The sequence below is a fragment of the Chrysochloris asiatica genome, unplaced genomic scaffold (assembly GCF_000296735.1).
Source record: "Chrysochloris asiatica unplaced genomic scaffold, ChrAsi1.0 scaffold00047, whole genome shotgun sequence".
NCBI classification, from domain to species: Eukaryota; Metazoa; Chordata; class Mammalia; order Afrosoricida; family Chrysochloridae; genus Chrysochloris; species Chrysochloris asiatica.
Genome location: NW_006408565.1, coordinates 9,846,796 through 9,969,940, shown reverse-complemented (window position 1 = coordinate 9,969,940; position 123,145 = coordinate 9,846,796). Strand labels below are relative to the sequence as shown.

Sequence of the window (123,145 nt, the reverse complement as noted above, 5' to 3'; positions counted from 1 at the left end):
AATCATTACAGCAAGAAGCATTCCCACCCCCTCCACACACAGAGTAGACAGGGATGGGCAACTTGGACATTGGCTACCCAAAATGGGGGGCGGGGGGGCTACAAAGGCAAGAAGTGACTGGTTTACAAGCTTTCAGGAGGGAACCTAGAGCCAGGGGGCCTGGAGGAAGGCAGAATTGCCAGTGAGTAGTATCCAATCTGTCTAGGCGGACCTGATGAAATGAAATGCAGATGGGTCTCCTGTGATACACTAGTGAAAAATTGTTATCAGGACTGATGGTGAGGGTTGGAAATGTAAAAGTAGACGTTTTATAGCAAGGAGGGGAGTGATTAACTTTTCAGTCTAGGAGCGGAGGTCCCTAGGACCATCAACAGAGAAGAGCCGAGAGCAGGACCCTACCCAGAAAAGCAGTGGTGCCTGAGATGGAGGCAGAGACGATGACGTGGAGCAATGGAACAGCTGGGGACTTTAGATGCAGAGAGGCAGAGCGACTGTGTGCTGAAGACTGGGGGGTGGGGGTGGTGAATAGTGTAGAGGGCAGGCTTGCAGGATATACCCTTTGGTTGGTTGATGATGCATGGAGGGGATTGTAATCATGGCAATGAGATGATATACGATAGAATGGATGTAAAAGTAATGTTCTCCCATGTAAGCTATCATATAATTCACAATAAAACATAAAAAAAAAAAAAAAGAGCCAATGATACTGAAGGAGGAAGTCCAAGACGCATTGAAGGAATTGGGAAAGAACAAGGCACCAGGAATTAATGGAATAAAAATAGAAATCTTTTAAGAAAGTGAGGCAGAAAGAAAGACCTACAGGAAAAATATAAAACAACATAGGCAGACCGACTGTTACTACAAGAACAAGCAACTTGCTTGCTCAGGAAACATCAAGGCAAGTGGTCAGGTCCCCTCCAACCTTACCTATATCCCAGAGCTGTGACAACCCATCTGACACCTGGTTTATACACATCAGGGTAACATGCACTGCTTGTTTTGGGCTGGCAGAGACCTGACTATTTTGAGGATTTGTTATGGACTGAGTTGTGTCCCCCACCCATAATACACATTATAAATCCTAAACCCTATGTCAGTGGCTATAATCTCCTTTGAGAAGACTATATCAAAAGGTTGACACTTAGATGAACTAGAAGAATGGAGTCACATAAAGTCGAGGGTACAGACTTGCCATCCCAGTGGCCCTAGAAGGCAAAGTCCAGGGCTGAGGGGCCTCCACCCAGAATCCAGAGAGCATGGCCAACATCCAGAGTCTGGAGGGTGAGGCCATTGCTCAGATGGTCCCAAAGAACAGAGGATTGTTTTCAAGTCTTGAGAGCTAATAATGAAAATTGTTCTGCTGGGTTTTGGATTTGCTAAGCGCCTGTTTACCCTTCTTTTCCTCCAATGTCTCCCAACGGTAATGGAAATGTCTTCCTTTTCTGTCTCAGGAAAGTTGAGATTTCTCAGACTTACAGATGAAGAGGAATTTTCCCCTAGGATGGAATACCTGAAAGACTCACCCACATTGGATTTAGATGATTCAGAAGGTGACATGTTGAACTTGAGAGTTGATTTATGACTTTTCAGATGATGGGATGGTGTGAATGCATTTTACATGTGGCAAGAACATGAATTTTGGGAGGGGCCAAAGGACCTGATGTGATGCAGTAGGAAAAGCCCATCAGCTGTCCTCAAAAACCCTATACAGGGTTGCTATGAGTCGGAATTGGTTCAACGGCCCTTAACAATAACAAAGGATGAAATGTATGCATTAAACTGTGTCCTTCCCCCCCAAATATGTGTTAAAAATCCTAACCTCCATGCTTGTGATCTTCCACTCATCTGTCAGTGTGTCCCACTGTGATGGTATACTTGTTGCTGTGATTCTGGAAGCTATGTCACTGGTATTTTAAAACACCAGTAGGGTCACCCATGGTGGACAGGTTTCAGCAGCTCTTCCAGATTACGACAGGCTAAGAAGTCCTTGACAAGTTCAATCTTTTTTCCATTGATAAGAATGTTGTTTATTGGTCCAGTGGTGAGGATTTTTGTTTTCTTGACATTGAGATGTAATCCATATCGAAGGCTGTGCTCTTTAATCTTCATAAGTAAATGTTTCAAGTCCTCTTTACTTTCAGCGATCAAGGTTGTATCATCTGCATATCGCAGGTTGTTAATGAGTCTTCCTCCAATCCTGATGCCACGTTTTTCTTCATAGAACCCAGCCTCTCGTAGTATTTGCTCAGCATACAGGTTGAATAAGTATGGTGAAAGAATACAACCCTGTCTCACACCTTTCCCAATTTTAAAACATTCCGTGTTCCCATGTTCTGTTCGAATAACTGCTTCTTGGTCTAGGTACAGATTTCTTAGAAGTACAATTAAGTGTTCTGGATTACTCATACTTCTCAATGTTTTCCATAGCTTGTCATGATCCACACAATCGAAAGCCTTTGCGTAGTCAATAAAGCACAGGTAAACATCCTTCTGATATTCTCTGCTTTCAGCCAAGATCCATCGGACATCAGCAATGATATCTCTCGTTCCATGGCCTCTTCTGAATCCAGCTTGAACCTCTGGAAGTTCTCTGTCAATGTATGATTGTAGCCGTTTCTGTATTACCTTTAGCAAAACTTTGCTCATGGCAACATGAGGTAGCATATGATAAAGAACTGAGTACTGCAGGAAGAAATTCAAGCAGCACTGGAGATCTTGGCAAAAAACAAGGCTCTAAGAATTGATGGAATACAAATTGAAATCTTTCAACAAACTGATGCAAACTTTCAACAAACTGCAAACACTCACTCATCTATGTCAAGAAATTTGGAAGACAGCTACCTGGCCAATTCATTGGAAGAGATCCATGTTTGTGCCCATTTCAAAGAGAGGTGATGGAATGCAGAATCACTAAATAATATCATATGCAAGTAAAATTTTGCTGAAGATAATTTTTAAATGCCTGCAATATAGTACGTTGACAACCAACTGCCAGAAATTCAAGCCAGATTCCTAAGAGAATGTGGAACTAGGTATCTTACTGCTCATGTCAGATGAATCTTGGCTGAAAGCAGAGAATATCAGAAAGATGTCTACTTGTGCCTTATTGACTAATTAAAGGCATTTGTGTGGACCGTGACAAACTATGGATAACATTGCAAAGGCTAGAACTTTCAGAACATTTAATTGTGCTCATGAGGAACCTGTGCAAAAACCAAAAGACAGTTATTAGACTAGAACTAGGGGATACTGAATGGTTTAAAATCAGGAAGGGTGTGTTTCACCATGTTTATTCAATCTGTATGCTGAGTAAATAATCCAAGAAACTGGGTCATATGAAGAAGATCAAAGCTTCAGGATTGGAGTAAGACTCATTAGCAACCTGAGATACGCAGATGATACAACCTTGCTTGTTGTAAACAAAGAGGACTTAAGATACTTAACTGATGAAAATCAAAGACTATATATTGCCTTCAGTATGGACTTCACCTCAATGTAAAGAAAACAGATCCTCACAACTGGACTAATAGATAACATCTTGATAAATGGAGAAAAGATTGAAATTGCCAGAGACTTCATTTTGCTTGGATCCACAATCAACACTCCCGGAAGCAGCAGTCAATGAATCAAACAATTTGGCAAATCTGAGGCACAAGACCTTTTTAAAATGTTCAAGAGCAAAGATATCAGTTTGAGGGCTATGGTGTGCCTGACCCAAGCCATAACATTTTCAGTAGCTTCACATGCATATGAAAGTTGGAAAATGAGTAAGGAAGAATAGAGAACAATCGGTGCATTTGAATTATGATATTGAAGAAGAATATTAACAGTACCATGGACTGCCAGAAGAACAAACAAATCTGTGTTGTAAATTTCCAAGTACAGCCAGAATGCTCCTTAGAAGCCAGATGGTGAGACTTTGTCTCTTATACTTCAGACATGTTATTAAGAGGGACCAGTCCCTGGGAAAGGACATCATGCTTGGTAAGTGGAGGGGCAGTGAAAAAGAGAAAGGTCCCCAAGGAGACTGACTGACACAGTGGCAGCAGCAGCAGTTGTGTAGCAACAATTGTGAGGATGACACAGGGCTGGGCAGTGTTTTGTTCTGTTGTGTATAGGGTTGCTATGAGTCAGAACAACTTGAGGGCACCTAACAATAACAGTGTCTGTTTTATAGGAGAGTTGGTGGCTTAATGGTTAAAGTACTTAGCTTCTAATCGAAACCCGCCAGCTCTTGCTCAGGAGAAAGATGAGACAGTCCACTTCGACAAAGATTTCAGTCTTAGAAACCTGATGTGGCAGCTCCACTTTGTCCTATATGGTGACTTGTTGTTGTTAAGTGCTATCGAGTCAGACCTGACTCATAGTGACTCTGTATAGGGTTTCCAAAGAGCCACTGGTGACTATGAGTCAGAATTCACTGGACACCAATAGTTTTTTGGTTTATTTTTGGTATGCCTGTGTGGCTATAATCCCATTTAGCAGTGGGCTGTCATTATGTTAATAGACTAGGAATGGTGTAGGGTGTATCCTGAGTAAATCTCTTTTAAGATATGTTGTTGTTACGTTCTCGTAGAGTCAATTCCGACCCATAGCAACACTGTAGCAGCTGGTGAGTTTGAACCGCTTTACAGTCAAACCAATTTTGCAATCCAGTGCATTAATCCACAGTGCCACTTTTGAGGTATAAAAGAAATTAAAACAAGCAAACTAAGAAGCAAAGATGTGGAAAGAGAGATGCCAAGTCACATGAAGACCACTCAGAAGCAGAAACTCAAAGAGACAAGGACCTTCTTCAGAGCTGACAGAAAGAAAGCCTTTCCCTAGAGCCGGGAGCCTCAATTTGGGCATTTAGCCTCCTAAACTCTGAGAGGACTCCTGGTGTGGTGCTGTGGGCTAATGTGTCAGACTGCAAAGTTGTCTGAACTGCAATGTCGGTGGTTCAAGCTTACCAGCTGCTCCTTGGAAACCCTATACAGGGTCGTTATGGGTTGGAATCGACTCGAGGGCACTTAACAACAACAAACTATGAGCAAATTTCTATTGTTAAAGCCACCCATGAGACCCAGGGGTGGGGAAATGGAGGTGGTGAATCACATCTAAGATTTTCTCAGTCACTTTAGGTAGTAAGCAGGCAAGGCTAAAGTTCTAATTTCTATGGTTTAAGGGTAGGTATGTGTTGTGGATTGAATTACGTTCCCCCAAATATGTGTTATAAATCTTAACCCCTGTATTTGTGGCGAAAATCCCACTTTGGAATTGGTTTTCTTTATTATGTGAATGAGGGTGTGTTTGAAATCAATCTCTTTTGAGACTGAAATGAACAGATTAGACAAGAAGAAGGAAGAAGAGATGGGGGGAAGTAGATGCCTCACCACATAAAGATCACCAAGGAACAAAAGCTAAAAATAGAGACAAGGACCTGTCCCCAGAGCTATCAGAGAGAGAAAACCTTCCCCTCCTGCCAGTGTTCTGAATTCAGACTGCCAAAGTCACTCTTATGGTATTTCTGTTATAGTTGTTGTGTGCCATGGAGTCTGTTCTGACTCATAGTGACCCGGCACAGGGTTTCTGAGGCTGTAAATCTTTACAGGAGCAGAAAGCCTCATCTTTCTCCTGTGGAACAGCTGGTAGTTTCGAACTGCTGACGGTGAGATTAGCAGCCCGATTGATTCATAACCACTACGCTACCAGAGCTCCTTATGTTATAGTTGTTGTTGTTGTTAAGTGCCGTCGAGTTCGTTCCGACCCATAACAACCCTGTACAGGGTGTCCAAGGGTGTAAATCTTTACGGGAGTAGAAAGCCTCATCTTTCTTCCGCGGAGCGCCTGGTAGTTTCGAACCGCTGACCTTAAGGTTCGCAGCCTGATTTGTAACCTCTACGCTACCAGAGCTCCAGTAGTAGCACTAGATAATTAAGACAGTGTATGACCCTGTTCTGGCAAACAAGGAATGTCAAGACCTACCTCACAGGGTGATTGTTGTTGTTAAGTGCCATCGAGTTGATTACAATTATAGTGACCCAGTTTAGGGTTTCCAAGGCTGTAACTCTGCAGAAGCAGAAAGCCTCATCTTTTCTCCCATGGAGTGGCTGGTAGATTAAATTTGCTGACCATGACAGGATTATTAGAAGAATTAAAATCATGATTATACAATAAAGTGCTTAGAACAGTAACTGGCATTCAGTAAAGACAAATCAATGTTAGCTGTACCACCCTCTTGCTCTCTATATTTCTGCTACTTTGGACACTTTTTCTGTGCCTGAAATCACAATTTACAAACCAGTTAAATAAATATCTTTTCCCTAAATCCCTTGCAGTAGATCTAGCCACATGACTAAGTTCTAACCAGTGAAATGTAAGGTGAAGTGGTTTGTTCAGTTTCCAGGAATTGTTTTCACAATGGGAGCATTGTGCCTCTCCTTTCTTCTTTGATGAACAGTAGGCATAGCGATGGGTGCTAAAGCAGCCATTTTGGACCATGAGGTCAAAACTGAATGTGGATGATTTTGGAGTAACAAGATAGAGAATATAGATTCTTAATGATTATGGTTCCACTACACTAGTCCTGGATTGCCTTCCCAGACATTTACATGAAAGAGAAATAAATTTCTATCACATTTCCTGTTGAGTTGGCCCGCCCCATGCATATTGGAATGAAATTAATCATGGTCTTGCACGATCCTCATGATCAGTTGTGCATCAAACTCTGATCCCAGGGTTTCCAGTGGCTGATTTTCAGAAGCAGATTGCCAGGCTTTTCTTCTTATCTGTTTTAGTCTGGAATCTTCACTGAAACCTGTTCAGCATCAAAGTAATACGCAAGCCTTTGCTTACAGGTTTTGTACATGAAGTGATTTGGCAGTGAATCAAACCCTGGATCTCCTTCACGAAAGGTGAGAATTGTACCAATAAACCACTAATGTCTCTCTGTCTTACTCATTGTTGTTGATGTTGAATGCCATAGAGTCGGTTCTGACTCATAGTGAATCTTTATATGATTTCCAAGGGGCAGCAGTCCAGTGCTTATCCTATCAACAGGACTTATTTAGGTCCCTGTTACCTTGGGGATCCATCACAGCTGGAATGAATTTAAACTAATACTGGAGTCGAACTTAGATGTGGACTCAGGCTTGCCCGACAAAGGGGCATTTCATCTGTATCTCTAGAAGTGTAGACAGAAGGCGATCTGAACCAGAATCATGAGGTGGGGGCTTGTTTAAAATGTGTATTCCAGGGTTCTATCTCAGCCCTGCTGAATCAGACTCTAGAGTTGGGGCCTGCTCCTTGCTCTTGGGGTTCTGGCATGAAATTAAATTTGAGAACAGTGCACTTCACTTTATTTCTACTTGTAAGACTTCAAAAATTCAGGAGTCCACTCTGATCCCTGGGTGGACTAAATGCAGGTGGAACCCAGGGCCCAAACATACCAGGAGACATTGGAAGGCAGGGTGGACTTGTGGGCAGGGGTCAAGACTCTGTGGCCTCAGGTAATCTGCACCTTCCCCAGAAGCAGGTACTATGTAGACCCCACCTGCGAAGGTAACTCTGCCCCTGGGAGTCCTGGATGGTGTGAGCACCTGCGTTTCCATAGCCCAACCCCTCATACCCAGCAGTTGCTCCAAAGCTTGCTGGAATCATGTGAGGCCCCCAAGCGTCTATGGCATATCGAGATGTCCTTATGGAGGCTGGGACAAGCGCCAGCAGGCAACTCTCAGCTCAGGAGCCAGGATTTTGGTGCAAAGCTGTACTCCCTTCTGCAAGCCACTAATCTTCTTATGAGAAGCAGTTCTTGCCTTCGATAAGTAGATGGGCCCTGGGGTAACCTAGCAGCATCACCTGAAGATCCTAGGGACCATGTTATAAGAGCTGAGTGCTATCTGACCTTGCCACAAAGTCAGGCATGCCCAACAGCATCTGTTCTCCTGGGTAGACGGTCCTCACTGAGAAGACTGGGCTCAGTCATATACCCTGAAGCCCAGGCGATCTGCCTGAGCAGGTGGCTTGTTCCCCAGAGTCCTTTTTTAGGCGGTCCAGCTGCCCTCCCTCTAGCCACACCTAAGATGCAGGTCCTTAGAGCCAGCCGACCAAGGATTAAAATCTCAAGTGTGTGTCATGCTATCTGGTAGAGACTGGGAGCTCATGAGCTCCAGTGGGCACCCAGGGCCTGTGTCCTTTCAGCCTCATGCCCCCGGGGAGGCAAACTGAGTCAAAGCCAGGCTAGAAAGCCATGGGCTTTTTCATAGGCTAGTATGAGAATGACCTTGGGAGTGATGGAGTGAGGAGAAGGAATATTTTGTGTTCAGATGCTAAGCAGACTGAACTTAAGTATCAGCTGTTTAGGAGCGTGCTGGCCCAGAGGCTTTGGGCCCTCTCTTCCCCATCCTATTGTCATCCCATGGGAAGCTGAGTTCAGGCAGTTTCTCCTTCAGGGAGAAAAGCCACTGGTCCCAGCTTGCTAGTTGCCAGGCAACCCAGGATGAGCCTTCGAGGTCATTTCTGAGACAAGTCTGAGCTCTCTCCACAGCCTGTTAACAGATGGTTCTGCAAGCAGCCAGCCCCAGCCAGAAATCGATTGCTGTGGCATTGCTGCCTGTCTCCAGGAGTGACAGTGAATGGAGATCTTTCCAGGCCTGCAACAGTACATTTTGTTGTCTACTTTGCATTGAAGGAGAGGCAGCCCGAGGTCAGTCCCTTTGTCAGCTCATGAGCAGTGGCTGATGGTCTTGCAGATGGGCATGACCTTAGAAAGAGGGAGACTATAATATTGGTGACAAGGAAGTAGAGAAGTGTTTATGTGGTTGGAATCTCAGAACAAGCCCAGATTCTAAGAAAATGTCTGTCTCAAGTGACTGTTCACCAAGGGCACCCCTTGAAAGGAAGCCCTTAATAATCAGGTGATATCATTTGTCTTTCTTCTGTGTTTTAGAACCTGGCCATCATTTGAGTAGATGTAGCGACCTCTGTTAAGCCTGAACTTTGATCCTCTTAATTGCAACATGACTTAAATTTTAAGGAGTCCTGGTGGTATTGAGTGCTAAGCCAAATTTTGGTGGTTTGAACTCACCCCCTGTTCTGCAAGAGAAAGACCTCATGGTCTACTCCTGTAAAGGTGACACCCAGAAAATGCCTGGGGCAGTTCTCCACTCTCACATGGATTTCAACTACAGTTGAAATCAACTCCACAGCACCTAACAGCAACAATTACAATAAGACTTAAAATTTTAAGTCAAGAAATACAAACCATTCATAGGGGCTCTTCTAACTCAATGCTAACCAACATTCGGCTATTATTCCTAGGGGACCAAGCTGGTCACAACAAGGTCGTGACTCTTTACCTTGTTTGAGGTGGCTTTAGGGGTGACATCTAGCATGATTTCTTACCTTTTTTGAGACACCGAGTCTCAATTTTCTAATAGAAATGTTAAACAGCAAGCCAGCATTTCCTTTTTTCAGGACAAGGACAAATTCCCTTAAGAATTTTGCAAACATCACATGTTCTCTTCCCCTTGCTGCAAGATGTATAATTTATCTTCTGGATTAACTTGCTTAATAGTCACAGTTTGTTAATTCCATCTGCTTCCCAAGAGAAGGACAAATTGTTACATGGTGATATATGTGGGTTCTGAGAATCTCCCATAAGCCACAACTGGTCAAGATTGTAACCAATGGGTTAACGAACAAAGGGACCATGGAGGCAGGGATTGAGGCTCTGCTTGGACTTTATAGCATGGGCTTCGTCTCACCATCAGCTCTGAGTGGCCAAACCTCAGCCACCTGATGACGTTTTGATTACATCAAACCCCTTCCTTTGTGGAGTGGCAATTGTTCACCTTGCAAAAGATCTTCATATACATTTGGATTTGTTCTTCCATTCTTTGGCCAGCACCTTACTAAATACCACTGTTATGGTGGTGTTCACAGCCTTGCCTCCCACATTGCTTGCATTTCTGTTAAGATGTATGACAATGGACCAGTGCTCATGGGATTCAAAGGTCTATCCTTTTATTTATCACCCAGGACTGTTTTTGCTGATGTTAGATGTCATAGGGTCTGCCCCTGACTCATAGAAACCCCATACACAATGAGATTGGACTGTTGTGATCTATAGAGTTTTCACTGGCTGATTTTTAGAAGTAGATTGCCAATTCCTTCTTAGATTGTTCTAGTCTGGAAGCTCTGCTGAAATCTATTCAGCACCATAGCAACACACAAGCATCCACTGACAGATAGATGGTAGCTGTGCTTGGGAAGTATTGGCTAGGAATCAAGCCTGGGTCTTCCACATGGAAAGCAAGAATTCTATCATTAAACCACCACTGCCATTCACCCTGCACAGTGGAACATTCTACTGAAGGATCAATTATAATGTGAGCTGGGAAACACTACTCATGAGAACTTTGGTCTGAAAGATGTGGTTATGTGCTATGGACTAGTGACCAACATATGATGCTATTTCTCCTGGAGTAAGAATATATGATTGTGGGAGCCAGAGGATGGAGGTAGGATACATATTTAGTCTTAGGGAAGGACTGGATGCATCAGGAGATGCAAAAACAATTCTTCTGAAGTAGAAGCTGAGATTGTCACCGGCCACTGAGAAAGCAGATAATAAAGTGGGTTATTGTGGTAACTAAGGAGCTCTGGTAGTGTAGTGGTTACGAATCAGGCTGTGAACCACAAGGTCAGCAGTTCGAAACTACGAGCTGTTCTTCAGGAGAAAGATGAGGCTTTCTGCTCCCGTAAAGATTTACAGCCACGGAAACCCTGTACAGGGTTGCTATGAGTTGGAACCGATGCCACGGTACATAACCACCACCATTGTGGTAACTAGAATGTTGACCCTATCAGAAGGACCCAGAGCCTGATATACACCAAAGGTTGAGAGAAATCTGGAGAGAGCCTAAGGGATCATTTAGGACATCTTCTTGCCCTCCATATCCAGTGGCAAAAGTAAATGGAGGACTCTCACCCTACATCATAAAACCAGCCAAGGACTCAAATGAATGAACCCTGTCAGATGTGGTGCTGGCTAAAGGCAAACAGTTGTTGCTGTTAAGTGCCATTTAGTTGGTTCTGACTCATAGGGACCCTGTGTAGGGTTTCCAGGGAGTGTCTGGTAAGCTTGAACTGCTGACTTTGCAGTCCAAACCAAACTTTCAGTCCAGTGCATTAACACACAACGCCAAATAACATGAAATATATAATACTGGCGAGGAATACTGCTCCTGAGTGGGGACTGTGGAAGGTGGCAGGGCTAGACCTGGACAGACCCTTAGGACACCAAGTCCTTTCAGCTTCTTCTTCCTTCTTCTCCTTCCTGGTGCCCAGCCCTTCTCTTCCTGTAGGAAAGACAGTGGCCTCTGGCCCTAGAGAACAGTCAGATCCATTCCCTCTCACCAGAAGACCCTGCTTTCTTCTGGAGGAGACTCCCCAGCATCTATAATGATGTATTGGAGCGGATGTCCGGAGTCTTAACTCCTAGATTCTAATTCTGCTCAATCACTTACTAGAGGTACGGGGGGTGGAGGTGTGTGCTGGCGCATGTGCAAATGGCTTAGTCTTTCTGAGACCAACTTACAAAGTGTATGTGGTGAGGGGGAGCAGGCAGGGCAGTATCTAAGTCATATGAGTTGTTGTCAAATGTAAACAAGTAGAAATAAAACCACTTACCAATAATATGGAAGGGATCACTGAGACTTGAGCAACATGGATGAGAGAAAGAATGCAAACACAAAAGAGCAAGTATTCGGATTCTCTTTATATGAAGCTCTAGAACAGGCAAACCAATCTGTGGTTAAAAACAAAAAATTGTAACAGAGGCTGCCTTGGCACTGGGGCATGATAGTTGGGCATTGACTAGGACGAGGCATGCAAGAATTTTCAGGGGTGGTGACATGTTCTTTGTACTGAGGAGGTTCTGGGTAACATGAGAGGATGCACTTGTCAAAACTTGTCCAATGATACACTTGTGGCCTGTGTCTCACTGTGTCTAAATTTTACCTGAAAAGAACAAAGAACCCTAAACACGTTGTTGTTGTTAAGTGCCATCAGCGACCCTGTGGTTAGTAGTTCAGTGCTTATCCTCCAGAGCCACACCAGTATACTGATATCTGCAACTCACTTTTAAATACATCCAAAAAAAAAGCATTGACGGATATATACAGGGAGAAACCCAAAATAGCCATGCCTACCACCATCGAATCAATTCTGACTCATAGTGATCCTACACAGGGATTCCGAGATTGTAAAGCTTTATAGGATCAGGTAGCCTCATCTTTCTTCTGGAGAGCCGCTGGTGGGTTTGAACTGCAGACCTTGTGGTTAGCTATCCAGTGCTTATCCTACAGTGCCACCAGGGTTCCTTATATAGTTGTTGTTAACTGCCATTGAGTCAATTTTGACCCATAGCAACCCTGCATAAGGAGCTCTGGTAGCGTAGTGGTTACGAATCGGACTGCGAACCTCAGGGACAGCAGTTTGAAACTACCAGCTGCTCTGCAGGAGAAAAAGGAAGCTTTCTGCTCCTGTAAAGATTTACAGCCTTGGAAACCTTGTACAGGGTCGCTATGTGTTAGAACTGACTCCACGGCACATAACAACAACAACACTGCATAGAGTTTCTAAGGAGTGGCTGGTGAGTTTGAACTGCCAACCTTGCAGTTCAAACCGACCTTGCGTTTGAGGGCCTATCCTATGGCACCACACCAGGACTCCTCCTTATGTAGAGGATTACCCATAAGAATCAATTACCATCAGGTAGATGCTGACTCATATAAGGGTTTTTAAGGCTGTAAGTATTTACAGGAGCAGAAAGCCTCATCTTTCTTCCATGGAGCGGATGGTAGGTTTGAATTGTTAGCAGTCCAGTCCACAGATAAATATGTGACAAATAAAGCAAAACATTAACAGCTGGAGAATCTAGTTCGTAGGTATATATTTACTCACTGTACAATGATTTCAATTTTTTTGTATGTTTGCAATTTTTGGTTATAAAATGTTAGAAAAATTAGGTGTAGAAAAATAATATGAGTGTAAATCAATGCAACCAACCAAATAACAGCAACAACAAAACAATCTCACTGCCATCGAGTCAAACTCTATAATGTTGTTGTTAAGGGCTGTCGTGTGGGTTCCAACTCATAGTGTCCCTGTATAGGGGTTCCGAGGAGCAGCTGGTGAATTTGAACTGCCGACTTTGTGGTTCAAACCAACCTTGTGGATGAGTGCTTATCCTACAGTGCCACACTAGGATTCCAAATTCTCTGATAGGGCTTTCTATTTACGTGAGCAGAGAAAAACCTCATCTTTCTCCCACAGAGTGGCTAATGGTTTTGAACCACTGACCTTGTGTTTAGCAGTCCAGTGCTTACCCTACAGTGCCACCAGAGCGCCTTAAATTAATACAACATTCCTGGGGGGAAGAAAACACACAAATCAGCAGTATTTACCAAGAACCTTAAAAATGTTGATCACTTTTGTCCCTGTAATTTCCCTATTTTAAGGTAACAATCCTGGTGCGATGCTGTAGGATAAGCACTGGGCTACTAACCATGAAGTCAGTGGTTCAAACCCACCAGCTGCTCCTTGGGAACGCTACACAGGGTTGCTAAGAATTGAAACCAATTCGACAGCACTTAAAACAAGGTAGCCCTTGGAAACATGGACAAAAGCTTATGTAAGATTGGAATTGTTACTTTAAGACTTTGTAGAACTTTTCAGGGATGCCTGGAGTTTTCTTATGGAAAAGTATTTGATTACTGGGTCTATTTCTTTACTTGATGACAGACTCTAAGATTGGCTTTTGTATTCGTTTTCTAGGGTTGCTCCAAAAATCACCATACAGTGAGCGGTTTAAAAGAACAGACATTTATTTTGTCACAGTTTGGGAGCTAGAAGTTCAAAATTAAGGTGTTAGCAGGGCCATGCTCCCTTTGAAGGCTTTAGAGAAGAAGTGGAGTCTTGGTGGCACAATGGTTAAGTGCTGGACTGCGAACCAAAAGATCTGTGGTTTAAATCCACTAGCAACTCCACGGAGAAAAGACCTGGTTTTCTGGTCTCATAAGGAGTGTTGTTGTGTGCCGTTGAGTTGATTCCAATTTACAAACACTCTATGTGGTGAAACTGCTGCGGCACCATGGGGTAATGCACTGGACTGCAAAATACGTTTGAACCTCAAGGTTGGTGGTTCAAGTTCACCAGCCGCTCCTTGGAAACCTTATAAAGGGTCGCTATGGGTTAGGAACAACTTGATAGTAGAACTGGACTCCGAATGATGCTGTAGGATAAGCACTGGACTGCAAACCATAAGGTCAGCAGTTCAACCCCACCAACCACACTTCAGAAACCCTGTAAATGGGTCGCTCTGAGTCAGACTTGACCTGACAGCGCTCAACAATACTGTAGAACTGCCCCATAGGTTTCCCAAGGCTGTGATCTTTACAAGAACAGATTAAAGGTCTTCTCTTCCATGGAATCACTGGTGGGTTTGAACCTCCAAACCTTTAGGTTAGCTGCTGCATCACCGATATGTCAATCTACACAGGAAAAGGTTCCGGATGCAATTTCTCGAGGATATGAGTTTTTCTTCCTGCTGTTTGTGGCACAATGGCATGTTTTCTTGCAATCCTGTGAGGCTGGTTTCTTCTGGCTAGTCATTATACTGACCTTGGGGTCTTCTATCAGCTTCTTCTTACTTAGGGTTTGTGAGATCATCGTACCTGCAGCCTCTGGGTATTGGACTGGAAATTATCTCAGGCTGAAACAGCTCTAGACCTTGACTTACTCCTTCTATTTCCATGTTCTCTGGGATTTTGTCTTGTTATTTATTATTGGCTTGTAAGTTCTTTCCAGGAAGATATTTTTAGGAAAATACCAGAAAATGTATGCCCAAAGACTTAATGTTTGTTGTTGATGTTAAGTGCCCTAGATAGGGTTCCTGAGGATGTAGATATTTGTGGGAGCAGAAAGCCTCAAGTTAATCAGCGAACTAGTGACAAGAGGTGAAAGAGTTCATATACTCAAAACAGGAAATTATTGACCAAATTACAAGCTCACATATGACAATTACCATATTTATTTGCTAAAACACCCTCTATGGCAGAGACTGCTAGATGTCCACTAAAATCTCTTCTTTCCTTCTTTTGCTTTAGTTGTTGTTGCGCCGTTGAGTCAGTTCCGACTCATAGTGACCCTGTATAGTGTTTCCGAGTTTGAATTGCCAACCATGTGGTTAGCTGTGCAGTGCTTATCCTACGATACCCCGCCAGGAATTTAGCTGCCCATCTGCAGACTACATTTCCCAGCCTCCCTTGCTATGTGATCAGTTATGTTGTTGTTTTTAAGTGCTGTTGAGTCAATTCTGACTCATAGCGACCCTGTATAGGGTTTCCGAGGAGCAGGTGGTGAGCTTGAACCACCGTCCTTGCAGTTCAAAAGGATTTGCAGTCTGGCACATTAACCCACAGTGCCACACCAGGACTCCATGTGATCAGTTATAGTCAATGGATATTAGCAGTAGTGATATAGGTCATCTCTAGGTCTGAGCCTTCAAACTTTGGCTAGAACATGACTCATGCTTTAACCATGTTGTTGTTGTTGTTATGTGCCATGGAGTCGATTCCGACTCACAGCGACCCTGTACAGGGTTTCCAAGGCTGTAAATCTTTATGGGAGCAGAAAGCCTTGTCTTTCTCCTGCGGAACAGTTGGTAGTTTCTAACTGCTGACCCTGAGGTTCACGGCCTGATTCTTAACAACTACGCCACCAGAGCTCCTTTGGCCATGTAGAGGAGGACAATACCTTAGGGAATGTCAGCGAAACAAGATGAAAAGAAGTGGGGTCCCATCACCTGGACCACTCATCCTAGGATTGTTATTAAGTCATTGTATTTGGGAGTATCGTTGTTAAAGTATAAGGTCCCTGGATTGCTAACCAGACTATTATCCTAAAGGTTCGCAGAGGGAACGCTACCAAGTGGAACCACAGAAGAGTGGCGTGATGATCTGCTACTGTAAAGACTACAGCCAAGAACTCTATGGAGCTCAGTTCTACCCTGTGACATATCCGGTCACCATGAGTTGGAATCAACTGGACAACTATGGGCATTGTTTAGTTTTGCTTTATGATAAAGCATCCTAGCATTTCCCCTCATGTACACACTTAATGATGCTCTCATCTCATGAAACTGTCCAGTGTATTGACATCCTTGTTCTTACCAACTTCACTTCCTTTTGGATCTTTTTCTAGATTCTGTGATTTACCATTGTAATCACAGCCTTGTGAATGCCCTTAATTCTTGGCCCCTCTCTCAATTCATCTCACCTGTCTGGCAAAACTCATTCTTTATTAAACCAAGTGTATGGTTTGTTTAATGTAAAATTGATGCTCTGCTCTATAAACCTTGACTCAATTCACAGTAAAAAGTTAAACAAGCAAACACACACACACACACACAAACCATTCTTCTTGGTGCCAGTACTTAAGTGTCTGAAGATCACTGGCTTCTCAAACTTAAATCTCCAAAAGGAAACTCTGGATTTCCTGCTCCCTTAACCTGTTCTCCCTCTTCCTCAAATGACTAAATGGCACCACCATCCACCCAGTCACTAGAGCCAGAAGCCTGGGTGTTCTCCTTGATTCCTCCTTTCTCTCACTCCTCATATTCATCACATCAGAGTCTGTCATTTACCTTACACACTTTTAAAATACACATGTCTACGTCAGTCCTGGCCCCACCCTAGTCAGGTTGCCATTTCCTCCTACCTAGAACATGCACCTGTCTCCTTGATGCCTATTTCCATTCCAGAACCATCTCCAATCAATTCTCCATACAATCCAAGTCAACCTTTGAGAGCTCAAATCAGAACCTAAAGCTATCCTGCTTAAGTCCTATGTATACTTTCCCAATGCCCTTGAAATAAAGTCTGATGTCTCCCTCTGGACTATGTAGCCGGTGAATGTGACCCTCTTCTCTCACGTCCTCAACAATGCCACAGTTCTGCCCATCCAGTTGACAGGAATGTTCTCCCTCCTGCTCTACATGACTGGCATCTTCTCATGCTCCAGTCACAGCTTAAATATTTTGCTTTTCAGTGAGCCCGTCATTCTCCACTCCATCTACAGGCTACCTTCCTATTATGCTCTGTCTTCCTCTCTTTCAGTGGACTCAACTGCTTGGGAGTCTGCCCCCTGAATCAGAGTAACCCCCACACAACTGGACTGGATGGTTATGGTCCACAGGGTTTTCACTGGCTGATTTTAAGAAGCAAATCACCAGGCCTTTCTTCCTAATCTTTTTTGGCCTGGAAGTTCTACAGAAACCTGTTCAAAATCACAGCAATGTGCAAGCCTCCACTGACAGACAAGTGGTGACTGTGCTTGAGGAGAATTGATGGGGACTTGAACCCGTGTCTGCTACAGGGGAGCTGAGTATCCTACCCTTGAACCATCATTGCTCTCCAGTGCACTTTGCACAGATGTGAGCACTTGGTGATGGTTCATTTTTCTCACCAGACTGTGGTCAGTTTCGCCTTTGCGTGAATGGTGCATTTGTGGCAAAAAGAAGCCCAAGGGCCTTTCCAAGCAGCTACAGGACACGAAACATTTCAGGGATCAGTTACTCAGAATGTGAACTTCAGAGTTGGTAGCTGAATTTATAAAAAAAATTTTTTCAAAGGAAAGAAATTCTCCAAATAGTAAAATGCACAAATCCTAAGTATCCGATTCAGTGAGTTTGAACACCCTATTCAAGAAGTAGAACACTTCCGTTGTTCTATATCTTGTTGTTAGGTTCCATTGAGTCAGTTTGACTCATAGCAACAACCCTATGTACAACAGAAAGAAACATTGCCCTGTCCTGGTCATCATCACAATTTTCCTATATTTGAGCCCATTGCTGTAACCGCTGTGGCAATCCATCTTGTTGAAGGTCTTCCTCTTTTTTGTTGACCATCTACTGAGCATGATGTCTTTCTCCAGGGAAAACCCCTCCTGCTCCATTCTAGTCCATCCCCCATCCCCACTGGCAACCGTTGTTGTTGGTAGGATTGATTTTTTTTAATTTTTAATTTTTAATAACTCTGTATGGGCAGGTGCTGATTATGTTTATAATATTTCAGCCAATCCACATATCTTGACATCACTATTTCCACCAATGACACCTGTTTTTAGTATTAAGTGTGTTAACTGGCACAGCCTCTGGGGTTAACAGGAAATAAAATGAACTGGAGCTTAGTAAAATGACCAGGACTAGGACAAGTCCTTCTGGCTAAATGAGGACTAATGACCGCCCCCCTCCCCTCTGTGTGTACTCGTGGTCCTGACCCAGGAAATGATCTTCCCTGGAGCAGAGCTTAAACGAATAAACAACTACCATCACACTGTTTATGTTGAAATTCAGACACCACAGCAAAGTGAAGCAGGCTAGGCTAAAGGGGCCCTGGGGAGCTGGCTGTCGGCCTGGAAAGTCAGTCAGCCAGGGCAGGTGGTCTGCTGAAATTGTGAGTCTGGTTAATGGCACTCCAAGATTCTGTCCTTTGGGCAGGCTGTGGCCCCCTCTCCCCCACCGAGTCCACACCAGCTCCCTCCCTTGCCCTGCAATAGTACAGTCTTCTTAGACCAAGTGCAGTCATCTCTGGTCTTGTCTCCCTCCTTTCATAATGCAGAGTGGTCTTAGGGGCCCCTCTGGGGACAAAGGATAAGAAACTAGCCTGCTCTCTGCTCACTCTCTCCAGCCCTTCAGCTTTCTTTCCACCTGGACTCAGTGCTGTTCCTGGGTTCTGTCCCCTTGGTCCTCCTTCCTGAACTCCCTCTCTGGGGCACCCTGAGGACTAAGGAAGTAACCTTCAATTCTCCACAAGCACTCCCTATTACTACCCTATCTGTGCACAGGACACAGCACATAGTGGGACCCTAAAAAAGATTCCTTGGTCGAAATTGGTTTTCCTAGCTCTTACACAACTCCTTTATTGGTTTATGATGGGAGCAGAAATCAGGACTCCCCTGTTACAGATGAGATAGTGAGGCTGAGTGCAAGGGTGACCTCAGCAGTCGGAAGTTCCTCCAGGACAGGGCTATGTGCTTCTTCCTCAGATACCACACACACATAGAGGCACAGGCACACCGAAGCACCAACACACACAGAGAAGGCCCTCGGTTTTATTTGCTGAATTGCATTGGGGGGCGGGGGGGAGCTAAGTCTTGGTTTCCTTGTCTGTAAAAGGGGCATCCTGTCAGATGTCCTCCATTAGGCAGTACAGGTCCACTCTTCCTGATCTCCATTCTGTTCTGAGTCCCTGGAGGGGATCATCCCCAAGGCTACAGCTCTCACTTGGTTCTATGACCTCCCCTTGCTCCTCAGGGAAAGCAATAAAAACTGCTGCTGCTGCTAGCCCCAGAGTGCTGCAGAAACCTTTCTAGGTTCCTGTAACTCTGCCTACAACTTTGTAATAGCCCCTTCATCAAATGCTTTCCAATTACCCCTTTGAGTGTACCATCTGTTTCCATCCAGAGCTCTGACTGTTCTGGTAATTGGTACCAGACTAGCCCTGGGAAACAGATCCTTGCATGGAATTCTGGGATTGGGTTGCTCACATATCTTGATTAGGGTGCGAATAACCTCTTTGACAGGGGGTAAGGGACAATGGTAATCTGTGGCATGCAGTCACACCACAGTCACTCAAATTATGTCCATTGGAGGCATGAGATGGACTGTAAGATGTTAGGAAATCAAGTGGCTGGACATTTAGTCACTATGGTGACAACAGTGATTACAAAGATTGTGGAGTTGCCTTCTGACTCTGGGAAACGTACACAAAGAAAAGGACAGATGGAAAGCCTTAAATTCCTAATTCAACATGAAGGTGTAAGACTAGAGAGCCCTGGAGTGATTCTAAAGAAATCTTTCAACTCTGGTAGCCAAAGGACAGATCTAGCTGAGGACCAAATACAGAGTCCGACTGTAATGATTTCAGAGCTGCTAAATTAATTAAGTGCACCATCATGTCTCTTGGAGTCCTAGTGTGGTGCTGTAGGATAAGCACTGGACTGCTAACCACAAGGTTGGTGGTTCAAATCCACTAGCCACTCCTTGGAAACCCTATACAACAACAACCCTCAGCAACAGTATCAGCAACTACAAGCATGTCTATTATGCTGATGGGAGGGTAATGGTTAGGAAGGCGTGGGGCTTTAAGAGATGGGATGGGACATCTGTATAGAACTTCAGACCTCCACACACTCCCTGAGTCCCCGTGTTGGTGAAGTCAGCACTCCCGGCCTGCAGGCTGAAAAAAACAGCCTTTCCTAGCACATATCTTGTTCAGTGACTTCACTAGAGGAAGTTGTCTCATAACAGAATGCTGACTTTCCTCCAGATGCAGCCCCAATCACTTCTTGCCTCCAAGTCTATGCTTTGTGTTAGCTAAGTGTCATTGAGTCAGTTCCGACCCATAGCAACCCTGTATAGTGTTTCCAAGGAGTGGCTGATGAGCTTGAGCCACCGACCTTTTGTTCAAATTGACTTTGCAGTCCAGCGAATTAACCCACGGTGCCACACCGGAGCTATAATGAGATTTGTATCCCAGTGTAGCCGGGTCAGAAAGGTACCAAGCTTATTCCATGAAGGGATTGTTTATACACTGAAGAAAATGCAGGATCTTGCTAATTTGTATTGACAAGAGTCTGAGTAGCATCTAAGATAAAATATAAGATTGTTGTTAAGTGTCGCCGAGTTGGTTCTGACCCATAACTACTCTGTATAGGGTTTCCAAGGAGTGACTGGTGAACTTGAACCACCGACCTTGTGGTTTAAACAACTTTGCAATCTAGTGCAATTAGATCAGGCCAAATTGACTAATAGTCAACAGACCCAGGATTGGAACTTGTGTTGACTTGAGGATCAGGGAGTAGCATTAGCAGACTGTAAGTTGGTTAATTCAAATCTGGACTCAGTTGTTGTTTACTGTTGAGTCGGGCCTGACCCATAGCAACCCCGTATAGGGTTTCCAAGGAGCGGCTGGTGAGTGTGAACTGCCAACCTTGTGGGTCAAACCGACTTTGCAGTGCAGCACATTAACCCACAGCACCACACTAGGACTCAATTGTTGTTGTTAAGTGCCGTCGAGTCAGTTCTGACCCATAGCTACCCTGTATAGGGTTTCCAAGGAGCAGCTGATGAGCTTGAACCACCGACCTTGCAGTTCAAACAGCTTTGCAGTCTGGTGCATTAATCCATAGCGTCACACCAGGACTCAATTGTTGTTGTCAAGTGCCGTCGAGTCGGTTCCGACCCATAGCGACCCTGTACAGGGTTTCCGAGGGTGTAAATCCTTACGGGAGTAGAAAGCCTCATCTTTCTCCCGCGGAGCGGCTGGTAGTTTCAAACCGCTGACCTTAAGGTTCGCAGCCCGATTCATAACCACTACGCTACCAGGACTCAATAGTGGCTTTCAATTAGAGAGACTGAGAAGACGGAATTTACCGGACAGACTATGAAGAAAGGCTGAGGAAAATGGGATTGTTGGAATGTATGCAGGAATTCTCAAATAATATCATGAATATCACAAGTAAAATTTTGCTGAAAATAATTAAAAAATAGTTGCAGCAGTACATTGACAAAGGAAGCTGCCAGAAATTCAAGTCAGATTTAGAAGAGGACGTGGAATGAGGGATCTCACTGCTGATATCAGGTGGATTTGGGCTGAAAGTAGAGAATACCAGGAAGATGTTTATCTGTGGTAAAGTAGAGGGTCAATGAAAAACAGGAAGACCCTCAATAAGATGGATTGACACAGTGGCTACAACAGTGGGCTCACACCTAGCAACACTGGTGAGGATGACACCAGACTGGAGTGTTTTCTTCTGTTGTCCATATACACAGGGTCACTATGAGTCAGAACTAACTTGACAGGACCTAACAGCAATAACCAATAAAGACGATCAGAAATAGTTTGCTTTCCCATAGCAGGGACAGCAGTATACCTTCCCTCATCTATCTCAGAGCTTTCTCTACTCTCCTGATATCTGTCATAATATAGTCCAAGCAATATTGATCATTTTGGTATAGTTCATAACCTTATGTGGCCATTGGGCCACAATGTGAGCAGGAATTTGCAAGCACTCTAGATTTTTAGCAAAACATATGTATGTCAAAGGAAGGGTGACAAATCCCACAAAAATTCAGGAACATAATCTGCCAAAGTTTCTAGGGGATCCAGTCTCTGGAATATGTTAGGCTATCTCCTCTAAAGTAAAGGACGAATTGCTGAAGATTATGCTGACCACTACAAAGAAAAGGACAGAAGGCTTGTTGGGACTCTGGATTTTTGAGACAATAAGGACCACATTTGGTTGGTTGGGCTGCGCTGCTTCTATCCATTTACTGGGCAATCCACAGGGCTGCAAGTTTTGAGGGAGGCCTGGAAAGATGAGTCTCTGAAGCAGGTGGAGGCTGCATATCAAGCTGCTCTGTCACATGGGCCTTATGACTTGCAAGTGATTGTGACAGAAAAGATGCTGTATGGAGTCTCTGACAAGCTCGGGGAAAAAAAAAAAATTCACAATACAGTGCAGACCCTTCTGGCTTTGGATTCTGTTAGACCCTTTTCTTCCAGTAACTATTGGCTATTTTTAAACCAACAGCAGTTTCTGACTTACAAATGGACCTGGCAGAGACTAGATCCCTGACCATGGGACAAAAATGACCTTGCATCCTGAACGGGATAGTATCAGATCCACCTGATCATAAAATTGGACATGCATGATAGCATCCTATTATTAATAGTACATGTGAGATCAGGTCTGAGCAGGTCCAGAAGGCACAAGGAAATTGTATGAGCAGGTGGCCCAAATCCCCATGAGACCCACTCTTATTGCTTCAATGCTTCTTTAGCCCACACTTGAGAAAGTTGCTATGACCAATTATCACAGAAGGAAAAGTAGAGACGTGATTTCCAAATGCATTTGCATACTATGTTGGCACCAGTCACAAATAGACAATTGCTGAAGTATAGTCTTGCTCATGGTGTCCCTGAAAGACAGTGGGGAAGGGTTATCCTCTCAGTCAGCAGAACTTCTGATTTTACTGATTTTCCACTTTTCACGAACAGAGAGATGGTCCGAAGTACAGCTCTACACTGACTCACGAGCAAAGGCTAGCAAGTAGGCCAGCTGGCCGACTCAACGGCACTTAACAACAACAACAACAGAGTTTGGATGATCCAGTGGGCCCAAGGTAATCACAAGGATCTTTAAATGTGAGGGAAGAAGGCAGGGAAGTCAGGGCCAGAATGATCTGATTTGAGAAAGACTAGACTAGCCATTACTGGCTTTGAAGATGGAAAGGGGACACACACAAGTAATGCAGGGAGTCTCTAGAATGGGGAAAAGGTAAGAAAGCAAATTCTCTCTTAAAGCCTCCAGAATTGAGTGCAGCCTTGCCAACACCTTTATTTTAGCTCCACAAGACCTAATTTGCATTTCTGATCTCTAGAACATTGATAAGTTAGTGTTGCTTTAAACCACTTCATTTGTGGTAGTTGGTTATAGAAGCCATAGAAAACTAATACATGAGGGTACTTTTAAAAGTTCGTGAAAAAATAATGGAATTTTCCCACAAACTTTTTGAAGTTTGAGACGGGCTCAACAAATCTCCCTTGCCAAATCTGATCTGACAACTAGCATTGTTGAGTACCCAAGACGACAATAGCAGAGTTCCCTATATGGCACCATTTCCTGGGGTAATGATTCTCAAAGGTGAGTCAAAGACCTGTGGGGACCCTTTCAGGGAGTCAGTGAGATCAAAGAAGTTCCTGAGCAGTATAAATAGTTAAGTGCATGGCCGTTAACCGAGGCACATTAGCTAGAGGTACCTTAGAAGAAAGGTCTGGCAATCTACTGAAAAGTCAGCCACTGAAAATCCTATGGAACAAGGTTCTGCTCTGACACATGTGGGACTGCCAAGAATCCAAGTTGATTTCAATGACAATTGGTTCTATTTATTGTTGGTGAGGTCACTGATACAATGATACAATTGCCTTTTTCACAGTCACTCTTTCACCCGTGTAGAGGGGAATTGTGCAGATGCTGTGTGATGTGTGTGAATAGACTAAATGTGGAAGCAGATTAGAGAATCTAATTGTCTACTATTAAGGCAGACTTTAAAGAGATTTGCAAATATGTAAAATAATTCCACTCTTCTCACAATTTTTGTCTGGAAAATGTTTTCATAAAAAATATTATCTTTATGTTTGATACTGTGAGCAAGTATAAATTGCTACAATTTGATGAACTGGACTTTTGCTTATGGATGCAGGTGTTCAAAATTCTAGCCAGAATGGAAGATTCTTCATATGAAGGAATATGCTTGTCTCCTCAGTGCACTGGGTTGTTAGGGAAGGGCAATTGAGACATTGGTTATCAAAAATGGGATTCTATAAAGGCATGAAGTGGCTGGCTTACAAGCTTTCATGGCTGTACTTAGTTTCAGAATGAGGGGAGTAAGGTAGACTCCTCACTGAATCATTTTTCTCTTTCCCAGATGGGTCTGGTAAAAGGGGGTGGGGACTGATCCTGATAACATTTTATGATTCAATTGTGAGTAATTGTTAGCAAGATGAATTGTGATTGTCAAAACTGTTGATTGTAGAAGATGTGAAACCTAAAGGGGGGGTGGAGTTAATCTTTCATTTCAGGAGCAAACGATCCCAGGACCATCAAGAATGAAGAGCATGAGTGGAGTGTGAGATCCCTACCTAGAGAAGTGGTGACTGCAGAGACCGTGGTAAAGGCAGTGGCATGGAGCAACTCAGGCCCTAGGCCTAGGGACCGAGGGAGATTGTGTGCCTGTGCACAGGAGACTGGCTTGAAGATTGTGCCCTTTGGACATGTAAGTGAATATTTATTGTTTCGTTTTGTAAAAAAAAAGAACCAATTTTTATGGTTGTAAGGAGTTCTGGTAGTATAGAGGTTACAAGCTGGGCTGCTAACCCCAAAGTCAGCAGTTCGAAACTATCAGCTATTTCTTTGGAGAAAGATGAGGCTTTCTGCTTCTGTAAAGATTTACATCCTCAGAAACCCTATGCAGGGTTGCTATGAGTTGGAACCAACTCCACAGCACACCACCACCATGATGATGGTCATAGGGTGGGGAGTTGTTGTTATATGCCGTGGAGTCGGTTCCGACTCATAGCCACCCTGTACAGGGTTTCCAAAACTGTAAATCTTTACGGGAGCAGAAAGCCTCATCTTTCTCCCATGGAACATCTGGTAGTTTCGAACTACTGACCTTGAGGTTCACAGCCCAATTTGTAACCACTACGTTACCAGAGCTCCTGGGGTGGGGACTAGGGGGAGGGAAAATTATCCACAGGCTAGAGGGTAGAGACACATGTTAACATGGGTGACAGGGCAGGCAGTATACAACTAGAGGAAGGTTAGCAGAGGATGGCTGAAGGTAGCAGGAGACACAGGGAGGAATGTAACAGTTCAAGTGAATAGAGGTAAATGTTCTTAACTGTTGGTACATGGAGGGGATTGCAATCATGCAGTGAAGCAAAGTGTATGGTTTGTTGAATGTAGAACTGATGATCTGCTCTGTAAACCCTTCACTCAATTCACAAAAAGTTTTTAAAAAATGTTATCTTTATATTAACAGGAACCCTAGTGTGGCGCTATAGGATAAGCACTGGCCTGCGAATCACAAGGTCAGCGGTTCAAACCCACCAGCAGCTCCTTGGAGATTCAACGGCACTTAACAACACCCCTTCCCTGAAGAATTCTGCGCTCTTCAATCTACACTGTGTCAAAAGGGGAGCTTAAGCATCCTCAAGAGACTCAAATCGTGTCCCTTTGAAATGTTCTTTAGGGAGCAAAAAGAAGTCTGAAGGGACTGCATGCAGGACTACACTGCCACACCCCGGGAGGAGCCGGAGCTGCTACAACCAACCCCCCCACCCCTGCCACTCCGGTTACCATCACCACAACCGTGAGCAGCAGGGTCGAGACCCAGCAGGCACCCACCTGCCGCCCTGCCCTCAGCACTGCCCAACCAAAGTTGGAGCCCAGGAGACCACAGGCTGGTGATGCCTGCCAACAGGGACACAAAAATCAGCACAACAAAGGTTATGGGAACTGTAAAATGGTTCAATGTAAGGAACAGATGTGGTTTCAGCAAGAGGCATGACACAAAGAAAGATGCATTTGCACACCAGACAGCCATAAAAAGGAATAACCCCAGGAAGTACCTTTGCAGTGTAGAAGGAGAGACTGTGGAGTTTGATGTTATTGAAAGAGAACAGGGGGCAGAAGGTAGCAAATGTTGTAGGCCTTGGTGCTGTTCCAGTGCAAGGCAGTAATATGCAGCAGACTGTAATCACTATAGATGTTACCCAGGTCTTAGGAGACCTCCACGCAATCACCAGTAAAATTACCAGCCTGGGGATCAGAGAGTGCTCCTGAAGGCCAGCCCCAACAGCGCAGACCCTACCACAGGCAACAGTTCCCACCTTACTACCTGCCCTGTGGGTGTAGACCACAGTATTTCAACCCTTGTGTGTGGGAAGAAGTGATGAAGGGTGCTGACAACTAGGGTGCAGGAGAACAAGGGAGACCAGTGAGACAGAATATGTATCGGTGTTATAGACTACAACTTCAGATTTTGCAGGAGCCTTCTTCTCCAAAGACAGCCTAGGGAGGCTGGCAGTGAAGGGAATAAGGAAAATGAAGATCAGACCTAAGGTCAGCAGCCACCTCATTGTAGGTACTGCTACAACTTCAACTACCATGCAGATGCCCAGAAAACCCTAAACCACAAGGCCGAGCAGGAGTAGATACTGAGTAAATGCTGGCTTACCATCTCCACCATCATCTGGTTTAGACATTCAACAAGTAGACATGAATGTGAAATTCCAGCAATAAGAAATGAACAAAAGATTGGAGCTGAAGCCCTTAAATTTTAGCTTGTGTTTTGCCCGTTGACCAGATAGCTAGAGCCACCTGTGCAGTATAAGGTTTTTATTTTTACCTAGAGATTTCTCTTTTTGGTAATAACAAACGTTTTTAAAAAGCCTGGTTTTCAATACATCTTTAAGGTTTTTAAAATAGTTTCCTATCTGGTCAAATTGAAACTTTTAAGAACCTTATTTTAAATTTGAAATAAAAAGTTTGATTTAAAAAAAAATCTTAAAAAAAAAAAGAGGGCTGTAGGGTGGATGGGGTGAAGTTTCCCAACAAAATTCTACTAGGACAACCCTTGAAGAATAAACAGGTGCATTGTTGTGATGGGAGAGAAAAAAATTTTTTCTCAGTGCACTTTTCACGTCTTTTTCTCATTAATGTTGTTTTCAGTTTTCTTAAAACTTCTATTAAACCCTTGTGACGGTCCTGTGTCCTTCAAGAAAATCTACTAAGATGATTCCTTTGGAAACAAACAAACAAACAAAAAACCAGTCACCATAACCTTCTGAGCTGACCTCTCTGCCTTGAATTGAACTGGCCCAGCTGATCCCTTTGGAAGTCACTGTTTTGATCAGACCTTTTTTAGTTTTTGAAGGCACCCTAAAGAGACTAAAACAAATGTATTATTACGAGAATTTGTAGCCATCCACTAATCACAGAGACATGTTTCAATGTTTTGCTTGGGATAAACTTGTACATGTATGGACTGGAACCCTAGTAGCAATATTTTTGGACTTTCCCTCATATTCTTGATATGGACTTGCCATCTTGTTTGTAATGCTCTGTCAGCACCATCATTTCAGGATTTCCCAGAATACTTTATCACTGTGCCATCCCACATACTACTTACCTACAACCAAGAATTCATTTTATGGCGAAGGACATAGAGCAATGGTTCTCACCTATGTAATATACTGGTCTTACAATGTGCCCTGTCACTTACAAGTTGATTGAATAAATCACCTGCAGAAGGTGCATTATAGCGCCTGTGTAGAAACTGTAAAGTTGGATTGGTGATGGACAGAATACAGTATGTGCTTGAATTCAGGGGCCAATATATGACACTATTCAGCGGCCAATATATGACTTAGTCCAGGGACTAAGAGGTGGAGATGAGAATGGTTCCTCTATTATTCCAAATAATCCAACAGAAGAATTTTGTCTTTCTTTCTCTTGAGTCCAGTGGGTTTGTAGGCTGTACTCTACAAAGGAGGAGTGCTTCCTTTAGAGTATGAATGAACTGACACAACTCCACAGGATACAGTGTCTCAGGAGACTTTGTTTCCCCTGTTGGAGACATGGGTCTTTCACCTAAAGGACAGGAATGGACACTGAGGAGCAAAAGAAAAAGCTGCTGCTCTCCTGTTTGCCCTCTAAATTCCCTCACTGGTAGGCAGGGACTTCATCTTTGGGCTCACCCTCAGACTTCCAGTTGGGTTTGGCCAATGGGAGGTACCATCCGGATCAAAGAAGTCAGAATAGTTACTCTTTGCCTTCCTTGCCCACTAGGGGCTGTGATATTGGAAGCCCCTCTCCTAGTTACAACTCTCACCTGTTACAGCTCCCTCCTCTTGCCCTTTTGTGTCTGGGGCTTGCAATATAATGTAAGCCCCACTAGGTTCCATCCTGTGTGGGTTCCCTTAGCCCTGTCCACACCTCTGTAAACAATCCCTTCACTGAAAGTTCTTTGGCATCCCTTTGCTTCCTACGGGCACATCAATTGAGACAAAAATGGAAAGTGTAGTCCCTCCCTAATCTTTTTGTCACTGACCACTTCAGATTTTTTAAGTCAAACCAGATCTGTACATAGGCCCTGGGTGGTGCAAAGGAGGTGCTTTCCAGGACAGCCCATTTGCAGGGAGCCTGGAGTATGTACCAAAGCTCCACGGCCCTCTGGTGGTCAGCTCATGGAAGTACACTGCAGGGGTTCATTGTGCTGAGTCCATCATAAGCATATTACATCCAGGGGGTTTGTCCCCATTTTACAGTAGAGAATACAAGCCCAAAGGTTCCAATGACTTTCCACTATCCAGTCTTAACCGTGGACTGCAAAGCCTACCACACTATCACCCAGCCACACCTGTCTGTCCTGAGACCCAGAACCTTCACACATTCAGCTCCCAGCCTAGGTTATTTGGGAACTTTCTTCACCTGGTTAACCTTGGATTATCCCGTAAGTCTCCCCTAAGATATTATTTACTCAGGAAAATCGCCCTCCCACTCCACCCTACTATTCCCTCTGATGAAGCGCCTCTCCTCCACTAGACTGAGAGCTCCTAAGGGCAGAGAGCATCTTGCTTTGCTCACTGCTGCATCTTTGGAGCCTGGTGATAACCACCCCAGCAGCTGACATTTATTAAGTGCTTCTCTGTGTCAGCCACTGAGCTAAGTACTTCAGGCCCCCAGGCCACCTTCCTCCCCAAAGCCTCTGGCCCCAAGAAAACAGTCCTCAATTCTATTAAAAACTCACACTGATTTATTAGAATATGAAAAAGATTCCATTTTTTCTGTACTGGCGGCAGAGCGGCAGCAGCTGCGGTGGCTTTGTACATGGTTGTCGACGTCACCCTTCTGTGGTGACTCCTGCCCAAAACAGCACTTGCAGGGAGAGGGGATGGACCCACTGCCCAGTCCACTGGGAAGAGGGACACTTGGACTATTGCACGATCCTGGGAAGGGGGTCCCCTGGGGATGAAGGGCAGACACCAATAGGCCTGTGCCTAGCCCAGTGGGGGTGGGTATATGTGCCAGTGAGCAAAGGCCTCTGGGGGCCCAGGTCTCTTCCCAACCTACCAACCCTGGCTGAGACAGATCCTCTGGGAGGCTGTCTCCTCCAAGGGCTGGGCTCCACAGCAAGCTGGGTGTGGGGTACACATGAGAGGGAGAATCCCCAGGGGCCAACCCAGGGACAGGAGAAGTGAGAAAGATCAGGTCTGAAAACAAAGGTGCCGGAATGCCCAGCATCTGTGAAATGGGAGTGAATCATGATTTCTGGGGGAGGGGGAGGCCACTTCTGAAACCAGAGCCATGTTTGGGCCAAAGTTGAGAGCCCAGGAGGCAGGGGACTGATTTGGGGGTGGGTGTTTGATACACAGGCACAGGTGAGGAGGAGTTACTTCTCTGGAGCAGGTGGAATGAGTTAGAGGGGGAAATTCAGGGAAGACAGGAGTGTAAAAATGTTTTAAAACCAGAAGTGCCCTCTGTGCAAACAAAATCAGACACTGAGGCATGAACAAACAAAACAGAAAGAAAGGCAGGGCGTTCTGGAGCCCCTCCCCTGGCATCAGCCCCTAAAGAGCCCATGGCACCTGCAGGAACACAGGGTGGCAAGCTCTGAGTTCGTCCCCTCACTGTGCAGAACACCTCAGCTCCAGCCAGAGGCTGCCCTCAGCCCAAAGCTCTGAGTGAGGATATGGCATGGCTGGCTGGGAGATGGAATGGGCAGGAGCAGGGTGGCACTGCCATGGGTCTCATCAATCCCCACGTGGCCACATGCCTGGCGCCCCTCTTTCCCTGTGAAAGACCTGGCCCAGACTAAGGGTGGCCTCAACTCCTTCCTTCTGGGTGGGACAAGGCTGAGCCAGAGGCTCTTTGGTTGGATATGAAGATTGGCTTCAATGAGGAGGCTGGTGGAGAAGGGTGTGAGGATTACGGAGGGGTCTCTGAGGCCTAGGAAACTCTCAGAGGCCCCTAGCCTGGATCCAAGGTGAGCGCAGGGGTAGGGTCTACCTCACCAGCCCCAGCAGTTCTGCCAAATGGATTGAGAAGGCAGTTCTGGGGCTGGGGGAAGCCGTGCTGTGGCGGGAGCTAAGGGCCCAGCTGCCATGCAGTGGGATGGGGCGGGGCCAGCCTAGGTCAGGGCGAGGGGAGCCCCCCCCCCAGTCCAGCTCCCCAGCAGCCCCTGCTCTGGTGGGAGAGTCTGTGGTGAGTGGGCACCACTCCCTGGCCCCGGCATTACTGTCCCTTGGGGATGAAAGGCTCTCCCTCCCCAGGCTCAGGATGGGGGCCTGGGTCACTGAGGCAGCGCTGTATCCTCTGGGAGCTAGGGCTGTCGCTGGGCCCAGGTGTGAAGACATCATCAGTGCCTGGGGACGAAGCCTCCTTGGTCCTCATCACAATGCCATCATCATCCTCATCATCCTCAGCCACGCTCACTGGATTCCGGCTTAGCCCCAAGACCTTGCCCTTCAGCTCCTCGTTCACCAGGTCCACAGACTCGGGTGACTGTGGGGAGGCTGGGTCGATGGTGATAACAGGCAGGTCTGCCTTTGGTTCATACGCCAGAGGGTCTGGGAACCAAGAGCAAGGCACAGGCTGGGTTCCACCCGAGGTCTGCCCAGCCTGTGCCCCTGCCTGCAAGAAGTGTCCCCTCAGCCTGGTCAGCCCACTCCAGATTCCTTCTGTGAATGCAGTGGTCCTGATATGCTTCAGAATTACTTCTCCAAGAGCCTTTTCCCCCTCAATGGGGTCTCAAAGCTAGGACTGTGTTCCTCTCCTCAGATCAGGGGCTTCTATGAAGTGTCCCTCCTCTGATAAGAATTAGGTCTCTTTGTTGCTCCCCCCCACAGGTACCAGATGTCCCAGTGGTGTGGACCCCTTGTCTCTCTGCCTGCACCCACAGTCCTAATGGTGAGAAGCACCTCTGTCCCTGAGGATGACAACAGGGTTCCTCTGCTACCCCTGCTGTGAACTACCAACCCCTCCTGACTCGGGAGGGGCCCCGGGGAGATGAAGGAGGCTGTGCCTGCTGGAACCTCCCCTCAGGATGGAGTGACAAAGCCCAGTCCGGCCTTTCTCAGGGCACCACACCCCACCTTACCTGAGCCGATGCGAGCCCGAGACATGGTGGGCGAGTCCAGCTTGTGGGCCGGTACTGTCAGGTAGTTATTGATCTGATAGAGAAGTGGAGATGGGGTGAGGAGGGCAGCAGGGTGGGAGAGATCCTTGTCCTCACCAGCCTTCCGGGTGTTCTTTCCCCTCGGCTTCTGTACAGGGCACCTTCTCGGGATACTTGCTACCTCATCTACAGTTCCTCATTAGATACTGCCTACCTGTGTAGCGTACTGGTTACGAATCGGGCTGCTAACTTCAAGGTCAGCAGTTCGAAACTACCAGCAGTTCCGTGGGAGAAAGATGAGACGTTCTGCTCCTGTAAAGATTTGCAGCCTCGGAAACCATGTGCAGGGTCATTATGAGTCGGAACCGACTCCACGGTACTTAACAACAACAACCTGTACCTTATATGTTAGGGGTTCCTGAGGGCCTGTCCCGGGCTCTCCCTGGCCACCTGCCCTGCTCCTTCCCACAGCTGCTTCCAGGTTCCAGACCCAGAAAGGCAACTTGGTAGTGAGCACCTGTGATTAGAAGGCCACCAAACCCAATGAAACCTACTGTCAGAGTGTCCATTCTGATTTGTAGGAACTCTACAGGACAGCGGAACAGCTCCACAGGGCTTCCAAAGCTGTAAATCTTTCTCTTATCTCTTACAGAGTAGCGGGAGGGTTCAAATGCTGAGCTTTCTATTTGCAGTTGAGCACTTAACACTGTGCCGCCAGAGCTCCTTGAAAGCTCACAGGCATCTCAAATCCAACATGTCAGCACTGAGCTCCAATCACCGTTTTCCCTCAAAGCCTTGTTTCTCCTCCCACATCTGCTATTGCAGCCAATGACTCCAAATGTCCCATCAGAAGCCTAGCCATGACCTTTAGCACCGTCTCAAATTAGTGACCAAGTTTTACTAGTTCCACATTCTAAATGTCCGTTGAATCTATACATTCTTCTCTATCTCACCTGCCATGGCCCTAATCCAGGCCCTTCTGCCTTGCCACTCCCTTGCTTAGAACCCTAACGGTTCTCCATGTCCTTAGATTAAAGCCCAAACCTTACCACTATTCATAAGCTTTTTCAGAACCTGAAGGAATGTTTCTAGAATGTTCTTTGACTGGGGGCTTGTACACAAGCTCCTCCTGCTGCCTGCACCTCCCTCTAGTCTGCTGTGTGTTCCCAGCCCCCTGCACTTGCCCTCTCCTGCTTGAGCACAGAATGAGACCTAAGCCTGCCTGAGTCACTGCTGGACACCCAGAGCATCTTAGTGCTTGGCATTCATGAAACACTCAGCAAATGATTCCCAAACGAATACATGCACACACGGCTTGCTCTAGGACTTCAGGAAGGTCCCCTCCCCCTAGGACTTAGTCTCTTCAATGCTGAATGAGAGGGCTGGACAAGGCACATGAACTGGCTCTTTGAGCTCAGATCTGAGGGGACAATACAAGGACCCTGGGACTCAGCCTCCATAAGAAGCCAGAAAAAGACGGCAGGAGCGCTCTCCTCAGAGGTGGTGGTGGGTGCGGGGAGAGAAGAGCCTATATTCCCAGAGAATGGTGGACGCAGCTTGAACCCTAGACACACCTTGTGCTCCAGTTGCCGGGCCTTCTGTCTCCGGAGAAGCATCTGGTTCCAGGCCTCCTCGTAGGGATCTGCCACCAGCGTGTGCCTATTGTAGGACCGCAGCTGTGGGAGGCAGAGTTGTCAGGGCAGGGCCAGCATCGGGGCCTGAAGGGGTCAGGGGCCAGGTGACTTCAGCAGTGCCAGAGGGGCTCCTCTGTCCAGGGACAAAGAGGCTGGCTCCCTGGGCCTCACCCGCTGCCTGGTCTTCTGCAAGTTGTTCCTCAGGATTTTGCGTATCTCCTCCTCCTTGTCCTTGGACAGTGCTGGCAGAATGCGCTGAGCAGGCAGGGCCTTGGGATGGATGTTCCTGGGACAACAGGGTGCAGGTTAGGTCCCCCAAGAAAACTGTCACCCTGGCTCTGACTGGCTGTCACAAGGAGGTCAGCCCTGGCAGTGGCTGGGCTGGGCGGGGTCCCTCAGTGAAACTTTCCCACCCTGCTCACTGCCCTGCTCTGGGCGGGTCACTGGCACTCACTGCATGGAGACAGTGGACACAGCGGAGGGGATCTTGCCCATGCCCCCGCTTTCCACCAGCTCGATCGCCTGCTTCATCTCCATCTTGTGGTAGAAGGCGATGAGCTGGGGCTCCTTGGAGCGCTCGCCAGCTATCAGGCACTTCTTCACATATTTCTTATTAAATCGGTTCAGCCTGTAGGAAGGAAATAGATGGAGCCAGACGCCTAGGCCCCAGGAGACCTTTCCCTGCCCCTCCCCACCCACCTGCCCATAAGAGCTCTACCTACTTGTCTTTCCAGTGGTGGTGACCGTAGTGGCCACAGATGTCCTCGATGCCTGTCAGAAGGTGGTCCAGGAACTGAAATGGGCCCAGGGCCAGGTCAAGCCTCACAATTGGGCTCCCATCCCTTCCAAGACTTCTATATAGGTACCCCTCAACCACCCACTGGATGGTTGCTATGAGTCGGCATCAACTTGACAGCACTTAACAACCTCCCACTCTAGCTACTGCTTTGCTCTGCCCAGCCTTGTAGTTCCAAAAGTAGCCAGGAGGTGGCACCTACACCTCACTTATCCTGACCCCAAGTAGGAAGTACTGTCTCAAGCCCTCTGCCACTGACCACCTGCTTGAAGATAGGTTCCATCAAAAGGCAGGGAAAGGTCCACCTAGTGGTAGCTCCCTCACACCAGGCTTTCCTGGTAAGAGTGGGCCAGGTGTCGGTAAAGACCTAGGGACCCAACCCCCCAGCTCTGGGTAAGGGAGTAAGGGGCTGAGCCTTCTCCCAAAGCTGGGAAGCTCCTGGCCCAGCCCCTCTTCGAGTACCTGTGTGTGGATCTCCTCATTGATGGAGCGCTTTGTTTCTTGCTTTTTCTTCACAGCCAACAGGTCTACCAGGGGCCGAATGGTCATGCCCTGAGAGGCAGGTGGGTATGAGGTGGAAAGAAGCCACAGAGCCTCCCGCCTTCCTAGGGCCTCTGAAGCTGGGGAGCCCCCTCTGCTCTGAGACTCCCAACTCCCAGGATCCAAGGATGTTAGAACTCCCCAACCCCACTGCAGGACTCATATAAAGGCAGGTCCTTTAGGCCTGGGCCTCCGTAGAGATGCAAATGGGCTCAACAGCCATCCAGCAGAATGCCTGGGATGCAGGGAGAACCACCTCTGCTCTGCCTCCCTCACAGAAATAACATGCTAGCACAGGTGGGTGTATTTTACCAGTCTTAGCTCTTGGTCGCTATGAGTCAGAACTGACTCGATGGTGCTTAACAACACAAGTTCTTCAATACCCACAATAGACCTAAGAGGTAGATCTTTTCATTGTCCCATATTTCAGATGGAAAAACTTTGAGGCTCAGTGAGGTTAAGTAACTTTCTAAGCTCCAACAGAAGGGGTGGAGCCAGAATTCACACCAGGAAGGCTGGCTCTGAGGGAGGTCCCACCCCAATGTTATCTTCTAATGAAAGTGGGCTTGGAAAAACCATTTGCATCTAGAATTTCAAAATCAAGGTGACAAAATATTTTAAAAGACAAAGGCAGCCTGCCCTTCTTTTAAAGGACAGAAAATAAACTCAGCCCCATGAGAGTCCCTCTACATTGTTGCCTTATGAGAAAGCAAAGATGTTCCCCATCTAGGGCTTTGCAGGGCTGGCTCTGCAGGAAAGATGGAGGGCTGACAGAGACAAGAAGGCACAGAAGGTGGAATGATTTCAACCATCCCAGACTGGACATCCTTGGGGACTTTGATAGCGGGGGAGAAATCTGGACTAAGCCTGGGTCATTTAAATACACCGAAATCATCAGCAGGCTAGAGTAATTTGTCAGGATCGTCTAATCCAGCCCCCTGACTTCACAGATCGTAACTAATACTAGTGGAGGGAGGACTCATCACAATTCCACTTCACAAGCAGTGGCTTGCCCGAGGTCACATAGCCAGTTAGGGAATAGAACCCCCGGTCCCCTTTTGGGTCATGTACTTTCTTCTCAAGGACTCAGAGTCAGGGTCCCCAAAGCAACGGCTAGCCCCTCCCTGCCCCAGCACCTGCACAAAGACGGTGAAGAAGATGACGGTGATGATGGCAGTGAGGAACAGATCACACATGGGGAAGTGCTTCTTGTCCAGGAGGTAGCCCAGGGAGAACGCAATGGCCCCTCGCAGGCCCCCGTAGGCAATGATGAACTGGTCCTTGGGACTCAGTTTCACTATGCGGAACTTGTTGATGAACCAGGTCAGGCCCAGCACACCTGCCAGGGAGCGGGGAGATGAGGGGTCAGTCTGTCCTTAGCTCCTCCTTTGACACCAGTAACTTCTCTGCTTGTCCAGAAAACCTCCAATAGTAAGCCCAACCAGCTTATTCACTCATTTACTGGATCCTTCAGTTCAGGGTGCTCTAAACACCTCAATCCAAGAGCCAGGGGATCCTTAGAGGGGTCATAACCCAGCATTTCCCCTACTTTAGAAGCATCAGAGAGGCCTCCAGTGGCCACAGGTGGGGTGAGGACAAAAAGATACAAGTTTGGCCACAAGTTGATCCTTGTTAATTCAGATATGTACATGGAAGACCATTATCCTAGTCTCTCCATTTCGGTGAGGTATGGAATTTTCCATTATAAAACGTTCTTAAGAAATTCAGAGTCCTGGGTCTAACCTCAACCCACAGAATCAGAATCTTGGAGGATGAAGGCCAGAAATCATGAGTTTTATAAAAGTACACCAAGTAAACGTGATGCCCAGTCAGGCTTAGGGACTACAGGCCTAACCCTGGTGACGGAGAGGAGGTGACAGGCCCAGAGTGTCACTAAGCTGAGGGGTCTGGAAAGTGTGACGGGAACCCAGATGGGACCATAGGCTGGTTACATAGGTTTGTAGGAGTTGAACTCAGCTGTGCCGCGATACGGCATCAAGAAACCCTCAGTTCAGTGTCATAGCCCTGGACTCTGGGCCTCAGGTCCCTCTTCAAATCCCACCAGGCTCCAAATCAGTCTCTAAGGTTCCTTCCCCCAACATACCATGACACCATCGCTCCAGAGATTACCCCCTGAGAACATCACAAGCCTGGGTACCACTTAAGAGGAACCAGGGAAGCCACTTTCATCCAGTTGAGCTGAGACAGCCAGCAGCCAACTCTAATTCCTCCCCACACATGCCCACCCTTCCCTGCCTAGCCTGGAGCCTCACCCAGCACTCGAGCGATGAGACAGAAGAGCAGGGTGCTGATGACAAAGGTCCAGTTCCAGTGATGGGAACCAGCCACAGTGGAGACACCAAGGAAGATGAAGATGAGAGTCTCACTGACGCTGCTCCACATCTTTAGAAAGTACTTGATGGTCGTGTGGGACTTGTGGGAGATGTTGGCTTCCACATAGGGGCGCATCACCACTCCTGAGGCAATGAGTCTGGAGTCGGGGTGGGGGGGGGGGGAGAGAGAGGGTTAGAGTCGAGCGGTGTCCTCCCATAGGGAGGCTGACAGTGCCTTAAGGACAGGGACCCATCCAGCCAGCTCCTCTCCTCAATGGCTCAGATACCTGCCATGTAAGCCACACACTTGCCCTTGCTCCAGCCTCCTGTCAACCGTACAGGTCTGCCTAGCTCCAAAGCCTGTGCTCCTCCCTTAAGCCCCACTGCCTCTGGGTGCATCAGGAGTCAATTACATTCATCCCTGGCCTCTTGGTTTTACTTCCCTTGAGTGAGGTGTCCCCTCAACACACGGGGTTCCTCATGGGAGCTATATCAGTAGCCTAAGCCCTCTGCCTGGTATCCAAAGCTGGGCTCTGCTCCTGCTAGCCGATGTCCCCACTGTTTGTTGCCCCTCGCCCCCCCCGTTTAATCCCAGCTTCGCATTTCCAGCATTCTCCCGTTAGGAACACCTTGGCACCTCACCACCTCTCCAGAGCCTATGCCCCCTACTTCAAGACCTTTAGGACTTGGCCTGTGAGATTCTTGGTCTCAAAGGAAGCCTGGAGCCCACTGACTGGGTGCCGAGGTGGGAGTGAACGTGAGTGTCTGTGTCCAGCTACAATCAGGGATCAATGAAGGGAAGCAGCAGCATGGATGAATGGTCCTAAAACCTTAACTAGGTGACTTCCAGGGGCAGCCCCACTGCTTCCTCTTCTGCACCCAGTCAGGACCCCACCAAGCCCAGCAGAAGGGCTCTTCTTCTGGGAGCCTTCCCTCATGGCCCAGAGCTGGAGATGGAGCTAGAGGCTCAGCCCTTGGGGGCTCCCTCGTAATCCTACAAGCCTGGGGAGTCCAAGTTAGCTGGCCCCCCAATATGACCCTGCTATCTGACCTGCAGCACCCACGACTCACGCCATGATGCCGGACAGGTGGAATAGCTCAGCTGACAGGTAGGCCATGTAGCTATAGAGGAAGACGAAGAGCGGCTCGATGACACGGATGTGGGAGGTGAATCGGGAGGTGAAGGCTGCGATGACCCCATAGACCACGCCCACAAACACCCCGCCAAGGGCCACCACGAAGAAGCTGAGGAAGCCGAGAATGATGTCCACAATGCCCACATGTTCGTAGTTGGCAAACTCCTCAAAGAGGTGGTACAGAACCTGGAAGTGGGTATGCAGACTGTTTGGTGGGAGGACAGGGTCCCAGATCCATGGCTTTCTGGGGCCCACCCAGGGCAGTCCCGTCCTTTCTACTGGACCCAAGGAAAGGCCACATGGTAGCAGAGACAGCCTAGTGCTGAACAGGTCTTAAAACCAGTCCTGATGGCCAGAGGACCTGAATTCGGACTGGCAGTGTGATTTGCTGGTTAACAGCACAGATGCTGAAACCAAATTGCTTGGGCTAGAATCTTAGCTCTGCTATTTGCTGGCTATATACATAGAACAAGTTATTTAACCTCCTGTGTCTCAGTTTCCCAATCTATAAAATAGAAGTATAACAGTACCAACTCCTACGGCTGTTGTGAGGACTAAATTAGTTAATAAAAGTTAGGTGCTGAGAACAGTGCCTGACTCAGTATCAGCTACTACTTGTACTATCAGTGGGCTGCCTCTCTCACTGTAAGACCTTGGGCAAATCACGTCCCTGTCTGGATTTGTTTCCCCTTCAGACCAAGGACTAGTACAGGATTGCTGAATTGTTGAAGCTTTCTGAAAATATACATTGTTGTTGTTGGGTGCCATAGCCAGGCCATATTCAAATTGGACTTTCTGGAGGTGGGGCCTAGAAGTCTCTATTTAACAAGCTCCCAGGTGAATAGACAAGTTCAGATGCTGTGGAATTGGAGGCTCTCTGAGGACTCCACATCTCCTGAGCTGGGAAGTAAACAGTAATTGTGATATTACTGTCAGACATGTAAGTGGTACTTTATTGTCAGACGTGTACGTGGTACTTTATGCACTCTAGAGGCCCTTGATGATGGCTATCCTCGTCAACACAACCATCTTGTGATGCAGGCAGCTGAGGGTGCCTGTGTCCTTGGAAACTGAGGCCAGAGGGTCCCAGCAGGAAAGCTGGCCCAGAACTTGTCCCCTGACAGCAGTGGCCTGGGGCCCCCCCAGCAGGCTCAGTCAGAAGTTCTGCCCCTTGCTAGCCAGCTTCCCGGCTGCTTGTCCCACTCCAAGTCCAGTCCTAGACAGCTCTGGCAGGAAACCAGCTGGGGAGCATGCAAGCCTGGGAAGGAGGAAGTGGACGAGGCCTTGAGAATCCCTGAGAGGCAATCATCCAAGCCTCCTATTACTTGCAGGCAAGGTGAGTGTGGCATTGGGGTGGGGGTGGCCTATTTCAAGGCAAAGGCCTGAGACTAGGACACTTTGCTTTTTGGGAAATGGGGTACTTATACTCATGCCCACAGATGAAGAGCAGATCTGACTGAGGCCAGACAGGAGGAGAGCTGCTAAGCGCTGCGCCATCCCCGAGGCTGCCTGGACCACAGTAGTCTAGGAACAGGGAGGGCAGGGCTCTGGTGGCAGATGGCCTCTTTATAGACCACGGCTACTTCAACTCCCTCCTGGCCTGAGGAAGGTCATGGGTCCCCGTGGCCCACCACAGGGCTGATGGTTTGGGCCCGGAGCCTCAGACCCTCCTTTCTGGTACTACTGCTGCTAACACTAGAGGAGAGGCAGGGTAGGAGGGTGGTAAGCACTTGGCCTCTGGACTCAGCTAACGTGACCTTGGAAAGTAACTTAAATTCTCAGTGCCTCTGTTTCCTCAACCTTCGATGTGACCACAGATGAGAAGAGGCAATGCACATTCAGGTACAGGAAACACTCAGTTAACCCCAGCAATTTCTACCATCACTTTAGGGGTTACAGTCCAAAGTTGCTAGAGCCGAGGTATCCACCTGACAAAACCTGAACCCCAGCACCCAGCTGGGGAGGGCTTCATCCTCCACACCTTTTCATGGTGGGTTCTCAGACATTAGTGAGTATAACTCATACAGGAGACCCCAGACGCCAACAGGCGGAGTTACTGAAATTCCTGCATTACACATGGGAAAACTGAGGCTCACTTAGTAACGTGGGGCTATACCTGATGCTTTTCCCACAGCCCCATATGGAACCACCATCAGGTGTGTGTGGGGGGAGGGGTAAGTCTTTCTGTGTGTGCAGCTGCTCTGAGGGGCCCAGCTAGGAGAGGGGTAAGGAGTGTTTTCACAGTATGACATTAGCGTGTGCACGTACATCTCTGTTACCTGAAGAAATTGGCAGGGTGGAAGGTATATGTAGACATGTCCAGTATTTACCATGTGCACACCCTTTATTGGGACTGTCTGTCCTTCTAGATACTGGGAGGAAAGCACTAACTACTCTGCCACTTTGCAGTCAAGGAAAGCGAGGCCCAGAGAGGTATGGTCACTTGCCTAGGGTCACACAGCAAACATGTGGCCAATCCAAACCAACTCATTTTACTTATCACCTCTGGAAGCGTTGGGGGCAAAGCCCCTTTCCACAATCTCTGCCCCCAAAATGCTGTTCAATCCAAATGCTGTTCAACTCTTGTTGTAAGTTAAGCGTTTGGATTGAGCAGCATTTGAGGAGACTCTAAAAGTCTCCTTAAAGATCAAATGCTCTCTAATGGGGAAACTGAGTCACAGAGAGGTTAAGTATGACCTGGTCAGGCCAAGAACTTGACAGACCTGGGTTCACAATTGGACTCCCTTATATTCTAGCCAGTAATTTAACTTCTTGTGTCCTCCTTCCCTGTAAATGGGAATAGTAGTAAATCCCTCTGAGGACTGCACGAAATTAAATGAGATAATCCACCCACATCAAAGAGGTGAGCACAGAGCCCAGCACACAGCAAGCAGGAATGAACATGAGCTGCTTAAATTGCTGTTTTCTTGGCAGGCTGATGTGAGGCACCCCACCCCAGACTGGGAATTGGGTCTATGCCCCATGTACACGAGGTACCCCGCCTTCTCACCACAGTGACAGCGTCATTGAGCAGAGATTCCCCAAAGACAAGGATGTGTAGCAGCTCATTGATGTGGATCTCCTCAAAGACAGCAAGCACGGCCACAGGGTCCACAGCTGAGATGATGCTGCCAAAGAGCAGGTTGGCCAGCAGGCCAATGTTGTTGATCTGCTCACCACCCACCAGACACACGGCATACATGAGGCCGCCCAGGAAGAAGGCATTCCATAGCGTGCCCACCACGGCAAAGATGAGGATAGTGCCCAGGTTCTCTGTGAACTGCCGCAGTGGTAGGAAGTAGCCCGCGTCCAGGATGATGGGTGGCAGCAGGAAGAGGAAAAAGATGTCCGACTGCAGGAGTGGCGGCTTCTCACCCACGCCCTTGATCAGGCCTCCCACCAGCAGGCCCACCACGATCAGCAGGCAGCTCTCGGGGACGATGCTAGAGATGGTGGGGATCACATGGAAACCTGTGGAAGGAGATTGAACAGGAGGTCATGGACTTGTGGGCGAGCTGGGGGTAAGGGCATGTCTGGCTAGGGGCACACAGGATTGGTCTCAGAGCACTAGTTACTGTTAACACTGAGCTGCTTCCTCGCCTGTAAAATGGAGGTGACAATACTGGCTTCACAGGATTGTTATATAAATGAAGTGACAATGTTTTTAAAGTGTTCTTTTCAAAGGCTACACATACGCTATCTCAGTGTCACTGTCACATTAGAGGAAGCAGGTCTGTATGACTCTGGAAAGGAGAAATGCTAAACTGATTACTGAAGCTCCAAGTACCTATGTCTGAATGACATCTCCCAGGGCTGAACCCAAGTCAGCTCACCAGGCCCAAATTTGGGGAGGTAGCTTTTGGCAGTTTAACAGTTCTGAGAGAAGAGAGTGTGTTCCCCACCATGGAAGCTTCTAGGCAGTGGAGAAGTAATGTAAGAGATGGAAAGACATAAAGAAGAATCAAAGAATACCAGAGCAGGAAAGGACTCAGAACACACGACGTAGGGATCTCCAATCCTAAATTTGCCAGACCTCTCTAAACAATCCCAGCATGCTCTCTGGCGGAGCCCAGGTAGCTATTCAAGACAAGACTCGAGGAAGTCAACAGCAACCAGTCAGTTTGGGCATGTGAGACAAAGTCTATATCCATCCCGTTTCTAGCTCAATCTCACTCACTTTAAAAAGATAGGGCCAATTGAAGCTCAGAAAGGAAAAGAGAGTTGCCCAATGTCACACAGCAAAGTAGTAGTAGAACCAGAATAGAACCCATGCCCTCCATCCCACCCCCAGCTCCCATCAAACTCTGTAGTTCTGAATTCAGGCTCTCCTATCCTTCTCTACAACCAAGCATGAACAGGGGTTGTGCCTCTCTGCCTCAGAGCCACCACCCACCAGCTCCCCAAGCCCTGTCCTGATGGGCAGCAGCATGTTACCCTCTGCTCTGAGCCATTAGCTGGGAGGTAGCATAATTCCACTTTAGAGAGGAGCCGTTCTCAATGCCAGGTTTGGCCACAGAGTCCCAAGTTCCTTATAGTGTTTTTTTGGTTAGTGACTTAGTTTCTTGGTGCTGCTATAACAGAAATACCAAGAGTGGGTGGCTTTAACAAACACATTTATTTTCTCACAGTTTAGAAGGCTCAAAGTCCTAATTCAGGAGCTGGCTCTAGAGGAAGGCTTTCTCTCTCTGTTGACTCTGGGGGAAGATCCTTGTCTCGTTTAGTTTCTGTTCTTCAGTACACTGGTGATTTTCTGTCTTTAAAAAAATTTTTAACCTTTTATTATGAATTGAATGAAGGTATACAGAGCACATCATCAGTTTTACATTCAACAAATCATATACTTGATTTCATTACATATACTTGATTTCATTACAAGGATTGAAGTCCCCTCCATATTCCAACAGTTTATAGCATTTACCTCTATTCACTTAACATTGCATTCCTTCCTGTGTCTCCCACTACCTTCATCCTTCTAGTTGTAATATTGCCTGCCCTGTCACCCCTGTTAACATGTGTCTACGCTCTAGTCCATAAATAATTTTCCTTTCCCCTCACTTCCCATAATCACCATAAGATTGTTTCTTTTATCAAGAAAACCTTTTCTCAACTTTTTACATTGGTCAAATACAATGTTTGTCCTTTTGCAAGTGACTAATTTCACTCAGCATAATATCTTTCAAGGAGTCCTGGTGTGGCGCTGTGGGTTAATGCGCCAGACTACAAAGACATTTCAACTGCAAGGTCAGTGGTTCAAGCTCACCAGCTGCTCCTTGGAAACCCTATACAGGGTTGCTATGGGTAGGAATCGACTCGACGGCACTTAACAACAACAACACCTTTCAGGTTCATCCATGTTGTGAGTTTTTTTGCAAATTCAATTTTTTCTTCAGTGCTGTGGAGTATTCCATTGCATGTATATACCAATTTAGGCCGTCTCCATCTTTTGATGCATCTCTTGTAGACTGCACATTGAAGAATCCTGTTTTCTTATCCATTCTGTTCTGTCTCTTGATTGGTGTATTCAATCCATTTACATTCAGTGTAATTATTAATAGATATGAATTGATTGCTGTCATTTTTCTGTGTGTTTGTGTGTGTGGGATACTGCTGGTTTCTTTGCTCTACACAATCTTCTCCGCTGAGTTCATTTTGTTTGTGGATTTTCTTTTCATTTTCCTTATTTCTATTGCTTTAATGTTTACTAAATCTTTCTGATCTTTTTTTTAATTTTAATGTGCAGGTATATTCATTTTCTTTGAGGTTAACCTGTAATTTACTAATATTTTTTCCTATTTAAAACAGTCTGTTGTATCTTAAAATCTACTTGACTTCCTTGCCTTTTGGAAGTTCTGTATCTACACCACTCTGACTTTTTGCTTTGTAATTGATGTCATTATAAATTGATAGCTCTGGTTCCCCATTTTCAGTCTTGTAGGTTTATTTTACTTTTAATACTACTATATCTGGATAGAGTTCTAGGTAGTGTCGTCATGTATGGTAATCTCAGGTGGCTGTCTGCTGTTGCTGGTTCTCAGTCCAAAGGATACCCTTTAGCATTTTTTGCAAAGTTAGTCTGGTCATTACAAATTTCTTTTATTCTGTTAATCAAGAAACATACTAATTTCACCACTATATCTGTAATTGAAAGACAGGTTTGCTGAGTATGTGATTCTTGGTTGGTGATTTTTTTCTTTCATGGTTTTGTATAAGTCATCCCAATGTCTTCTTGCTTGCATCCTTTCTGCTGAGAAATCAGAATTTTTAGCTTTGTTGGTTGTCCTTTGTAGGTAACTTTCCATTTTTCCTGAGCTGCTCTCAGGATTCATTACTTATCTTCTGGAAAGTTTGATTATGATATGTCTTAGTGATTTTCTTTTGAGATCTCTATCCTGTTTGGGGTTTGTTCAGCTTCTTGATGCTTATCTTCTTGTCTTTCATGATGTTAGGAAAGTTTTCTTCCAGCAACTTTCCAACAATTTTCTCTGTGCTTTTTATTGTCTCTTCCTGTTCTGGAATTCTGAGCACCCGTAAGTTGTTACTCTTCATGGTGGTTCACATAACATTTAGGTTTTCTTTGGATTTTTTTCATTCTTTTTTTCTGATTGTTCTCCAAACCAAATAGTATTGGGAGATTTATCTTTAAGCTCACTAATTCAGGCTTTCATTGCTTTGAAGATCCTCCTTTACTCTTTCAATGTATTGTAGATTTCTACTCACAGGTTTTGTATTGTTTCAAAATTTGCATTTATTTTGTTTGTTTTTTCTTGTAATGTTTTCCTGAATTCTTCTAAAGTTTATTCTGTGTTCTCCTTGCTTTCTTTGATCCTTCTAGTTATCTTTTGAAGGCAGATAAATATCATTCTTTTGAATTCTTTTTCAGTTAGTTTTATTACCTTTTCTTCCTCAGAAACATTTTCTGGCTCTGCATCTTGGTCATTTATCTGAGCCATTCTCTCTTGCTTCTTCATGTGAGCTAAAATTGTCAACTGTCTCTGGGGCAATGTGGGGTTGTCTTATTTGCATTTTATTGGTTATTGTATGTTGGTGTATTCTCAGGCTGTCACCAACTACCTCCTGTGAATGTATTTAGAGAATGGAAGTGTATACACCATTTATCTTCATGAACCTCAATTTAGGGTGGGTTTGGCTGGAGGTGGCTGTTGTCTACCATTGAGCAGATGGTGTAGGAGCTGGTACCAGTTCTTGCCAAGTGGGTGAAACAGCAGAGGGTCCCATTGTGGCTGGACTGTACAGTCAGTTGCTGTCTCCTGTTGGATGGGAAGAGAAAATCCCTCCATCCACCCACACACAAGAAAACAAAACTGAATATACAAAAAGGAATCAACAATGGAAAGAGAAAAAATAAATAAAAACAAGCAGCAGCCAGAAAAAAAATTAATAACTAAAAAGACAAAAGAGGGGCATGGAAATGGAGCTATAGAAGAGAAAAATATGAGAGAAAATAAATGGAAGAAAGAAAGAAGAAGAAAAAAAAAACCAGGGAGAAGAAAGATAAAAAGAGGAAGAGAGTAAAGAGGAAGTAGTAAAGAAAGATCAAAGGGGGACGGGGGAGGGAAGAAGAGAGGAAATGAGAAACAGAAGAAAAGAAGGAAAAACAACAGGGAAGATAGAAAGGAGAAAACTCAAAGGAATGAAAAGAAGAGGAAAAAGAATAAACAAAAGCAATGAAACAAGAAAAGGGAAAAACCAAACCCCAAAACAACAGTATAGCTGTTGGACCCGAAGAGGAGAAAACTCAGGGGGATTCCTGCAAGCCTAGGATCTCATGATGTGGGTGTGGGAAGGATGTGACAGGAGAGTTCTTGGCCCTAAATGGAGTTCCTATAAGCGTTGGTTTTATCCGTGTTAAGGGTACTCAATCCAGAAGTAATTCATGGAGACCCTTGATGGAGATGATTGCAATGTCTGGTCAAATCACAGGGCAGCTTGGGGGCATGGTGACTGGTTAAATGCTGGTCTGGGGACTCTGCAGGTTCTATAGGTATGGGGCCAAGCCCACCTGAATCCAGGCACCAAAGCAGGGCACCAAAGCAGTGCAGCTGACCACATGGTTCCAAACTCCTGGAGTGCAGGGTCTATGCTGGGGGTGGATGAGGCTGGGAGCTGGCCAACCCTTTGGTTACCAAGGAGGGAAGTGTGGGATAAAAGAAGAAATCGTACCTTTCCCATAGCCTGTGTGAATCTGCTCTGCCAGACCTCTTTGTTGCCAAAGATGGTTGCACCAAGAGTCTGGCCTGCTGTTCACCAGTCTGTCTCCCTCTCACCAACCCCGCTCAGTTTCTCCTCCCAGCAAACACTCTGTCCATTTCTCTAACCTTTCCTTTGACATTCAGAATTCCAGGATTTTCATCTGTGTCTGTTTCATTTGGTGTGGGTTAATGTGCTGGACTGCATAGTCAGTTTGAACAGCAATGTCGGCAGTTCGAGCTCACCAGCTGCTCTTCGGAAACCCTATACAGGTTCACTGTGGGTTGGAACAGACTCAATGGCACTTAACAACAATACAATCTTTGTTGTAGAGGGTCAGTGTAGTGCGTTTGCCTAGTCTGCCATCTTGTCAAAAGTCCTCACCTTGGTGGTTTTCATATGATATGTATCTTTTCTTCATTTTGTGCTTCTAGAATTCTCTGTGCCTAAATCATCTCTTTTTATATTTCAAAGGCATATGATTGGCTTAAGGAGCTCTGGTAGTATAGTGGTTACGAATTGGGCTGAGACCCGCAAGGTCAGCAGTTCGAAACTACCAGCCGCTCCGCGGGAGAAAGATGAGGCGATCTGCTCCCGTAAAGATTTACAGCCTCGGAAACCCTGTTCAGGGTCGCTATGGGTTGAAACCGACTCGACGGCACTTAACAACAACAATGATTGGCTTAAGACATAGCTGACACTGATATGGCCTCACTAAGATTACAGAGAACACCCTATTCCCAAATCAGGGCACATTCACAATATAGGGGTTAGAATTTACAACACATATTTTCAAGGACACAATTCAATCCATAACATCCCATTCTCCCCGCCCCGCCCCCGCCCCAATTCACTGCAGTGTGCAAAATACATTCATATGATTCACCCTATCATATCATCCCCAAAGTCTTAAATCAACTCAATTCCAAAATCTCATCTTATGAATCATCTAAACCAAATAAGGGTGAAACTTTGGGTGCATTTCATCCTGGAACAAAATTCTTCTCCATTAGTAAAGCTGTAAAACCTAGAACACAAGTTATCTGCTTCCAACATACAATGGTGGACCAAACAGGTGGTAGGCATTTCTATTATAAACAAAGAGACCGGAGGGAAAGGAGGGTTCACAGGCACCACGTAAGACAAATTCTGGCAGAACAAATTTCACGAGCTCTCAAGTCTTGAAAATAACCTCTATTTTCTGTGACCATCTGTCTGGGCAATGGCCCTGCCCTCAAGGCTCTGGGAGTTGGTCACATTGTCAAGATTCTGCGTGGAGGCCCCTCAGCCCTAGATAGAAATCCTGACTTGCTCCCTTGGCTTTGGGCCATTCTCCTAGTCCTGAGCTGTGACCCCTCCTTCTTGACCCTGAGTAGCTTAGTTCTCCTGGTCCTTAGGCACGGCATCTCCAGCCACTCAACTTTGGACAAAAGTTTCATTCTTCTGGCCATTGGGCATAGGAGCCCTACCTCCTCAGCTTTGGGTGGAGGCCCTATCTTCTTGGCCTATCTGAAGGGCAAATCCACACTCCAGGACTGAGTTGGTAGAGATCTGACTCTGTAACCCAGGAGGTAGATTTCTTCCCCTTTGAAAAGGAGGCAGTGGTTCTACCCTTTGTAATAGTCCTGCCCATCATGGTCCCTCTAATAATTCTGCTGATCTGAAAACTGTTCCTAGAATGGTGCCTTCTTGTTCTTGGAGAACAACAGGTGTTTGCAACCAAATCATTTCACTGGACCATTTCCTGCCTGTAGAATTCCAGGAGGTAGACAGCTTTCCTTCACTTTGCACAGTTTCTGTTCCTTTCTTTTGCAGTGGTTGAATAGATCCACTAGTCACAGATTTAATCTCTTAAATGAAAGATTGAGTTGCCACATCCTTGGTGAGAATTCTAGAACACATGCTCTTAGTTTGCACAACAGAATTTTCCAAATCTTTAAGTTCTGGTTTAATTCTGCACAATTCATTTTTGAGTCCATTTCTTTTCCCCCACATTGTACTGTAAGCAGCAAGGAGAAACCCTTTAAGATCTTGCTTAGAAATATCCTCAGCCAAATATCCACATTTATCCCTTACAATTTCTACTTTCCACCTAGTATCTGAACCTAGTACAAACAAGATTTTTGCCAATGCATAAAAAGCATCATCTTCTATCAAATATCCAATCACACATTCATCATTTTCTCTTTTTTTCTATTGTTGTTGTTATTGTTAAATGCTGCCGAATTAGTTCCGACTCATAGCGACCCTGTATAGGATTTCCGAGGAGCAGCTGGTGGGTTTGAATTGCCGACCTTGCACTTAGCAGTCCAATGCTTATCCTACAGAATCTTTTCATTAAGCTGTATAGGATGAAAACTAAACAAAGAAAATCATCCCACACGACAGAAACTGTCACTATGAGATCAATGGATTTCCCTCATTGTTCCTTTTAACTCTCACCAAAAGCACATTTATTTAACGTCCATATTTCTAGCAGCATTCTAGTCATGACAACAGAAGCTTTCATCACAGCTCTCATATCTTTTAGAACCCTCATCAGAATTACCCTTAATGCCCACAATTCTATCAACAGTCTCTTTAAGGCAAAGTAGGACCTTACTATGAAACACATAAAAATGTCTCCAGCCTCAACCCATGACTCAATTCTAAAACCACATCTACATTGTAGTTATTTGTTAGAACAATACCTTCATTTCTCAGTACCAAACCGTTTAAGTGTCTTAGTGCTGCTATAATAGAAATGCCACAAGTGGGTGGCTTTAACAAAAAGAAATTTATTTTCTCACAGTTTAGGAGGCCAGAAATCTGAATTTAGGGCACTAGCTTTACCGGGAAGGCTTTCTTTCTCTGTCAGCTCTAGGGTCCTTGTCTCTTTTCAACTTCTATTCGTGGTTTCCTTGGCAATTTCCATGTGGCATGTGTCTTCTTCTCCATTTGTATTTCCTTCTCTGCCTGTGCCTAATCTGTTCTATTTATATTTCATGAGGTAATTGGCTTAAAACACACCTTACATTGTTATAATCTAATTAGCATAACAAAGAAATCCTAGTCCCAAATGGATTATATACACAAGAACAGGGGTTAGAATTTATGATACCTAGTTTTGGGGGAAATAATTCTATTCATAATAATGGGGGTATGTGTGTAAGACCAGGACATATATATAATTGCATACTGGAACCAGCTTGGTCAAGAGGGTATATATATGACCATTTGTTCAAGCTCTCTTCTTTCCTCTCCTCCCTTGACTGTAAGCTCTGTGCTGACAGACTCTCATTTCTTTTTTTCACTACATCCCTAGAGCCAGGGACACATTTTCAAACATGCTGATTTGAAAATGCACAGGGCCAGCCCCTTGCCCCGATTCCCAATAGTCTGCTTGGCCAGGCTTCTGTTCTCACACACCCTGCCCTATGCCCAACCCCCTCCTACTCTCAAGTATTAATCTGGGTTGTTGTTGTTATGTGCCGTGGAGTCGGTTCCAACTCATAGCGACCCTGCAAAGGGTTTCCGAGGCTGTTAATCTTTACGGGAGCAGAACGCCTCATCTTTCTCCCGTAGAACAGCTGGTAGTTTCGAACTGCTGACCTTGCGGTTTGCAGCCCGATTCGTAACCACTACGCTACCAGAGCTCATATTAATCTGGGTAGTTCTAGTAAACAGAAGTCAAAACACTAGCTAGTGCCAGAACCCTGGCACAGTTCCAAGTACCCAGGAAACCCTCATGACATATTAAACAAATGAATCAATCAATCCATTCCATGCCAGGAGAAGCCTCAGAACCACCACGGTTATTCTCCAAACTTCGAAACAGACCTGATCAGAAGTTGTCTCTTCTGTTGAAAAGTCCACCAGTAACACTGGGAAGTGCTAGGTCATGTTGCCATAATACTGTGATGGTTTGTATGCCACGGTGCAACTGGAAGCTCTGCCACTGACATTTCAAATACCAACCGAGTCACACACATGGTGAACAAGTTTCAGCAGAGCTCCTAGGCTAAGATAGGTCTGGAGATCTACTTCTGATAATTAGCCAGTGAAAGCCTTATTGATCACAAGAGAATATTATCCAATATAGTGCTGGAAGCTGAGCCCCTAGGTCGGAAGACACTCACACGACTCAGCAGCTACCCCAGTAGACCTGAGCATACCAACATTTTGAAGATGGCCCAGGACCGGGCAACATCTCTTTTAGTTTACACAGGGGGTTCTAGTAAGTCAGGGCTGACCGTATGTCAATTAACAAAAGCAAGGGTCTCTCTTGTTGTACAGGTTGAAGTTCAAATTCTCAGTATCCTCTTGCTCATCAAGCCTTGGTTCTGTCAACTCTTTTGTTTCAGCCTTTCCAAATTCCTTGCAAGTACCCCAACTGAGCCATATCCTCTTTTACCTTTGCTCAGTCTAGTCCTGCCTGCACTGTGTGTAGCTGACACCACAGCCTTCCACCTGCCTCCTCCTCCAAGAAATGATCCCTGACCTCTTGGGTCTCTCCAGGTTAGGGCAGGCCTCCCTTTTTCATGACCTTCAATCCACATTACCTAGATCCCTCTCTATCCTCGATAGCCAGTGAGGTCAGACAATGCAGGTAGATGCAACGGAGACAGGATGGCATGGGAGTCTAGGGGAAGCTGAACCCAGTAGTCACGGGTAAGAAAGCAGCTTCCCAAGGACCGCCTTGACACATACCCCTGACCTGGAGTTCAACTTGCTTGGCTTTAAAACTGCTTTCCCAACCCCATGAATTGCCAGGCACTGCAGTGGAGACTCAGAGATGAGTGTGCCATAGCTTCTGCCACAGCAAAGAGGCAGTATGAGAAGCAGAGCAAGAGTTAGTAACATGAGGACCATTCCTTATCCCTGAGCCAGGCACTGGGCTGGCACACATCATCTCATTTAGCCCTCACAACACGTCTGGGGGATAGGTACGAGGCTCGTCTTACTGAGAAAGCTGGAGCTCGACAAGGTCAGGCAGCTTTCCCAGAGTCTAAGAGAAAAGTCCTACTCTAGCTTTGTTGTTGTTGTTGTTAAGTACCGTGGAGTTGGTTCCAACTCATAGTGACCCTGTAAGGGTTTCCGAGGCTGTAAATCTTTATGGGAGCAGAAAGTCTCATCTTTCTCCCACAGAACAGCTGGTAGTTTTGAACTGCTGACCTTGAGGTTAGCAGCCCGATTCGTAACCACTATGCTACCAGAGGATATCTTAAACCTATAGCCGAGAGAGCTGATTACTTCTATACACCAAGCTGGGGATCTTCTGAGTCAGGCCAGCGCATGGCGCTGGGGACACAGACGTGGCTCAGACTCAGAACCATGTAAGGAGCTCATGAGGATGGTGATGTTTTCCCAGACTTGGTAACCTCTGGGCCATGAAGCCTCCATCACTAGGTGAGCTGGCAGCCAGATTCCTATCTGACCAAGAGATTTAAAAACTGGAGCTCAGAAAGGAGTCAGGCATGCCCAGGCCACCCAGGGAAAAAAAGAACAGGGCCAGGGCTAGGTCCCAGGCGCCCTGACTGCTGGTACAGCACACTTTCCTCTATGTGAGTCAGCTCCCAGATCACCTGGGGCTGAAGCCCTGTTCCTGAAGTCTGTCTCATTCAGGGCCTCCTGCCTGTGGCCTGACCTCTCCATGAGCAGAAGAAATTCCGGACTCACTGGGGAAAGAGAAGAGATGGGAAGGAGAGAAACCTGGCCTAGGCTCAGGGAGAGGTCTGAGACCCACACTTGGCTTACTGCCCACAGGTAAGCATCACTTTACTGAAGAGCAGCTTCCATAACAGATAGGAGATTCCATCCCTGGGAGAGGCCCCTTCAGGCGACACAACTCCTGAGAAGGGGAGTGGTCAGTAGGCCTGTTGTGTCTCGCCCCTCTCCCAAGGCCCTAACTCCCTAGTCTCCTCTACACCATTTCCCTGAAGAGTCCACCTGCAACACAGTGAGCGTGCCAACGCTGAGTGTGGTGAAAGGAACACAGAAGAATGGTCTGGGTGTCCGGTACCCTGACAAAGTGTGGTGTGAGAATGAGGCAAAACGTATAGCCCTAACTTGGTGACAGTGGTGATATCACTGGGATGAAATCAAGGCTGGGGCAGACATGAGATCTTGAAAATCATCTGAATTTTCTATTATACAGATAAGGAAACTTAGGCTCAGAGAAGCAGTAAGCTGTCAAAGGTCACGTGACCAGTCCCATCATGAGAATGCAGGTCTCCTAGCTTCTCCACATGGTCTCCTTTGAGATTGCCGTGTTCTCCCAGAACAAGGATGCATTTAAGTCAACATCTCCAAGTCACAACCCTCTGACACAGTTCAGAGCTGGCTCCCCTTTTTAGGTGGAGGCTAAGGAAGGAAGAGATCTTTATTTTAGCCACTGTTGGTGGGAGCTGGGGAGCTGGGGAGCTGGGGGTACTGAGGGAAACATGCACAACTCACCCACACTCTCTTACTTTTATATCCACACACATGTACACAGCATGCTGAGCAGACACTTCATCAAGCTTTGAATTGGTTGGGGGCTCCCAGATCCTGTGCAGCTGCTCTCCTCTGTTCTTCACTGTGGGTAGGTTTTATGTACATCTCCTCTAACTGTCCCCATCTGCTCAGACTAGCCCAGTGGAGCAGGGAGGCTGCCCCACATTACCCTCAGTTGCCAGAGTGATCCTGCTGGCTGCACCTTTCTCCTGGCTTGTGCAGTCAGAGGGGCCTCCCTGGTCCAGGTGTGCCTGGTTACCAAGGACTCAGGGACACACTGGGGGCTCTGCTGCCCTAGTTCCAGCACTGATGACTGCTGTGGAGCTACAACTCGGCCAGACCCCAAGGGATTCCTAGTTGCACAATTATTCCATTTCTTTAACTCCCTCTCCAACTGCCCCAGCAACCAGTCTCAATTACAGTAATGAAAGGTAACACCTCTCAACAAATGCCCAGCACTCGACAGTTTATAGCAGTGTGCTCTGACACTTATTCATTCATTCATTCATTCTCACCACAGCTCTGGAAGTTCACTGTTACCACCTCCTCCATTTTACAGAGGAGGAAACTGAGACACAGAATGACTTAGCAACGTGCACAAACACACTTGGCTGGTAACTGACAGAGCTGGGATTCATATAGGCAGCTGGCTCCAGAGTCTGTGTTCTTAGTCATTCACCACATTACTCCTGGTTTAGTCTTATTTTCTCAGGGAAGTTGCATCCCAAGGAGATGCAGGGCTACGGAGGCCCGACGCAGCTCCCAGAAGGCCAGGACTAGGAATTTCTTTCCACAAGTTCTTCTCCGGGGAGGTCTCACCACTGCTCCTCTTCCGTCCTAGTGGCCAGAGAGTCCATTCTGACTCACAGCGACCCTACATAGGGTTTCCAAGACTGGAAATCTATACTGGAGCAGGGAGCCTCATCTTTCTCCCAAGGAGCAGCTGGTGGGTTTGAACTGCTGACCTTGCCGTTAATAGCCCAGTGTTTAACCCATGGCAGCACCAGGGCTCCTTAGATTATAAACCCACTGCCATCTAATTAATTCCAACTCATAGAAACCCTAGACAGGGTTTCCATCATGGTAAAGCTTTATGGAAACAAACAGTCTCATCTTTTTCCTGAGGAGCAGCTGGTAGGTTTGAACTGCCAACCCTTTGGTTAACACACAGTGCCTAAACTTGGTCTAGAAAAGACCTTGTCAAACCCTTCAAATCTCTTAAGCCTGCCCCTTCCTTCCACACTAGGAGTCGGCCTTAACCAAGCCCTCACGGTTTATTCACAGACCACCACCCAGCCCAGGTCTCTACAGGAGCTGGAAAACCCTTGGGCACAAGGTCAACTCCCATTCTTGTCAGTGTTGATTTTTCCTACCAGGGAAAAAGGTGAATCAGACCCAAACAGACTCAGTCTGACTTTAAGAGGTTCACAGATGGCCCAGTAGAGAGAACAAAGACACATGGTCCTAGCCACCCCACCCCACAGCCATGAAACTGACTAGGTGGATGGTCTCAAGAGAGTTACTTTATATTTCCTACCCTCAGTTTCCCCATCTGTATAAAAGCCAATTTAAAAAGTGGAGCACAAGGAAATGATACGGATAAAGAATGCCAAGCAATGCTGGTACTCAATAGTAGCAAAAAGCGGTGAAGGCTGTTACAATCTTAATTTTCTTGGAAACCTGAGTATAACACAAATCACTCTACAGTATCATGACCATTGATGTGGACTTGTCCATCACTGGGCTATAAGTTCTCTGGGTCATCTGGATCTCCAGCTCCCAGCTCAGGGTAAGCACCAACAATGATTTAAGATAAAATGTATTTGTTGAATGTAAAGTATGGGAAAGAAGGAGGAGGGGGTACTAGCTCTAAGCTTTCAATCTAAGTAATGCTGTAGAGCAGGGACTATTTGAATTGGGCTTTGAAGGGCCAATAGAAGTTTGCCTTCTAGAGAAGGAGAAGAAAAGTCATTCTAGGCTCTGTATCCTTAAACATAATAGCAAACGGGTATATGGGTAATGAATCAATGAATGAAACAAACAAACAAAAAAGACAAATAGAAGGCAGACTGACTTCACTAAGCCTTTGCCAAAATCCAAACATGAGGGTTGTTGTGAAGATTAAGTGTTGGTAGGGTATGTTATATTCTCTGGTAGCGTAGTGGTTACGAATCGGGCTGTGAACCTTAAGGTCAGCAGTTCGAAACTACCAGCCGCTCCGCGGGAGAAAGATGAGGCTTTCTACTCCCGTAAAGATTTACACCCTCGGAAACCCTGTACAGGGTCGCTATGGGTCGGAACCGACTCAACGGCACTTAACAACAACAACAACAACAACCTGGTACACATGTCTTTGAGTCTCAATTTCCTCCTCTGTAATTGAGTGATGACTCCCAACAGGGTGCCTATGAGCACACTGAGACCATTTATTTCGAGCTCCTGATCCATAGCAAGGAGCCCTGGTGGTGCAGTGTGTTAAGCATTGGGTTGCTAACTAAAGGTTGGTGGTTCAAACCTTCCAGCCACTTGGAAGGAGAAAGATGAGGCATTCTACTTCCATGAAGATTTATAGTTTGTTCTGTAGGGTCCTTGTACTGTACTTAATAACAACATAGGGTCAGAACAGACTCATATGGGATCCATAGAAGTTGCTCAATAAATAACAAGTTTGCAAAATGTAAGCCAATAGTACCTACTCAGCAGGGCTGTACTTGATCACCAACCACTTGAAGATACAATCTCTAGTCCAGGGAAGGAGAGAAACACTTATTGGTAAAAGTGAAAACATAGTATCCAATGTTATCAAGGCACTGTGCTGGAGACTTCTGCAGACCTTCTCTTTTTTTCTTAATTAAATGTTTTTATTTTGCATTGAGTGGAAGTTTACAGGGCACATCATCAGCTTCACATTCAACCATTCATATAGCTTGTTTCATTACACTGATTATTATCCCCTCCATATATCATCAGTTTACAGTGTTTCTCTCTATCCTCTTTAGCTTTTTTTTTTTTTTGGATGGGGGGGGGACTTGCCTTTTTGGAATTTACAGTCTCGGCTTTTAGGGAAGGTTTTTACATTTGTCTGTGGATATCCAGGGCTCATGTATGAGATTACTAACAAGCATTACAGAATAATCAGATGAGGGACAGTTTGCTATGTCTACTAGGTAGCTAGAGTCTGATCCTCAGAGCCTATGGTTTGGACAGTCAACAATGCAGACCTTCTCTTATTTCACTTCCTTTTGTGGTTACGAGTCGGGCTGCCAGGTCAGCAGTTCGAAACTACCAGTGGTTCCATGGGAGAACTATGAGGCATTCTGCTCCCGTAAAGATTTACAGCCTCCGAAACCCGGTGCAGGGTCACTATGAGTCGGAGCTGACTCCTCGGTACTTAACAACAACAACATCCTGATCCCCATTTGACGGATGAGGAAACTAGGGTTCAGAGAGGTAAAGTGACTTGCCCAAGGCTACCTAGTTGGGAAGGAGCAGAGTCAGAATTAGAACCCGGGTCTGTAATCGCCAGTTCTTCATGCCATGATGCTTCAATTAAAACAGCCTGTCTGGATCAACAGGAAGAGAATTCAAGCAGGCAGTACGTCTCTCTCACAAAAACAGCCATAAATAAAGCTGTTCTAAGTACCTAGGCAGCAATCATCCCCCATGCCCAGGGGAATTAGTCTCTCACTGTGCCTTCCCCCATTATTCTTCCAAATAGCACCTCTATTTCTTGCTTGTTTCAATCCACATTCCAGAGGATCCTAGTTTGTTGGAGAGACAGGGTTTCATCCTCTAGAAACAGCAGGACTGCATAGAAAAGCAGATTCATAATTTTAAAAAAAAAGCTAGCTGAGAATAAAAGCAGCACTTGGAGAATGGGAAAAGGGATACTGGGCCAGAGCCTGGTTCCAGGCCTGGCTTTGCCCTTTAGTAACCACGAGACTTTGAGCAAATCACTACACTACAAATGGGCCTTGTTTCCTCATAGGTAAACAAGTGAGAATCCAAGGACTGGGCACAGCAGTACCTTGTACATAGTGAAGAGGCAGGCGAAGCACAGAGATGATTGATAAAGGAGAGACAGAAAGCTCTAGAGTAGAAAGCAAAGTGATCAACCAGCAGTGACTGATCCAAGTCCTCGCAAAGATCTCTAGCAGGAGAGACTGTGGCAGGTACACTGTCATCAAGGAGTTCAGGGTCAGATCTGACTGACAGCAGGATACAACCCTCTCACAAGTCAGTGTCCCACACTCTTCGGTTCTATCTCCTATATCTTTCTCATCTCTATCAACCTCTCAACTCCAGCTGTCAGAAGCCCCCAGGTCTGCCTTTGCCCAAGGAGAAGGAAATTCTTGAACTTCTCTACACACCTTTTAAAAGTCAATGTGGGTGTCACCTCCTCTGGGAAGCCTTCTCTGAATCTCCCAGGCCACATCCGGTGTTCCTCCCAACTAGTGACCAGCCTGGCTCCCCCAGGACCCAGGAGCTCACTTAGTTGGTGTTCTGGTCTGCCCATGCGGGTTAAGAGGGACTTCCTAAAGGATATAGGGCTACAGTTGGGCCTCAAAGGGCAGAGAATCCACACAGGTACAAGACTGGTGGAGGGCAAATGTGAGCAAATGCACAGAGAAGGAATCTAGAAAATCTTCCAAGTAACCCAAAGTCTAGAAATGAAGACTGCACAGTGAGGGAGGTACTGTAGGCCAGGCCTGGAGCAGAAAGAAAGGCACCAAGAAGCGTGAACCAGTGCTGCAAGCCTCAGGGTGTTCCCAGACCTTTTACTCACCAACCTTCTTCCTGGGTCTCAAAGACCCATTTTAGGAGCCCGGGCCCCACCCAAAGCTGGATCAGCATTTCTTGGTAGTCAGCCTGCCTTCTCAATCATCAATATGCTCCATAACATTTGGTAAATTAACGTCACTCTGGCAGGTTCTTCCCATCCCCCACCTCATCCACCCCCACAGGAAAGGCGCTGGATCAAGCGTCCCCGTGCAGTGAGGTGGAGAATGACTCACACGGGGCAGGGACAGGGACTGGCAGCAAATAGTCTGCATGTGTTGACAAGAGACAGAGCTCCAGCTCCAGGGTCTGGTGAAAGAGCGGTCCCCAGGGAGCCAGTGGGTGTTACCTGGGGAAAAGGGGCCAGCCAGCTCAGGGGGAGGAATGGAACATGACCTGGGGTTCCAAAGACACTGGACTCTTACAGTTAGATTGGTCTTTGGCAGGTGGCCATGTGATCCTATTTTTTATTTTTTCTGATATGGAAATAAAATATTGCTCTGGCTGATTTAAAATGGAACCCATAGTAACTAAAAAAAAAAAAATCCACACAGCATATATGTGCATTCAGTTGTTGTTAAATGCTATCAAGTCAGTTCTGACTCACAGCAATCCTATATAAAATAAGAGTTTCTGAGGAGTGGCTGATGAGTTTGAACCACTGATTTTGCGGGTAACAGTCCAGCTTACCCTACAGTGCCACACCAGGACATTCAGTGTTGTTGTTAAGTGCCATCGAGTCGGTTCTGACTCATAGCGACCATTCTGAGGAATGACTGGTGAGTTTGAACCACCACTGACCTTTCAGTTCAAACTGACCTTGGCATCCTGCACTTATCCTACACCAGGACCCCAGGATGTTCAGTAGAAGGTGCATATCTCCTAGTGATTTTCCCCTCTCCCTAAGCCCAACTAGACCAGCCCTTCCACCTAAATATACACTGTTAACAGCACTTCTAACATGTTCTGGCTCTGTGATTTTTTTTTTTTTTTTTTAATGCTTTATTGTGAATGATGATAGTTTACATGGGAGGACATCAGCTTTACATTGATCCCACCATATATCATTTCCTTGCCATGGTTACAATCCCTTCCATGCATCATCCATCAACCAAAGGGTATACCCCGCAAGCCTGCCCCTGGGTTGTCCGCATATCATCCCTCTCCCTCTCCGGGTCCAAAGTCTCCAGCCACTCCATCTCCCCAAGTCATCGTCTCTGCCTCCATCCCTGGTATCACTGCTTTTCCAGGTAGAGTTCCATTCTCTGCTCTTCTCCTTTGATGGTCCCAGGGACCTCCACTCCTAGACTGTAAGGTTAATCTCTTCCCTCCTTTTGCCCCAAAACATCTACCTTTACATTTCCAGCCCTTACAATCAGTCCCGATAACAATTATTCGCTATTGTATCACAAGAGACTTAACCGCCATCTCCTTTCATTAGCCCTGACTAGGCAGAATGGATACTTCTCAGTGGAGATTCTACTTTGCTCCACACCCTCTGGATCTAGGTTCCCTCTTGAAAGCTTGTAAGCCAGTCATTTCTTGCCTCTGTAGCCCCCCATTCTGGGTAGCCAATGTCCAAGTTGCCCATCCCTGTCCTCTCCGTGTGCGGAGGAGGTGGGAATGATCCTCGCTATGAAGATTTGTTCACTCTTTTGAGCTACTGCTTCCATAGGTGTAGGTCAAGTTCATCAAATTGTATCAGATTATTCTTCTTTCCCTCCTCTTTCTTCTTCTGGTTGAGCTCTGACCATCCAGCCATTGAAGCCAGGTCAAGTGGGTATTATCTGCAAGTGTGGGTGTACTTATGCATGTGCCCTCTCTTCTTATCAGCTGGATGCTTCACTCTCCACTCTAGTCCTCTGTGGCTATGTCGCTGACTTTGGGTCCAAGAGTCCCCTGGACTTGGCACACTGCTGGCCAACCAGGTTTCCACCCGGGTTCACAGGAGTCTATTGAATGTTGTAGGACTCAGCTTGCAGCTTTCTTGCTGTTTTCCCCTCACTTCCCCTTATCGGTGATGAACGTGGTCACCAATCAGAGCGTGTATTCATTCCCATTGTGTCGCCATGATTTTTAGCAGCCCACAAATCCTATGTTATAACTGCCTCTCTGGGGCAGAGGGAGCCTTGGTGGTACAGTGAGTTAAGCACTGGGTTGTGAACTGCAAAGTCGGCAGGTCAACTTCACCAGTCACTTGACGGGAGAAAGATGAGGCTGTCTACTACTGTCAAAACTGACCATCTCAGAAAGCCTATGGAGCAGTCCTATCCTGTCCTACAGAGGTGCACTGAGTCAACTCATTCAACAGCAGCAGGTGGTGTGGTGATGGGGCACGAGGTACTTTCCTGAGGCACCTCACTGAATTCAGTCAACAATACTGCTACAACAGGTACTGCCATTCTTCTCATTTTAAGAGAAGGAAAGAGAAGTTCAGCAGGATAACCACTTACCCCAAGATTGCCACCAGAGCTTCAGACCGACCCTACCTGTCCACGAACATTAGGGTGAAGGTTTCTCATACTTTGAGATGTTTCACTAAGAGCCCCAGGCCAACCTTTGCCTCAATGATTGGCAGCTTCCAGTCTCTCCCTACCTTTGCCTAATCCTGTAGTACCACTGGCATTGTTATTGTTTTGTGTTGTTAAGTCAATTCCACTCGTAGAGACGCTATGTGACAGAGGGTTTCCTAACTGCCTCAGAGGGTTTCCTAAACTGTCACCTTTATGGAAGCCAGTTCTCAGGTCTGTCTCCCACAGAGCAGCTGGTGGGTTCAACAACAGACCTTTCAGTTAGTAGCCAAGCACTTAACCATGTGCCACAACCTAAGTCACCTCCCTGGCAGAGGAGGCTCTTCTCAGCTCCCTGAATCTCAATCTTGGAGAGTTGAGGGGTAAGAATCACAAAATGCTTGAGTTGGAAAAGAATCTGAGGCACCTCACTGAATTCCCCTACCCTTCCCTGGTCACCAAGCAGTATGGCTCCCCTCCCCCATACCCAGTCCTGTTAGATGGCTCTCAGGACTTACACAGGGACATCAGAAGCACCAGTTTGCTCCACACGGGCTGGAAGGGGAGAGGCAAGGGAAAAACATGAGGCTCAGTTAAAGAGATCCCATTTCCAGAAATTTAAGAGCCATGGGGAAGCTGGGCTTTTCTTTTCTTTTTATTCCTTTTTGGTGGGGGTAGGGTGTAGCTTGCAAAATACAAATCTGGAAGAATATGGAAATTGAGTTTACCAAATACCTGTTGTTTCTAGTGCTCCTTCCAAAGTCACTTACAAATGTATTAAATCATATATGTATATATGTTTGTTGTTGTTAAGTGTCGTTGAGTCAGTTCTGACTCATAGCGACCCTGTGTATAGGGTTTCCAAGGAGTGGCTGGTGAGTTTGAACCACCAACCTTGCAGTTCAAACCAACTTTGCAATCCAGTGCAGCCTTATCCTACACCACCACACCAGGACTATATATACATTTTACCATCATATTTGGACAGAGGTAGAATATGGAGGCATGATGGTAGGAAATTAAGACAAAAAGAAAGCCTTCAATTTCCAGAACAAAAAGCCTGCTGCAGCAAGCAAATCACCTCATCCCATTTTCTGCTGCTGCAGGGAAGGGGAAGATGTAAGGGGAGAGCAAGGCTTAGGTGGCACAGGCTGGGTGGGGGTGAGAACAGCAGCCTCCAAAGGGCAACCATACCCCCATCCCTCCCAGTTCAATCAGCTTACAGAGCCTATTATATACTTCACAGCATCTGGGGGTGGTGATGACAAAGGGGTGGGTGTCAGCATGTTTTTGTGACCTCCCAGAAAGGCCTGAAAGACAGCAAGAGCAAGAATGACTTTAGAATCAGAGGAAATGGGGTGGATCTGCAGAGTAGCAGGGCACAGGAACTGAAGGCTCCCACAGGAGTGGGGGGAAGTTCATTTCCCCACCCCAAGCCTATACCTGAAAGTTTCCCCGTTGCCCAGGATCACCAGTCACCAATTCCTGGAATCGTCCCTGACTTCGTTCCTCTTCTCACACCCACACTTAATCCATCAGTCAATTTTGTCAGCTTTTCCTTCTCCACATCTGCAAACTGACAGTTTTCCTTACTTCTACCACCTCCCAAGGAACTCTGGTAATGTAATGGTTATGAACTGAGCTTTTAATCTTAGCTATCTCACAGGCAGCAGTTCGAAACTGCCAGTGGTTCCAGGGGAGAAAGATAAGGCTTTCTGCTCCCGTAAAGATTCACAGCCTTAGAAACCCCATACAGGGTCTCTAGGAGTCGGAACCAACTCCATAGCACATAGCCACTACCACCACCATTGCCTCCCAGTCCACATCACCTGCTTCCCAGGCTCTTCATATTTTTTAAACGTACTTTTAAACCAGTTGCCATCGAGTTGACACTGACTAGAACTAGCTGTACTTTATAGGGTTTTCAGTGGCTGACTTTTGGGAAGTACTCCTCTAGGCTTTCCTTCTGCGGTGTCTCTGGGTGGACTTGAATTGCTTATCTTTGGGATAGCAGATGAGCACATTAAGCCTTTGTACCACCCAGGGACTCCTAACCCAAACCCACTGCCATCGAGTTGATTTCAACTCATAGTGACCCTGAAAGACAGGTTAGAATTGCTTGATAGAGGTTCTGAGACTATAAATTTTTACAGGGACAGACAGCCTCATCTTTCTCCCACAGAGTGACTGGTGGGTTTGAACTACAGACCTTACAATTAGCAGCCCAGCCTAACCCAAAGTGCTACTAGAGTTCCCTACTGCAATACCAGGGACTCCATTCTGGCTATGCTGACCTCCTTGCTTTTCCTTAAGCACCAAATATTTCACTTCAGGGTCTTTGTATTTGCTGTTCCCTCTGCCTGAAATACTTTTCACCACATAGGTGGGTGGATATGCCCTCTGTACTTTCAGGTCCATTTGCAAATGTCACCTCCTCAGGCACCTACCATGACCCCCTATCAATTTAACCCATGGCATCCTTCACAGCACTCTCACAACCAATATCTAATGAATGGATCATTTCTTGCCTCGATGACCTAACAAGGCACCACTGAGTAAATTGCAAGATTCTATTTGGTTGCAAGATTCTATTTGGGTGGGTGTTATGGACTGAAATGTGTACCCCCCAAAATAAGTGTTGTAAATCCTAACCTCTATGCATGCCTATGGCTATCTATAATCCCATTTGGGAATGGATCTGTCTGTGTTATGTTAATGAGATGGGATTTGTGTAGGGTGTATCTTTAATCAATCTCTCTTGTAAAATATAAGAGATTAAACCAGCAAATGAAAGAGGCACAGAGGAGGTGGGAAGAGAGATGTCAAGTCACATGGAGATCTCCAAGGAACCAGGAAGAAGAAGCTGAATAGACCAGGCCCTTCCTCTAGAACTGACACAGAGAGAAAGCCTACCCCAACAACTGAAGCTCTGAATTCAGGCTCCTAGCCTCCTAAAGTGTGAGAAGGTAAGTTTATTTGTTAAAATCATCTGCTTGTGGTATTTCTATTACAGATTTTGTTGTTGTTGTTAAATGTGGTCAAGTTGGCTCCGACTAACAGCAACCCTTGCATAGAGTTTACAAGGAGTGGCTGGTGGGTTTGAACTGCCAACCTTGTGTGATTGGCAGTCCAGAGTTTATTCTACAACACCACGCCAGAATACTAGACAACTAACGCAGTGGGTCACGATCACCTGTCCCCCATGAGATCCACTCCTCCTCTAAGGGTCTCCTCACACATCACCTCCTCTAAGCAGCTTCCCCTAAATACTCTACAGAGCAGAAGTCAGCCATCCTGGTTCTGTGGTCCTGCAGTGTCTGGGATACACAGGCCTCTATTAAGAGTCTGATCACCCAGTATGGTTTATTTGCTTCTCTACCCCCCTCCAGGCTATAAGCAAGGTCCTCAAGGACAGGGTCCTGTCCTGTTCATCATTGAATCTCCAGGACTTAGCATAGCACCTGGTATAAGGCAAGAATAAAGTCTTCTTTGTTGATCCAAGTGACCACTTGAGGGCAGAATTTCCGTTTAATTTCATTCCAATGTTTACCAACAGTCCTCTGTCACTTTGTCATACTATGGTGATTTGTGTATTGCTACGATGCTAAAAGCTATGCCACTGGTATTTGAAGTACCAGCAGGGTCACCCATGGTGGGGAGGTTTCAGTGAAGCTTTCAGACCAAAACAGACTAGAAAGAAGAGGAGACAGACCACTTGTGAATGGCTAGTCATTGAAAACCTTATGAATACCAGCAGAACATTGTCAGATACAGTGCTGGAATGTGACACCCTCAGGCTGGAAGGCAATCAAAATACAACTGGGGAAGCCCTGCCTCCTCAAAGTAGTGCTAACCTTAATGCAAGGATGGAGTTAAGTTCTCAAGAACTTCATTTGCTAATGTGGCACAACTCAAGATGAGAAGAAACAGCTCCAAACATTCATCAATAATCAGAATGTGAAATGCATGAAGTTTGAACTAGGAAAACTGGAAGACCAGTTAATACCACTATTATTCCAAAATTATGCACCAACCACTAAAGCCAGTGACGATGAAACTGAAGAATTCTATCAACTTCTTCAGCCTAAAATTGAACATGCATTCAAGATGCATTGATTGGAATGCAAAAATTAGAGACAAAGAAGGTTCCTTAGTTGGAAAATATGGCCTTATTGATAGAAATGATGCTGGATATTGCATAGTAGAATTGTGTAAGATCAATGACTTCTTCATGCAAATAATTTTTGAAACAACATAAAAGATGACTGCACACCTGGACCTCACCAGATGGAATAAACAGGAACCAAACTGACTACATCTGTCAATGTTGTTGTTTTTGTTGCTAAGTGCTGTTGAGTTAGTTCCGACTCAATAGCAACTCTGTATAGAGTTTCCAAGAAGCAGATGGTGAGTTTGAACCATCGACCTTGTGATTCAAACCAACCTTGTGGTCCAGTGCCTTGTTCCATAGTGCCACACGAAGACTCCACATCTATCAGTGAAGAAACTCAATATTGTCAGTCAAAACAAGACCAGGGACAGATTGTGGAACAAACCATCAATTGCTCATATGCTAGTTCAAGCTGAAGCTGAAGAAAATTAAAACAAGTCCACAAGAGCCAAAATATGACCTTGAATATATGCCATCTGAATACAGATGCAATCTGAAGAACAGATTTGGTGCAATAGATACTAATTACAGAAGATCAAAAGAGGTATGGAATGATATCAAGAACATTATACATGATGAAAGCAAAAGGTCATTAAAAAGGTAGGAAAAAAGATAAAAGACCAAAGTGGATGTCAGAAGAGACTGAAACTTGCTCTCGAATGTAGAAAAGTTTAAGCAACTGGAAGAAATGATGAAGTAAAAGAGCTGAGCATAAAATGTCTAAGGGCAGCTAGAAAAGACAGTCAAATATAATGAGCTGTACAAAGACCTGGAGTTAGAAAAATAAAAGGGAAGAACACACTCAGCATCTCAGACTGAAAGAACTGAAGAAAAGATTCAAGCCTCAACTTGTAATAATAATGAATGATGCAGGAAACATCAACAGAAGATGGAACAGTGTCACTGTACCAAAAAGAACTGGTTGATGTTCAATCATTTCAAGAGGTACCATATGACCAAGAACTGATGGAATTCAACCAAGATGGAAGGAGTCATCACATCAAGCCTATCCCCTTAGTACACAGGGTTGTTCGGGACGGGCAACACAGACTTTGGCTACCTAAAATGGGGTGGGGGTGGGGGGCTATAAAGGCATGGAGTGGCTGGCTTACAAGTTTTCAAGAGGGAGTTTAGTTTTAGAGTGTGTGAAGGTTAGGTTGAAGCCCCACTGAATAATATTCATCTTGTCTAGATGGGTTTGGTGAAAGGAGATGGGGATAGGATTCTTTTGATTCAAAAGTGAGTGATTATTATCACGATTAATTGCGATGATCACAACTGTAAAGGCAGAAGCCGTGCAACAAAAAGGAGGGAATAGTTAATCTTACATTCCAGGAAGAGAGGCCCCTAGGACCATCAAGAGGGAAGAGCCTGAGCGGAACGTGAGATCCTAACCAGAGAAGCAGTGATGACAGAGGCAGAGGTGATGGCATGGAAAGATAGAGCAGTTGAGGACTCAGACTTATAGAAAGAGAAAGGCTGTGTGCTGGTGGGCAGGAGGCTGCCTTGTAAAATGTGCCCTTTGGTTATTTAAAAGATTATATATACTGTTAACCAGTGGAGCATGGAGGAAATTATAATCATTGCAATGAAACAAATATGATTGGTTGAGTGCAAAGCCGATGTTCTCCCATGTAAAGTATCACTCAATTCATAATAAAAGCTTTAAAAAAAAAAAAAAAAAAGGGACCGATGATATTGAAGAAAAAAAATCCAAGATACACTGAAGGCATCTGTAAAAAACAAGGCTCCAGGAATTGATGGAATACAAATCAAAACCAAAACATTTCAACAAGCTGATGCAGCACAGGAGGTAGTCACTCGTCTGGAAGACAGCTAGCTACCTGGCCAACCGATTGGAAAAGACCCATATTTGTGCCCATTCCAAAGAAAGGTGATCCAACAGATTGCGGAAATCATCAAATAGTATCATTAGTATGATGTTGTTGTTGTTATGTGCAGTGGAGTCGGTTCCGACTCAAAGCAACCATGTACAGGGTTTCCAAGGCTGTAAATCTTTACAGGAGTAGAAAGCCTCCTCTTTCTCCCGCGGAACAGATGGTAGTTTCGAACTGCTAACCCTGAGGTTAGCAGCCCAATTCGTAACCACTACGCTACCAGAGTCAAATAAAATTCTGCTAAAGATAATTCAAAAACGATTGCAGTAGTACATTGACAGGGAGCTTCCAGAAATTCAAGTTAGATTCAGAAGATGATGCTGAAGTAGGGATATAATTTCTTATATCAAACAGATTTTGGCTAAAATCAGAGAATGACAGAAAGATATTTACTTGTGCTTTATTGACTATGCAAGGCCATTTGACTGTGTGGATCATAACAAACTATGGATAACATTGTGAAGAATGGTTATTCCAGAACATTTAATTGTGCTCATGAGGAACTTGTACATAGAACAAGCAGCAGTTGTTAGAACAGAATAAGGGGCTACTGAACGGTTTAAAGCTAGGAAAGGTATGTGCCATGGTTGTATCCTTTCACCACACTTTTCAGATTATTTGCTCAGCCAGATCATAAGAAGAAAAAGGTGGCATCAGGATTGGAAGAAGAATCATTAACAACCTGCAATATGCAGATGACACAACCTTGTTTGCTGAAAGCGAAGAGCACTTGAAATACTGATGAAAATCAAAGACTACAGTCTTTTGCATGGAGTGCACCTAAATGTAAAGAAAACAAAAACCCTTACAACTGGACCAATAAATAATATCATGATAAATGCAGAAAAGACTGATGTTGTCAGAGACTTCATTTTGCTTGGATCCACAATCAACATTCCTGGAAGCAGCAGTCAATAAATCAAACAACATACCGCTTTTGGCAAATCTGCTGCAAAAGAGCTCTTTAGAGTGTTCCAAGAGCAAAGATGCCAGTATGAAGACTAATGTTTGTTTGACCCAAGCCATGGTATTTTTACCATACGTTATTTGTGAAATTTGGACAATGAATAAGACCACCGAAGAATAGATGTATTTGAATCATGGTGTTGGAGAAGAATCTTGCAAGTACGATGATGGAATGCCAGAAGAATATACAAATTTGTCTTGGAAGAAATACAGCCAGAATGTTCCTTAGAAGCCAGGATAGCTGGAGTTTGTCTCATATACTTTGGATATATTATCAGAAAGGACCAGTTCCTGAAGAAGGACATCATGCTTGGAAAAGTGGAGATCAGTGAAAAGGAGAAAGACCCCCGACAAGATGGACTGACACAGTGGCAGCAACAGTGGACTCAAATATAACAACTGTGCAGATGACATGGACCAGGCAGTGCTTTGTTTTGTTGTGACTCAACAGCCCCGTGTTTAGTACTAACCGTGTGTGCACTACCCCCTAGTTGAATTGGCCTTGCCTTAAACGCATGTGTAGTTAGGAAGGTTTTCAAGGCATTCCAGGCAAAACAGCACAATGGAGAAAACAGGGAGGAAGTCAGGCAGATAGCACTGGTCTCCAGGCCTCAGCACATGAGATAGGACAGAGCTATCCAACTGCACAGCCTTGAGGTCTAGGCTCGCTGGGCGGCTGGCCTGACTCCCGCATGGCTCTGATGAAAAAAATAAGGAAGGCCACCTCATCCCACCTCCAAATGTCTCAAGAGACCAGAAAGCTTCATTTAGAGAGAGGAAGGGCCTGAGTCAAACGCAGCCTGGGGACCAGAAGGCTTGGGTTCCAGTCTAGATTCTGCTGCCAACTCACGGAGTACCTTTCTCTGGTCTCAGTTTCCCCATGCTCAGAGGCTTGCTGAGAACTTTTCTGGCTCTGGCATCATGCCGGTGAGCTCCGCTGTTGGACGAAGTCAGGCTTTGTGATACTCTCCATCTCTGTCCGTGCAACAAGTGCGGTGTTTGGACCCAGAACAGTCCTTGTTCCCGAGCAAAACCACACGAGGCAGCCCAAGGCGTTGTAAAGAGCCCTGGTCTACTAACCAAGGAGCTGGCTTCTGTCCCAGTCTGAAATCTGAACTTCTCTGTAACCTTTGGTCAATCACAGAACTGCCCTGAATCTCAGTCTCTTCTTCTCTACCATGAGGATAAGCAAGGCCTGTGGCATGGGTCTGCTGTGACAAAGAGGAGGGGTGAAGGTCAAAACATCTAGAGGTGAACCAAAACAGAAAGAGCACTCCCAGAGGGCTGCATAGTGAGGGCACAGCGTGGATCATGACAACTCTGCTTCCAAGGAAAAACAGGGCGGACGCAGAGACAGAGTCTTGGATGGAGAGTAGGCTGCAAGGAGCCTCTTAGTTCTCGGGAAGCAGAGCATGTCCAGCCCCAGAGCTCAGTCTGCCCTGTGGCCTAGTGCAACTGTGCCCTAACTTGGGTTCCACATGCTCAGAGCAGAAATGCTGTGAGACAAGAGAGGCTGGACCTTCCACTGGAGCAGAGGTCACTGCCCAGCCCCACAGCCAGGTCTCATGAGACGAGGGCCCGCCTGTACTAGAAACAGTTTCTCTTTGGGTCTAGGGAGCCTACTTTCTTTGGGGTACTGAGGCAGAGGAACAAGGCCTAGGTTACACGTTATCATGTGTGGTCTAGCGGATATTGAGGAAGATGGCTGGGAAGGGAGGCATTTGCTAGAACAGGCGAGGGAATCACCTCAGGGATCTGTCCAAAGTTTCAACCTAGGCTCAGCCTCCTGTCAAGGGAAGCGGTGGAACCTCATGGTTAAGAGAAGACACAAGCCTGAGGACCCGGCCACCTGGTTTTCTGGCTCTGTCACCTACTAGCCATGCCTGCTTGACATACAGTTAACCTCTGAGTCTCAATTTCTTCATCTGAAGAGTGGGGCTCATGATCATTTCTATCCCAAAAGGCTGAGGAGCCAACGAATTCATCCATCTCAAACTATGGTAAAGGCTGCCAAGGAATGAGCTCAGCACACAGTACTATTCCATCTCTGCACTCCTAGTACCCAGACCCAGAGAGGACTCACTGGATCCACTGATGCTATAGCACAGCTGGAGAAGCAGCAGCAAGAGCCCCAGGCCATCCTGAGTAGCTCTTCAAAGGCAGAGCTGGAATTCTACCCCTGCCATCATTGGTTCCAGGACAAACTGGCTGACAAGAGTTTCCAGATCTGGAAGGCCAAGGAACCCCACTGAACCTGCTTCTTATTACTTATACAACTGGGTAATAAGCATCTCCTTCCCTCCAAGGTATTTGAGTACAGGCAGAGGAACAAGACCTGGGCTTTGAAAAAGCTGAACTGTGCCACATAGCTTTCCTGAAGCAGGCTGGCGGGCTGGGAGGGCCTCCAGAGCAGGTGCCTAAGGCCCCCATCTCCAGGGGATCCCCTGAAAGTCTCCCACACATTTGTTCTGAAAACCATTCCAGATGGTTGAGCACAATTAGGAGATGAAGAGGGCATGCTGGGAGGGCCTCTCTCTACCTCATTCCCCTCACACTGGGGATAGTTTGTCACCTCAGGATTCTAGAAGCCAGGAGATGAGCTGTGTGGATGGGGCTGCTGAGCATGCTCAGAGGAGGCTGCCCTTTAGAGGACACTGCAGAGAAAAGATGAGGACACAGCTGACTGCAGGCCCTGGTGCCAGTGCAGGTGCCAGGAGGGCTCAGGACACAAGGAACAGCAAAGGGAGGTCAGGCCTCTCCTGTGGGGAGAAAAGGGGCAGCAAGAAGCCACAGGAGGTTAGATGGGACATGTTAGGGCCCCCAGAATCATTCAGTCTAACCCCACCATTTTACAGGTGCAAAAAACAGTAAAGCCCAGAGATGAACAGGCACTGGCTGAGGCCACATAGCAAGGCGGTGGTAGAGCTGGACTCACAACCAGGACAATCCACTCCAAAGCTGGTCTGGTAACACTCATCACCACCCCCACTTTTGGGATGTAGTGGTTACGAATCTGGCTGCGAACCTTAAGGTCAGCGGTTCGAAACTACCAGCCGCTCCGCGGGAGAAAGATAAGGCTTTCTACTCCCGTAAAGATTTACACCCTCAGAAACCCTGTACAGGGTCGCTATGGGTCGGAACCAATTCAAGGGCGCTTAAAAACAACAACAACACCTTTTATTGAGTACTTCTCTGGGATGTTCTGTATCCCTTAACTGCATGGTTCCTCTCACAGTTGAGAAAACTAAGAGAGAGAAGGGACTGAACCCAGGCCACACAGCCTAGTTTTTCTCACTAGAGGCCTGGCTCCCAGCCCACTGCCTCCAGCTCTGAGCTCTGGCTTTCTAAGCTGTTGCTGGAAAAATGGGAGCCCCAACCCCCAGGCAAACCCCTCACCCACTCTAAACCTCTGGTTCTAAGACCCCTCTCAGTACCAATATATCCTGGTTCTATGTGTGCTCTGCCAGAGGAGAAGAGAAGCAGGTGCTGTCAGGTACCCTGGTGATGAGAACTGGAACTCTCCCGGCAGCCGCCCAGTCCTGGCTGCAGCCTGCAGGACTTGTTGTCTGTCTGTACTGCCCTGGAGGACACCCGAAGTCCCCCATGACAGGTGAAAGGAGAAGTGTGCCCAAGGCCTGTATTCTCATTTAGCCTCAGTAACTATAAGGAATACACTACTATTTCCATTTTCCAAACAAGAAACTGAGACTCAGAGGAATGTGGGACCCTATCCAGAGAGGCAGTGACATCAGAGATGGAGGCAGAGATGAAGACATGGAGAAAGCAGGTGAGGACTCTAGACTCGAGGAAAGAGAAAGGCTGTGTGCTGGCAGCCAAGAGGTGGGCTTGCAGAATGGGCCCTTTGGTTGTTTAAATGATTATATATTCCTGAGTATTCTTGTGTACATCCCTCACCCCACCCTACCCCCCAAAAAACAGAGGGAATGGAAGCAAATACTGTTAAATGATGATGCACAGAAGAGACTGTAATCATTGCAATGAAACAATGAGTATAAAACCGATGTTATCCCATGTAAACTATCACTCAATTCACAATAAAAACTTAAAAAAGAAACTGAGGCTCAGAGCGCAAAGAACTTGCTCAAAGATGCATAGCCAATAAGTAACAAAGCTGGTATTTGATCCCAGAGTTCAAGCTCTGTTCTTACACCAGACTGCTCAGAGGAAGTAGCCTGGTAACTGCTTCCTGCTGACGCACTCATCCCCCGAACACAGGTCCCAGAGTCTGGCTCAGATGTGCTGTGGAGTAAGAGCATGGCTGGAGACCCAGTGTCCATCAGTGATGAGCCCTGCATGGCAGTGCAAGGGTCCCAGGTGGCCTGGGGCTGCCTGCCTACTTGCCTGCCAGTCGGCATGCCCCAGAGCTAGAACTGCCCCGTGCCCAGGAAGCAGATAAGGAAGCCTTTGACAGTGCCCACTTCCGCCAGGGCCTGTGTTGGCTGCTGGGCCTGCACAGGACCTATTGTTTGATACTGCATGTGGCACAGAGGGTGAGGTACAAACGCCTCCCCGCGACAGGGCACCCAGAACAGAGGGAGCATGCGCAAGACCTGGAATTAAAGCTGGAGCCCTGGATGTTTCTCAACTCAGTCATCCAGTTTCCTCACAAGATGGGACTGTTCACAATGACAGCTAGCACATGTTGTTGTTGTTATTACGTGCTGTCAAGTCAATTCCGACCCACAGCGACCCTGTATAGTGTTTCCAAGGAGCAGCTGGGGAGTTGGAACCACTGACCTTGTAGTTCAAACGACATTGCAAGTCTGATGCATTAACCCACGCGCCACACCAGGACTCCTACTGGGGGCTTACTCCTCATAACTACCCAGTGGTGTAGACACTGTCATACCCATATCACAGATGAGGAAACTGAGGGTAAACTGCTTGCTCAAGGCCATGTGGCTGGTAAGAGGCAGGGCCAAGTAAGATTCAGGCCAGGAGGCTGACTCCAGAGCCTACAGGTGCACATCCTTCAAAGTGTTTTTCAACCACATTCATCATCTGATCAACAGAGTAGATAAAATCATCTCCCAAGGACAGACATCCTAGAATTGTCTCCGAATGCTCATAGGAACAGGTTGGTAATCACCACTGTGTAGGAATGCCTCTTTCAGTAGGCAACACTCAGGGCCTTGGGTCTAGTCACTTGTATAACGAAGGGTGTGGACCAGGTAAAGGACAAATGGCTTTTTCACCCACCCTGGTTTCCTAGGGTTCAAGGTCACTCGGTTTCACCATTTTATTGTGAGTGTTACTCTGGAGAAGTTAATTAACCTCTCTGGACCTCAGGATCATCATTTATAAAATAGGGAATGCTTCCACCTACCTCACAGGGTCAGGTAAGGACCAAGGAGATATGAGGCAGAGGGCTTGGCTCGGTGCCTGCACAAGGCAAGCACTCAAGCATGAAGTGGCAGTATCACCTACTCTGCAGGACTTTCCACGACATCACCACATCACCATTCACTGCCACGAGACCAACACTGGGTGTCACACCCAATCTCTTCCTGAAAGCAGCTATCAGGGCTTGGAGCCCCTCCCCAAACCCTGCCCTGAGCCAACAGGGCACTCCCAGGTAGTCCCTGCCCAACTCCCTGATATCAGGGCCACAGGCACTTTCATCATGAACTGTGGCTCCAAAACAGGGCGGGAGCCGGAGCATGTTGTCACTTCCAATGCTATGTACCTGGCACTATACGCGGTGACTAAACAGCAGAGAAAGTGGGGCTCACCTGGGCCGGGACCATGTACATCTTATCGTGCAAATTCTTCCTGGGAAGTAGCAGGGTAAGAGAGGTAAAGGCCCCAGCCCACACCAGCCAGCACTTTGTTTCAGGATCCTTGTTCTCAGCCTAGGACCTAACCTTATAGCACAAGGGGGCCCCTTCCTATGCTCCACAGAATCTGTGAGAGCACAGGCTCAGGAAACTCCAAGCTGGAGCTGTAAGTCTAAGAAAGCATTTAAGCCCAACCCCCAACCAGCTGCTATGATGTCCACCACAGCTCTATGTGCTCCATTAGTATTCAGTGGCTGATCTTTTTGGAAGTAGATCTCAAGGGTTTACTTCCACAGTGCTTCTGGATGGACTTGAACCTCCAACTTTTCGCTTACCAGTCAATCACTCCAGAGGCCAGCCACACAGCAGGTTTATGACATGGGAAAAATTCAAATTTAGGCCTTTATTTAAGAGGACAGGGAGCAGTGTTCCTAAGGGGACTTCAGGGGACCAGAGGGGCTGAGGAAGTGCTGAGGCCCAGGTTTAGGGGTGCACTTGGGACAGAAAGGGCACCGTAGACTAGACTGGGACAGCAACTCCCTCTCCATTCCACTCCCCACTCCTCTGCCCACCTTCCAGCTTCCTTCTCTTTTATACCAGCTCACTGCCTGGAAGTTCTAACAACCTCAGTGACATCAGCTAGGGACTAGTTTAGGAAATGGAAGCTTTGGACACGTTCACATCAGCCCGCAGTAGGTCAGCACTAACCCAGAGAGAATGGGAACCCTCAGGGAAAGTTGGGAAGAGAATCAGTGGCCTCCATTAAGTTCTGGCTCCAAGACTTGCTGGCTCCAGGGCCTTCCCTGGGCAGTAGTTTCTTCAAGTGTAAAATGACAGGGCAGGGTTAACCTCTAGCTCAAACAGCCTATGATTTTACATAACAACCAGCACACAAACATCACTTTCAATTCTGCTTTGTATTCTGTACACACTATCTCATTTAAACCTCAATCACCTTAAGGGGGGATAGGCTCTCCTATGTTAAACCACAGCTCAGTCCACAGCTCAGTGAATTGAAGGCCCCAATATGCGCAGCAACAGAGCCAAGAATCTCACTCAAGGCTTCAGAACCCAATCTGGGTTCCACATGGAGGTAGTTGCAGAGCAGCTGTGCCAGGCAGGGTGGAGCGCCCCAAGTGAATGACTACGCCAAGAGGGATAGGCTCAACCCAGTTCGTCCCTCTCGACTGAAGCTACTCCCTCATTGTAGAGAAGGAGACTCTTTTAAAAGATTAGATTTCATGAAAATAGTTTCAAAACTATATAGAAAGCATGATTGTTTTTATAAAAGCATGTTTAATTTCTGAAAAGCCACACAACTGTAGCAAAGTTCTGCAGATACACTGAACTGGAGTGCTGAGGGTGCTCAGCTCTGCAGGGCAGGCAAGTGAACAGATAAAGATAACTTTCATTATATACTTCCGTACTGTTGGGAGCACGTGTTTACTTTCTTCCTTTTACTGAACCAAAAAATCTGGAGGGAAATTTTCTGAGTACCTATTCTGAGTAAAAAATTGGTATTGTTGTTGTTGTAAAGTGCCATCGAGTTGAGTCTGACCCATAGTAACCCTGTGTAGGGTTTCCAAGGAGGGCTGATGAGCTTGAACCACCGACCTTACAGTTCAAACCGGCTTTGCTGTCCAGTGCATTAACCCACAGCTCCACACCAGGATACTTTAATTTCATTTAATTCTGACACACACACAAAAATCCTATGGAGTAAAAGGATGTTCATAGCAGCATTGCTCATAATTGTAAACAGTGAGAACCAACTTAAATACCCATCCACAGGAGAATGAATCAACTGTGGTGTAAACATACAAGGCAATACAGCGCAGCAATGAGAAAAAATAAATCTCTGGTACATGGGATAAGAGATAAATCTCTTGGATATGCTGAGCAAAACCAGTAAGACACAAAGATTCTATTTATTCTAAGTTCAAGAACAGGTAAATTCAGTCAATGATGAGAGAAGTCAGAACAGTGTCAACCTTTAGAGTCTGGATAGGGCATGGGGGTGGGGGCATGCATACATGTCCTGTATCTTTATCTGTGTGGCTGCTAGCTTGAATGCAAACATTAGTAAATAACCAACAGGCTGCACACTTAAGACCAGTGCACTTCATTGTATGTATGAATGAACATTATGCATGTTATTCCTTAGTTGAATAAACCAGGGAGAAAAGTTTTTTGTTTTGTTTTTAAAAAAAAAAAAACGTGTGGGGGTAAGAATTATCTCCAGAAAACTGACAATCGATCTGAGGTCAAACAGCTGAACAAGTGGTGGAGCTGGGATTCAAACCCACGTCTGTTGGACACTGATGATCTTAAACTACCAAGCTCTACTAGACGGTTGACTTTCCCAAAGGATGTCTTGAATCTTCATCTCCGGAGCCACCTGAGCCCCTCCACAGGCAGCCTGGCCCCTGGGTTTAGTCGTGGGAAGCCACTTGTTTTTCACAGCTTATCACTAGCCACTGTAGGTTAGGCATTGTCTCATGTTAAATGGAGTCTGGGTCACCAGGATCCTCAGTACACCAAGAGGATGCGACTGTTGAACCAGTGAAGTAGAGGTCAGGCACAGGACTACAGCTCTGTGCCAGGAGAAGAATCTCCTTCCTCATCCCAGTGCACATTCACCACCCAGAATAGGCCCCAGTCCACAATGTATGTGTATTTCAGTAATGGAGTTTCAGCTGTGGAAGGAAGGGTTGAGTTCCCAGGAACCAGATGACAGTGAAACAGCAGAGTTGAGCCTGGGACTTGGCTATGATGCTCTGGTCACTGGGCCATGCTGACTCACATTTTCTTATTAGGATCCTAGTTCCTATTGACACAGAAAAGCCTGGCCTTGCCAGTCAGCCTCCTTGTCCCCCTGCCCTGGGGAACCAGGGCCAGACAAGTTTTAAGGGACTCAGTTCCCCCAGAACCACCCACACCCTGCTTTAAATCTCCAGGCTCTCCTCCCTCCCCATTCCGAAGGGAGCCACCTTCTGCTACTTGGCATGAATCCCCCTCTCCAGCTACATCCTCTCTTCCCTCTCCCTCAACTCCTACACAATCCCTGCCCCAAACCATTTCCTGTAGTTTCCCATCTGATCAGTTTCTTAGGAAGCATAATTATCCATGGGAGAGGGGAATGAAGAGGGGGAGGAGGCAGAAAATTCCCCAGACCAAGAACACTGGGTAAAAACTCCATGCAGTCCATTCTCCTCCCACTACCTGCAGAACCTGAATACAGGCCAGTCATGGGTTAGGTCTTTCTGCAGCTCCTGTCTCCTCCAGGAGAGTCTACATTTTCCCTCCACACTGAACCAGAGGCCTCAGGCATTCATCTCCAAACTTTGCAGAATTGAGACCCGTCTGCCACTAGGGCCCACGCTTGCCACCACATCACGCTACCTCCCTGTGTGGCTTCAGCCTGCCTTCTAGTTTAACTGTTTACGTGTCAATCTCCCACACAAACTGACAGCACCCCAAGTGTCTTGCATACAGTAGGTGCCTTGCACACAGTAGGTGCTCAGGGCTGTCCACCAGTGGAAGTTACCTCTCTTCTGCAGAAGGAACAGGGAACCTTCCAGAGGGAATAGTACAGGAAGAAAGGAGGTCCACTTATCACCACAGAAGAGCCCTGAACTAAGAGGCAAAGACCTGAACTCAACCCCTGTTCTACCAGCACCCAAGATTTTGGGCAAGTCATTTCCTCTCTGGTCTTCTGCTTCCTCTTCTGGAAGGGGTGGGGTGGGGGTGGAGTGGGAGGTTGGGCTAGGTTCTGTCATCATTCACCAAATGCTGATTAGCCCACACTGCTGGGTGCTCTGGTGACATTCTCATTAGACCTTCTCAACAACTCTGTACCTTAGGGACCATGCACCTGCAAGAGGCAGAGCCTGGATTCAGGTCCAGGTATTTTGGTCCCCACTACACCTCCTGCTCTACACTTCCAGCTCTAAAGTCTCTGATGCTAGACCAGACCACTCTCTCAGGCCATGATGTAAGAGTTCAGCTCAGAGCCTGCAGGTCCCGGAGCCCAGCACCACACCTCCCATGTGACAGGCCTGGTGACTGCCTGCCTGCCTGCCTGGCGGAGCTGAGGCTGGTAAGGAGGAGTCAGAGAGGTATCCAAGAGAACCAGGCACTCCACTCAGCCTCTCCATCCCCACCTGCTTTGTAGTGGCTCACTCAGGTTGAAGCTCCTACTTCTGGATTTGCTCTCATTGGTCTCACTGACTCAGGCCAAGGAGCTAGCTGATGAGTGCAGCTCTGCTTGGCTCACTCTATAACCATACCAAAGGCAGAGGCCATCTCCATCTGACTCGCAGCTGCTCTGTAGATCCCTCCCCAGATCAAACCAGTTCATCTATCCTTTGCTCAAAACCCTTCAATAACACCACAGTCCACCAACACCTAACTTAAGGAGCCCTGCTGGTACTGTGAGCTAAGTGTTGGGCTGCAAACCACTTGGTCAGTTCAAATCTACCAGCTGTTCTGGGGGAGAAAGATGAGACTGTCTGCTCCTATAAAGATTTACGGAGTCCTGGTGTGTCGCTGTGGGTTAATGCGCCAGACTGCAAAGCCGTTTGAACTGCAAGGTCGGTGGTTCAAGCTCACCAGCTGCTCCATGGAAATCCTATACAGGGTCGCTATGGGTCGGAACCGACTCAGAGGCACTTAACAATAACATAAAGATTTACAGTCTCAGAAACTGTGTATAGGATCACTGTGAGTCAGAATTGACTTGCTGGCAGTGGGTTTGGTTTGTGTTTTGGTTAACCTAAAGTCTCACGGGAATTAGTTTTGGAGTCCTGGTGTGGCAGCTGTGTTGTAATGCCTGGCATAGCTACACCATAGTTGATTCATTTCTATCAACAAGATCGTATTTTCCAAATACGAGTCATGGTGGGGTGCTGGGGGCTAATGTGCTGGACTGCAAAGTCAGTCTGAACCACAAGATCAATGGGTCCAGCTCACCACTCAAAAACCATATACAGGGTTGCTATGGGTCAGAACTAACTCGACATCACTTAACAAAAACAATGACATAAAGGACTCTTGGTGTGTCACTGTGTGACAAGTGCTGGACTGTGAACTGCAACGTCGGCAGTTCAAGCTCACCAGCTCCTCCTCGAAAACCCTATACAGGGTTGCTATGGGTCAGAACGGACTTGACGGCACTTAATAACAACAACGAAGTCCACAAGGCCCAAGTTGATCTGGCCCCTGCCTTCCTACCCTTTCTCACACCAAGAGTCTCCTCTCTTACTCCACTGTAGGTTCCTCACAAACACACCCTCCTAGGATATCTTGTCTGTGAAAGGTGGACTCCTTGTTGTTCAGGTCTCAGCTCAAACACCATCGCCTTAGAGAGGCCTTCATTGACAATTCAAAGTAACCCCTTCTCTCCTTTTCTCTCTCACATTTATTTTCTTCAGAACATTTATTACTTTCTGGCATTACTGTGTATACTGTCTAACACCCCACCCTGGCAAGAGAGCCCCTGACATCAGGAACCTCCTCTTTTTCCTGTGTCGACAGCACCCAGAATAGTGTCTGACACAAAGAAACTCAGGGAGACCTGGTGGGTGTACACTGCACATTAGGCTGGCAGACCAAGGCTGACGTTCTGAAGAGCTGGCATGTGCTCTGGGTAGTGTTCCAGGCTGGAGGAAAGCAAGTGTTCTGGCCCTATAGCGAAGCAGTCCTGTGTTTGAGGTACACAGAAGGCTGCTGGAGTAAAGCAGGGGAAGAGCAGTAGGACATGAGGTGGAAAGACGTACAGGCCACACCACTATTGGATTTTATCCCAAGTTCACTGGAAGCAATTGAAAGGTTTTAGGCAAGGGAACAATATGTTCTGGTCTACATTCTTAAAAGCTCCCTCTGGCTGCTCTGTGTAGAGCTGATAGCATGCAGACTGGAGTGGAGCCAGGAGACCATTTAGGAGGTCACTGGAGGCATCCAGGTTAGAGATGCCCATGATTTGAACAAGGAAAGTGGAGGTGGAAATGGAGCGACAAGGGCACATGTGGTATCTATTCCATGCTTTCTGCCACATAAGAAGCCCTGGTTGAGTCCAGATCCCTCTGGCTGGAATGCTAGAGGCTCGGAATGTGGCCCTAGCCCACCTCCTACCGCTACTGAGTTGATTCTGATTCCTAGATACCTAACAGGACAAAGTAAAACTACTCTATAGGGGTCCTGAAGCAGTAAACCTTTACAAAAGCAGACTGATTCACCTTTGTCCCTCAGAGTGGCTGGTGGGTTAGAACCACCAACCTTTTAGTTAACAGTCCAATGTTTAACCCATTGTGCCACCAGGCCTCCTTCTAGCCCACCTACCCAATCTTATTTCTCAATGACCTCCAGCCCAACTCACCGGGCCTTCTTCCAGGCGTTACACTTGCTACTCAGAGTCTCAGTTCATGTGAGGGCTCCTCTTCTCTTCTTATCAAGAGGCTCATGAAGTCGCTTCACAAAAGCCCTCTGTACCTGCTCCTTGCAATCACAGTTCTCCCTGCTCCAAAGCTTTCTGGGCTTTAAGGCAGTCGCATAGCAATTATCAAGCACTCCCTGTTCCACTTACACATGAACCATCAGCTGGATATGAGCAGATGCCATGACTGTCTGTGGGGATCAGACAAGACATTATGCAAAGTCCTAGCACAAGGCCAGTGCCCATTAGGGTCTCAGTAAAGGGCAGATCCCTCCTCACTATCTACATATGGCGGCTTCCTCACTGCCCCACAGCTGCACCCTAGCTTACTCTTGCCTGCCTTCTCTGTCTAGTCCAACAGGTGGGTGAGGCATGAAATGGGTGAAAATACCTCCAAAAATTTCAAAAACAAAGGTCAATGGTTCTGCATTACCTATGGTTCTGTATTATTCACATCTCTGGGCCTTCCTCCAGTTCTCCCAGTTCTCCCTTCCCTATAAGGTGAGCAAACTCCTGCTTAACTGTTAGACCCCAGCTCATACAACACCAGGCAGTCTTCCCTAATGCCCCACTCTCCTTCCCATGTCCTCACAGCTCCATGGGTACCTGTCTGCTGGAACACTTTACAGAACAGCACAAGTGCCTAGTTATGTGTCTACTCTTTAACCCCCTACTACAGGCTGTGAGACTGGGACTATATGTATTCCTATGTCCATCTCTAGCACTGCATGTACGAGGAGCAAATCAACGTTTGCTCTCTGGGTGTCTTCCTCTCTCCTAACTAAAACCCAACCTCAGAGAGTTCAGGTCACGGTCTCATTCCACCACCCCACCTCCAATACTGGTGACATTCTGTCCCTCCCAATGCCCTAAAATCTTCCTCCAGGGCTCAGCTCCTCAGAGCCTTCCTTGATGCCACCAGATCATGCGGCCCTTTCCTTAATACCATAGGAAGAACGGAGACGCCCATTACTGAGTGCTCAGAGGGTGCTCGGGGCTTTACAGGGAGCACCCCATTTTATATTTTAAAGTGTTAAAGACCAAATATGTCACTTTGAGGACTAAGGTGTGCCTGACCCAAGCCACAATATTTTTAATCACCTCCTGTGCACATGAAAACTGGACAATGAATAAGAAAAGACCGAAAAACTGATGCATTTTATGGTGTTGGCAAAGAATATCTAATGTACCATAGACTGCCAGCAGAATGAACAAATCTGTCTTGGAAGAAGTACAGCCCAAATACTCCTTAGAAGAAAGATAGTGAGACTTCATCTCTTGTACTTTGGGCATATTATCAGGAGGGACCAAATCCTAGAAAAAGACATCAAGTTGGCAAAGTAGGGGGGTCAATAAAAAAGAGAAAGACCCTCAAGGAGATTGACTGACACAGTAGCTGCAACACCGGATTCAACAATTTTGAGGGTGGCACAGGACCAGGTAGTGTTGTTATATTCTGTTGTATGCAGGGTCACTATGAGTCAAAACCAACTCGACAGCACTGAACAACTAGAACCCCATCTTATTGGGGAAACTGACACTCAGACAGAGTGATACAGTTAGGAAGTGACAGAACCTTTGCCCTTAACTTTGGCACATCACACCCGGCACCTTATCATAGTTGGACCAATATGAAAAACCATCATCTGTTCTGCAAAATTTAGTATTTTGATAGCTATGTATCAAGTTGCCAGACAAAACTGTGTTTTGCTCATTAAATGTTTCAGGCAATACATTTTGTTATTCTAGCTAGATGGTGCAATGATAATTATGTAGAAGAAATAGCACGGGCATAGAACAATAAGGAGGCCTGGTGCAACAGTGGTTAAAGCACTCAGCTGCTAGCGGAAGGTTGGTGGTTCAAATTCACATCTTTATACTGAGAGACAGATGTGGCAATCTGCTTCCATAAAGATTTACAGCCTTGGAAACCCTATGGGACAATTCTATTCTATCCTATAGAGCCATTATGAGTTGGGATCAATTGGACAGCAATGAGTTTGGTGTTTGGTTTTGGAATGGGAAGACCTGATCTTAGTCTGGTTTCATCTGTGCCACAGTAAGGCTATATGACCCTAGGCATCGCCCTCAAAAGGTTTCCTGATACATGCTAGAAAGTGCTCTACCCACCTTAGTTAGGTGTGGGCTCATTAACAGGATAAATATTATTTATCCTTACCCACGCCTCCCTCGTGCTTAGCACAACACTAGATAAAGGGCAACTAGCTAAAGTTGCTGACTTCAGTTGCCGGGAGATTCAGGAGTTAGAAAAAGCAAACTGGAGCATTTCTCTTCTTCCTGATCCTAGAGGGCCTCTAAGCACAATCATTTACTGTGTGTTCAGTATGTGCCAAACATCTTATATACATACTCTTCCTGAATCCTTCCAACATCCCTGCCAGGTTAAGTACTCTCTCTTTCTGGGTGATCAAATTAAAATTCAAGAGGGTAAAGTGACTTGTTCAAAGTTACAGTGCTACAAAGACTGAGACTCACTGGGCTGCAGAGCCTGTGTTCTTAACCACCATACTTGTGAGCATGCTTCCAACTGGAATTGCCTTGAGTAACCCTATCAGCAGGAACCCACCAAGCAGGATGTCTCTCCTGCAACTTGGAAGCCTGTTTCAAGCACAAAGCTTCTTTCTGACTGTGCCCAATGAGTCCTACTTCACCTAAATCTTATCTGTCAAGGCTTTGTTCAGCGGCCACCTCCACAAAGCCCTGTCTAAACTCCCATAAAATTCCATCTGCACCTTGAATAATACTCACTTTCTACTGCCTGACTGTTCTACATCTGTATCTCATTTTCCAGACCCATCCCTGAGATCCTTAAGAGAAGCATCTTTGTACCTTCCAGCAAGCAGGCAGGCCAAGCAGGGTCCAGTCAGGGAAGGGTGGGGTGCCTGTTTCCCCCTCCTCCATCTAGATGTAACCTGAGTCTTGGACTGTGTGCAGCTAGGTGAGGTGGCCCCAGCTCATGCTGCTGGCATCCTGCCCATCTGGTACAACATCCAGATTCCTGTGGCCCTTGACCCAGGACCCAGGAGATTGGATCTCATTCCCTGTTTTAATAACAAAGATGCTATAACAAACACAGTATCCACCTTCCATAGTGGTTTATGATGGACTACATAGGACTGAAGAAGTCAATGGGTGAAATACTTGCAGAAGTCTCCGGGCAGGTTCAAAAGTCCTCTGCGCTCGGTTCCCCTGAGAGGGCAAGTGTAGCCAAGGCCCAAGGACTTCCCTGCCAGGCACAGCTCCCTGACAGATACCCCAGCAGGAACTGGTCTATCCTAAGGCTTAAAGGGCCCACTGGAAAAACTGAGATTTAATAATGCTTTGATATCATCACCCAGGCCAAAAACCACAGCTCCTCCTCTTAGTGCAAGTTCTCACTGCTTGCAGATCCCTGAGATGGTAAAAGAGAAGGGAAGAGCTCTGTTCCTACTATTAATTCATGTGTGGCCTCAGCTGCAAAATGAGGGGACTGGGTCAAAACACCTCAATCGCACTTTTGGATCCAGGATCACAGGCTGTGGTTCCTTCTACCTCAAATATAAGTGAGTTGGAATATTTTATACTTTCACTCCCAGGAAGGAGTGTCGGTGGTGCTATGACAAGCACTGGACTGCTAACCACTAGGTTAGTAGTTCAAACTCACCATTTGCTCCACAGGAGAATGATGATGCTGTCTGCTCTCATACAGCCTTTGTTGTTATTGCTCAGTGCTGTCAAGTGAGTGCTAACTCATAGCGACCCCATATAGGCTTTCTGAGGAGCAGCTGGTGGGTTTGAACTACAGATCTTATGGTTTCGTGCTTATCCTACAGCACGCACACAGTCTCAGAAACCCTATTCCAGTCGCTGTGAGGTAGAGTCACTACGGCAGTTGAGTTTCTTCACTACCAGAAGCAGGATCAGATTCTCTGTTCAGGAAATAGCAGAGGCCAATCAGACTTTGTAGCACTCTGCCCTCGAAGTCTGTCCGCCTTCAAAGGTTTCCCTCATGTTTGCTGCCTCGAAAGCAGCTGCTTCCCCTGACAGAGCCTCAAGTACTAGGCCCTCATCCCCTTGGGAAAAAGGGGGCGGCTTGAGTCACGTCTTAGGGTGTGAACTGGGTTTACCAGCAGATTCAGATGCAAAAGAAACCCAGTGCCTTTCCTGCCTGCACAGGCCAGGGGCTGCCCTATCTGCTTTGACCTCCAATCCAGAAATGCTTTTTTTCTCCATTCTATAAAGCCATTTCCCTTTCTTTTCGCCCAAGAGATAGCTTACTCATAGGGCTGGACTCATTCCTCTGCCTTGAAGATCCCCAGCAGCCAAGGATTCACTCCAGAACAGGTAGTCCTTTAGAGAGGTCTCCTTCACACCACCACAGCACAAAGGCAGAAACCCTTAACCTTTTAGGGACCACAGACTCCTTTTGAGAATCTGTATTACTACGGGCCTTTGCCCATAAGAGCACACATGCCTATAGAGTGTTCCAGCATGGACTTGGAAAATACATCTACCTTAAGACTGTAGAAACAGAGATTCCTGAGGCAGGTCACCCAGTCTGCTCTCCCACCTAAGCCAGAAGCCCTCCTATAGCAATTCCCTCAAATGATGATCTTCTTCTCCACCTGGACCCTCTCTCTCAAGACCCGCTCTTTTAAGAGGCCTTCCCTCGGCTCGCCTCTTCTCGGAGGCACACAATTTCCTATCTGTGCTTCTCCCTGCAAGTGAGCTGGCTTTCTGTGGGCCCATTTCATCAACCCCATAACCCTGAGCTAGAGCTGGAGACAGCCAGGATCCTTTACTTGAGAGTTTGTCCTTGGAGGCCAGGTTGATGACAGCACTGGCTCACCCCCAAAGGAAGGACTGTGGAGTTCCCCTCCAAGGAACTTCTCTGAGGTGGCTGCCTTTCTTGCTGGGAAGCCCCAAAGAGCATTCAATAACAAAGTCAACAGGTGGGGAAACTAAGGTTGAGAGAGGCAAAATGACTTATTTCATCACATAAGAAAGTGTGCAAGATAGAGGCAAAGTGAGGGCTTGGGTGCCCCCAGTTCCCAGCCTAGAGCTAGGAATTTTCCTTTGCGCAAATGGCTTTATTAAAACTAAACTTACCTTTGCACACATTTTATTGTTATTGTTAAGTGCCACAGAATCGGTTCCAACTCATAGCAACTATGTATAGGGTTTCCGAGGAGTGGCTGGTGAGTCTGAACTGCCAGCCCTGAGGTTCAAACTGACCTTGCGATTGAGTGCGTATCCTACGGCACCACACCAGGACTCCTTTGCACACGTATACATGCTCACATACAGAGAATTTCTGAAAAGATGCATGAGAAACTTAACAGTGGTAACCCCCAAGGAGTAGGACTGTAGGGGAAATCAGAGAAGTGAGAGGGGAACTTTCACTTTTCACCTTAATAAATACCCTCCTGTCCTATTGGGCTTTATTTTCATTTGGTCTTGTTTTTGTTTTACCATGAACATATTTTAGTTATTTGTATTATAAAAATAAATCTGTCACAGAAAGGAGAATCTAGCCCCTGCCCATCCCCACACACACATAAAAACCAAGAGAGCCATAAGTAAAACTGACCAGGTACAACTATAAATTAACGAGATGGTCTGTTTGCACACTTTATGGTCACTGGTCTCGTTAATTCACAGTCACATTGCAGTTTATGGCTTGAGGAATCTTCCCAAGAAAAGCTTAATTCAATTAGGGCTCTCAGCAGTTCCCTGAGGAAGCTCTGGTCTCTCGCTTTTACTTACACAAATAGAGGGCAGACCAAACAAACCCAGACTTTCCCAGAGAGACCCCACCCAGCCCAGAGAGGCTGCCTTTGCAGACCTCCACTAGAGCTGAGTAGAGGGAGCAAGAGAGTGAACTAGGTAGCCATGGGGGCACCACTCAGACCAGGGGGACTCCTAAGTATCCGTAGGGCGTCCCTTGCCAGGGCTCAGTATAACTCCCTGGTCTAGCATTCCACCTGGCGCCAACTATGCTCTTCCACCATGCTCTCCCTCCTCTGAGTTGTCAAACTGGTTTCTTGTCTGCCTGAAAGCTTCACATGGTGCCGTGAAGTCAGCCATGCAGTCCTTCCTCCTTCATTCATTCTTCAAATATTTATAAGCAGAGCTCTTATTCCTTCAGTAGGAGCCCTGAGGGCACTGTAAGATAAGCACTGAACTGCAAGGCCGGCAGTTCAAACCCACCAGCCACTTCATGGGAGAAAGATGAGGCATTTTGCTCCCATAAAGATTTACGGTCTCAGAAACCCTACACAGGTCACTATGAGTTGGAACTGATTCAATGGCAGTGCAGTTGTTTTGGTTTTTTGGTTACTCTGTGTCAGAGACCCTGAGTGGTGCAAATGGCTAATGGGCTCAGCTGCTCACCCACAGGCACCTCAAAAGAAAGGCCTGGTGATTGACTTCCCTAAAAATCAGCCATTGAGAACCCTATGGAAGGAACAGAGGTCTACTCTAATACTTGCCAAGAGTTAGAGTGGACACCAGGTAACTCTGTGCCAGGCAGGTAATGGGAGGATTGGGAAAGAGAGCAAAGGCCTTGCCCTCCCAGGACTTATATTCCTCCGGGAATCGTGTATTAAAAATAGCTCTCTTCTTCCTGCCTGCCTATCTAATTCCTTTTTAGCCTTCAAGACGCAGCTCAAGTTCCACCTCCTGTGAGATATCTTCCAGAACCACTCCATTCCTTGAGGACGCCTTGCTCCCTCTGCACTTTGTTTCTACCAAGTATCCACCCACCCACCCTCACCTGGACTGCAAGCTCTCAACAAGCAGGGCTGAGGCTTCAATCTTCTTAGTTGCCCAATGGACCACATGGTAGATGCCTGCTGGCTGATGTTGGCTGACCTGGCTCTTCACCCCTGGCTGGAGCAGACAAATTAATTAACTGCTCTCTGTTCTAGCTAGCCACTGCAAAGATTCAGTCTTTGTGAGCTTAACTTGGCATACAGCAAGTACTATATAAGTGTTAGCTCTTCATTATTTTGGTGCCTTCCACATAGCTGAGATGTTGCCCCTCCAGCCTCAGTGGCTTGGTGTCAAATAGGCGGGCATGATAGAAGAGCCTAAGGGCTTAGGGCTAAGTGTCTCCCAGGATTGGGAAGGAGTAGGACTTCTCACCCGGAAACTTACTCATAGCTACTTAAGGACATACCTTTTCAGGGAACAGCTTGCTGGGGTAATTTGGGGAACTCCAGATTCTCAGCAAGTCAGCACCAGCAAGTCAGGGCTCAGAATTGTCCCAAAAGACCTCCCCCAAACTGACCCTACATGTTGGATGAGTTTTAGAGGATGAGGAAAGGGAGTCAGTCAGCATGATCCCAGGCCTAAACAAAAATTTAGTTCAGTTAAAATTAGATTAGCCCATAAGATTAAAAATACCCACATATAATCACAGGCTGCCTTAAAGTATCAGTTGATGTTTATCGGCATCTAAAGAGACGGTTTGGCTCAGTGTGGTGTGTGCAGACAACCCTGGGGAGACATGTCTGACTCAGACATTTGCAGGGAAGAGTGGGAGCTGCAAAACGCGGCCCACACAGGTGAAGGATGACTCAGGAATAACCCAGGCCTGGTTTGCTGAGTGAGCCTCCTCGCCTTGCCTGGGATGAAGAAGGTAGGAATGGGGGGAGAGCCTGTGTACAGGGCTGGCATTCCCAGAGGGAGTTGGGGTTTCTTAGTTCCCAGTTCCCTATTCCTCCTGTGTGTTTACAGTCACCTCTGGGAAGGGCTATTTGCTGCATAAAGAGACTTGGAATTGGAATTTATTGTTACTAAGTGCCATAGAGTTGGTTCCAACAAACAGTGGCCCTGTAGAGAGTTTCCAAGGAGCAGGTGATGGGTTTGAATTGCCAACCTTGTGGTTCGCAGTCCAGTGCTGATCCTACAGTGCCACACCAAGAATTGGGACAGGTCATAGTCTTGCCCCCAAATCCAAGAGTGTAGCCAAGAGTTAAAATATTAAAGCTCTGAAATTTTCCCAGTTTAAAATAATTCTGGAAAAAACTAAAATTTTAGAAATGCAAAGGCCCTTGGAGTCAGAATAGGATGATGAAAAGAGCTTGGGCTCTGAAGTCAGGCAAACTGAATGAAGTCCAGCACTCAACATTTTCTAGCCGTGCATGAAGCATCTGAAACAGCCTCTGAGTAAGTGCTTAACCCAGTCTTCTCTCACAAATTAGGAAACAGGGGCTCAGAGAATTTGTGTCTTGCCTAAGGTCACATAAAAGCCCCCAAAAAACTAAACCACTGTCATCGAGTCAACTGCAATTCATATGAAGTGTTGTCGAGTCAATTCCAACCCATAGCGACCCTGTATAGGGTTTCTGGGGAGCAGCTGGTGAGCTTGAACCACTAACCTTGCAGTTCAAAGTGACTTTGCAGTCTAGCACCTTAATGCACAGTGCCACACCAGGACTCCATGGCAGCCCTACAGGATTGAGTAAAACTACCCCATAGGGTCTCCGAGGCTATAAATCTTTATGGAAGCAGACCGCCACATCTTTTTCCTGCAGAGTGGCTCGTAAGTTCAAACTACTGAGCTTTTGGTCTGCAGCCAATCATTTTAATCACTGTGGTACCAGGGCTCCCTAAGGCCAGATCCCAATCCAGCATGCTTCCTACTGTAATTCATTTCTCTGCCTCTCCTTGCTCTTCCCTGAGGACCTACAATACCTTGAAGGAAAGGGAAAACCCTCCATTCTAAAGGTTTGTTGCTTCTTAAACTATGAATGACAGTCCCATGTCTGAATGCAGCCTTCGTATTCTGCCTTTATGCAAGAGGCTGGGAAGTACCTGGTGCTGAGCATGGCCAGGGTTGAGCTATGTGTGCACCACGCTCCAGACTCTGCTCCTTTAGCCCTTCTAAAAGACAGACTGGTTTCCCTCCTGAGGGTCATTCAGATGCTCATGGTGGCTGTGTCTGTTCACTTACTCTCCTCAAAGCCCCTCTGGAACACTAATTCCCTTTGGTCTTCACAATAACACAGCATGTCAGCCAAACAGGAAAGAGGACGGGCCTTGGGTCAGAAATCCAGGGAATTGTGTGATTGTTAAGTGCTGTCGAGTCAGTTCTGACTCATAGAGAACCTGTATAGGGTTTGTGAGGAGCAGCTGGTGGGTTTGAACAGCTGACCTTATGGCTCACAGTTCAGTACTGATCCCACAGCACCACACCCAAGTGACCTCAATCAAGTCATCACCTGAGACTTAATTTCCTTATATATGAACTGAGTACAGTAATACTATCTACTATCCTAACACACAGAACCACTGAAGAGATCAAAATTAAATATTGCACATGCAAGTGCTCTGGAAACATCAAATTAAAGTATTAACGAGAATTACTACTGAACTCTACCCACGTGTGAGGGCTAAAAAAAGTTGGGCCACCTGCTCCAGTACAGAGGCTGCCTCAGGATCCTGCTGAGCACTGAGGGTACTCCCAAAGCAATCCAGCCCCCTTCCAGCTCAGAGGCAGGAGAACATAGTCACGAGGTTGGCTGATCATCTCCACTGGTCAAAAAGAAACCATCCTTCAAATAAATGGCACTTCCCCACCCAAGTACGAAAAGTTCCGGTCAGAGCACCTGAGGAGGCATCAGGCGAAAGACAACAGGGCAGGGTCAGTCATGGAACCAGGCCTAGACCCAGCCTGCCTGTGGAAGGTGGATACACACATACACACATGGTCAGAAGGCAGGCACAGCTTTCTCTAAGCAGAGAGATGGTTCCCACCATCAACATGTGCCCAGTCCCTAAAGAGAGTCCTTTAAGTCTCCGGAAAGCAGTGAACTGGGCAGCCAAGTGTTTCCACTCATTGAAAACTTTTGTGTTAAGTTGATTCCAACTCATAGTGACCTCTGTAGGACAGAGTTGTTGTTGTTAAGTGTCATCAAATCAGTTGCGACTCATAGCCACCCTGTATAGGGTTTCTGAGGAGTGGCTGGTGAGTTTGGACCACTGACCTTGTGGTTCAAACCGATCTTGTGATCCAATGCTTTATCCTGCAGCACCACACTGGATAGGGTAGAACTGCCTTATAGGGCTTCAAAGGCGGCAATCTTTACAGGAGTAGATTCCCAAGTCTTTCCTCCTGTGGAGTGGCTGGTAGGTTCTAACTGCCTTTCAGTTAGCAGCTCAGTGCTTAACCTTTGTGCCACTCAGTGTGAGCTAGGCACCTTCTAAAGTGTAGGACCAGGGCACCTGCTAGGGGACAGCAAGGAGGTTATGCCAAGACGCACGCAGAAAAGAAACAGCAATTCAGCCTCACAGAAGATAACCTCTCTGAGCTGTTTCCTCATCTGCAAAATAGAGCTAGCCTTTATCTCATAGGATTTCAGTAGGGCTGAAATGAGATTATTTTTGTAGCATGCCTGACACTACTCCCTAGATACTCAATAAGTGGTGATTATTATTGAAACATGCACATATTCAACAGAAGAGATGTCACAGGGCAGGCTAGGCCTAATGCCAGAGTTGTGAACAAACAATAAGAGAAAAGGATTGGAGCTGGGGGGTGATGGAGGCGGGCACGGTGAAAGCAATTGCTGTAGGCGATAGTGGACTGAGAAGACCTTACTATAGAGGAGGAGCCTGCAAGGGCCGTGGAAGCTGCTAGAATGAACAGGGTACTGTGTGGGACATCCCACATTCAACCACACATCAGTCTTAGGAGGTAGAGACAGCATGTTCACTGATGAGACAAGTCATTTTAGAGAAATGAGCTACCTGGTCCCTGGTCACATGGGTACTAAGAGATAGTGTCAGGGGCAGAGTCCAGGTGGCCTTATGACAAAGTCTTTTCTTTATTCCAGAGCTAGATGGGATGCAGCTAATGAAGACAAAAGGAAGAGCATGCCTCATAGATCATAGCATCTTGCACATTAAGTGGGTACTTGTTGTTGTTGTTATGTGCCATGGAGTCGGTTCCAACTCATAGCGACCCTGTACAGGGTTTCCAAGGCTGTAAATCTTTATGGGAGCAGAAAGCCTTAGCTGAAGGAAATCCAAGCAGACCAACCTGAACCCTGTAAGTACTCCAGCACTTTTGGAAACATCATGGCCTACCTGACGGCTTCCTTCCAATCCCTGGCTGACCTCTCCTCCCACTGTCCTGCAGTCAGTCAGTCAGTTGCCTCCCAAAGCAAAAGGTCACCTTTCTTTTTAGAAAGTCCCCTCTTAAGACAGTTTGAAGGTGATCTTTAAGGCTGCTCCTCTCTCTGGTGGAGGCATGAAAGAAGCAAGTTCTAGTCTCATTTTTACAGGAAACCACTTGTGGGTCTGATAGCCCCACATGTGAAGTGGACAATCATGACCCCATCTCTCCACAGACTTGTTCTAAGGAGGAAATGGCAGGATACTCCTGGCAATGACAAAAACCAAAAACAGCTACAAAGGGAGTTTTTTGTCCTTGGTTAGAAGACAAGATGAATACCTGCTTTATGGACTCCTGAGCCTCTGTTCTGGGTCAGAAATATAGGAAAACAAACACTAGGGATGCCAGGGGTGAGCTGGGTACAGCAAGGTTCTCCCTGGGAACAAAGCTGGATTTATTCTGGGTCCAAGTCATAAAGTGAGGTGGATATAGGGATTGGCCTAGGGTCAACCTCACTGTCCTCCCAGCAGTCTAGCTATACCACTTCTTCAAAGCAAGGGTCCCTCACAGAGAAAGGGAGAAAAAGATCCAGAGAAGGGAAGTGACTTGCTCACTGAATCAGAATTAGAACAGAACTCAGAAGGAGCCACTCTAGAACTTCAGCTCCAACGTCACCCCTCCCACACCAGTCTCTGACAAAGTGTCTACCTCAGGTTCTGTTCAATGATTAGGAGCTCTGGGATAAAAATGAGAACTGCACACAGCACTTTCTATTCTTAAAGGAGGGATACCTTGCCAGGGGAACAGCTGCCACGGATGACAGAATTAGGGCTTCAACAGCACTCCTATCCATGCTGGGATGTTAAGGGAATAGGCAAGCCCAAGCTCCTAGGTTCTTTTTTGTCTGTGCAGAGGTAGCATGGTCTCAGTGCCCCAATCCCATCCCAGAGACAACTGGTGCCAGCTCTGAAGGCAACTTTAAGTGACAGGAAGAACAAAGTCAGCAGGCCCTGAAACCTAAAGGAAGGCCTCTGGTGGCCGCCTGTTGTGTTGTTGTGAAGTGCCATCGAGTCGGTTCCAACCCATAGCAACACTATGGGTTTCCGAGGAGCAGCTGGTGACCTTGAACTACCGACCTTGCAGTTCAAATGGCTTGCAGTCTAGCGCATTAACCCACAGTGCCACCTGTAGAGGCTGAGGGAGGGATGCATTTGCCCTGTTGTTATTGTTAGGTGCCATCGAGTTGGTACCGACCAGCGACCTTATGCACAGCAGAAATAAACACAGCCCAATCCTAGGCCAACCTCACTACTGTTGCCACACTTGAGTCCATCAATGCTGCCACTTGGCCAATCCATCTCGTTGGGGGTCTTCCTCTTTTTCTCTGACCCTCCATCCTTCTCCAGCGACTGGTCCCTCCTGACAATATGTCTGAAGTATGAGAGACGAAGTTTGGCCATCTTGGCCTCTAAGGAGCACTCTGGCTGCACTTCTTCCAAAACAGATCCATTGGTTTTTTTGGCAGCCCACTGTACTTTCAATATTCTCCTCCAACACCATAACTCAAAAGCATCAATTCTTCTACGATCTTCCTTATTCACTGTCCAGCTTTCACATGCATTTGAGGTTATTGAAAATGCCATGGCTTGGGTCAGGCGCACCTTAGTTCTCAAGCTGACATCTTTGCTCTTCAACACTTTTAAAAGGTCTTGTGCAGCAGGTTTGCCTAATGCAATACGTCATCCGATCTCTTGAATGCTGCTTCTGTGAGTGTTGATAGTTGATTCAAGAAGAATGAAGTCCTTGACAATTTCAATCTTTTCTCCATTGGTAACAATGTTGTTTATTGGTCCAGTGGTGCGGATTTTTGTTTTCTTGACATTGAGATGTAATCCGTACCAAAGGCTGTACTCTTTGATCTTCATCAGTAAATGTTTTTAAATCCTGTTTACTTTCAGCAAGCAAGGTTGTATCAGCTGCATATCGCAGGTTGTTAATATCCCTTGTTCCATGGCCTCTTCTGAATCCGGCTTAAACCTCTAGAAGTTCTCTGTCAACATATGATTGTAGCTGTTTCTATATTTTAGGTGTTTAAAATACAAAAGGGAACAGCTGCCACTCCCTGAGTATCCTCTATGTAGAGCACTATACAAAGTCAGCTTTGTATGCATTAATCTTATGCCATTGTCCCAGCAGTAGCTTTATAGCTAGATATTCTTAGTTCCCCCATCTTACCCCTAAGACGTCTGGTGTGGCACTGTAGGATCAGCACTGGACTTCGATCGGTAGTTCAAACTCACCAGCTGCTCCTCAGAAACCCTATACAGAGTTACTATGAGTCAGAACTAACTCAAAGGCACTTAACAACAACAACACCCATAAGGAAGCTGGGGCTCTGACAGGTTAAGAAGCAGAGTTGTGGAAGCTTTGATTCTACAGAGCAAAGGTGAAAGGAAAACAGGCATTCACTTTTGCCACCTTAACAGGGACTGCTGAGATCTTAAACATTCTTTTCTCCACTCTCTTCTCCACGATGGCCAGATGCTAAAGTGCCTCTGTTTTCAGAGGCAGAAAAAAATGCCTTTCTAAGCCAGAAACACGGGCTTTTAGAACAGCAAAGGCCCTCAGAGATCATATCCAAGCTCCTCATTTTACAATGAGAAAACTCAGTCACAAAGCTGAGTGACTTGCCAGGGTTACCCGAGTCGGTGGATGGCAGCAATGTCAGACCGGGAAAGGGCCACAAAGATCAACTGACATGGCTAGCCCAAGGTCACAGAGGGAGACGGGTGAGAAACCAGGTTTACTGACTTCTAGACCGATGTCCTTGCCGTGGCACCATCTTTACTGTCCAGCGGCCCAGGATTCCCAGCATAATACTCCAGCTGTGCCAGGCTATGCCACACCTTGCCAGACCCCTTTAGGACTACAGACAGGTCTGCAGGATCCTTGTCGTCATGCCATCACCCCACCAGTAGGCATTGACAGCCCCCCAATTCCCTTAACACAATGCCAGGTGTGGTTAGGAGGTTGAAGAGAGGAGGGCAAATTATAGTCAGCACTTGTGAAGTCTCTGCCTGGTCTCACACCAGGCAAATGACACATCAAAGTCACTTCAGTTTCTTACAACAAATTAAGATACAAAGTCTCCTGACTCAATTGGAAATTTATTAGAGATTCTTGCCCATCTCTTAGGTGGGGGAGACTAGCAGAAAAAGGCCCGTTTGTTCAAGGTCATTTACTTATGTCAGAATCAGTACACATGGTTCCCCTTGTACAGTCCTTGATTTTTCCATACGCGGGCTGCCATCAGGATATAGGTGTTGGTGGCCCAGCTCCACACACAGGCCTGCTACTGTGACCAGCTAAGCATCAAAGTCCTACAACAGGAAGTCAGCACCTGGATCCGTCCAGAGTCAATGAGAGCCCAGGGCACCAGAACCCTCCGGCAGCAGGTCCCAGAGCCTGTCTGTCTCACACCACCCTGGCAGAGCCACTCAGCACCTGCATGTCCTTGTGAAAGTGGCCAGGCTTCCTGCCAAGAATCACAAACACCCCAAACCGAATTGCCAGGCAAAGAGGAGCACAGTCCCAGGCTCCCATGCCTTCCACAATTAGCTGGGGACTGAAAAAGCAAAGGCGGCAACGTTCAAAGACCCCAGACCAGCACTTCCTGGGAGACCTGGGTTTTTCAGTCTCTGGTAAGCAGCATCAATCTCTGAGCAAAATACAATGCTCAGGCCTGGCAGGAGACAACCCTCTGGGGGAAACAACTTTTCTGTTTCCCTCCCCTAAGAAGATCATTTCCAAGTCTCTTCAGACCACAACATCCCTAGCCCCTCAGCTGTACCTTTCCCACTTAACAGGCCAGTGTGACTAACCAATTCAGACAGCACCTTGAGACACAGCCAGATGCCAAACTGCAGGTGACCTGGGGCCAGACCAAGCTCCAATTTGTACTGTCTTCATCCCAAAACAGGCTTTAGAACCCAGTGCCCCCAAATCCATAAACTGTCCAAGGGATAGCATTCCTGGGCTGGAAAAGAACACAAGGGCTCCTAACCAGCCTGGACAGGCAATGCTGACAGATAACATTCTGGAGATGAAGGAAGGTGAGTCTCCTGCTATATTCAAACATCTCAGACAAGCCAACTAGAAATATATTCCATTCTGGGCCAACCTACCATGAAGCGTGTAATTGGACTGGCTGTTGATGGCAAAACAGAAATGTGCCACTTGCTGGAAGACTGTCCTTATCATTTCACATACAGTTGGATGCCTGGCTTCCCCTGAGGTCTGGCCCAGCCAGAGGAGTCTCACCAGGCCTGGAAGACTTGCTGAAGGTACCTAGTATCAGAAATGACCCATCCTCTCATCCTGCCTGCCTTCCTGCAGGATGCTGACTGACACCAATCTTGGCAAGCTTTAGAACCAAAGAAGCCAGAGAGCTCAACTTCCAAGATGGCAGGATGTAGGCTGCCTCCATTACAGGAATAGTCCGGACCCCTACTCCTGGGCATCCCCAAAGGATAAGAGACAAGGCAAGACCACTGTCTGGTGGTGTGGCAGCAGTTGTAGTATGGGAGTAAAGTGGACTTACCTATCTTCATGAGACAGGCCAGCAGGATCCAGAGGGCAATCTCGAAGGGTGTGCGCACATGCCCGTAGTCAATGCTCAGGACTGGAAAGGGCTTTCGTGGCTTTGTGCTATGTTCATGGCCAGAATGGTTAACAGGGCGGCTTTCTGGGGTGACTTCTGGAGGGGCGGTGGTGACATCCCCAATGGAGCGTTCCCGTGGTGGTTCTGAGCCCCGGATGGTGCTGGCAGTAGGGCTGGGCTGGAGGCCATGGCTCCTGAGAACAGGTAGAAGCCCCACCAAGGCTACTACCACAAGCAATGAAGGGAAGATCCGTGGTGGAGAGAGGCCACAGATGCTAGGCCACAGAGGCATCATCCTGTTCCCTCAACCCAGTAGGCCTCAACCTCTAGCAAAGGGAAAGTAAGGTCTGGGACATAGGGTAGCAAGGAGTCAGCAGGTAGGAAGAGATACTGGGGTAGTAGTCTCTAAGAAAAGTTCATGTTTTAGAGAGTTATGAGGTATTTTTATGGAAGCAGCTCTCTGGGAATAAGGGATTTGCAAAACTCCAAGTTTTTAAACCAGTATGGGACTTCAAACTAGGAAAGAAGGACAAGGACCCAGGAAGGGCTATTGGAAACCAAAGGATCTGGAACCTCAGGCCTGGAAAAGCGAGAGAGGGGGGATGAGCACTGGAGCAGAGAAAGGGGCAGGGAAGGTTAGACCCCCCCCCCCCCAGGGGAGGAAAGGGAACAGGAAAGGCTGGGAGTTTGGGCTGAGAAAAGTGATTGAGGAGCAGAGACTCTGGGGAAGGAGTAGAGAGCCAGGGCTAAAGGAAGGGGGCCAAGAGGGATGGGACTCGGTCCAGGAAAAAGGAGCGAGGGGGCTAGAAGCCCAGACTGCTAGGAAGAAGTGAAGCCGGAAAGCGGCCGGGAGTTTCCCCACCCCGAGAAGGGCCGAGATCCTGGCGCGCTGGGCTGAGATTCCGGGGAAATGGAGGGAAGCGGAAGACCGAGGCAGGCGACCCGGCGGGAAAGAGCCTCGGAGCGGGCTGGGGGAAGGCTCGCTGTGGGCCGACGCCAACACACCCTTCCTTGCGACCCCAGCGTGGCGCGGCGCTCCGCCCCGGCCCGGCCCAGCTGCAGCTGCTCCGTGTCCACCTCCAGGGCTAGCTGCGACCCCAGCCCCGGCGGCAGTGAACTGATGCCGCGCTGAGCCCGGCGCTGGCACTTATAGGCACCAGCGAGCGGCCGGTGCAACGGGCTAGAAGGACCTGTCAGTGCTCGCGCCCGCAGCGCCCCCTGTCATCGAGGGAGAGCTATTGCGTAGGAAAAGTAAAGAGAGTTAGAAACAGCTAAAATAAAAAGAAAGTCGTGAATCTATAAAAATACTAGCTCGCACAGGTAAATTACTTGACTATTTACAAAACGCTTTCACAGTCACACCCATAACCTCATGAAAGCTTCTCAGTAATCCTGTGAAATATATATATTATAATCTTGTGTGTTGTGTTACCATGTAACCTTGAGTAAGGTTTCTTAATCTCTGTTCTACAGCTTTCTCATCTGTAACTGGAACAGTAGCAATTCTGTGATTACTAAATGAAATAATAGAATTTTAAATGTTTAGAATGGGGCAAAGAAGTAATTTTGAGGACTAAGGGGCACCTGACCCAAGTCCCAGAATATTCAATTGCCTCTATGTATGCAAAAACTGGACAATGCATAAGGAAGACAAGAGAATTAAATGTAATTTGAATTATAGTGTTGGTGAAGAATACTGACTACACCATGGACTTCCAGAAGAACAAACACCTCTATTTTGGTTGAAGTACACTAGAATGCAAGACGGTCAGACTTTGTCTCATTAATTTGGGCGTGTTATCAGGAGGAAACAGTCCCTGGAGAAGAACATCATGTTTAGTAAAGTAGAGGATCAGTGAAAACGAGGAAAAGCCTCAAGGAGATGGAGTGACATGGTGGCTGCAAACAAGCTGGGGGCTCAGTTCTTAGGGGAACACCTTGGTCACAAAAACAGTGTAGTACATCCTACTTTAATGAGTAACAACTAGGATCTTAAAATCTCATGAACAGCATCTATGGTCTCTCCCTACTCAGAGTAAAGAAGAATGATGAAAATTGAATTCATTTGAAAATGATTGGTCCAGTGGATCACATGAACTTCGGTTTCCACGACCCTGAGATCAGAACTAGTTGAGGTCTGGCTACCACTGCCAACTGCTCTGAAAAGGATCGCATCAGAAGGCCCTGGATAGAGTAGGAGAAAATGTGGAATAAAACTCAAAATCATAAAAAAGACCAAGCTTACAGGTTAGATAGAGACTAGCAGAATCCCAAGATTGTGGCCCTTAGTCACTCTTCAGCTCTAGAACCAACTCACGCCTGTGAGTCAAGCAATAGATAGGTATACAGGGGGACAACACTAGTGAGGTATGCTCACCATGGAAGGGTCAACAATTCAAGATCAAAAGGGCAGCATTTACCTAATAACAAAAAGAAAGAATGGAAAAAAGAAACACAGGGAGCAAGTGGGATAAGTGATGTTAGTTACATGGAAGGGATTGCAATCATTGAGATGAAATGAAGAGTAGGATTTGTTCAATGTAAAACTGATGCTCTGCTCTATAAACGCCTGCCCAATTCACAACTAAAAGTTTAAGAAACAAATAATGAGGTCAAAATAGCTATGATTGTGAGGCTGGAGCAGGACTGAGTAGTGTTTTATTATTTACATTGGGTCATTATCAGAACTGACTTGATAGCACCTAACAACACAAGAATAGAGGTTGACACATAGAACAATTGCTACAGTTCCAATGTTACAGATGAGAAAATTGAAGCAAAAAGAATTTCTAGCTAATATGTAAATAGAACTGAGACTTGAACCTATTGTGTTGGCTAGAATTAGTAAGGTGTCAAGAGATCATGGAGTCTTGGTGTGGAGCTGTGGGATAAAGCACTAGACCACAAGGCAGGTTTGAACCACAGGGTCGATGATTCAGACTCACCAGTGCCTTCAATATGCTGTCTACAAGCGATACATCAAGAATATAGAGACAGTCTCAATATTCTTGAACAGAAGAATGACTAAACAAACTTTGCTACATACACACAATGGAATACTATGCAACTTTGAAGAATAGTGATGAATCTACACGTGATGAACCTGGAGGACATGATGCTCATTGAAACTAGGGAATCACAGAACAAGTATTGTTGAGTCCTGGTGTGGTGCAGTGGGTTAATGCGCCAGACTGCAAAGCCGTTTGAACTGCAAGGTCGGTGGTTCAAGCTCACCAGATGCTCCTTGGAAACCCTATACAGGGTCACTATGGATCAGAATCGACTCAACGGCTCTTAACAACAATGTTGAAAAAAGGATCTTTAGTAGTGTAGTCGGTATGAGTCAGGTTGTTAACATCAAGGTCAGCACTTCAAAACTACCAGACTTTCCATGGGAGAAAGATGAGGCTTTCTGCTCCCATAAAGATTTACAGCCTCAGAAACCCTATTCAGGGTCGTTATGACTTGGAACCGACTCCTCATCACACCACACCACACCACCACTAATGTTGTAAAAACTTAAAAAAGATTTTCTTACTTAAAAAAAAAAAATCAATGATAGTTATGAGGGAAGGGAGAGGGGAAATGTTTTCATAGGCTAGAGAGTTGTTGTTAGGTGCCATCAAATTAGTACTGACTCATAGCGACCCTATGCACAACAGAACGAAACACTGCCAGGTCAACCTCACAATTGTTTGTACATTTGACCCCATTGCTACTGCCACTGTGCCAATCCATTTCATTGACGGTCTTCCTTTCTTTTTCTGACCTTTTATTTTATAGACTGGTACCTTCTCCAGGGACCAGTCCCTCCTAACAATATGTCCAAAGTATGAGAGATGAAGTCTGGCCATCCTGGCTTCCAGGGAGCATTCTGGCAGTACTTCTTCCAACACAGATTGGTTTGTTCTTTTGGCAATCCTTTTGGCAGAACTTTTAATATTCTCCTCCAACACCATAGCTTAAATGCATCATTTCTTCTATTGTTGAGTGCCGTCGAGTCAGTTCCGACTCATAGCGACCCTGTACAGGGTTTCCGAGGGTGTAAATCCTTACGGGAGTAGAAAGCCTCATCTTTCTCCCGCGGAGCGTCTGGTAGTTTCGAACCGCTGACCTTAAGGTTCACAGCCCGATTCGTAACCACTACGCTACCAGAGCTCCTTCTATAGTCTTTCTTATTCACTGTTCAACTTTCGTATACATATAAGGTTATTGAAAATACCATGACTTGAGTCAGGTGCATCTTAGTCCTCAAAACTGACATCTTTGCTCTTGAACACTTTAAAGAGGTCTTGTGTAGCAGATTTGCCTAATACAATAAGTATGGTGAAGGAATACAACCCTGGCGCACACCTTTACTAATTCTAAACCACTGAGTGTTCCCTTGTTCTATTTGAACAATTGCTTTCTGGTCTATCTACAGGTTCCCCATGAGCATAATTAGTGTTCCGGAATACTCATTCTCCATGATGCTGTCCATAGTTTGCCGTGATCCATACATGGGATATCAGTGATATTGTCCCATGATTTCCATATTCCATTAGGTCACCTCTCTTTGGAATGGACACAAATATGGATATCTTTCAGTCAGCTGGCCAGGTAGTTGTCTTCCAAATTTCTTGGCATAGATGAGTGAGTGCCTCCAGTGCCTAAAGATAATTCAAAAACAGCTGCAACCATACACTGACAAAGAACTTTCAGAGTTTGAAGCCAGATTTAGAAGAGGACGTAGAATGAGGGATATCATTGCTGACATCAGATGGATCTTGGCTGAAAGTAGAGAATACCAGAAAGACATTTACCTGTGCTTTATTGACTACAAAAAAAAAAATTGATAACAAAGGCTTTCAATTGTGTGGGTTATGACAAGCTATGGACAACATTTCAAAGATTGAGTATTCCAGAGCACTTAATTGTGCTCATGAAGAGCCAACAGAACAAAGGAACACCGAATGGTTTTAAATTAGGAAAGGTGTGAGCCAGGGTTGTATTCTTTCACCATACTCATTCAGTCTGTATGTTGAGCAAATAATATGAGAAGCTGAATTATATGAAGGAAACATGGTATCAGGATTGGAGAAAGACTCATTAACGATCTGCAATATGCAGATGATACAAGCTTGCTTGTCGAAAGTGAAAGGACTTAAAATACTTATTGATGAAGATAAAAGACCACAGTATAGATTGCATCTCAATGTAATGAGGAAAAAAAAAAAAAAATCCTCACCACTGGACCAATAAATAACACCAAGATAAATGGAGAAAAGATTGAAGTTGTCAAAGATCAACCATCAACACTCAAAGAAGCAGCAGTCAAGTCTGCTGCACAAGACCTCTTTAAAGTATTAAGCAACAAAGATGTCAGTTTGAGGACTAAGGTGCACCTGACTCAACCCATAATATTTTCAATAGCCTCATATGCATATGAAAGTTGAACAATGAATAAAGAAGACCATAGAAGAATTAATGCATTGGAGTTACAGTGTTGGAGGAGAATATTAAAAGCACCATGGACTGCCAAAAGAACAAACAAATCTGTGTTGGAAGAAGTACAGCCAGAAGGCTCTTTAGAAGTCAGGATGGTAAGACTTCGCCAGTCCCTGGAGAAGGACATCCTGTTTGGTAAAGTGGAGGGTCAGCAAAAAATAGGAAGACCCCCAACGAGATGAATTGGCACAAAGGCAGCAGCAATGGTTTCAAGAAAGAGTGTGAGGTTGTCTCAGGTCCAGGCAGTTTTTCTTTCTGTTGTGCATAAGGTCCCCTATAAGTTGACACCAACTTGATGGCACCTAGCAATAACAGCAATAGGGGAACATTAACATTAGGGAAGTATGCACACCTTAGAATAATCTACCATTTGAGATCAAAAGGGCAGCATTTACCCAAGGACAAAATTCGAAAAATTAGGCGAAAAGGAGGAATGAAAACATGAAACACAGGAAGGAAGTGGGATAAATGATGTTACACTGTTGTTGTTGTTAAGTGCTGGTCAGTTGGTTCAGACCAATAGCAACCCTGTACAGGGTTTCCAAGGAGTGACCGTGAGCTTGAACCGCCCACCTTACAGGTCAAATGACTTTTCAGTCCAGCGTATTAACCCACAGCGCCACACCAAGACTTCATTGTTTTATGTTTCAGTGACATGAAACAAAATGTTTATGAGTTGTTGAACAGAAAACTGATCTTCTCTGTAAACCTTCACCCAATCAATTCACAATAAAAAGTTTAAAAAAACAAAAGTAGAAAAGAAATTCCCCAACTGGAGAAAATAATGAAAAAAATCAAAGACACAAGGAAATAATTAGTCCAAAGGACTAAGGGACCATGTGAACCCCAGTCTCTACGTGTCCAGAAACTGGAAGACCTAGATAATTCTCAGGTACCACTGCTAACTGCTCTGAAAGGGATTGCAACAGGAGGAGGTCCTGGATACACTGGGAGGAAAATGTGGAACAGAACTCAAAATCATAAAAAATGATCAGGCTTACAGGTCTGATAGAGCCGTGTAGAACCCTGAGACTATGGCCCTTAGACACCCTTCCTTCTAGACCTGAAACTGAATTCACCTTCCTGACTAAAAGCATAAAGTGAGTAATAACACCAGGGAGGTGTACACTCCGTAAAACAATCAACTCTACCAGACCAAAAGGGCAGCATTTGCCTAGGGATAAAGCATAGAAGGTGGGAAGGGATAGGAAAGAAGAAAGGATAGCAATGGTAAACACAGGAAGGAAGTGGGAAGAGTGCTATTACATTGTGGGGGTTGCAATCAATGTCACAAAGCAAAGTGTGTATGAGTGGAAAATGGAAAACCAATTTGCTCTGTAAACTTTCAATTTAAAATAAAGAACAGAAATTCATTTTCTCACAATTCTAGAGGATAAAAGTCCAAATCAGGGTCTTAGCCATGTTGATTTCTTCTTTGTAGTTAGCTCCAGACATTCCTTAACTCTTTGGAGTGTAGATAATCCCCAGTGTTTATTACTCTACCCCCTAACCCCTACCTCTTTACCACCACCACTCTCCATACATGTTTATCTTTATGTCTAATCTGCTCTTTCTATAACTCAGAAGTGATTAGATTAAGAAGCCACCCTACTAAAGTATCGTCTAATTAACATAACAAAGAATGACCTATTACCAAACAGGATTGTTGTTGTTGTTGTTGTTGTTGTTGTTGTTGTTAGGTGCCACCAAGTCAGTACTGACTCAAAGCCACACAACAAAAGGAAACACTGCCTGGCCCTGGGCCAACCTCACAACTGTTGTGCTACACTTGAGCCCATCCCTGCTGCCACTGTGCCAATCCATCTTGTTGGGGGTCTTCCTCTTTTTCTCCAACCCTCCACTTTACCAAACATGACATCCTTCTTGAGGGACTATTCCCTGATAGTATGTCCAAAGTATAACATGAAGTCTGGCCATCCTGGCTTCCAGCACTCTGGCTGTACTTCCAACACAGATTGGTTTGTTCTTTTGGCAGTCCATGAAACTTTAAATATTCTCTTCTAACACTAACTCAAATGCATCAATTCTTCTATGGTCTTCTTTACTCACTGTTCAACTTTTGCATACATATGAGGTTATTAAAAATACCATGGCTTGGGTCAGGTGCACCTTAGTCCTCAAACTGACATCTTTGCTTTTCAACACTTTAAAGCGGTCTTGTGCAACAGATTTGCCTAATGCAACACATCATTTGATTTCTTGACTGCTGCTTCCATGAATGTTGATAGTTCATCTGAGCAAAATGAAGTCTTTGACAACTTCAATCTTTTCTCCATTGATACAGATGTTGTTTATTGATTCAGTGATGAAGATTTTTATTATCTTTACATTGAGATGCAACCCATACTGAAGCTTTGGTCTTTGATCTTCATCAATAAATATTTTAAGTCCTCTTCACTTTCAGCAAGCAAAGTTGTATCATCTGCATATCGCAGGTTGTTAATGAGTCTTTCTCCAATCCTGATGCTACACTTTTCTTCTATATAATCCAGCTTCTCGGATAATTTGCTCAGCATACAGACTGAATAAATGTGGTGAAAGAATGCAACCCTGTCGCACATCTTTCCCAATTTTAAACCATTCGGTGTTCCCTTGTTCTGTTCAAACAACTGCCTCTTGGTCTATGTACAGTTTCCTCATGAGCACAATTAAGTGTTTCGGAACACTCGTTCTTTGCAATTTTGTCTACAGCGCGTCATGATCCACACAGTTGAAAGCCTTTGCATAGTCAATAAAGCACAGGTAAATATCTTTCTGGTATTCTCTGCTTCCAGCCAAGGTCCATATGATGTCAGCAATGGTATCCCTGTTCCATGTCCACTTCTGAATCCAGCTTGAACCTCTGGAAGTTCTCTGTTAATGTGTGGTTGCAGCTGTTTTTGTATTATCTGGATTACATCCACTGATATAGGGATTCAGATATCAGCACATATTTTGTTGTTATTGTTAGGTGCCGTTGAGTTGGTACCAACTCATAACAACCCTATGCACAACAGAATGAAACACTGCCCAATCCTGGGTCAACCTCACTATTGTTGTCACACTTGAGGCCATGATGCTGCCACTTTGTCAGTCCATCTTGTTGGGGGTCTTCCTCTTTTTCTCTGACCCTCCACCTTACCAAACATGATATCCTTCTCCAGTGCCTGGGAGGACATAATTTAATTCATAGCAAACAGAATACTAGTCATCAGTGGAAATAGGTGTACTATTGCTACAAATATAAACAATTGTCACAAAAATCAATGTGTTGAAAGATACTAAACATAAAAGTCTAGATACTATATGCTTGTAGCTGTACAAAGTAGAGATGTAGGGAAAGTAAATCTATGGTGTTAGATATAAAGAAAGTGATTTCCTTTGCATAGGTAGGCATGGTAGTAATTGGAAAGGGGCACAAGGAGACACAGTAAGGGTTTCTGGGTGCTACTAGTGTTCTGCTACCTTTCTGGGTGGTGGTTATATAGGTCAGAAAGATACAGTTGTTTTGTGATAACTCACTAAACACTCATGATTTGTGCACTTTTTTCTAGGCACCTTTCCACCAAAAGGTACATGAAAATGCTCTGTAAGTCATGTGGTAGTGATTGGAAGTGGCAACATTAGACTGAGTTCTCTATACCTCACATTCTCCTGGCACAGGCCCAGCCACCTGTGAGATGATGAAAGATCTCAGAAGATACTTTAGGGAAGCGTAGGAGTCCCATGTCACATGGGATCAGATGAAAGGTGAAAATCAGTTATAATGGAAGTAACCAAAGAAAGAGAAGAACGGCTCTAAGATCAAGGATCAGAATAATGACCATAATGCCTTGCTATTGTCCAAATCTTTATAACTCACAAGCACATTCTCTAGGTTTATCAATGATCCAAGTTATGGTGCATCATAAGTATTCAATAAATTGTAGCTATTATTCTCATTCACATTTTACAGATGAAAAAGCCAAGACCCAGAGACACGAAATGATTCAGTCAGCTATTAAGTAGCAAATTCAGGATGTAAGTCAGGCTTCTGACTTCTGAACCTAGGGCTATTTCAAAACACTACAGACTCAGCATAGAAAAAGGAGTAGATGAAAAGAGTGTGGTCAGAGGAAAGACTTTCCACAGGTCTACGAACGGCTCTGCGGAAACACTATACAGGGTAACTATGGGTTGGAATCAACTTGATGGCATTAACAACAATAAATGGAGCGAGAATCTGAGCTCCATAGTCCTTTTCAGTCTTGAGGGCAGTGTTGACTGGTAAACTCTGATCCTCCCCACTCTCTGACTATATCCCAGTCCAGTGTTCAGTAAGTCCTTGGGTGCCAGCCTAAAAGGCAGCAGATCCCACAAGGACCAGGAAATGCCAGTCCTGAGCTCTTCCACAGCTTTGAGAAGGTTATAACAACATAGTAATACCAGGAAAGAGCCCTTGGGAGGAACCACCTGAGGCAGCCTGTGGCTAAGGCCCAACCCTGGGGAGACAGTGCAGCATAATGATTGTTGTTGTTGTTATTAAGTGCCATCAAGTTGATTCCAACCCATTTTGTTGTTGTTGTTAGGTGCCATCGATTAGGTATTGACTCATAGCAACCTTATGTACAGCAGAACGAAACACTGCCTGATCCTGGGCCAACCTCACTATTGTTGCCACACTTGAGTCCATTGATGCTGCCACTTTGCCAATCCATCTCACTAGGGGTCTTCCTCTTTTTCTCTGACCCTCCACCTTACCAAACATGATATCCTTCTCCAGTGACTGGTCCCTCCTGACAATATGTCTGAAGTGTGAGAGACGAAGTTTGGCCATCCTGGCCTTAAAGGAGCACTCTGGCTGCACTTCTTCCAACACAGATCTATTGGTTCTTTTGGCAGTCCGTGGCACTTTCAATATTCTCCTCCAATACCATAACTCGAAAGCATCAATTCTTCTACAGTCTTCCTTAATCACTGTCCAGCATGCATATGAGGTTATTGAAAATACCATGGCTTGGGTCAGGGGCACCTTAGTCGTCAAGCTGACATCCTTGTTCGTCAACACTTTAAAAAGATCTTGTGCAGATTTGCCTAATTACAATATGTCATTGTATTTATTTATTTATTTTTAAAGTTTTTATTGTGGATTGAGTGAAAGTTTACAGGGCAGATCATCAGTTTTACATTCAACAAATCATGCATCTTGTTTCATTACAATGATTATAATCCCATCCATGTGCCATCAGTTAACAGTATTTGTCTTTATTCATTTTAGCTTTTTTAAAAAAGCAAACGAACACTCAAGCATATATAATAATTTACACCTCCAAAGGGCACATTCTGCAAGTTGGCATGCTGGCCACCAGCTCTTAGTCCCTCTCTTCCCATGAATCTAGAGTCCTCAGCTGCTCCCTCTCTCCATGACCCCATCTCTGCCTCTATCTCTGGCATCCCTGCTTCTCTAGATAAAGTCTCTCATTCTGCTTGTGCCCTTCTTCCTTGATGGTCCTAGGGTCCTCTGTTTCTGGACTGTAAGATTAACCACTCCCCTGTTTTTGTTACAGTGATTCTACCTTTACAATTGTGACAGTCGTAATTAGTCATGATAACAATTATTCACTATTGAATCATATGAATCTTATGCCCGTCTCTTTTCACCAGACCCATCTAGACAAGATGATGAAAACTATTCAGTTGGGACTATTTCTTACCCCAACCCCACTCTTAAATTAAACTCCCTCTTGAAACCTTGTAAGCCAGTCACTTTCTGCCTTTATCACCCCCTCATTTTAGGTAGTCAATGTCTAAGTTGCCTGTCCCTATCTACCCTGTGTACAGAGGGGATAGCATTGATACTTGATGTGAAGACTCTTTCCTGAGTATAGGTTAGGTGCATCAAACTGTAGCAGTTTATCCTTGTTTCCTTTACCAAAGAAAATTCTTTTTTTTTTGGTAATCTTCCTCTAGTCGAGTTCTGATTACCAAGCCATCGAGGCTTGGTCAAATGGGTACTGTCTGTGAGTTTGGGTGTTCTTGTGCATCTCCCCTCACTTCATATCAGCTGGATGCTTCACTCTTAGCTCTACCCCTCTGTGGCTATGTCTTGTCCATGTCTCAAGTATCCCCAGGTCTCACAACACTTTGGACCAACCAGCCCTTCATCTTCTCTCTCTCATCTCCAGGCCAACGGGAGTCTGTGGAACGTGGTTGAACTCAGCCCATTTCTTCATTGCTGCCTTTCCCTCTCTTCCACTCACCAGTAGACCAATGTGGTCGCCAGCAAGCTTGCATGCCTGTTTGTGTGTTCCCTTTGAGGTTCAGTCTTAAAGGGGAGTTTGTCCTGAAGGAACTTGATTGCTTGCTTTGATGGCTTCCTGGCGAACAGCTTGCTTATTCTTGTAATAGCCAGTCATGCTGACATTTTTGTTTGGGGTTTTTCCTGATGATCTTTCCTTGAAGATGCATCTTCTATTGCTCTAACTGTTCCAGGCTGGTCTGCTTGTCCTTGCTAGTAGGAATGTCCTGCCTCATAAGGTTATGGATGAGACTCAGGATTGCACCTAAGATCCTATACTCTGCAAAGGCTTTGCAAGAGGCCTAGTTCACTGGGCAAGTTCTAAAACCCCTTTTAGGTATTCCAATTATAGGCTGAAGACAGGCTTACAAGTTTTCTGTAATCATGTTTCCCAACATTCCTTTCTATTCCAAGCAAGTGTGTATTTTACAATAGTAGAAAAGGGAAACCAATATTCATAGGACAGTCAAGAATTTTTGTATTATTTCCCCTCTTCAAATTATGCCTAGATCCCTGTATCACAGAGCCTTGTTGTTCCAAGGTTGAGCATGCATCACTATTTACCTCTGTCCCACTTAGGCCATGTAAACCTGTCTCAGTGTTCCCCTATCTATCTTTTTCTTCTGCCTCCTCCCTCTTCTTTTATGCCCACCCAACACATGAACTAAATCCCCCATCCAAACCCCACTCTTGTGGTTACCTTATAGTCCATTAATTCTTCCTTCCATTTAAGACAGTCTGTTTTATCCTGTAATTTACCTGACCTTCTCACTATCTGGATCTCTGTTCCTCTGTATTTACCTTCTTTCATATTGTAATTGTTTTGATCGTAGACTGACCTCACAGATCCTCTGTTCTTATAATTTTATTCTGTTCTTGACTCTTCTATTTGTCAATTGAGTTCAGGATGATACTGCTATGTACATCATTCTCTGGTTGTTGTCTGTTCTTATTGGTTCTCACTCCACAGAACTTCCTTTAGGATGTTTTTCATAGCAGGGTTGGCTTTGGCAAAATCCTTTAGCTTCTCTTTATCCTGGAATGTTTTGATTACACTATAGTATTTGATTGATAGCTTTACTGGGTAGAGGATTGTTGGTTGTCAATTTTTTTTTCTTTAAGGGTTTTATGTATGTCTCCCCATTGCCTTTTTGCCTGCATGGTTTCTGTTGAGAGATCCGAGCTTAATCTGATTTGCTTGCCTTTGTATGTTACACTTCTCTTTTCAATTTCATTCTGAAATTGATCAACATGCAATGAATATGCATAGATAATTAATGGTGATTGGAATGTGAAAGTTGAAAACAAAGAAGGATCAACAGTTTGAAAATGTGGCTTGGGTGATAGAAATGATGCATGACAGAATTTTGAAGGACCAATGACTTATTCATTGAAAATACTTTTTTAAAACAACATAAAAGAACACAGGGATTTCACCAGACAGAATACACAGGAATCAATATGACTACATCTGTGTCAAGACATGGTGGAAAAGCTTCATATCACCAGTCCAAACAAGGCCAGATCAATTGTGGAACAGACCATAAATTGCTTATATGCAAGTTCAGGCTGAAGCAGAAGAAAATTAAGACAAGTCCTTGGGAGCCAAATTTTGAACTTGAACAAATCCCACCTGAATTTACAGACCATCTCAAGAACAAATTTGATGCATTAAACACTAATGATGAAAGACCAGATATGTTGTAGGATGACATGAAGAACATCATACAGGAAGAAAACAAAGGGTCATTAAAAAGGCAGGAAAGAAAGAAAATATGAAAATGGATGTCAGAAGAAATTCTGAAATTTGCTTTTTAGTGTAAAGATGTCAAAGCAAATAGAAGAAATGAGGAAATCAAAGAGCTGAATAGAAAATTTTGCTTCTAGAAGGCAACATAAAGTATTTTACAGAAATGTGAGAAGACCAAGAGTTAGAAAACTAAAAGGGAAGAACACACTCAGCATTTCTCAAAATGAAAGAACTGATGAAAAGATTCAAACCTAGCATTGCAATATTGAAGGATTCTATAGGCATACCACACTGAATTCACCCAATCTCATCTGATCTCGGAAGTAAAGCAGGGTTGGGCCTGGTTAGTACTTGAACGGGAGACCGCCTGGTAATACCAGTGCTTCAGGCTTTAGGAGTCCTGGTGTGGTGCTGCGGGTTAAATGTGCTGGATTGGTAAATCGGTTTAAACCACAAGGTTGACAGTTCAAGCTCACCAGCCACTCCTCAGAAACCCTATACAGAGTTGTTGTGAGTTAGAACCGACTCAACAGCATTTAACAACAACAACAATATGAGCAAAATATTGAATGATGCAGAAAGCACCAAAAGAAGATGGATGGTATACAGAGTCACTGTGTTGCAGACCGTTCAGACCCGGTCAGGAGTTCGAGGCCCTGTGGGCCCAAGTGTTGCAGACCATACAGGCCGCAGGCTCTGAGGAACAGACTCTAGCCACCTAGCAGACATAGCAAACTGTTTTTCATCTTAGTATTCAGTCATGTTTATTATTAATTTCATACATGAGCCCTTGATATCCACAGATAAATGTAAAAATCTCCTAAAGCCGAGACTGTCAAATTCTAAAGGCAAAGTTTTCCGTCAAAGAATTCACTCAAGGTAAATGGGTGTCTTCCCGGGTCTTTGTTCTAAAGACAAAAGGACATCCTCCCTAAAGTGTTTTCAGGTGCAGCCCATTCACCCAGGGTCTCCTTCTTGAGAAGCCGGGGCTGGGCAGCTGACTCAATAGGTCTCCTCCCAATCCTCTTCACCTTCCCCCATTTGAGGCTAGGTGCTAAAAGGTATGTTAATCAGGCTCGAGAAACCAAGTTTTGGTCAGTGAGATTCGAATCTGCGAAGTACTTACGATATAAAGTTGCCGGAATGTCTGGAAAATTACATATGTTAGCTGTACCTTGTCTTAGTCCCACCCAGCTTTGTGTAAAGTTCCTCCCCTAAATAAAACGGAGGCGCAGACCAAATCCTGTGTGCATTACAGTTTGGAGAGCATGCAGTACAGTTTGCAGGGCAGTGCGTTGCTGCCTTCAGAGGCCACTATGCCTGTGGTCCAAAGTCTGCCCACCAGTGATGCATCCACTCTGGTTTCGGGGTGTCTCTCTGTCTCTCTCATTGTGTCTTGGTGTGCCTTCTATATTTCTACCACCACCAGATATCCCTACCTCGTGAACCAAACATGCGTGTTGAGGCAAGTCCTCGGCATCACTGTACTGAAAGAAATGGTTGATGTTCACCTATTTCAAGAGCTATCATATGATCAAGAACTGATGATATTGAAGAAAGAATTCCAAGGTGCACTGAGGGCATTGGCAAAAAACAAGACTCTAGAGACTGATGGAATAAAAATTGAAATCCTTCAACAAACTGATGCAGCACTAGAGGCACTCATTTATCCATACCAAGAAATTTGAAGACAATTACCTGGACATCTATTTGGAAGAGATCTATATTTGTGCCCATTCCAAAGAAAGATGACCCAATGGAATGTGGAAATCACTGAATAATATCATTAATATCACACACGAGTAAAATTTTGCTGATGATAATTCAAAGGTGACTACAATAGTACATTGACAAAGAACTGACAGAAATTCAGACTGGATTCAGAAGAGGATGAGACACAAGGGATATATATCACAAGGGGTATATATGTCATTGCTGACATCAGATGGCTGAAAGCAAAGATGTTTACTTGTGCTTTACTGACTATGCAAAGGCTTTTGACTATGTGGATTACTACAAGCTATGGATAACATTGTTCTGGGTATTCCAGAACACTTAATTGTGCTCGTGAACAACCTATACATAGACCAAGATGCAGTCATTCAAATAGAACCACAAGGTAGGTGGTTCAAACTCATCAGCCTCTCTTCTGAAACCTGATATAGGACTGCTGAGTTGGAACCGACTTGATGGCACTTAACAACAATCCTTCTATTGTGGTAAGTCATATTGTAGGTAAGTCACATTTTATTTGTGTCCCTCAGTTATAGTAAATGTATGAATAGTAGGTGGGGCCATAATACTGCCTTGTAAGTTTTAACAGGGGTCCTGGTGTAGCTCTGTAGGATACACATTGTATTCTAACTGCAAGGTTAGCAGTTCAAACCCACTCATCACTCCCTGGAAACCCTATAGAGAGTTGCTATGAGTGAGAATTGGCTCGATGGTACTTAACAACAGTTATAGGAAGTATCAAATTACCAAGCACAGTTCCTGTTACATAGTTTGCCCTCAATGACTTGTTCATTTCCTTCTTTTCTTTGGCATAATATCACAGTCCTGCAAGGCCCTCTTCTTCCATTCTCCCCTTCACTGACTCCACTCCAAGCACCCTACCTCCTTGCTTTCTCAAACTCCTTCCAGTCATATTTCTGCCTTAGGGCCTTAGCACTTGTTGCTCCCTTTGTCTGGAACCCTTTTTCCCAGATTTCTACTTGACTCACTCCCTCACAGGTTTCAAGACTTCCCATAATTCTCCCTTCTCCATGTAGCCCACTCCTTGGTAACCTAGTTAATAATGATACTTCTCTTGCCAGAGTACCACCACTACCACCCAGTTCCAGTCCCTTACCCTGCTCCTCGTTTCCTATTTTCCACAGTATTTTCACCTTCTCACATCCTGTGTAATTTACCTATTCAGTATTGTTCACTGCTATTTCCCCACCTCCAGGGGGGGATCTCCTTGAGACCAGGAGCCATGTCTATATTTTGTCCATTGCTCTAGCAACTAGAACAATACCTGGTGCCTGTTGAATAAATAACAGGATGTATTATTTGCAGGTAAGAAAACTGAGACTCCAAGAAGAGAGTCACTTGCAGGACACAGAGCTGGGAACAGGAAGAGCCAGGATTGAATCCAAGTCAATCTAATCCTACAGTCCAAGAAATCTCCATGGCATTTAGATTTCTCAGTTCAGTGGCAGCAGTTTCCTCATTAATATCTGACTTAAAGGGAGGAGCTACCACAGAGCTCTTCAGGGATGGTAAGGCTCCCTCATGAAATTCCTCATCAGAGTGGTGTTGAAAGATGTACCAGGGTGAGTGAGCAGGTTTTACATGATAAATCCATTCTAATGTTCCAATCTCCCTACAGTGGTATACCACAGCAGTTCTGGAGTTCATCTTCATTTAGTGTTAGACCCCTTTCTAACCCCTTGAGCTAAACATCAAATCCAGAATCTCTGCTTACTGGGCCCTGTCTTAAGTATCTAGTCCCACAATAACAGAAATTCAAGTGGGTGACTTAAACAAACAGATATTTATTTTTGCATAATTTAGGAAGCCACCTCTAGAGGAAGTCTTTCTCTTTCTGTCAACTCTTCATGTGACTTGGCTTCAATCTTTCCCCAAATCTGTTCTTTTCATATATTGTAAGAGAGAACTAAAAACATACCTTAATTTTTCATTAATATAATAAAGACAACCCTTTCGCAAATGTGATTATAACCACAGGCATACTCCATGAAGTCTATTCTGACTCATCAGGACCCTATGTTGTTGTTATTAAGTGCCATCAAGTTGGTTCCGACTCATAGCGACCCCATATAGGGTTTCTGAGGAGCGGTTGATGGGTTTGAATTGCAGACCTATAGGACAGGCCTGGAAAGGTTTCTGAGGCTGTAAATCTTTATGGAAGCAGACTGCTTTATCTTTCTCCCAGAAAGTGGCTGGTGGGTTTGAACTGCTGACTGAAGTTAGCAGTCCAACACTTAATCTACTGTGCCACAGGGCAATCTACTCCTCACCATAGACATAGAGGTTAGGATGCACAACAAATATTTTGGGAGGACACAATTCAATCCATAGCTGGCCCATCCATATTAATAAATTTGGCCTAATTCAACTTTAGTTCCTCCCACATTCTTAATATCCATACTCACATATACCCCCTGAATTGCTGCCTGTATGTTGTTGTTGTTGTCAGGTGCCATCGAGTTGGAACCGACTCATAGCGACCCCATGCACAGCAGAATGAAACAATGTCCGATCCTGGGCCAACCTCACTACCGCCGTCACACTTGACGCCATCAATGATGTCACCTGGCTGATCCATCTTGTTGGGGGTCTTCCTCCTTTTCTCTGACCCTCCACCTTACCCAGCATGACATCCTTCTCCAGCGACTGTTCTCTCCGGACAATGTGTCCAAAGTATGAGAGACGAAGCCTAGCCATCTTGGCCTCCAAGGAGCACTCTGGTTGCACTTCTTCCAAAACAGACCTATTGGTTCTTTTGGCAGTCCATGGCACTTTTCAGTGCCTGTATAGTTTACAAAAATCATGTACAGGTAGTTCCTAATTTATAATGTAGCTTCATTCTGATGATTCCATTTTAAGTCACCTCTTACATAAGTCAAATATCTGATTTTTAAAGAATACTTTTCATTATCATTGCTTTTTATTTTCAGTCTCTTTATAAACCTGGTCTTTATTTGCCTCTGGGAGTTGGAAACATTACATATAATCTTACAGACACATTTTAATATATATAGCCATACATTAAAAAACAACACAAATCATAAAAATCTGTTCCAACGATGAAGATGAGTTAGATGCCGATGTCATTGTATCAGCTGTACAAGCAACTCCACTTATGTCTGCATCATCTGGATTATCCCTGGGGATGGGGATGGCATTTCTACTTAGAAAATTGGGATTTGTCTGCATAGTCCTTTTTTTTCTTTATATATTTCACAGTATTATTTCACTGCTTCCAGAATTTGTCTATCTACTTTGGCAAAATGATCGACATTTGAGCTCATATTTTCAAGCAACTGAGTCTCAGATCTAGTTTAGAAAACTGAATCCACATAGCAGTGTTTTGAACAGTAAATCATCAAGTTGAATATGTGCAAGTGAACATCTGAGAATGAGAACATCGGCAGATTACTCTGCAACATTGTATGTAGTTGTTGTTGTTAGATGTCATCAACTCACAGCTGCCTTAAGCACAACAGAAGGAAACACTGCTCATTCCTGCACCAACCTCACAATCACTGTGATACTTGAGTCCATTACTGCTGTCACTGTGCCCATCCATCTTATTGGGGGTCTTCCTCTTTTTCACTGACCTCCACTTTATCAGGGACTTGTCCCTCCGGATAAGATGTCTGAAGTAAGAGAGATGAAGTCTTGCCATCCTGACTTCTAAGGAGCATCTGACTGTATTTCTTCCAAGACAGGTTTGTTTGTTCTTCTGGCAGTACATAGTATTTTCAATACTCTTCTCCAAGACCATAATTCAAATGCATCAATTCTTTTGCGGTCTGCCTTATTCGCTGCCCAACTTTTATATGCATATGTTGTTGTCAGGTGCCATTGAGTTGGTACAGACCCATAGCAACCTATGCACAGCAGAACGAAACACTGCCTGATCTGGGTCAACCTCACTACTGTTGCCATGCTTGACTCCATCGATGCTGCTTACTTGGCCAATCTATCTCATTGGGAGTCTTCTTCTTTCTCTCTGACCCTCCACCTTACCAAACATGATATCCTTCTCCAGTGACTGGTCCCACCTGACAATATGTCCGAAGTGTGAGAGACAGTTTGGTCATCTTGGCCTCGAAGGGACACTCTGGCTGCACTTCTTCCAAAACTGATCTATTGGTTCTTTTGGCAGCCCATGGCACTTTCAATATTCTTCTCCAACACCAAAACTCAAAAGCATCACTTCTTCTATGGTCTTCCTTATTCACTGTCCAGCTTTCGCATGTATATGAGGTTATTGAAAATACTACGGCTTGGATCAGGCATGCCTTAGTCCTCAAGCTGACATCCTTGCTCTTCAACACTTAAAAAAGGTCTTGTGCACATCCAGCTGATAAGAAGAGAGGACATATGCATAAGAACACCCACACTTGCAGATAATACCCACTTATCCTGGCTTCAATGACTGGATGATCAGAGCTCAACTAGAAGTAAAAAGAAGAGGGGGGAAAAAAAAGTATTCTCATACAATTTGATGAACTTGACCTACACCTATGGAAGCAGTAGCTCAAAAGAGGGAACAAGTCCTTACAGCAAGAATCATTCCCACCCCCTCCACACACAGAGTAGACAGGGATGGGCAACTTGGACATTGGCTACCCAAAATGGGGGGTGGAGGACTACAAAGGCAAGAAGTGACTGGCTTACAAGCTTTCAAGAGGGAACCTAGATCCAGAGGGCCTGGAGGAAGGTAGAATCTCCAGTGAGTAGTATTCAATCTGACTAGGCGGGGTTGATGCAATGAAATGCAGACGGGTCTCTTGTGATACAATAGTGAATAATTGTTATCAGGACTGATGGTGAGGGTTGGAAATGTAAAGGTAGACGTTTTATAGCAAGGAGGGGAGTGATTAACTTTTCAGTCTAGGAGCCGAGATCCCTAGGACCATCAAGGGAGAAGAGCAGAGAGAGGGACCCTACCCAGAGAAGCAGTGATGCCTGAAATGGAGCCAGAGATGATGACGTGGAGCGATGGAGCAGCTGGAGACTTTAGATCCAGAGAGGGAGGGGGGCTTTGTATTGAAGACCTGGGGGGCACAGGAGAAGGATTGCATGGAGGGGTTTGCAACCATGGCAATGAGACGATACACGATAGAATGAATGTAAAACTAATGTTCTCCCATGTAAACTATCACATAATTCACAATAAAACATTTAAGAAAAAAAAAAAAAAAAAAAAGGTCTTGTGCAGCAGATTTGCCTAATGCAATACGTTATTTGATTTCTTGATTGCTGCTTCCGTAAGTGTTGACAGTTGATCCAAGAAGAATGACATCCTTGATAATTTCAATCTTTTCTCTGTTGATAAGAACATTGGTTATTGGTCAAGTGGTGAGGATTTTTGTTTTCTTTACATTGAGATGTAATGCATACCGTCGGCTGTGCTCTTTGATCTTCCTCAGTAAATGTTTCAAGTCCTCTTCACTTTCAGCAAGCAAGGTTGTATTATCTGCATATCGCAGGTTGTTAATGAGTCTTCCTCCAATCCTGATGTCACGTTTTTCTTCATAGAACCCAGCTTTTCAGATTATTTGCTCAGCATACAGGTTGAATAAGTATAGTGAAAGAATATAACCCTGTTGCACACCTTTCTTAATTTTAAATCATTCAGTGTTCCCATGTTCTGTTTGATCAACTGTTTCTTGGTCCAGGTACAGATTCCTCATGAGCACAATTAACTGTTCAGGAATACTCATACTTCACAGTGTTGTCCATAGCTTGTCATGATCCACACAATCGCAATCCTTTGCATAGTCAATAAAGCACAAGTAAACATCCTTCTGGTATTCTCTGCTTTCAGCCAAGATCCATCAGTCATCAGCAATGATATCCCTCGTTCCCTGGCCTCTTCTGCTGGCTTGAACCTCTGGAAGTTCTCTGTCAATGTATGATTGTAGCCGTTTCTGTATTACCTTTAGCAAAACTACTCACATGGGATATCAAAGAGATTGTCTGATTTCAGCATTCCATTGGGTCACCTCTCTTTGAAATGGGCACAAATACAGATTTCTTCCAATCAGTCGGCCAGATAGATGTCTTCCAAATTTCTTGGCAGAGATGAGTGAGTGCCCCCTGTGCCGCCTCACTTTCTTGAACGATTTCAATTTTTATTCTATCAATTCCTGGTGCCTTTTTCTTTGCCATTTCCTTCAATGCATCTTGGACTTCCTCCTTCAGTATCATTGGCTCTTGATCATATACTACCTCTTGAAATGGTTGAACATTAACCATTTCCTTTCGGTACAGTGACTCTGTATTCCTTGCATCTTTTCTTGATGCTTTCTGCGTCATACAATAATTTCCCCAGAGAATCTTTCAATAACGAAAGTCGAGGCTTGAATTTTTTCTTCAGTTCCCCCAGCTTAAGAAATGCTGAGAGTATATGAGGCTATAGCAAATGCCTTGAGTCAGGCACACCTTAGTCCTCAAACTGACATCTTTCTCTTGAACACATTAAAGAAGTCTTGTGTAGCAGATTTGGCCAATGCAATGTATTGTTTGATTTCTTGACTGCTGCTTTCATGAGTGTTGATAGTGGATACAAGCAAAATGAAGTCTTTGGCAACTTAAATCTTTTCTTCATTTATCATGATGTTATTTATTGATCCAGTGGTGAGGATTTTTGTTTTCTTTACATGGAGGCACCACCCACACTGAAGACTGTAGTCTTCAATCTTCATCTGTAAGCATTTTGTCCGCTTCACTTTCAACAAGCAAGGTTGTAGCATCTGCATATTGCAGGTTCTTAATGAGTCTTCTTCCAATCCTGATGCCACATTCTTCTTCATATAATCCAGCTTCTAGGATTATTTGCTCAGTGTACACATTGAATAAATATGGTAAAAGAATACATCCCTGTCATACACCTGTCCTGATTTTAAATCATTCAGTGTTCCCTTGTTCTATTAGAATAACTGCGTCTTGGTCTATGTACAAGTTCCTTATGAGCACAATTAAGTGTTCTACAATACCCATTGTCCATAAGTTGTCATGATCCACACACCTTTGGGTAGTCAATAAAGCATAGATAAACATCTTTCTGGTGTTCTCTGCTTTTAGCCAAGATCCATCTGATATTGATAACAATATCCTATGTACCACATCTTTATCTGAATCTTACTTGAACCTCAGACAATTCCTTATCAATGTACTGTTGAGCTATTTTTAAAATTATCTTTAGCAAATTTTAATTACATGTAATATTAATGATATTGTCTGATGATTTCCTCATTCCATTGGGTCACCTCTCTTTGGAACAAGCACAAGTAAGAATCTCTTCTAATCAGAGATGAGAGAGTACCTCCAGTACAGCATCAGTTCCCCAAGACTTGTTCTTTGCCAATGCCTTCAGGGCACCTTGGACTTCTTCTTTCAGTAGAAGGACTTTGGCTCTTGACCATATACTAACTTTTGAAATGGCTGAATATCAGCCATCACTTTTTGGTACAGTGACTGTGTATTCTTTGAATCTTCTTTTGATGCTTCTGCAAATTCAATATTTTGCCCATAGAATCCTTTACTATTGCAATTGAGGCTTGAATTTTTTCTTCAGGTTGCACGTAATTGTTGTTGTTGTTGTTAAGTGCCGTTGAGTCAGTTCTGATCCATAGCAATCCTGTATAGGGTTTCTGAGGAGCGGCTGGTGAGCTTGAACTGCCAACCTTGCGGTTCAATCAGTTTTGCAGTTCAGTGCATTAACCCACATAAGTGAGGTTCATTGTAACTCAAATATAGTCTAAGTCAGGGACTACCTATTCTTGTTGTTGTTAGGTGCCATCGAGTCAGTACCGACCCATAGTGACATTATACACAGCAGAACAAAACACTACCTACAGTTCTTTCAAATTATAGTGCACCTCCTTGTGAGTCAGGGTTGGGGGGCAGGTTACGTTTGTGTGTAGAGAAAGAAAGAGAGATTTTTAAGGAATTGGCTCACATAATGTGGAGACTTATTGTTTTAAGTGCCATTAAGTCGGTTCCAACTCATAGCAATCCTATGTGCAGCAGAACAAAATACTGCCTGGTCCTGGGTTAGCCTCACCATTGTTGTTAGTCTGAGCCCATTGTTGCAACCACTGTGTCAGTCCATCTCCTTGAGGGTCTTCTTTTTCACTGATCTTCCACTTTACCAAATATGATGTCCTTCTCTAAGGACTTCCTGCTGACATGTCCAAAGTATGTGAGGCCAAGTCTAAGGAGCATTCTGGCTGTACTTCTTACAGGATAGATTTGTTTATTCTTTTGGCAATCCCTTGTACTTTCAATATTCTTTGTCAACGCCATAATTCAAAGGCATCAAGTCTTCTCAGTCTTTCTTACTCATTGTCCAACTTTTGCATGCGTAGGAGGTGATTGAGAATATCATGGTTTTGGTCAGGCACATCTTAGTCCTTAGTCCTTAATCTTTACTCTTGAACACTTTCAAGAGGTCTTTTGCAGCAGATTTGTTCAATACAATACATCTTTTGATTTCTTGACTGCTGCATCTAGGAACATTGATTTTGGATCCAAGTAAAATGAAATCCTTGACAACTTCAATATTTTCTCCATTTATCATGATGTTGTTTGTTGGGTCAGCTGTGAGGATTTCTGTTTTCTTTACATTGAGTTGTAATCCATACTAAAGGTTATAATCTTTGATCTTCATCAACAAATGCTTCAAATCCTCTCCTCTTTCTGCAAACAAGGTTATGTCATCTGCATATATCAGGTTGCTAATGAGCCTACATTCAATCCTGATATCACGTTCTTTTTCATAATATGCAACTTCTCAGATTATTTGCTCAGCATGTAGATTGAATAAGTATGGTGAAAGGATCCACCCTGACATATACCTTTCTCATTTTAATTCACACAGTATCTCCTTGTTCTGTTTGAATGACTACCTCTTGTCTATATACAGGTTCTGCATGAGCACAAATTAGTGTTCTGGAATTGCCATTCTTTGCAACATTATCCATAAATTGTAATGATCCACATAGTTGAATGCCTTTGCATAGTCAACAAAGCACAAGTAAACATATTTCTGGAATTCTCTGCTTTCGGCCAAGATCAATCTGACGTTAGCAATGATATCCTTCATTCCACGTCCTCTTCTGAAGCTGGTTTGAATGTCTGGCAGCATCTTGTTGATGGATCACTGCAACTGTTTTTAAAATTATCTTCAACAACATTTTAGTAGCAAAAGGTTTTAATGATTTTGTTTGATAATTTCTGCCATCTGTTGCATCACCTTTCTTTAAAATAGGCACAGTTATGGATCTCTTCTTGTCTGATGGCCAGGTAGCAGACTTCCAAATTTCTTGGCATAGACTAGTGAGTGTTTTCAGCGCTGCATCAGTTTATTGAAACATTTCAACTGGTATTTGGTCAATTCCTGGAGCTTTGTGTTTTGCTAATGTCTTCAGTGCAACTTGGACTGCTTCCTTCAATATTATTGGTTCTTGATCATATGCTGCCTCCCAAAATAGTTAAACATCAACCAATTCTTTTTGGTACAGTAACTCTGTGTATTCTTTCTATCTTCTTTATTTCTTCCTGCACTGTTCAATATGTTGTTGTTGTTGTTAGGTGCCGTCGAGTTGGTATCAACTAATATCGACAATATTGCACAACAGAATTTCAATATAGTAATGAATTCATATGTTTTGTTAGTTTTGACAAATATACCATGGTGATATAAAATGTTAACATTAGGAGAAATTGGGTGAAAAGTATATGAAAACTCTGTTTTAGCTTTACAACTTTTCTGAAATTTAAATTTATTCTAAATAAAATCTTTATTGAAAATGAATGAATTAATCTTGAAAACATCATGATTTATTTGAGAGAAATAAAAGGACATACAAAAGAAAGACAAATGTTATATGATCTCATTTATATGAAATAAGCAAATATATATTCAATATTAGTGAATAGCATGGGTGGGAAAACCAGTGGCTGATGAGTTGATTCTGATGCATAGAGACCCCATAGAAAAGGGGAAAGCTGTCTCATAGGGTTTCTAAGGCTGTCGTCTTTATGGGGCTGACTGCCACATCTTTCTCCCATAGAGCAGCTAGTGGGTGTCAACTGCAGATCTTTACGTTTAGCAGCCCAGCATTTAACTACCAGCGCTCCTTGCAGGGGTAGGGAGGAAAGGAAAGAAGGAGCTTTTGCTTACAGGACACTGAGTTGAGATTAATGGTAGTAGAACAATTTTGAAAAAGATTTTGAGAATGGCTTCACAATTTGAAGAATGAAATCAATGTCACTGAATTGTACATGTAGAAATTTTTGAGACAGTGTACGTTTTTTTGTTTTTGTTTTTTTCTTTTTTTTAAGTTTTTTATTGTGAATTGAGTGAAAGTTTACAGGGCAGATCATCAGTTTTACATTCAACAAATCATACAACTTGTTTCATTACAATGACTATAATCCTGACTGTGTACCATCAGTTAACAGTATTTCTCTCTATCCACTTTAACTATTAAAAACAAACAAAAAAACACTCAGGCATATATAATAATTTACATCTCCAAAGGGCACATTCTGCAAGTCTGCCTCCTGGCCACCACCTCTTAGTCCCTCTCTTCCCATGAATCTAGAGTCCTCAGCCACTCCCCATCTCCGTGACCCCATCTCTGCCTCCTTCTCTGGCATTGCTGCTTCTCTGGATAAGGATCCGCATTCTGCTTGTGTGCTTCTCCCTTGATGGTCCTAGGGTCCTCCGTTTCTGGACTGTAAGATTAACCACTCCCCTATTTTTTTTTTTTTACAAAACCTCTACCTTTAAAAATTGTGACAGTTGCAATTAGTCATGATAACAATTATTCACTATTGAATTGTGCAAATCTTATCCCCATCCCTTTTCACCAGAACCATCTAGACAAGATGAAATCTATTCAGTGGGGACTCTTTCTTTCCCCCATACTCTTAAACTAAACTCTCTCTGGAAACATTGTAATCCAGTCACTTCCTGCCTTTATCTCTCCCTCATTTCAGGTAGCCAATGTCTAAATTGCCCATCCCTATCGGAAACCCTGTATAGGGTCGCTATGGGTCGGAACCGACTCGACGGCACTTAACAACAACAACAACATCTATCCTGTGTACAGAGGGGATAGCATTGATACTTGATGTGAAGACTCCTTCTCTCTTTGTTGGTATTTAGAGTACTACCTCTCTGAGTATTGGTCAGGTTCATCAAGGAGCTCTGGTAGTGTAGTGGTTACGAATTGGGCTGCGAACCTCAGGGTCAGCAGTTTGAAACTACAGGCTGTTCTGCGGGAGAAAGATGAGGCATTCTGCTCCCATAAAGATTTACATCCTTGGAAACCCTGTATAGGGTCACTATGAGTCGGAACGGACTCTACTGCACATAACAACAACAACCCTTGTTTCCTTTATCAAAAAAAATTTTTTTCTTTTTATTTGATAATCTTCTTCTAGTCGAGTTCTGACTATCGAGCCATTGAGGCTAGGTCAAATGAGTGCTGTCTGAGAGTCTGGGTGCTCTTGTGCATCTCCCCTCATTTCATATCAGCTGGATGCTTCAGTTTTAGTTCTATCCCTCTGTGGCTATGTCCTTGTCCATGGGCTCAAGTATCCCCAGGTCTCACCACACTTTGGACCAACCAGCCCTTCCTCTTCTCTCTCTCATCTCCAGGTCAACAGGATTCAATAGACTGTGGTTGAACTCAGCCCATTTCTTCATTGTTGCCTTTCCCCCTCTGCCATTCACCAGTAGACCAATATGGTTGCCAGCAAGTTTACATGCTTGTTTGTATGTTTCCTTTGAGTTTCAGTCTTAGAGGGAAGTTTGTCCTGAAGGAACTTGATGGCTTGCCTTGATGTTTTCCTGGTGAACAGCTTGCTTATTCTTGTAGAAGCCAGTCATGCTGACATTGTTGTTTGGGTTTTTCCTGATGATCTTTCTTTGAAGATGGAACTTCTGTCACTCTAGCTGTTCCAGGCTGGTCTGCTTGTCCTTGCTAGTGGGAATGTCCCACCTCATAAGGTTCTGGATGAGACTCAGGATTCCACCTAAGGTCCTATACACTGCAAAGTCTTTGCAAGAGGCTTAGTTGACTGGGCAAGTTCTAAAACCCCTTTTAGGTATTCCAATTAGTTATAGGCTGAAGATGGGCTTGCAAATTTTCTGTGATCGTATTTCCAAACATTCCTTTCTATCCCACTCAAGTGTCTCTTTTACAATAGTAGGCAAGGGAAGCCAATATTCATAAGACAGTCAGGCATTTTAGTGTTATTTCCCCTCTTCAAACTATGCCTAGATCCCTGTATCACAGAGCCTTGTTGTTCCAAGGTTGAGCATGCATCACTCTTTATCTCTGTCCCACTTAGGTCATGTAAACCTGTCTCAGTGTTCCCTATCTATCTTATTCTTCCACCTCCATCCCCTTCTTGTATTGCCCTCCCCAACACGTGAACTAAACCCCCAACCCAAACCCTATTGTTGTGGTTACTTTATATTCCATTAACTCTTCCCTCCATTTAAGACAGCCTTTTATGCTCTTATCTACCTGACCTTCCCACCACCTGGATCTCTGTTCCTCTGTGTTTACCTTCTTTCACATTGTAATTGTTTTGATCATAGACTGACCTCCTAGATCCTC

The 123,145-nt window shown here is 45.3% G+C and overlaps 1 protein-coding gene and 1 pseudogene across 1 annotated transcript; one reads left to right on the top strand and one right to left on the bottom strand.

The window, feature by feature from the left end:
- Positions 1-25,892: 25,892 nt before the first annotated feature.
- Positions 25,893-26,839, top strand: LOC102831978 (annotated as a pseudogene).
- A 4,070-nt stretch (positions 26,840-30,909) lies between these two features.
- SLC9A1 (solute carrier family 9, subfamily A (NHE1, cation proton antiporter 1), member 1) lies at positions 30,910-95,737 on the bottom strand. The gene is made up of 12 exons (XM_006862244.1): positions 95,191-95,737; positions 41,242-41,702; positions 38,167-38,417; positions 37,036-37,253; positions 35,899-36,101; positions 34,685-34,774; positions 34,149-34,219; positions 33,881-34,054; positions 33,598-33,712; positions 33,367-33,468; positions 31,775-31,847; positions 30,910-31,244 (listed from the first exon to the last, which is right to left on the bottom strand). Exons 1-12 carry the CDS (start codon positions 95,543-95,545, stop codon positions 30,910-30,912), a joined length of 2,448 nt encoding a protein of 815 aa, XP_006862306.1. The 5' UTR covers positions 95,546-95,737.
- Positions 95,738-123,145: the final 27,408 nt, after the last annotated feature.

Excerpts from the sequence above, each read along its gene's own strand:
- SLC9A1 (XM_006862244.1), bottom strand. The coding sequence starts at position 95,545 with ATGATGCCTCTGTGGCCTAGCATCTGTGGCCTCTCTCCACCACGGATC. Across the intron at positions 31,848-33,366 it reads CCCGGCAACTGGAGCACAAG|ATCAATAACTACCTGACAGT; the intron begins GTGTGTCTAGGG and ends CTTCTCTATCAG. Across the intron at positions 31,245-31,774 it reads TCGGGCTCGCATCGGCTCAG|ACCCTCTGGCGTATGAACCA; the intron begins GTAAGGTGGGGT and ends CTTGGTTCCCAG.